Source organism: Gordionus sp. m RMFG-2023, chromosome 4, assembly GCF_954871325.1.
Source record: "Gordionus sp. m RMFG-2023 chromosome 4, tfGorSpeb1-WG-v2, whole genome shotgun sequence".
Classification (NCBI taxonomy): Eukaryota; Metazoa; Nematomorpha; class Gordioida; order Chordodea; family Parachordodidae; genus Gordionus; species Gordionus sp. m RMFG-2023.
The window spans coordinates 30,766,571-30,879,806 of NC_088778.1; the positions used below are offsets into that span (position 1 = coordinate 30,766,571).

General features: G+C 29.0%; 4 protein-coding genes across 6 annotated transcripts; 1 reads left to right on the forward strand and 3 right to left on the reverse strand.

Annotated features, from left to right (window-relative positions):
• Positions 1-43,798: 43,798 nt before the first annotated feature.
• LOC135928184 (probable serine/threonine-protein kinase DDB_G0278845) lies at positions 43,799-57,171 on the reverse strand. The gene is made up of 9 exons (XM_065464564.1): positions 56,934-57,171; positions 56,738-56,894; positions 56,567-56,685; positions 52,533-53,348; positions 48,148-48,995; positions 47,418-47,671; positions 45,918-46,172; positions 45,307-45,413; positions 43,799-45,078 (listed from the first exon to the last, which is right to left on the reverse strand). The coding sequence occupies exons 1-9, from the start codon at positions 57,081-57,083 to the stop codon at positions 44,077-44,079; spliced, it is 3,708 nt and encodes a 1,235-aa protein (XP_065320636.1). The 5' UTR covers positions 57,084-57,171; the 3' UTR covers positions 43,799-44,076.
• Positions 57,172-61,994: 4,823 nt separating this feature from the next.
• On the forward strand, positions 61,995-88,630 carry LOC135928185 (putative uncharacterized protein DDB_G0277255). 3 transcript variants are annotated; one of them, XM_065464567.1, is made up of 7 exons: positions 61,995-62,074; positions 79,250-79,423; positions 82,096-82,252; positions 82,842-83,168; positions 83,563-83,660; positions 83,957-85,131; positions 87,079-88,630. In XM_065464567.1, exons 2-7 carry the CDS (start codon positions 79,269-79,271, stop codon positions 88,539-88,541), a joined length of 3,375 nt encoding a protein of 1,124 aa, XP_065320639.1. In that variant the 5' UTR covers positions 61,995-62,074; positions 79,250-79,268; the 3' UTR covers positions 88,542-88,630. The 3 variants fall into 3 exon arrangements, with proteins under 3 accessions (XP_065320639.1, XP_065320637.1, XP_065320638.1); XM_065464565.1 differs by lacking the exon at positions 61,995-62,074 and adding an exon at positions 71,817-72,087 and having other exon boundaries at positions 79,247-79,423; XM_065464566.1 differs by lacking the exon at positions 61,995-62,074 and adding an exon at positions 78,134-78,231 and having other exon boundaries at positions 79,247-79,423.
• On the reverse strand, positions 66,342-76,302 carry LOC135928187 (uncharacterized). The gene is made up of 8 exons (XM_065464569.1): positions 76,266-76,302; positions 74,609-74,882; positions 73,828-73,977; positions 73,615-73,777; positions 71,798-72,071; positions 69,839-70,135; positions 67,365-67,451; positions 66,342-66,992 (listed from the first exon to the last, which is right to left on the reverse strand). The coding sequence occupies exons 2-8, from the start codon at positions 74,868-74,870 to the stop codon at positions 66,432-66,434; spliced, it is 1,794 nt and encodes a 597-aa protein (XP_065320641.1). The 5' UTR covers positions 74,871-74,882; positions 76,266-76,302; the 3' UTR covers positions 66,342-66,431.
• A 4,119-nt stretch (positions 88,631-92,749) lies between the features above and the next one.
• Positions 92,750-101,156, reverse strand: LOC135928186 (glucosidase 2 subunit beta-like). The gene is made up of 16 exons (XM_065464568.1): positions 101,017-101,156; positions 100,848-100,967; positions 100,701-100,796; positions 100,599-100,656; positions 100,391-100,508; positions 100,211-100,274; positions 100,073-100,138; positions 99,865-99,949; positions 98,366-98,540; positions 98,119-98,217; positions 97,894-97,977; positions 97,515-97,803; positions 97,326-97,395; positions 96,502-96,672; positions 94,949-95,051; positions 92,750-93,557 (listed from the first exon to the last, which is right to left on the reverse strand). Exons 1-16 carry the CDS (start codon positions 101,117-101,119, stop codon positions 93,399-93,401), a joined length of 1,860 nt encoding a protein of 619 aa, XP_065320640.1. The 5' UTR covers positions 101,120-101,156; the 3' UTR covers positions 92,750-93,398.
• Positions 101,157-113,236: the final 12,080 nt, after the last annotated feature.

A 113,236-nucleotide genomic window follows, 5' to 3' on the forward strand; every position in this document is an offset into this window, starting at 1 on the left:
TTCGTAAAAGCTAATAAACACTTACTGACAACTTCGCGTTGCTCTTATCTGTTAGATCCTACCGAACATAGTTTTCATAAAGTTTTAAAAGCCAAAATGGCGCGTTACCAGATGTTTCCTAATTGATATGTGTTTAAATGGAGGAATCGGCAATATTGATAACCATTATTTGTCACTGTCCGACCCTAGTTGGAGTCTGATAGACCTGCTAACAGTTGGCCTAAAATTTAAAATTTAATTTTTTTTGCAATTGCCGCTTATTAGTTTCATAAGTCCATCTTGAACCAAATCACCTTAAGCTAACTCGTAAGCTTTATTTTATTCTAAAATATATTATTTATACGAAAATTCGAAATCCAACAAATCTTCTACAATCATGTTTAACAAAAAAGTTGTAAATTCTGGATTCTCATAAGGAATGGAATGATAATCGAAAATATATTGCAAATTATTCTTATTTTTTTAAATATAACAAAACTTAAATTATTCATGAACTAAATCTGATCAATATGCCTGGCGCCGACCTCCAAATAAGCGATAAATTTTCCAGCATTTGAGTTGATAATATTTTTATATGCAAAATTATTTTTTTGGGCTACAATTGTCGTGTGATATTGTAATTGCGATATTTTCATCCTCCAAAGGTTAATGTGTATAACAGAGACCTACAGAAACACCATTCGCATGGCCCGGCCGGATTTCATTCAAAAAATTTTTTCGGCCTAGTCAAGGTTTTTTATTTTTCGGCTAATCTCGGATTTTTTTAAAATACATAATATTTATTTTTTAATTTTTATATAGCTAATAATGGCGAATTAAAATATACCCGCCCGGTCCGGGTTATATTTAAAAAAATTAAATATGACTCGACCCGTGTGACCGGGTCGGGCCTGCCAGTCTTTGTAAATAAAGTGAGAAACATTTGAAGCATTCTAATATGGTTTAATTAGAGTTCCTTTTTTTTTTAGTTTTAAAAAAAACAAAAAAAATGGCGCTTCAACTCTTTCTTAATATAGTGTTTAGTTGATCGATAATCGTAGGTATCAGTTCTTTATATATAAAAAACAGAGATCAAAGTAAAAAAAAAAACTTTCTTTTATCAAATATTTTGATATTTTAGGAAAGTCAAATTTACGTTGAAAATCAAAAAAAAAAAACAAAGGTAATTAGCGTAATTAGTCTCAACAAAACTAACGACTTACAAAGCAGTCTGTCCCGAAATTTGTAAAAAAAAAACAAGAAGAATATTATAATTTTTTTTGATTTCGTTTGTTTAGTCTCATGGTTATTGTCAAGTCATATTTCGTTTTTTTTTTCAGTAATAATTATTGTAAATACCTTGCGATTTCGGTTAAACGGAAATATGTGAATGGGGAATAATAAGTTAATACTGTTGGGATATTTATTAGCAGCCGTTTAAACCAGGCGTCCAGGGTGGGGAGGGGAGGTTTAAAAAAAGACAGCAGCTCAAATTTGAAGGAAATTAATATGAATTAAAACGCCTTTAAGTTAACGGATTTTTTTTTCCGGCAGGGGCCTGAAGATTGAGACAAATTAGCCTAAATTTAGCCATTACCCAACTATAGCTATAAAGGAACTATTAATTATTTTTTATGCTACTTGTTGGCAGGTTGGGATTGGGAAACACGAATACTACACTTTTATAAAATATTTCAATTCCTATTCATTTATTTCGATTTATGACTCGAGTTATGGCGGAAAAATGTAAGATCTTTAATTTTGAATTCCTATTTTATATTTTTTTAAATGAGTAATATAATACCGAAAGCGAAAATATGAGCATTTTTTTTGTTTGAAGATGAGGAGATATATTGAAATTGAAGGAATGGAACTTCTGTTTTAAGCTATTATTAGCACTGTTTTAAACGGTTCAATTTGAGCCAATTTTTAACGACTAAATCAGTACTTCAGCCAGAAAAAAATGTGGCCCTAAGTCTAGAAATTTCGCTAATAGATGTCCAAACTTTTGTGCCCTCTATAAGCTAGATCATCAAGCTCGCGTGATATTTTTTATGAATAAAATATCATATTAGATCGGCTCGAATCAAGCCGCTTAATAATATTGGCTATTATATGTTTATAAGATTTTTTTCCCCCGTGGATTCTGGTGATAACGTCAACACCCTCTAAAAATGTAATTTTCCAAATTTTGGAATGGGATTTTTTTCTTTTTTTCAAAATAAATGTAAATATCTGCTCAAACTATAAAGACAAAAAAAAAATCAAAATCATAAATGGAGCGATTTAATCATCCGGCAATTTTATTGTTATGCTCTTGTAAAACGGTGATATTTAATTATATTCGCAATTATTACATAATTTATGCGATTAAAGGCTACTGCACCAAAAATCAATATATTATTTATAATGTTTGTTAGAGATCTGCAAATAGTAAGCTCGACCCGTCCCGAATCGGGTTGAGACCGGGTCGGGTCTTGGGAATTTTTTTTAAAATATATAAGAATTTATCAATTTTATTATGTTGAGTTTTTTATGTAAAATAAAAATATTTTATTGTTTTTTTTTAATAGAAATTAGACGCCATATGACACGTATCTTTTATTTTGAGTAATTAAAATTTAAAAAAAAATAATTATTTTCCATATTTAAATAAATTCGGACCGGGTCGGGCTGGTAAAATTTTTTCAGAAAAATTTTGAGTTCGAGCCGGGCTGGCAAAACTTTTTAAAAAAATCTCGGGCCGGGTCTGAAAAATTAGGCCCGATGCAGATTATTAATATTTTGAATTTCTTGCAGATACTCAATAATTTTAGAAAATTGTTAATAATTAAAAAAAATAGTAAAATTAGAAAGGTATTTTTTTTTTGAAATTTTTTTATAGGTATTTAGTATTTATATTCAAAAAAAAATTTTTTGAAATGTATTTTAATTTATATTCGAAAAATACTTTTTGTCGATACTAATACATTGGGCCCCTTCCGGTAAGCTGTCATATTGGATATAAAAAAACAATGACAGATTTAGACCCGCAACTGTTAAACTCGGTTTAAACGGAATATCCGAATCAAGCCAGACCCTTAAACCCTAAAAAGAGGATGGGTCTGGGTAACGAATCCCTATTTACCATCGTGAGGTTTTAAAAAGCTGGATATACGATGCAGGGGTCTCTAATTACAAATTTGATACACATTTTCATTATGACGAAGATCATACATACACTAGCATTAGGGCATATCTCCCATCCAAGGGTTAGGGGTACTCTTAGTTCTTCTAAGAGTGGAGGCAGCTGTTTCCTGCTTGAAACTCAGTTTCGATGTAAAATGATTCAAAATTCCAATTCAAACTCGTATAATATGAATTCTAAATACCTCGTTGGATTACCCCAAAATAATATTATGGTATAAGAACCATGTCATATAATATAAATCATTTACAACAAATTATGTGCGCTTCCCCGCAAATTCGAGGTAACTATGAAGGCAGGGTTATGCAGCGTGTGATCTTTCGCGGTATTTGACGTATTGATTATATAAAGGTTTGTCTTATATTATTCCAGGTTGTAATATGTATGAGTTTATGATTACCATTTAGGTTCAGCGTATTTCTGCAGGTTATTAATTTTTGACGTGCGCTCTTTTATATTTCTTGTTAAGTATTTTGGAGTTAAGGTGATTTGATTGGTTATTGTTATAGAAGATGCATGTGTTATATTCTTAGCTCACATCCTAGGGGAAAATGGTTGGGTAAACAGAGTGAAATTAAGTTTGGTAATATGACTTCGATCCCTTATACCCATTTTAAAATATTATTTGATATTACAAAAAATAAATAATTTGAGATATTTTCCCAAAGAAAGGACCTTTGCATGTTTATAAGTATGGTAATTAGGATAGGTGAAAAAATTATTGTTATTTTCATGGTGAAATATTCAAAAAGTTCGAATACTCCTTTGCTATTAGTATTCTTGTTTTGCGTTAATGTGGCGTTTCCTAAGTTGAGAGAGTTGTTAGGCTTGCCTAATGAAGACTTAAAAATCACCACGGATACATTTAAAATTATTATAGACCTCAATAAACAACCGGCTATTTAGACGGATCACTATATGAACCTTTAATATGCAATTAACCTTACCACCCATCCAGCAATAACCTACGCAAAACAAATATAATCAGCGCTATTTAACACTTAAAAATGCACAAAGCCGTCAGCATCGATAGGGCTATCATAAAGGTTTATGCTGAAATAAGTGCCAGCTTATAGCTCCTTCTATTTAATTTAATGTAGTATGGAATGACGGTAATTTTCCAGAAGAATTTATGACTTCCATAATACTAAACTTCCCCCAAAAAGATAAAATCCTAATTACCTTAAGGATTACACAAGCATCGCACTCATCCCAATTACTTTAAATGTTTATATTACATGGATAGAATTAACCCCAAAATAAATTGGATCCTTTCTAATGCTATCACATCTTGTTGGAAGGGCAGAATGCGACAGAATTAATCACGGCAGGTGATTCTTGATAAATCGAAAATCCACAAATCTCCCCCATTTTCGCCCGGATGATTGATCTAGCCAAGGCTTTGACACAGTAATACAACAACATTTTCAGTTGTTAATAAAAATATTTTACGACAATCATTAAGTAATACCACCACATCTAAACATAAATTCACAATCATTTATAGCTAAAAGGGGCCTTATGATATTTAATTTTAATAATGAATGACGTTCTATAAAACCTTCAGGGAATATGTGCTTAATTCACAATATTTTTACCAACATCGCGAAACTTTTATGTTATGCAGAAGATGTTGGTATTCTAGCTAACTCAGAAATTAAACTAAGGAACATATTGGAATTAATTTGTAAGTAATTGTTATGAATATAGCTTGAAGTTGAACTTATACACTAACACCAAATTAGTTGCCTTTAATTTGTCGACATCTAATATAAGTTTCTCATATGATGATAACGTCATAGAAATAGTGACAGACTTTAAATACCTAGAAGCCATAATAAACTTATTAGTCATATAACTAAGTTAGATACAAAATCGAGAAAAAAGAAGGCCCGGTTCCAATACTTATTAAAGTAACGAAACTATGGTCTTTAAGTAAAAACATCTAACATGTCAAAAAAAAAACTATTTAGTTGTTGTTAACTAATCATTGAACCCCTTTCGTCTGTGTGTGGTTAATTTTGTTATTTATTTATACTTTATTCTTAGTGAGATATGGGAACTAAATTTTATATTATATCAACACGTCTCTCTGAAGTAAAAGGTGTGTGAGGGGTTGTTTCACGAAAGCGGTCCAAGAAGCCAAATTGGAAAGAACAGAGATGAGGACGATTAGATGGATGTGTGGGGTGTCTATGAGAGAGAGAAAAACTAGTAAGGAATTGCGAGCAAGAATGGATATAGAAGTGATTGGAGTGGTAATGTGAAGAATTAGACTAAAAGATAAAAGGGGGTAAAGATATGCACCTTGATGGAAGTATGAGGATCAAAACCTAGAGGAAGACCCAAGATGACGTGGATAAAGGAAAAGTTTAAAATTAAAGAAACCGAATAAGAGGGAACCCATAGGGGTGCCATAAAAGGTTTAAAGTTGAAAAATCACATCAAATCATGGTATTTGTAATTTGTTATATATAATTGATGTTTTATACTTTTAAAAGAGAGCTTGAAAATTTTTTAATTTTTGTCATCTTGAATATTTTTGGCATTCTTAGGTAAATTGGATAAATGATTTTAAAATAAAATGACAATTCTTAAAACGGCGTCACAGTTATAATGCTACCTGAGTGATAATATTATACCCTCATACGATCCTGATGATGTTATTTAGGATAGCACTGATGTACAATATAAATATTTTTAAAGGGTAATTTGACACCTATATGACCTTCCAAACTCGCCTGTATGATAATTACTATTGCCATTGAAGTTAATAGATATTTTTAATTAGCTATCATTTGACACCCATATTTTTTTTAAATGTTATTTTATTACATAGCATATTTAAAAATAGCATGGCAACTCAGTTACAATTATATAAATTCACGCTGTCATGTTTGTATATTTACATAGTTTTCTTTTTGATTTCGCGTACACATACTATATATAAATGTGTAGCTAAAAATTACATAAATGTTATTACTAGCTCTGTGACTGCAATGATTGGCAAGCTAAAAGCTAGATGATAAAGATTTAGCTCATCTTAACATTTCTGTCAGTGAATCGAAGATGCCTATATACTATTACAAACTCATCACTCATAGAACCGATACATACTATGTGATCTCTCTCTTAGGATGGGAGACAGTTTATTTCAAAGAAACCTCTAGATGAGAAGTTTTTAAACTTAAAACAGATAAAAAGAAACTAACATCATCAAGAGAATCCCTTTAGAGTAATCCTTGCCGATCATAGAGGCGTTAGCCAGAAGCTAGTCCATTAACGAATGCATTGCCACCGACTTCCAACCATTTATCCATGCCGTCACTTTGTGCGTTACAGTGGCATAAGCCACAGAACCCCTAAAGACCGATTCATATGATAGGCGAAAGGTCTACAATGGTGATAAGAGATAAAATGGATAACCTCATTATATCCATCACATTTTCGACATCCCACAAATTCTATATACATTGTCAAATCTACTGATCTAAACGGTAGGAAAAGGAGTCTGAAAAATTTATTAGAGCTATCCGGGGAAGCAAATTCCCCCAATACCCCCTGTCGTAAGAGGGCGAAGATTACGCTCCCTTTCAAGAAACACGCAAAAAATCCCCATCCACGGCGCAGGTGGAGGCAAGTCCTGAATCAAGAACCATAATACTGGATTTATAAACCCTGGCAGTGTGTCTCGGATTTTTTAATGGGAGTCATAGGTGTGGATATTCCGAATTCTGCCTAGGTCAATCCTCTCGTTAAAATGGAATTAATTATCTCGGCATTAACATACAGGGAAGTGTAATAGCAATTCACAAAGAAAATTGCAAGGAGAGACTTATGCACGAAATTCGATAATCAGGCCATATAAATTAATGGTAGAGCCATTAGAACAGATTTATTTGATTATCTACAAAATTCGAGCCAATCATTGCTCAAATGATTGAAGTGGGAATGGTTAGACGAGCTGACAATAACATCTGTTTGCCCATATTTTCATACCAAAATCCAATGGATCCCATGGAATCATTTTAAATTTATCGAATGCAAGGTTCGTGATCAAAATCGACTTTTTAGTACATCCCACTTTAGGTTTCTAAACAGAGATTTTTCGGTTTCATCATTAGTAACGAATTATCCTCGATTACTTATGGAGCCTTATTCACTTGGTAAGTTAGTCCTGACATATGCGTTAAGATTATTTTACAGTTGAATTATTCGATCCACTTGGATGATATATTACCTATACCAATACCACTAAGCTGATATCGTGATAGAAGATTGATAGTTAAGGCAACCGAATGGGGTCTTACAGTTAACAGAGAGAAGTCAGTCAATATCACCTGTACAGAAAATCACTTACCTAGGTATTATTTTAAAAAATTTATCACTTAAACGGCGGAAGCGGATGCCAACAAGTAACGCCAAAAATTTTGTCAGATTATCCTTTATAAACTAGTTTCAATTCTAGGATATTTAAAAGTGATATAGCACTAGATGTCTAGGGGGTTCTAAACTCGGTTCAATCTACGTCATTCAAAATGGATGTAGCCTTGAGTTCTAAATAACTAGGGTTTCTCCATCACTGTGCCGTCGAAAATGTTACTCCTTGCTACGAAACCATGTTATATCCATCCGGAATCCCCCTCATCCCAAACTTATCCAAAGGCAGTTAGGGCAATCTCAGCGTGATTGACACCTTTCTTGATGAGTTTTGTAATGGGTAATATCACCTTTGTAGATGTTTCAGACCAGAATATAAGGATAGTGAAGTATATTGAACATGAGTTATCCATTGCCATCAACGAGGCAAAATTAGGAAACATAGCTGATAGATATGCCCGAAGGGATCACCGAGCCATCTAAGCGACAGGTGATCGATAGAGGATTTTTCAGGTGTATATTTATTTCGCTCTCTATTTGGCTTCGCGTATATATATTATTATAGTTATATAGATAAAACTAATCTTTATCTACTGTCATATTTTTGAGTTCTATTGTCGATTATATAATACAAATAAGGTTACTGATGCACGTATATTTTCGTAATCATATTTCAAGCAGTCATCAGATTAAATCTCGCCAACAAAGCTAGAAAGATAAATATACAAAATTTTCACGCCTAAATTTGGTGCATTTAAAAGCGAATTTAGCGAAATTATAATAGTTTTGGAAGATATAGCATAAGATGTTAATACGCCTTCATTGTCAGAATTGAAAGAAGCCGAGTTTCCGCTTTAAAACCATTAAGGATTGCTAAAAAAGAATTTAATTACCATTTCATCGATTCAGCTGCACTTTTCAACAACCTTTTTTTTACACTATACGTGGCGTCTCGATTTTGCGCCTATTTTTAAAAACGGCAAATCAATATTTTAGCTAGGAAAATTACTGCCTAAATCTTGAGATTTCGATAATAGACTTCCAAACCATTGTGCCATCTATGACCAAAACTTTCAGGCTTGTGTAATATTCTTCTGGATAAAATATTGAGTTAGCCACTTTTAAAAATGGGATCAAATCCAGAAAAAAATCTTCATAATAGGAAAAGATTTGTAAATAGATTTTTGTATGAAATATAAAGATAATTATTCTCTAAAACTGACGTTATTCCCCAGCTAGGTCCACCATTATTAACTTCGACTTGATTATATGTTCTAGAATGATTTTTTTTAATAACATTCTTCTTATTTTTATCATTTAAAAGTGTAGTTCTTTAAAAAATTTGATGTGGCTCGTTTCCTGATCCTATTTACTCCAGAAACAATGGCATCATTATGAGGGGGCCGTAGGGTAGCCAAAATTTTTTTAAAAAAATTACTTTGAAAAAGTTTACGATAAACGAATTTTTATATTTAAAAAAAAACTGGATACGGATTTCCTGCATTTTGCTAATTTTAAGAAAATATTTCTATTTTTTTTTGATAAGAAATCCAAATTTAATTTTTACAGAAGAATTTTATATTTTTTACGCATAAGCTCCCTTCCCTCTTTCCCAAATTGAAACAGCTGACGACGCAACTGCTCTTCAGTTGACAGCCGCTTTCAAGATACGTATATCTAGTTTATCGGACATGTTTTTTATATCGTTTGCGATGAGTAATTTTTTTTCCAGTGAAGCACCGAGCCAATATTTTTTCACTGATGAGGATCAGCATCAGGTAGAAATTGCGTTGTAAAATAAAATAACCAAACAATAATATGACTGAAAAAATATCTAAACAATAAAAATTCTAAGGAGTTAAGCGACGAGCAATGTATTCATCCGACCCTGCGTTCACTGCTAGCGCGAATTCGCGGAGAATACAAGATACGATAATTTTACATTAATTTTTGTAAACTTCGCCGCGAATTCGTGCTAACTGTGAATGCAGGGCGAAAATGGAGAGGGGGGAGGTGATTTAGAGCTATCATCTTTACAACGATGCGCTCAAAAGTGGAATAGTGAGGATTAAGGTTGAAACGTCAATGACTATAACGAGGAAAAGAGTTGAATTGGTTGCAAAATTTTTTTTTAATAAGAGAAATATATTTAATAGCGCGCATTGATACAAGATGGATTAAGATTTTACCGGTTCAAAATTGTTAACATGTAACCCGGAGGTAAACGTAATAGGTTCCTTTTTTCTAACAATATTGATGAACTAGGTTATTGTAGAGTTACCGTAATGTAACGATATTTGCATCACGTGTTTATTTATATGTCTCCTCGTCATCATCGTATTACGATAATTTATCCTCAATTTTTTTTAAAAAGGGTGGAGTGAGGGGGGGGGGGCTTAATATTGTTTGAAATAACCGATTTAATAAGCCGTGAAACACTGGTATTAAGGCTGCATGCGCGTATAAAAATAAAAAGAATAAGGAAAAAGAAAGAAGTTAGAAAATAGTTTTTCGAATCAGAAAATTTAAATTTATTACTTGGAAATTTTTTCCCCCGTTATCAAGAGACGATATTGTTCTTCTTCGAAATATTTCTCCCCTCTATTTTTTTTGTACAAGGCGATCTGTGGAGGTTTAATAAATAAAAAGTTTTTTTTTTAAAATATATTTTCTTTAGAGGAAATGGAAAAAGATGTTCTAAAAAAAATATATTGCTCATTCGGTTTCCCGCTTTTATGAACATCTTGTATAACTAATTTGCAATGACATATAATAATACTTAGACTGACGATTCATTCATTAAAAGTGTACATCAATGAAAACAGCTGGGGAGGCCATTTTGATTACCCATATATTGTTAAAAATTTTAAACGAGAGGCCAATTTTTTGCTATGTCCTGACGCAAACTTTATTAAAGAATTGCCTGATCATCGAGATAATAAGGAAGCAAGTTATCAATTTAATAGTAGTTTTTAACATGAGAATACCATACGGGTTACCAAAATGGCGGGTCTAGCTGATTCGCATTAAACGACGCTTTTAAATGCATTATGATGAATGCATCGTCAGTCTAGGTATTATTATATGTAATTGATAATTTGTATCCTTCTCCTTCCCTTAATTCTTCTCAATATTTTATTAACAAAAAAAATAATTTAAATACCAATTTTTGTTTTAAATATATATAGGTCGCGGTGGTCATAAAATGACGGATATTCTTATGTCGGGTCACGAGTTTGATTCCGCATTTTCTTCGGAATTTTGAACAAGTGGCGATGACTATCAATTTGGGTTGGCAGAATCCTAGGTATTTTTTTTGTTTGCTATAAATTTAAAAAAATAATTCAATTAATTTTAAGTTTAAAAAAAAAAATTGTTTTGGGAATAGGCGTTTTACAGAATTAATCATTGGATTTAGTTCCGACTTTATAATATCCCAATGGCGTATTATAATACCTAGACTGACGATGCATTCATAATAATGCAGATGAAAACGTCGTTGGATGCAAATCAACTGGACCAGCCATTTTGATAACCCATATAGTAATTATTCTCATGTTAAAAACTACTATTAAAAATAACTTGCTTCCTTATTATCTCAATGACCGCGCAATTCTTTAATAAAATTTGCGTCAGACATAAGAATAAATTGGCCTCGCGTTTAAATTTTTTAATAATGATATGGGTAACCAAAATGGGGTCCCCAGCTGTTTTCATTGCTGTACAATAGTAATGAATGCATCATCAGTCTAGGTATTATTATTATATGTTATCGAAATATCCTAAGTTTAAAAAATAGAATCATCTAGAAAATGGCGGGAAGGGTCAAATTTCCTCCAATTAAATTTAACCTATATTATTTTATCAGTCAAAAAAAAATCACACGTAGATGATGATGGATTATTTAAATTCAAGTATTCTTATATTACATATATATCATATATTCATTTAATTTAGAATGACATATATAACTAGCGTTGGCGGCTCATTTTGAGCCGATTTTTAAAACGGCTAACTAACTCAATATTTTAGCCAGAAAAATATTATTAAAGACTCGAGATTTCAATAGTATATGCCTAGACCTTTGTTCCTTCTATGAGAAAAATCTTGAGGCTTGAGTAGTATTTTTCTAGAAGAAATATTGAGTTTGCCATTTTTAAAAATCGGCTCAAAACGCGCCTTTTAACAACATTAAATATGACAGCTCAAAATTATCGAAAATGAAATCGAATTAAAAAAATAAAATAATAATCATGGAATTGGGGCATGAAAATGGAAGGGGAAAACTTACAAGTCTGAGGTTATTATTAGGAATTTTCTTACAGAATATAATAAATTTAGTAAGAGTTACTAAATAAACTTGAATAGTACAAAAAAAACATTTTTAACCCAAATTTATTTTTTAAATTTATAACCAGAACTTTAAATTATTTTAAAAAAAATATTTAAATATATTTATGCGCAAAATGAAATTTATAAAGTTATCAAGAAAACCCCTATAATATAGGATCAACTTTTCCACCGGATATGGCTCAACCTTCCTTCCAAAAAAATATTCTGGTAAAAATTAAAAACCTTTTTATTCTTCTAGAAATTTTATATAATGACAATCCGTTGTCTTAGCCATCAAAATGAAACTCATTTTAATCAGTAAATTATTTGACCTTTTGATAAATAGTAATGATAAACAACCCAACTCAATGAAATTTTATTTTAATTGGATGAAATGTTTTTTAGAATTAAACAAATGTAGGATTGGAGGAGACAGGGGTTGGGGTAAATTAAAGGTTTGAGAGATGTGGGTTTAGGGGGGTTAAGATATATTAAAAATGGTTTTTTTAAAATACGATTTAATCATTTTCATTAAATAATTTCTCAAATCGGACAGGTCACGTGATTAAAAATAAATTCCTTGCCCCCCAAAAAATCAACGTTTTTTAAATGAAAGTTCTGGTAGCTCAGAAGGTTATAGATCTAGATTGACGTGAAGCAAGCACGTGGTACGAACCCCGCCTAACCATTTTTACTTTCCTGTATACAAGGTAAAGATAAGGTTAAAGGGGGGTTTGGAGTTAAGAATATATTGGGTAGGATTAGGGGGTGAAAAAAAAATAGTTTTTAAAAATGAAAGCTATGAGTAACTCAGAAGGTTATAGATCTAGACTGGAGCGAAGCAAACCCGTGGTGTATCCCTCCTCAACCATTTTTTCTTTCTTGTATACTAGGTTAGGATAAGTTTAAATGGCGTTGGAATTAAGAATATATCGGGTAGGGTTAAGGGGGGGGGGGGTTATATAAAATCTTTTTTCAAACGTTTGTTTTAGTTTTCTGTTATTTTTATAAATGGAATACACAATCATTTATGTCGCAAAATTTTCACTATCGCAATCATTTTATATAATTTGAAATTGTATTATTAATTATATATTTTTTTTACGATGATGAGTAAAGGGGGGGGGGGGGCTTTAACTTTGGGGGGGGGGGGTTGTATTTTTTTAAAATTGCATATTTCGATCAAAGGTTTAGTGTTATTTATTTTTCATGCGCCAGTAATAATAAATCTGTCATTTTATTTATAAAAAATGGGATTCGCGAATAAGCTGCTGCTTAGAATAAGAATCAGGTATTTAAGTTAAAAATAATTTATTTGGTAAATAAATTATGAGCATAAATTTATGTAAATATTTATACTTGTAAAAACAAAATACAAAATCTGGACAATGCTGTCAATCACATCTCATTTACTTTTATCTAGGTAGAAGTGAAGACAAAAAATTTATCGCGCATAAAAAAAAATAAAATTTCAACTTGTGCTTTAAATTTATGAATTGTCTTGCATTCATAGTTAGCACGAAATATGCGGCGGAGAATACAAAGATACAGCGTATCTCGTATAATTCGTCGCGAATTCGTGCTAACTATGAATGCAGGGGGCCTTTTTACATGATATCGCGTTATAAAAAAAATAATTTATCTTTCATATTTATGAAATATTTTACATTGTTTAGTTTTTACGTGAAAAAAAGAATTATAAAAATTCTTCATAATGTGATAAAATAGTTTTTTAGGAGCGTTTCTTCTTATCACCTAATTAAAAAATTTCAATTTAATTTTTTAAAACTTAAACTAAGTTTTATAAATGATTGATTACGAGTAAATTGTTAGTTTTGTTTTTTACGCATTTGTCAATCACGTATAATTAATGAACCAGCCATCAAATCACTATGAATCCTATGGAATTAAGAACACGATTAGTAAATGATTAGCAACAGCATTCAAATTACATTAAACACAAAATCTAATTAAAAACAGATCACCACCTTAAAAAAAGAACCTCTTTCTTTCTTTCTTTCTTTTTCCTTACATTCTTTAAAATATATATTATTTCTTTTTTCATACGTATAATACAAGACAAAAAATATGTAACAATATTTTAAATACTAGTGCAGGTAGTTAGTATTGTTAAAAAGCCCAATTTGGGTCTATTTTTTAAAAAACCCAAAATATTATTATGTAAGCCTAAAGATTTAGCAAATAGATACCCAAATCTTTCTGCCAGCTATGAACCAAAATCTCCAGGCTTATATAATATTATTTTGGCTATAGCCTTAATCGGGCTTAAGGAAAAAGAAAATTTTCATTGGCTCAAAGCCAAATCTTACCATAAAAAAAAATATAATAAGATGCGCTAAGTTAGATTTTATTAAGCTCAAAATGAGATAAAATGGTTTATTTTATGTGATTTAATCCATTTCCACTTTTCTCCTCCTCAATAATCTTGAATATAGACAAATCAAAATGAGATAAAATGGTTGTTTTATGTGATTTACCCATTTCCACTTTTCTTCCTCCTCAATAATCTTGAATATAGACAAATCAAAATTGGGAAATTTCTCCAAACAATTTCCTTCTTCTTAAAAAAATATAAATCTTATTCTAATACATATATATATATCAAAATTTAAGATAAGAAAAATGAAATATGAAAGTAAAAAAAAAATGATTTTTAATTTATTATATTTTGTGGTTTTAATTATTTCCCAATAAATTGCGTATTTTTTTTTATAAAGATAAATATATAAATTGTACTCTTGGGACACCTTATAATTTTTAGCCAGTTATTAAAAAGTACGGAAGGAAAAAAAAAGAAAAGTTAAATAACGAATTAGGAAATAGGAATTAAACTAGCTAGGTCCTCGCATGGAGCTATCCGAATCCAATTTACTCGAATCGGTCGGTCGAACGGATATTTTAAGGATATCGGATATCTGTCGACTCGGATATCTTAAAAAGAATATAATCGTATCGGTCGAACCAATAATTTTTTAAATTCTTTTTATTTGAATGGGATCACAATGCGGAACTGATTCTAGAATTATGATAATATCTTTATTTCTCCCATATTGTTATCCAATGGATACTCCATATTTGTAAAAATAAAAACTTTAATTTCGCTTCTATATAGTAGTGTTGTTAAAGTTACTTAAATTGTAACTTGATACATTTAAAAAGAGCTAATAGTTACTTTTGTTGATGATTTTCCCCAAATATATACTGTATATTAAATACAATGTCTCATTTACACCAAGCGCTCCTCTAAAAAAGTTTGTTTAGTTGAGGGAAGCTTATTTATTTTGGAGAAAGATAAACATACCTTTGTACGTTACCAACTAAATAGTTTATCGTTATAAAATCTATTAAGCCCGATTTAGTGTTGTTAAAAGGGCTCGCTTCATGTCCATTTTTTTAAAAAAACGGTTAACTCAATATTTAAGCCAGAAAAATATAGCCGCTTCGAGATTTCGCTAATAGATGTTAAGACATTTGTGCTCCTATCTATGAGCAAAATCTTCACCTTGAATTCATAGTGACGCGATCGCGATCGCGATTTAACAGCTGATTGATTTTTAAAATCTGTTTATGAGATCAATTTTTATTTGTTAATATAAATTTTATCTTTAATTCAAATTTTAATAATAATCTAAGAAATAATGATTTTAATAAAGAATAATTGATCTAATAAACAGATTTTAAAAATCAATCAGCTGTTAAATCGCGATCGCAATCGCGCCACTATGAATTCAAGGTTAGGCTGGCGCAATATTTTTTTTTCTGGATACGTTGAGTTAGCCGTTTTTAATAATTGGCTCAAATCGAACAGTTTAACAACACTAGCCCGAATTTTTGTGATAAAAATAAATACTGGCGATTAATATTTTTTTTAATGTAGTTATTTCAAAAATTAAACTTTTAAACTTTTTCGACACGTCATTTAACTCGTTAATCGTCGTTATTAACCTGATATTTTAGGGAATATAGAAAATTATCGCTTTCAACGACTTTTAGCTTTTATTAAAATGACATCTCTTAACCGTCTTAAAAAAATAAAATTAAAATAAAAAAAACCCCAAATGACTAAAATTAAAGATTATTTCAATCGTGAATAATGATTGATTTATGAATTGGCGCTTTATCTCTAGTTGTTAAACTACCTATCTTTAGACTATAAAACAGCCTTAGCCATATTTTTATCCAGAAATATTCTAGTCAATCCTCAAGTTGAGACTAAACTTAGAAGCTTAATTCAATATTTTAGTCTAAAGTTCTGAATAAGAACACAAATGGTCGAAGTTTGGTAAATCTTTAGACTATAAAACAGCCTTAGCCATATTTTTATCCAGAAATATTCTAGTCAATCCTCAAGTTGAGACTAAACTTAGAAGCTTAATTCAATATTTTAGTCTAAAGTTCTGAATAAGAACACAAATGGTCGAAGTTTGGTAAATCTTTAGACTATAAAACAGCCTTAGCCATATTTTTATCCAGAAATATTCTAGTCAATCCTCAAGTTGAGACTAAACTTAGAAGCTTAATTCAATATTTTAGTCTAAAGTTCTGAATAAGAACACAAATGGTCGAAGTTTGGTAAATCTTTAGACTATAAAACAGCCTTAGCCATATTTTTATCCAGAAATATTCTAGTCAATCCTCAAGTTGAGACTAAACTTAGAAGCTTAATTCAATATTTTAGTCTAAAGTTCTGAATAAGAACACAAATGGTCGAAGTTTGGTAAATCTTTAGACTATAAAACAGCCTTAGCCATATTTTTATCCAGAAATATTCTAGTCAATCCTCAAGTTGAGACTAAACTTAGAAGCTTAATTCAATATTTTAGTCTAAAGTTCTGAATAAGAACACAAATGGTCGAAGTTTGGTAATTTAACAACACTACTCTAGAGAAACTTTCGTACCTGGGTCAGGGTTTACGATTTAACATCCAATCGATTCTCATCCAAGATGATCAAATTTTTTTTTTTAAAAAAAAAAACGCGGGCAGGTGGCAAATAAAATCATCTAAAATTTTTATAAAATAAAAATCTGGTTCAGGGGAGTTCCTAATTGAACGATATAAAACCACAACACGCAATTTATTATAATAATGAGTGAAATTTTAAGGAAAAAAAGGAAATAAATAATATGGAAAAAATAACGGAAAAATTAATTGAGAATCAATCATTTTTTTTTCTTTCCCCCCCCCCCCTTGGAAAGTTGGTAAACGACGCGAGTGAATCCGCCTAACTTAGGTTTCTTTATGATAATCGCCCCCGCCTGTTCAATCACCCCCACACCCCACGAATTATGGTGGTCCTTTGTAAGCGCTAAATGTTTTTTTTCTAAAATAAAATAGGTATACGTTAATATTTTACAGAGACCCGTAGACCGGTATTAAGACCGAATATTTTAAATCGCCATTATTAGCTAATAAAAATTAAATGTAATTAAAAAATCCGGGCCGGGCCTGAAAATATAAAACCCGTGTCAGGCCAAAAATTTTTCCAATCCGATATTTTATAATAAGCGGTCATTTTCACTTCATTTGTACATAATATTTTATGAACTTTGTAGAATCCAAATCAATTCCCTCCCTCCCCGTCACCTATGAAGATGTTGATTAATTTATTATCAATCATATTTTTTTTTATTTTCAAAATTCAATTAATTTTTTAAATTTTTTAAAAAAATAAATCTTTCAGCATTTTATTTTACATGATTTAAATATTTTTTTAAATAAAAATTTTAATATTTTTTTTTATTATTTAAAAATAAATTAAAATATTTTTTTTATTATTTTTTAAAAAAAAAAAATCGATTTGTTAAAAAATATATTTAAAAAATAGAATTTATTGATAAAATATTTTTTTTAAGAAAATAAAAGAAATTAATAATTATTTTTGTTACAAAGATTATATTCTATCCCACGCTTGCGAAAAGCCGAGAGAGAAATAATAATGGGATTTTTTTTATATTAAAAACGTGCCTAGTTGATTACAGAAGAATCAATTCCCTTTTAAGAATAAAAATAGAAATTTGTTTTTAAAAAAAAAGATCGCAATCGAAATGAGATTCAAAAAATCGAATTATATTATTTTAAGCTAGTAAAAATTTCTACACTATACAACCCTCCCACCCAGGGATACCCGAACCCGGGTTCGGGAAATTTAAAATTGATTGGTTGGGCTTTTTAAGCCACAGAACAAACAGAGACCGATTTAAGGACAACTCATTAAATCCGGGGTGAAATGGACCTGGGACAGGTTCGGGCCCCTTTTAGGAAATCGGTTTCGAATAACACGGGTTCGGGTTCACATCCCTGCCCTCACCCCCCATTCCTTCAAAAAATGCACACATTATATCATTAGATTTTAATATAAAGAATGAGCTTATTTAAATTTTTTGGGCGGCATGAGTTAAAAATTTTTTTTATGTAATGGGCGGAGGGGTAGAAAATTTTTAGACCAATGGGCGAGCGGGTAAAATATTTTAGACCAATGGGGGGGAGGCTGGTAAAGAATTTTAGACTAATGGGCGGGCGGTTTTTTTTAAAAAACTATGAGTGGGTTGGAAGGGGGGTTTAAATTTATTTTTAAAATATTGGACGGGCTTGTGGCCTAAATTTAGCGCAGTGCAGGCATCTACTATAAACAATAAGTTAAAAGAAAAATAGGTATAAGTTGATAATTTTTTAAAAATAATGATTAAATATTAAAAAGGCATAAAGAAGAAAAAAAAGTGGAAAAAAACCCAAACTTATTATTAAAAATATGAAATAGTTAAAGTCCTCTGCAATGGTGATCTTAAAGGATCTCCAAGGAACTAAAAAAAAGATTGAAAGAACATGAAATCTTTATTTGAATTATTTAATAAGATTTCCCTGTTTTCTGCTATAAAAAAATTTGACGCGAATGTTAAGGACTAACAATTGCGATGATTAAAAAATATGTTACGCTAGAAATGGCCATTCCCGGGAAAAGTGGATGCTGAAGAAATTAGAGTGCCAGATCTCACACCAAAAGGAAATACGCGCGTTAATATTCTCTCAAATCTTGCGGAAACGGGATTGTCTACGAGCCTTAATCAAACCCGTACATTTCTTTTAAACCGTGGCACTGTTCTCAACTTATAAAAATGCGCGAAGGAAAAATTTGGAAACCTGGCTAAGTCTTTGGGCATGGGTGTTCTTGCAAATTCCGTATATTAGTAAAGATAGGATAAGCTTAGGATGGAAAATACTATGAGGTTGGGAAACAGAGATTTCAGTTTTTATCTGCAGTATTTAAGAGAAATAAGAAAGTTTAAAAAAATTTTTTCTAATTTTTTATAAGTTGAGAAACACGCCACGGTTTGAAATGAATGTACGGGTTAGATTAAGGCTAGTAGACAATCCCGTTTCCGCAAGATTTGAAGGAATATTAAAGCGCGCGTTTCCTTTTGGCGTGAGATCTGACGCTCTAATTTTTCGAGCGTTCACTTTTCCCTGGAATTGCCCTTTCTAGTGCAACCTTATTTATTTAGACCGAAATTGTTAGTTCTTAACATTCGCGTAAATTTTTTTTTATAGCAGAAAACAGGGAAATCCTATTAAATAATTCGATTAACGATTTCCTGTTCTTTCAAATTTTTCTTAGTTCCTCAGAGATCCTTTAAGATCACCATTGCAGGGGACTAGTGTTGTTAAACGGCTAACTCAATATTTCATCCAGAAAAAGTATTACGCAAGCTTGAAGATTTTGTTCATAAAAGGAACAAAGATCTAAACATATATTATTTCGGGCTAAAATATTGAATTAGCCGTTTTTAAAAATCGGCTCAAAACGACCCGTTTAACGGGGACTTTGGCTATTTTACATTTTTTTTTAAAAAAATAATAATTTTTTCTTTTTTTTCACCTTTTTTCTTCTTTCATTAAATATGCTTTTTTTAAAAAAAAGATTTAACCATTTAGCCATTATTTAACAAAAAAAAATATCAACTTTTACCGGTGGTTTCTAGTTCAAGAACGGCTAGCTCAATACTTTATCCAGAAAAATTATTACGCAAGCCTGAAAATTTTGCTCATAGAGAACAAAGGATCTGGACATATATTAACGAAATCTCGAGGCTAGGTCTGGCTAAAATATTGAGTTAGCCCTTTTAAAAAATTGGCTCAAAACGGGTCGTTTAACAACACTAATTAAGAATATAACGAAAATAATATTATGTAAACAATAAGATTTCGCTCATAGAGAACAAAGGATCTGGACATATATTAACGAAATCTCGAGGCTAGGTCTGGCTAAAATATTGAGTTAGCCCTTTTAAAAATCGGCTCAAAATGAGACGTTTAACAACACTAGTTTCTAGTGATCAAAGGATTTTTATTTTTAAAAAAAAGGTAATTGAAAATTAGCTTTAAAAAAAACGACAAATAAATTTAAACGGAATATTAATATTTTTGTCATTTTTTTTTTATAAACTAATTTAATGAAGTGATTTTTTTCTATTATGATATTGGCTTTGTTTTAAAAAATAAATTCTCTCTAACTTGATATTTACGATATTATTATAAAATGAAATAAGGGGAATATTTTATTTTTCAAATAAAAAATCGAAATATTTAAAATAATAAAGTAATTTGTATAGTAGTGGATTGGAAGTTTAGTATATATGGTTATATTTTAAAAAATGAATAGCATTCGCAAAAAATACAGTGGTAATATTAGCTATATGTGTTAGCGTCGATGCGTTTTTTTCCGGCCCAATGTGTTATTTTTAGTGATGTTAAACGGCTCGGTTTGAGCCGATTCTTCAAAAACGGCGAACTCGATATTTTATCCAGAAAAATTATTATCGCGAGCCTAAAGATTTTGCTCCAAGAATGGCACACTGGATTGAACATTTATTGGCGAAATCTCGACACTTAGGCAATATCTTCCTGGGTACAATGTTGAGTTAGCCGTTTTTAAATATCGGCTCAAATCTAGCCGTTTAACAAGACTAGTTATTTTCAACCTTTAAATAATTTTTTTTTTATCGCGTTTTCTTAATATTTAAAAAAAAAAATCTGATTTCACCGGAAATGTAATCCACCATGCTTGGAATACCTTACCTTGAATTCATAGTGGCGCGATTGCGATCGCGATTTAACAGCTGATTGATTTTTAAAATTTGTTTATGAGATCAATTATTCTTTATTAAAATCATTATTTCTTAGATTATTATTAAAATTTGAATTAAAGATAAAATTAATATTAATAAATAAAAATTGATCTCATAAACAGATTTTTAAAATCAATCAGCTGTTAAATCGCGATCGCGATCGCGCCACTATTAATTCAAGGTTACCCTATGATTTTCAGACAATTTTACCATATGTTAGTTTTTCCGAAGATTTTTTTTATATATATAAATTATAAATGAATCAAAGGCTAACGGCAAAAATTGTATACAATTGATAAAATAGATATTCTAAACGTGCCGGATTACATTTGCGGTAAAATCAGATTCTTAAATTTAAAAGTACGCGTTCAATAAATTTTTTAAAGTTGAAAAAATAACACATTGCCGCTATCACATATATATATAAATCGGTAATTTTTTAATTTTTTTTATATTAAATTTATGGACAGTTGGGTCGGTGTTTGTGTTACGCTAGCGCGAACATCGACTAAATTTTAGATCATAAAGTTGATTTGTTTTTTAGGGTTTTTGTCAAAAATCGAGTTATTTATTTCGGGCTAAAATCTTGATAAGACGATATTTTTCGGGCTAGGTGTCGTCGTTTTTGGATTCGGGTAATCGGTACTTAGTCGAAGTAAAATGTTCGAAATTCCAGGCCCGTTTCCGGTTATGTACTTATTAAAATTAAATAATATTATTAACCACTCCTTGAGCTTCCTGATAGGTTAAAACCTGCCTAATATGGACCCCGCTGAGACCAAGATTGTTGCCTAATTTATCAATTGACCTCGCTTCCAAGAAATTTCAGAAGTTCCATCTGGACCTACTGGAGATTCAAGAATAGATGAAACTTGAGCTGATTTCAAAGTTCTAAGGAAAATCGAATTCGACCTTTACAAGAACTTACCAAGAAAAATGGCGAGGGGGTATAACATGTGACCGGAGATGTGACCATCCTTATAAAAACTACAGGCCAATATAAATATAGGCATGATTCGAAATGATGGCGGGGCATTCTGTCTGCTACTCGTTGATTATTTATGATTTACTCTTTAGCGTTTAAATTCGAATCGCATTCTCTGCTGATAACATAGAACGATTCTAGAAGCTTCATTTCGAAATAAATTGCTGGGGAAGTGTATGGCAAAGAAAATATAATATTAAACAAATTGACTTCCCCATTTACATCCCCCAGGACTTCCTCTATTATCTATCCACCGAATAAAAGTGTCTGACAGAGCTAGACGAAAAAATGTTTCAAAACTATAAGAAAAACGTAAATTTCGCATTCGATTTCCTTTTTTAAAAATTAAAAAAAGGCGGAAAAGCACCGAAGGATGATCTGAACTGAGACGGGGATTTTACCCTCGCGCCATTTACCGCACTTTCCTTGGGGATTAAAAAAAGGAGGAATAATTAATTGATTAACCAAATCAATATAAACCAGAGTAGTTAAAGGGAATCCTTAGGAAAAATAAAATGATTCTATTTTTAATCCCCCCCCCCCCCAAAACAAATAATTGTCGCGAAAAATGGAACATAAAATTACTAACTAACCTAACCTAACAAACACTATTTAATTAACGCGATGGAGAAAATCGTTATATTGATTATAATAGGAATTATGTTTTGTTCAAATATCGAGGGCGAGGTAAAATTGAAAATCTTATCAATGCTTTCTCTTTCATAGAATAAATATTATAAAAAATTTAATAATATGATAAATTTGAATATTACCTTTCAAAATGTTTTGCATTTTTAACGTATTTATCATCATTATAAGTTGCGCACAAAATTGAACGTTTCAACGCAGCGTTTCAAAAACGCGAATATAAAAAAAAACGTATAAACGCAGCTAATGTTTAAATAGTAGTATCGCTAAAACGGCCCGAGATTAAGATTTTAGCCAAGGTAATATTATCGCCTCTGAATTTGGTAAATTAGATGTCCAAACCCTTTCTGTCATCTATGACGTAAAAATTTCCAGGCTTACATAATGTCGATTTGGCGGGGCCGTTTAAAAACAACACTAATTATAATAGTTTTTGGCGACGTTAAAAAAAAATACAATTTAAAAAAAAAATGGAGGATATTATGCCTAGGCCTTAATATTTCGCTAGTGGAAAGGTTTGACTCTTTGCGCGTGCGCGAACATTTAAATAATAATAAAAAAAGCCCCTATGTTATACTGCGCGATTACTTTTTAAGAGAGTTCCTTCATTCCCGAATTTAAGCATTGAAGAAACTTTAGTTCTTAGGTTTCGCGTTAAGTTCATCTTTTTATCTTATTAGAATTCTAGAGAGTGTCTGTCTAAATAAAAAAGAATCAGTATGAGTACGCGGTATTTTTGTTAATATCCGCCGCGAATTCGCGCTAACTGCGAATGCATTGTGAGTAGACATCTCAGAGTATTTTAAAGGCATCACCCCCCTTATGTCAAAATGTATATATATATTATTTATTTTTTTTTAATAAAACGCACTTTTTAAAAAATGGGTGTCCTATATGTTTTTCTTAACAGAATGCCCTATTCAGAATTACGAATAAATATTTAGACGAGCTATGCATTCCTTAAAAATAAATTGAATGGCGTATATGTTATACACAGTTCGCAACACTTGAAATACCCCTGGGACAAGAAATACCTCCAATTTTAATTTTTAGAAGTGTTTATTCAATTGTTGGCTATAAATATAAATCAATTGAAGGATGGGGGGGGGGGGTAACTTTGAACTTTTATATACAAATAGGGGCATTTTGGTCTAGTGATTATCCTGCTAAAGGAGGAGGGGAGAGGAGTGGGGGCTATTGCAAAGTTTTACTTATATATAAAAACGATAGTAAGTGTTCTAACACGAATAAAATAAAATTAACATGTATAATAATGCCTTATTATTAAAAAATTATATATACTAAAAAAAAATAGGCCTAATATTAAAAGAGCTCAAAGGGTTTGGTTAGCTTTTCATTTTATAAGATGTTATAAGTTAATTTATGCGAGATTTTGTTTTAAAAAAATTTCCCACCTTATATATAAGGTATAATATTATATAATTATTATATATACATTTTTTTTAAATAAGAAATTACAGTAAGGAGAAGGGAGAAAGTTTTATAATTTTTTTAAAAAAAACGGTTCGCTACCTTAAATATCATGGGTCGACAGAATGCGTAATATTACTTTACATCAGAGACTCCGCCGGCATAGGTTATAAGCTTCTCGCATTTTCAATCTCAGCGTGGAATATTTTGCCATAAGTTACCCCGTCCTGGCCCGAAAAAAATATTCTGTGCAAAAAAAAGAGTGTTTTTCAGCCAAAACCTTTTTACTTTAAAGTCCCGACTGCAGATAGTATTGTCATATCGCCTAACTTTGGCCAACACCGTAGCCTAAAAATGTTGACTTAAAACTTCCAAGTTGAGCCTCGTCAGGTTTGGAGTACGTTAAAGTTAGGTGATTTAGCAGCACTAGCAGCAGAACTTTGTATCTTTTAATCGCGTAAGTATCCTATTCCAATCTAGTTATAACATTTATATTATTGATATGGAAGACTGCAATAATGAGCTCTGTCTTTGTTCGATTTATTACCAAAACAGTCAGCAGTTTAGCAGGCTATATAGCTATTGACTAAACCGCCTAAAAATCAGGGTTGTGAGCTTGAATTCGGGTTCAGGAAATTTAGAACTCTATCTAACGGGAAAATTTTAATAACAAGAACTTAATCGAAACCGATTTTTTTAAAAAGGCATGACCTACCCCTTCCGGGTCCACATTACCCCTGGTTGAATAGGTTGCCCATCGTTCTCTGTTTGGTCTGTGGTCTCAAAGTGCCCATGTAAACAATTTAACACCAAACACTTAAAAAGAGCAAAATAGGGTGCCCTAGTTCAAAAGTTATTTAACCAATAAGTATCTAATATAAGGCGAAAAACTGCTTGAAGGATTGATATATCAAAAAAAAAATTGTTTCTTTCTTTCTTTCAAAGAAAGATGGAGCACTAGATGACTTAAAAAGAACTATTTATATCAACATTTTTTCTTTAAAAAAATAAAATCGAGAATCAAAAGTGTAAGTCAACAAAAATAAATCACCGCCAGTTTTCTTTTGAGCCCATTTTGCCCCAGCCCACCTGGAACGAATTTTTATTGATCCATAATTTTTTTTTTAAATATTGGATTCTTTTAAAATGCTAAAATTTTGAATAAGAACTTATTTTTAAAAAAAAATTAAAATACAGAGGGGAGACAATACTATAGATCTTTCAAATTAAACTTAAAATAGTTATAGTAAAATTTTTAAAAAAAAAATTGAAATTGTAATTGTATTAGTTTTTAGGGTTTTCCAAAATATTTATTAATTACTGCACTGTACTATATTATATATATTATATTATATTATATTAGTGTATCGTAGTTAAAAAAGTATAAAAATGGAACATATGTTTGCTATCTATCTCTTTCCTTATATTTTCTTACTGATCTTATACAAAATAAGTGTTTTTAAAAATTATATATTTCTTAATCTTCCTTTTTTTACACGTGAAATAAAACCACACTTTTTATTAATACATACATACAATAGTAAAAAAAAACTATTATTTAAATATTTTAAAAAACGTGTCAATTTGTATAAATTTAAGTTTCTTTCTTTCTTTCTTTCTTTCTTTCTTTCTTTCTTTCTTTCTTTCTTTCTTTCTTTCTTTCTCTTTCTTTCTTTCTCTTCTTTCCTTCTTTCTTTCTAAGGTCTCTTTTTTTTTAAAAAAAATTTCTTATTATTAATGATATAAATTATAAAGGTATATAATAATCTGTTATCATGATTATGATGATGATGGTAATTAAAACAATGGAGATTTCACAGGTGTCGCAATTATTACGATGTCTTTTGTTTTCTCTCGAAGCTAAAGATGATACTTAACTGTGATTTTGCTTATAAATAATATGTATGCCATGTCATGATGTCGATGTCACTCTGAGAAAAATTAAGAATAACCATTATAAAATAAAATGTTAATAACCTTAAAACCCTAATAGATGAGATTAGGGATGACTATAAAAATGACAATTTTTGTTATCATCTTCTAAGCATTTTTTTATTTTATTACATATCCTGTCTAAAATTGGGATATTTCTGTCCGGTGACCTTTGGTCCGAATGTTCCCGGACATTTTTATACGATTCTGGTAGATTTTGCATTCCTGCAAAACAGGAAGAAGGAAAAAGATACCAAAATCGGTGCTTTTAATCCCCTTCTCAAAAGTGAGTCATAAGAATGCCAAACATTAATAAATAAATTATATAACTTTGTACAAATAATAGCAAACAATTTTCGGTAATAACTAAATGTCAGGTTAAAAATTTTATAAAAATTTTTGAGTGCATATAAAATATAAATACTTGTTAAATTTAAACAATTAAATTCACGTTAAAGCCGCAAATGAATCATAAAAATAGGTATGCTGTTTTTATTTCTATCTTATTTGCGTGTAAAGAGATTATATGAAAGAAATAGGATCAAAAAAACAACCCCACAATGTTTTTTTCTATATATCAATTTACTTGGTAAATTTTTATTCATTAACTCATGAGTATAGTTGGGTAATTAGTATATTTTTTTAGCAGGCTAAAAAAAAAATCGGCGAAATCCAGTTTTTAGCGGAAAAACTATCACTTTAGGCCTTATAGCTGCTAAAATTTGGAAGAAACTGGTGTAAATTAATACGCCTTAATGTTAGCGGTGAGCCGAATTAGCCGACATTTAGCCATTACCCAACTATATGGATCAGATATTTAAAAGAAATGAAACCTTCCTCCGAAGACTCTATCTATGCAGATGCCAGAAAATCTTATGATCGCTTTTAGCATTTATGAATCGAAAATGGCCATCCTACCGGAACATCCTTCCACCTCCACTCCACGCCCTCAGTAGGTAGTGAAGTTAATGGTTGATTACCGCTAAGTAAATATAAACTTAAATTTTTTCGTGCACCAAAAACAAACTAATCTAATACCTAACCTTAATCTCTGTTCCCCCTCCTTTTTTTTATTTAATTATCAAATTTCATTATCTTAAAAATAAAATTAAACTTTTTTTCTAATTTCTTACAGAAATATATACATTTTTTTATATTGATTATTTCTTAAAATTCAAGTATATTATCTTTAATATAGGATACAAAAAATAATAATATAATATAATATTTGAAATTAAGAGAAAAAATCGCATTGGTTTTTTTTATTTTAAAACAAAAGAAAAAACTTATAAAATAAGATAAAAATAAAATAGGAAATAATAGAATATTTAGAGATTTTAAAAGAAGAAAAAATAAAATATATTTATTACTTTTGGAGAGAGAGACTTTTGAGGAGAGGGAAAAGAGAAAAGACAAAGGGATAATAAAAGCAAAACGAATCATCCTTTATCGAAAAAAAGAGAGAGAAAAAAATGAAAGTATAACATTAACATAATCTATTCTCGTTAAAAATAAACTTTCTCAATATGTTTGTATTTGATTGAAGAATCAACGAATGTACCTAATTTTTGCCAGTTTCCCCTAACACGGGATGGGTTCGTCATCAAAATAAATAATAATTTTTCAAATTTAAACTGACAGTAGCGTCTAATAGCTCGCTCATAAATTGAGTGGTAGCCGTTTAGCGTTTTTCTAAACATATAATAAAACGTTCTATTGTTATAGCGTTTTTTTAGCGAAAAAAAAATAATGCTCACAATTTGCAGCGTTAACCATATCTTATTTGATTTAAAATGGAAAACGTTTTTCAATTTGTAGGAAGCTAGTGGTTTTCTTTGCAAATATAACTTAATCTTGGAGAAGGCAGTAAAAAAAAATATTTTTTTAAACACTCGCACATACTTGACCTTTTTTATACGTGAAGCGCCAGTAGTTTGAGCCGTATTAGCCGATTATCCAACTATACGACTAAGGCCCGAGAGCGAAATATCGCCGATGTAGTCCAAGCGATACGCAATTTCAGAGATACATCATGTTCAAATGATACACCTATGCTATCATTTAAGCAATGAACTACGTTACTCTTCGCTCTTATAGCGGGAACTAACTCCAAGGCAAACGAATAAGCCTAGATTAGAAATATAGGCCACTTCCTTCCCTATTTTGGAGGATAACAAATGAATGAATGAAAATTTTGAGTTACAACAAACACTAACAATTTTATATTAAAGGAAAGGAAAAAAAAGAATTTCCTATAAAAAAATATATTCGGAGAGCAATGATTATGCGCGTCAGGTTGTCATTGTTTTTAATTAAATACATTTTTTAAAAAAAAACAGGACAGACCCGTCAATTATCTTTATATACAAAAAAAATTCATAAAAATGGCAGTTGTAGATTAGAAAGAAACTTAGCTTAGATACCCTGACTGAGGACCTGTAGGCATGTGTATTCTACATCCTCCTAAGCCAATGACAATGATATTACCTCCTACCAAATCAAAATAAACTACCTTTCCTCCAATTTTATTCGAATGCCAATAGCCTATGAACTACCATCCATTTACCTTTAATTTGAATAATGATCTTAAGTTCATAAGTGAACACATTCGCCCCTCCCCTGCCAGTAGAAGTATTTATTTTTAAATAATTTATTTCAAAAAAAAATGTAATTAAATTTGGGGAAAATATTTTTTAGGCCACTTAGAAGAGAAGAATTTCAGGATGGAAATAAAAAAAAAATATGTGTTCATTATTTTATCAATCAAAAGAAGAGTTCAAAAATGATACACAAAAAAAAAATAGCGTCTAAATTTTTTTTAATAAATTTTTATTTATTTTTCAAAAGCATTTGTGATCGATTGAAAAAAAAATGTGTATGTTTTTTTAAATAAAATTCCTCTTTTTATAATTTATACTCTGTCTACTATTAGGAGGGTTCTTCTATTCTAGAAGATCGGCAGATCTTTACCAAGAATTAAAGTGGCGTCCATACACTTAGAAATTGAAAATGTAATTAATAATCGATCGTATTGTATTGGTATTCGAAATCCGCATATAACGGCCCGGTCCGTACCCGGCCTGCTGGTCTACATTTTAAAAATAATTTCGTTGGGCTGGGTCGGGCCTAATATTTTTTAAAAAATTTCGTTCGTGATTGAGCCGGACATATTTTTTTAAAAATATTTCAGGCCGGATTTGGAAAATTAAGCCAAATGCAAATTTCCGGTATCTCCTTTCGGGCATATCACAATGACAGTAAAGTTAATTTTAACCGTTGCCAAATGTCCTTTTCGTGACCATCACTTTTATTTAATCAGACATGGACTTTTATCTATCTTCTTCATTTTTCCATGGGGGTAAAGGTAAGTAGGGTTGCCTCTTGCTAGCGCAGGCAACCGCAGTCTGTCTAAAGACTGTGAGTGGGCTTCTTTTAAGCTACCCACCAAATTTCTTAACCCAATTAGATGGGATTTGGGAGAGTTTAAGCGCAGCTCTGCCATTTCCTAAAGCTAAAAGCAGGGTTGTAGACCCGAATTCGGACTCAAAAGTTTAAATTTGTTTGGTTGGGCATTTTCAGACCATAGCCTAAACAGAGACCATATATGGGGCAACCTATTCGAACCCGGGGTAATATAGACCAGGGCGGTTTGGCATCGATTAAGTTCCCGTTATCAAAATTTACTCTAAAAAAAGATTTTCAAATCTCTGAGGCTATTGCGCTCACTATGACTTTTGACGTAAAAAATAAATTTATCTCAACAAAAAGAGAGAGTGAGACAAACATTTAAACTATAAATATAAAATTTTTAAAACCCGGCAAAAAATTATTTTATAACTGTTCCAAACCCTTATTCGATCCGGAACCTTTACAAATAACGGTTTGAGTCCTCGCGAAAAACAATTGAATCACCTTAGGCGGTTCATTTTTAAAAAAAAAATATAAGAAAGAATAAAATGAAGGAAGTGGGAAATGAAGAAAGGAAGAATGAAAATGAAGAAAGGAAGAATGAAAAGAAAAAGTATGATAAATTGTATAAAAAATAATGATAACGAACCCCATCATTATATATATATTTTTTTTATGGTTTTCCAGTTTCACATAAATTAGAGGTATACATAAAATACTTACGTTCCTCATGAATATTTATATTTTACAAAAATTATTTATTTTTTTTTAAAAAAAAAACTTTTATTCCATCAAGAAAAACAAGAAAAATTTTTTTTTTAATATCCCCCCAAAAAATAAAAACTCAATTTTTTTTTACCCAATATATTCTATTCGTCAATAAAAAAAAATAAAATAAAATCAATTTCAAACCCTAATAAAGTGACCGTTCATGCGCCTTGGTCAATATATAGAGGTGCCAAAATAATGGATTTATTTTTTTTTTAAAATTTAAAAATTTGGGCTCGACTTAGTTGAATCCTAGCGTATTAGCCGCTTTGTCCCGCCATCTGTTCAGTCCCCGAAGGTGTATTCTGATTGAGTGACAGATAGATCAATCATTTTATTTTATGATAAATATTGCTCGAAACTTTTATTCCAAAAATATAGAAAATATTATCCTTATATAAAAATTGTAATTTAAATATATTATCAATTTTTTTTATTTATTTAGTAATTTTAATAATATAAATTATGGTAAGCAAAATAATTCCCCATAAAAAAAAAATCCCAGGAAAAATGTCCCCTGGAAGATAATTTCCCGGGGAAAAAAAAATCCTAGAAAAATATTACAAAAATACCCCTGGAAATAAATTTCCCGGAAAAAAAATTCCCATTCCCAAGAAATAAATTCCCCATTTTTTAGTTTTATAATTAAATATATAGATTCTTCCAATCTCTAAGCTTTCAAGAGCAAGCTCATTAGTATCTGAATCGGATCTAATTTTTTAAGCCCGGCCTGAAATTTTTTTAAAGTTTTGCCGATCCGGCCCGAACCTGATTTTTTTTAAAAAAAGTTTTGCCGGTCCGGCCCAAACCCGAATTTTTTTCAAAAAAAATTTAATGGCCCGGCCCGAATTTATTTAAATATAGAAATTTACTCAAAATAAAAGTTATTTTGAGCCCCTATATCTCGAGAACTAGGTGTGCTAGCGAGCTAAAATAAACGGCTTTCTCATTCTTTTACCTATCTAAATAATTCCAGAAATATTTAACAATTTTAAAAGGAGTCGGCCGAAAAAGTGCCTTTTTTGATCGATTTGACACGGAATGACCCATATGATATATGGCGTCTAGTTTCTATAAATAAAATCAAATATTTTTATTTTACATAAAAAAAATTAAACACAAAATTGATAAATTTAGATATATTTTAAAAAAAACTGTCCGATTTTTAAAAAAATAGTCCCGACCCGGCTTGAAACCCGTTAGGGCTGGGCTGGGCCTACTTTTGCAGATCTCTAAAGCTCATCCATTTTTCGTTGTTATTTATTATGCACGAAAAATATAAAATAATATTTACTTATAAAAGATTACGTTTTTTAAAGTAAAATTTGACGTTTTTTAGGTAAAATTTAGACCGATTAAAACATTTTTCATTTTAACCTTTACAAAGCCTCGAAAAATTAAAAAACGGAGTTTTTTTTCCTAAGAATCGTGGAATACTTTCTAATAGGCTACGGCCAGTCTGCCCTTATGATCATGATGGCCAAGGTAAGGTGGTAAACTTTGGAGGTTAATCCTCCATTAACCTGGGTGGAAATAAAATTTGTCTCCAAAATGTCATATATTCATTATCAAAATTAGAATCTATTTACTTAAAAATTATAGATAAAAAATGTTTCACCCAATTCTCAATTTTAACAGTGACTGACTGGTGATCAAATTGGACGAGCGATATATTTTTATAAATACAATTTTATTATTTTTTTTTAAAAAAATAGAGGTTTTTAAACCCTATATTGTTCCATCCTTTTTTTTTTATCTAAATTTCTATTCTGTCTAAAATATATACAAAAAAAAAATTATTATTATTACTATAAAATAACTTCTTTTAATATTATATAAAATATATTTTCTATCTTGCTTATTTTAATATTAATAGAAATAAGTAATAAACTTTCAATAAAAAATAATAAATTCTTTTATTTTTGTATTTAATTTTTATATAATATATATATATATATAAAATAAGTTATTAATTCTTATTCTTAAATTCTAACCAATATTATGGTAATAAAATATAATTTACTTTATCTGCTGGCACAAAAAAAACGAATGGTTATTCGTATAGCGTCGTTAAACGGCTCGTTTAAGCCGATTTAAGACCGAAATAAAAATTGCTTATGCTTGCAGATTTCGTTAATAGATGTATAGACCTTTGTACCATCTGTTAGCAAAATCTTCAGGCTTGCGTAATATTTTTCAGGGATAAAATATACTGAGTTAGCTGCTTTTAAAAATCGGCTCAAAATGAGGCGTTTAACTATACTAGTTATTCGCATTCATAAAATACGAATCGAATAACGAATAATTCGTTTAAGACCCAGCTGGGCCGACCATGATAATATAAATTATATGGGGTTATCATCATCATCAAGAAGAAGAAAAAAAAATCTCATGTGGATTTAGCCCGAGTTCTCATAAAAACCTTAGGCTAGATCGCCCAATAGAAGTAAAGAGAGATAGAGAGGGTAGAAAAATTGAACCAATAGAAACAAGGGTAAATTTTGAGAATTTTATAATTTCAATTAGTCATAATTGAAAGCTAACAATTTTAATGACGATTTTGTATCATATTACTTCCCTATCCCCGCAGCGTAGTAGAGGTGTCCGAATATAAGAATCTAATGAAGCAAAGACGCATCTCAGAGATTTCCAAATTGCCAATGCTAATCTGGCTGAAGAGAGGCCACTAGTGTGCTGTACGGTTGACAGAGACGCTAGGGGGTTTCAGATAAGATCCGGGAGTAAGAACTCCCCAGAACATGTGAACGACCTCGCCTTTAAATGTTGAAAGATTATTGAGAAGGACATATAAAGGTTTCAAAGTCGGTCATTAAGGGACGGGGAAAAATATCGAGGAAGCATGTCACCAAAAATTTTAAAATCGGAAGAATTGTAAAACCATTTCTTTAACATTTACGAAACTTTATTCTATTTCTATTTTACTACTTCTTTAAAAAAGGGGGGATTCAAAATATAAAACGCAATCGAATCGTAAACTCGTATGTTGTAGTCCATCCGTGCGCGATTTCCGCGAAGAAGAAAAAACAATCGAACTTATTTGGCAAACAAGTTATATCACGGCTAAAAGCCGTTTAAATAACCACATTATAAAATAAATGCAAATTTGTAAATAAATGAACAGAAGCCAATGACATATAATAATACCTAGACTGACGATGCATCCATTAAAAGTGTACAACAATGAAAACAGCTGGGGATGCCATTTTGATTACTCATATCATTATTAAAAATTTTAAACGAGAGACCAATTAATTTTTATGTCTGACGTAAACTTTATTAAAGAATTGCCTGATCCTCGAGATAATAAGGAAGCAAGTTTATCAATTTAATAGCAGTTTTTAACATGAGAATAATTACTATATGGATTACCAAAATGGCGGGTCCAGCTGATTTGCATACAACGACGCTTTCAAATATTATAATATGTCATTGACAGAAACCCCCCTTTTTGTGGCTTTTTCAAAGTTTATTTTTGTTTATAATATAATTTTGTCTTCTCATTTTAATAAATGTTTTACCATTGTTTATTATTTATTGTAATAATATCTATAATAAATTTTATTATAATTTTTAAAATGGCTGATCGTTTTAAAAGTATTAAATTACGAAATAAATTTAAAGCACATAAAAGATGCCTGGTGCTGGCTACTAAGCTAGTTGCTAAAATTGAAGGTTAAATTTTATCCTTCCATAGGTTTTTTCTCTCACTATACTAAAGTCGTCTTTATATCCTATCCTAATAATCGAATTTAATTATTATCTTTTTTTATTATACTGAAAGTGTGGTTAGGGGTTGTTAAACGACTTAGCCGAGTCGGTTCGGACAAAACCGACCCGTTGGGTTGGAGTCCCGACTCATGGCGTTTTAACCAGATTTTTCGGAAAAACATATCATCAAAGAAATTTTTTTGGCTTCCAAATAGATTATTGTTTTCCCCTTTCAATCATGAAATAATTTTTCACGCATAAAAATTATCAAAAGCTTTATGAAAATATAAAATCATGCTTGAGCCATCTCTCCAAAAAAAAAAGAAAAATCTTAATTTTTTTTTTGATCTTTGGGAGATATCGTAAATCTTTAAATATATTTATTTTATTTTGAAAAGTATTTCAAACTCCGGATAGAAAGTGAGAGAAAGAAAGAAAGAAAGAAAGAAAGAAAGAAAGAAAGAAAGAAAGAAAGAAAGAAAATATACATCATTTTATATTTCAATTTATTCAATCCCAAAATGGAAATTGGCCTGTTTTCGTAAATATAATTTAAAGTTAATAGAAATCCTACCCCTCCACGCCACCTCTCCATGCATACGTTAGGATCAATGTGTTATTTTTACCACTTTTATTCATTTTTCGAGCGCGTTTTTTTTTTAAATTTAAAAATCGGATTCTACCGGAATTATATTCTATCATGTTTGGAATACCTATCTTTATGAATTGTAGACAATTTTGCTGTTAACATTTGAGTCATTTATAATTTATTTAAAAAATATATATGATAAAGGAAAATTTATCCGAAATTCTTAGAGTAGGTATTCCAAACATGACGGATAGTGTTGTTAAACGGCTCGTTATGAGCCGACTTTTAAATACGGCTAAAAAAAAATTTCATCCAGAAAAATATTACGCAAGCCTGACGAATTTGCTCATAGAAGGGACAAAGGTCTAGGCATATATTATCGAAATCTCGAGGCTTCTTGGGCAATATTTTTCTGGGTAAAATATTGAGTTAACCGTTTAACAACACTAAATGACGGAATACATTTCCGGTAAAATCAGATTTTTTAAATTTAAAAAAAATGCGCTCAAAAAAAATAATAAATTGAAAAAGTAAACGATTGGTGGAAAAAAAACACAATGACGCTAACTAGTGTTGTTAAAGGCTAACTCTATTTTTTAGGCAGAAAAATATAGCCTAAGTCTTGATATTTCGCTAACAGATGTCCTAACCTTGGTTCCTTCTACAAGCAAAATCTTCAGGCTTCAGTTATATTATTCTGGATAAAATAGTGAGTTAGCCGTTTTTAAAAATCGGCTCAAAACGAGCCGTTTAACAACACTAAACGCGAAAACATAAAATACAATATAATAGCTCGTAAACAATAATTTTGAAATATTTTTTTTTTAAATTCAAAATTCAATTTTCATAAAATAAAAATAGAATAGAATAGAAAGGAAAAAAAACAAAATTATTTTTTATAAAAAAATTTAACACGGGCAAAGGTCTACAATATAAGTAAACCCTAAAGACCTCCGATAAAGTTTAGGGTTAGTGCTCTCCAATGACATATAAATAGCTAGACTGACGATGCATTCATAATATTGCATTTTGAAAGCGTCGTTGATTGCAAATCAGCTGGACCAGCCATTTTGGTAATCCGTATAGCAATTATTCGCATGTTAAAAAAAACTACTATTTAAATTGATAACTTGCTTCCTGATCATCTCGATGATCAGGCAATTCTTTAAATAAAGTTTGGGTCAGACATAGGAATAAACTGGCCTCTCGTTTAAAATTTTTAATAATGATATGGGTAATCAAAATGGCGTCCCCAGCTGTTTTCGTTGATGTACACTTTTAAATGAATGTATCGTCAGTCTTGGTATTATAATATGTCATTAATTTTACTACACTATTTAACAAAATACTAATTATATACTTTTATATAATTATATATGAAGATAAGAATCTTCATGACAATAATTACAAAAAAAAATTATCTCGGTTTTATTCGCGAAAGAAGGTGACAATTCGAACAAAGTCGGGAAGCGGTGTACGTCCAATTAATTATAATTTAAAAAAAAAAAATTGTTACGTTTTGCTAAATAAAGATAACCAATGTTATCTATGGAGGTTGAGGGGGGGGGGTACTAAAAAGAAAATGAAAGTGCGAAAAAAATAAATTGAAGAAAAGATAAAAAGAAAAAAAGAGAAGAAAAAAAAATATGTAAAATAAAAATGTATTTTATTTTATTATTTTAATTTTTATCTTATCTGTTTGCGTAAAGATGAAAGGGTTAACTAAAACATCTTGATTACGTAACAATTAAAATTTAATTTAAAAAATGTGTAACATATTTTTTTTTATCTATCTTCTTATTTTAATTCTTCTTTTTTTTTAAAAAAAAAATTCGCATTGTATTTTGTATGAAATTAAAAATAAATAATTAGTTGTGTTTAGTGGAACAAATAAACTAACGGTATCTTCTTTTAATATGAGCTCAAATTACCCCGGTCCCTGTCGGTATTGGGTAGGCGACGACATCTTTGTTATTCGAGCCAGGTATAGTTAATTTTTTTTTTTGCTCAAAATAATTGAAAAGAATTAGTACAAAAAAAAATTATCGCCGCCCATGAACAATAAATACGCTATGCTAGAGCGTAGCTAGCGCTATGAGAACCCAGTCGAATCAAATTTTGCGCTGGGCGGATTCAAGCAAGCACTCTTCGGCCCTTAATTTTTTTTAATTAGGATCGATGATTTGGTGCTAGATATAAAATTTGAAATTATTTCGTTTTTTAAGTATTTTTTTCCCCAAGAAATATAATACCAAATTTTATTTTCCTCGAGCGTTATCCCATTTTTTCCGCTTTCGATTAAAACACATTACTTTACAGGCTCGTGAACCTATAAAAAAGATAAATAATAATTAACTGGGGTTGGATCAAACCCGATAAAAAATATATCTAAATATACAGGATGGATAGCTTATCTGGATTCTTAAAAACGCAATATTTAAATTTAAAAACCTTAAATAAAACAATACGAATTTTTCTCTTTTGTATTCAAGTTAAATTTTTTTTAAAAAAATGGGTTCTGGTTCTTGTTGCCATCAAATTTTAAAAGGAAGGGCTAGCCAAGTTCGGACACCGATTTCCTAGATTTATCCGGGTTCGAATTCCTGTTTCTAGAAATTTTACTAAGAGGGACTTCGGGTTTTCCTAATAACGGTTTTCTAGATCTACCCGGGTTTTGGTTTCGGTCTATTTTTAAAAAAAATAAAAGGTGTTTTAAAAAAAAAATGGTTTGTAATTATAAATAATTTGTTTAGATCATACTTTATTTTTTTCAATTTAAAAAAATTATATATATAATCGATTATATTTAAATTTATAAATCATTATTTAATCTATTTATCTACTATATATATATAAAAAAAATTAATGATGTGTAAGAAGGTGACAAGAGGATTAATGAAGAAATGTGATCCATAAATGGCATGGCGTTTTATTTTGTTGTTGTTTAATTTATAAAATATAAAATATTGAGTTAAAAGAAATACAATCCTGACCTCAATCGTATTTTAAAACTCTTTTATAATTTATTTATTTCTTTCGTTCTACCCATTTGAGATCTGCAAAAAGTAGGCCCAGCCCGTATCCGACCCGAACCAATCCCGGTTACAACGGATCGGGTTTATTCGGGCCTAATATTTTTTAAAAAAAATTCGGGCCGGGTGGGCTTTGTTAAATATATCTTAATTTATCAATTTTAATGTTGAATTTTTACGTTAAATAAAAAATATGTTAATTTATTTATAGAAACTAGGCGCAATATAACATATCTTTTATTTTGAGTAATTATAATATCTTAAAAGAATTAACTTTTATATTTTAATAAATTCGGGTAGGACCGGTATTTAAAAAAATTTCGGGTTCGGTCCGGGCTTAAAAAATTACGCCCGACGCAGATCACTACTTCCCATTCCTTCTTTCTTATTTTTTTATATGAAAATATTAATTTTTAATAAATCATCTATAAAAAAAAGGAGTAACATGGGTTTTTTTAAAAAAAAAAAAAAATTAGGATGATAAATTGTTATATCATAATATTATTTATTTAGGTTATAAAAACAAGATAAACAAAAAAAATATTCTTAATTTTCTAACAAATTTAAAGAAAAAAATAAAATAAAGATTTATAACTTTGTAATAACTATTTGAATCAGGAATTTATATGGATCGATTCCAGGCAGGGTTGTCAGATTTCAGATATTACGATTTTGGAAGTGATTCTAAAGATTTTTATATCTATTTTTATTTTACCCACTCACGTTTTCTCACATCTCTCACTTCTCTTACTCTTTTTTTGAGGATTTTTTTTTTTAAAAAATGACACTAAAATTTTAAAATCCGATTTAACAGGAAATGTATTCTAGCATGTGTAGAGTATTTACACTATAAATTTCAGCCAATTTTGCCACGAACTTTAGAACTACTTCTAATTTATATTAAATATTATATGGATTTTTCACATAAATTAAAAAATACTAAAATGTCTATGGCCTGGAATTTTAGGGTAAATATTTTACACATGCTAGAATACATTTCCGGTAAATCTTCCTCGGTAAAGGATTTAAAATCAAGAGATTCCGAATCCCCATATAACATATATATTATATTATACTAAAAAAAATTTATCACTTTATCGCACGTTTTTTATAATTTAAATTTTTTTTCAAATGTTTTTAAAAATGGTAGTGTTTGTTAAAAAGTTTAAGTAACCAATAACATTTATTTATCAACTATAAAATTATGAATCCTGATCTATGAAAAGAAGAAGATTCAAATTCGCTGAAGAAAATTATTTAAGTATTAATAGAGTTAACAAAATTTAATTTATTTTATTAAATTACTGCTTTTTTATAAAAAAAAATAATTAAAAATCAAATTTTATAATAATAAATTCTAAAATATATGTCCTCGAAGAGGAAAAATAACTTCTAAGGCAAATGCTGTTAATTATTTCCGTTTTCCTGTTAGCTTTATAAATAAACCATGTTTATAGAAGTATAAATTGATTAAAGAGTATTTTATCATAAATCATATTTATTTAATATTTGCCCATTTATGATAATTATTCTTATTCCAAATAATATAATTTAATGTAAACTATGTTAGATTATTATTATTATTTTAATTTTAACAAAATGGAATAAATATCGTTATATCTCAATGGTACAGCATATGCATCACAAAATCAAAGCCTTCGATAGTTATAGTGGCACAAAACGTGTACCATTTTATAAATACCTTTATTTTTAATTATTTGGACATTCTAAATGTTTCTTTTTATATATATATAATTTATTCTGTCTGATTTAATTAAATAACAGTATTGTTCTTTATGGAAAACATTTACACATTTATTAATTTACTTGCAAATAAAATTATGTTTTATGTTTATAACTTAAAAAACCAGGTAAAAAGATTAAATTTAAAAATTTACATTTTATTTCTAATAAAAACATGAAATTCATGCATAATCATTCTCTATTATTTCTTCATTCTCAAATGTTATTTGTATCACTGTGAGCTAATGATGAAAATTTTTTGGTTTAGTATCATTATGTTCTTTTATATTAATATAAATCTAAAAATCCCCTCTCCCCGGCATGCATATTTGAGCAAGACTAAAGATGCTTTTGGTTATGAACACTTTTATTAATGTAAATATATCTATTTAAATCTATGGAAAAAGTAAAATGCAAATTTTTATTATATTATTTTGCCTTATTTATATAATTAGTAAATGGCACTGGGTGAAAAATGTTAGAAAATAGATGGAATGCATTAATAATGAGGGACCCATAAATATTTTTCTTTGTAGAAGGAGATGTGAGATTTATCAGTTTGTCTCTGATACTAACACATATAATTTAAATTATATTTTTATAAATTATTGTTAAAAATAATTAAGTAAAGGTATATAAACAAGTATTGACTTGTTCTAGATAAAGAAAGTAGCAACTTATTCATCACAAAATATATATAACATTAAAATTGTGTTATTTATAAGGGGAAAAATACTTTTAATAAGGTTTACTAGTGTATTTTTTAAATAATTAATCACATTATCCCAAAAATAGTTCCATTAAAAAATACAAAAATTATAGAAAATCAACAAGAGACTTGAGAAATAAATAAAAATGTAATCTTCATAAATTAAAAAAAAATCTATTATTGTTACAGTGGTTTTGATGAATTTTATTTTACTTTATTTTTTCAAAATCCAAGGAATTTAAATTTTCGCAAAAACGTGATTAATGAATGAGTGAAATAATAATCAAAAACACCTGTTATTAAATTACTAAATATACTTCATCACGACCGATTAGTCTGTAACATTAAAAATTATTTTAATTTGAGAATTTTAAAAAATATTTATATTTTCAGCCCATGAAGGTGAAAAAAGGCCAAATTGAAAGATAAAATTATCGAAACATGGCAAAAAGGTCTGATCCTTTTAGCGAAATCTCGAGGCTTAAGTAATATTTAGTTGATTAAAATCATGACCCATTTTTTTCTAAATCGGATAAATCTGCACAGGCGCCATTAGACCCTTTAAAATTTTAAAATGATTATATCAAGATTTTCTATACGTTTTTACAAATTATTTATTAGAGCCACATCTCCAAAACATTTATAACATCAAGGTTATCTAATGAAGTTTTTCCCACGTTTTTGATTGTCAATTCTAAAATAGTCTCATTTGGTGTTCTTTGATAAAGTTCAGCGAAATCAATATTTCGCCAAATAAATTATTATCCAATCCTCGAGATTTTGATAGTAGATATAACAGAAAGTTTGGCATTGTTTTGACAAAATCTTGAAGCTTAAATAATATTTTTTGATTAAAATCTTGATTTATACCTATTTATTAAACCGCCTAACTGTTTTAGACGCCGTGCAGACTGAACAAAGTATAAGAAAAATTGCTCATAAAATAAAATCAATTTAAATACTTTGTTTAAAAAATATACTTAGAATGCATTTCAAAACAATTTTTTTATTTTATTAAGTAGGTAAAATCTGTTTAGCATCTACAAGACATACCAACATATTCATCAAAAGAATTCAGAATTATAAAATTTTTGACATTAGTAATTCCTGCAAATTGTTAAAGTATATATGTTTATACGTTATTTTTAGTTTGGAAGCTACTATTGAGATTACTGGGAATAACCTTCTATTTGGTGGGTAGAGCAGATGCATAGTAATATGTATATATTAATAAATTCTAAGGATAATTAAAAATGTATTTTTCTTCTTCTTCTTTACTAAATTTTTATTACAATTTTATGGAATATATCTTCAAATAACTATATTAAAATTTTTATAGACAGGTGCGTAGCCAAGTATGGATTTGTGGGGAAGGGGAGGGTTTGGAACCCTCCCCCATATTACAAAATTTTTGGAAAAAATAAAAGAGCTAAGGACTGTAGCCAGCAAGGGTGGAAGAGGAGGAAAACCCCCTCCACCCTGTAGGAAGAATTTTTGAAAAAATATAAAAGGGCTTCATAAATTGGTAAGTATTCTATTTTAAGTAGATTATATTCTATTCTAAATATTAGCAAAAAGTAAAAATTAATTTTAAATATTTATTTCTTGTATATTTATATTTTATCTCACGATTTAAAATTTATGTTTTTACATTTTTAAAACTTTAAAACACTATTTGATATAGGATAGTTCATCAGCCAAAAATATCTCTATTTAATTTATTCCTATTAATAACTATGATAAAATTTCTAGTGTATAAAATGTTCAGATATTCAAATAGGAAGGAATTTTCTGAATATAATTATTTCTGAGATTTCTTATGCTATACAAATGGGGCCTTCGACATAAAGCTGGTAGAGAATTTATTGGATGCAGATGGAGAAATATCTGAATCATCTAAAACAGATATTTCATATGAAGCGGATACATTATTAGATTTAATATGATCGCCATTTTTTTTAATTGCAATATATATTTTTCAAAAATATGGATTTGACTGAAGTTTTGAGAATGGCGAATATTATTCTATTATAACATTGAAACCAAAAGATAATATCGACCAAGAATTTTCCGAGATTTATGTAATTGTTGAAGTGAAATTATGATTTTGAGATTCATAAACCTCGACTTTCATAGATAAATAAATCGTTACATTATTAACATAGACTTAATTGAGTATTACTATCAAATAACCGTTTTTATTCCACTTTTGGATTTAATTTTGACTCAAATCAATGGACAATTTGTGATTTATCAAATGGCTCTATCAATTTGATCTTATAACTCCCTCTGATCTGATGATATATCAAATCTTGATATCAATAAATTAAATATTTAGCTAAATTTTATTCATAAGATACAAATGTATCTGAAGGTCAATTAATTTCAGAATTTAAATGGTATAAATGAAAGTTTCATTTTTTGTTAATAATCCTCTATGAAATACAGTTGAAGAATGCATACTTTAAAATATATTTTATAAGTTTCCCAAATTAATAAAATGTATATTTTAGCAATAATATTAATTAGTACAAGCACAAATGAGATGACCTTTTCTTCTTATGGAGAATAAAACCCTATATCAAAAGTACGATATCTTAAAACTGATTGAATAGACTAGCTTTACTCATCGAGATCTAATCCCTAACACAGAACAAATTATTAAAAAATTGGAGCAATCATATAGATGATTACATTTTTATTTATGGAAGATATTTTGATTAACCTTTTCAATCATTATAAAATGTTTAATTTTATTCTGATATGCATATCTGTTTATATAGCTATAATATTTTTTTAACCGTATTATATTCGCTCTTAATATCTTGATTTTCTAATATTTTATTATTTGTGTTCAAAATTATCACATTTTGAGATAAAATTGGTTCTATATTTCGATGCATGGTATAATGGAATAAGACCTCGGCTCCATTTTGTTGATTTTCGGATTCCGAAGTAATGATTAAAAGGAACGGATGGAAGCATCCATTACTATGGCGCTAACCCACAAAAATGTCAATCATAATTTTTTAAAACTATGCAAATAATAAACTTAATTTTTTATAATTAAAATCGTAATAAATAAATAAATAAAAATTTATCACAGTAAATTATAAATTAAAATATTTTTTAAGAAATTTTGAAAAAAAAATAGCCATGTAAAAAAATATATATGAATAGTGTCAATATTAATCCCTGATATTATTTTTTTGGGTGGAAAAAAATACGGTTATAACGGGCTTACTAAAATTTCTCGGGCAAAGAGAAATTTATAGCTCAAAAAGTAGGAGACGTTAAGACCGAAAAGAAAATAATTTTAGAGAGTAGGAACTTGCTACAAAATATGGGGAACATTATAGGCGCGAAAACTCAATCTTTAATAAGAGGTTATTAATTTTATCAATTTTTTTAAAAAAAAAACAATATTAAATATCATGTATAGTAATAATTATAATTAATTCTATTCATTTTTTGTAATACTATTTTTAAAAAAAACTAATATATATATATAATAACAAATGATTATATTAAATAATAAAAAATTTAAAACAAAAAAAATTATTCATCTAAATCAAACATGCTTAAAATATTTTTTTAAACATTATTATTATACATAAATTACTATACATCAGTTCGTGATTTTATCTATAAATAATGATAATATATATATCTTTTTCTGATAAATATTATTGGTAGCAAAAATATATAAAATGCATTAATTAATATTAATATTATTTTATTTAAAAAGGCAAAAACAAATTTTTTGTATTGTTATTGTACAAATTATTGGTAAATTTTCCTATTATAGTAATATATTTTATTTTTATTAGAGTATAAAATAGATTTTGGGTATAAAAAAAATGTATCAGATTTGAAAAAAGGGCCAATTAGAAAAACATTTTGTAAATATCCCGATTCGTTACTTTTGTTTGTCTTTCATATCTGTATCGAAATTGGTGCAGATCTTTAGTACTGCATTTTAAAAATGTTTACAATGATATCATATCTTCTATATTTTAGCATTGAAGGCGTTGCAGCGTCGAAGAAGACTACCAGGACCAGGAAAGAGAATAAGGGTGTCAAATAGTTGGAATATTGACTTCTCCATCAAAAAACCTCCTAAAAGTAAACTCGAAGAAGGCATGCTCTGGCATCTCAAAAGGCTCTTCTTCCATTTTCGGAGGAATTTTGGTAGCATTCCCGTGCTCAGTTGTCGGAAAATCTTCCATTTTTTTCCTATGATCATTATTATCCATCTCATTTTTAAAATTAGCTAATTTCGGGGTTTCAAAAAAATTGACACGATTTTCTTCCATCTTAGATAAAATGCCGTGTTCAGCTTTATTGTTATTTTTATTCCATAGGCCATTTTTTTGATCCGCTATTTTTACGCCACAGCTATAAAATCGGTTGGCAATGACCTGCCCCTTATTAAGAGCGTATTTAAGTGTTACTTCCTCTTCACCTTCTACCTCTTCTGATAGGAGTTTTTGTACAGGCTTTTCGGCTTTACCATTACCAATAAAATTCACATTTCGATTATTATTACGGTCACTAGAAATGTTCATATTTGAATCGCATTTTTGATCGTAAACATACCCATCATTGGAGAAATCGCTATCAGTAAATTTACCATAGTAGTCACCATTATCCAATAAATTTTTCGTATTCACGTTATTGTGTTCGGTTCCTACTTTCCCCGGATAATATTCACTATTCCCGGTCAAATGCAACTTTTCGCCACTGACAGCGGGAAATCGTGAATATGAAGAGTCCACCCCAACTATATCATTCGAATTTTCGTCTAGAAAGTCAGCATTATCAAGATCATCGGAGCCATCGAAATCGTCAAAATTAGAAGTATCCAAGGGGTGAGATAAGGGAGGAATATATGGCGCGCGTTCTGTCCTGAGAGTCGAGAAATCGATACCTTTAAAAAACGGATGGGATTTTATGGCTTTAACGTTGTTGAGGCGAGATGATTGGTCCCTACATAAGTGCTTTATGAGGTGAACAGCTGACGGGGATAAGGTCGATAAAGCGTGGGGCGGAATGCGAAGGGTTGAAGGCCAGTTAATTACCTATTTTAGGAAAGGATTTTTTTTAAAAAAATAAAAAAATTAGTCAATAAAATGTGAAAAAATTTTGATTAATGATTTTGTAATCTAGGAAGGGAAAAAAAAAATGTAAGACATGAGAGAATAAATAATAGGATTTAGACCAAAATTTGAAAAAGATAATTAAAGCGACAAAATATCTAAAAACTAAAAATTGATTCCGTTTAAATAAAACATAAAACATTATATTACCTTAATTTGAGTATCCCTCGGGGAATTGGCCAAAAATGGAGGTCTACCCACCAACATTTCGAATAATATCACTCCTAAACTCCACCAATCACATGATTTGTCATAAGCTTTATTCAAAAAAAAATATATATTATTAATAAAATAAAGGTATTTTAAAATTCTATTTTAAACATAATATAGAAACAAAATCCACATTTTTATTCATTATCCATATTCATTAATTATGATTTCCCACTTCAATTAAGTGCAATATATGGGAAAAGTGCTAGCAAAGGTTAAAACATGAACCTATTTTTTTTAGCCCCCCCCCCCCTTCTCTAATCGAAGAAAAAAATTTGTCGATCCAATACGAGCAATTTCTTTCCTTAATAAATCCGAGACTGATTGTTAAAAAAAAGTAAAATATTTGTACGTCAATCAAAAGCAAAAAAAATTATAAGCGCAAGGAATATAAAAGAGGTTTGAAAGAGAATATTTTTATTAAAAAATAATTTTGTAGATTCGAGTCTGTTTAAATCAAAATTAATAATCGAGGTTCGATTCGACCCCGAGTGGGATTGGTCCTCCAAAAAGGTAAAAAATAGTGGAAAAAATGGAACATTAAAACTAACCTTGTCTCAACAATATTTCAGGCGCTATGTAATTAGGTGTTCCCACGAGTGAATGAGCCAACCGTCTTTTCCTATGCACAGTCATTCTGCGATTATGGTAGTTTGAACTCCCTGAAACTTCTTCATACTTATTTTCGGACATATGATAACTAGTTGCTTCATGATTGGCATTTAAATCGCGATTCGTATGATCTAGGTGCTTGGGATTTGTATTTTGGGTAGTGTCAAAAGGGTAGGAAGTGGTCTGAATTGCACCTGAGATAACATTATTTATTGGGTTTGTATTAAACGTAAATTTTATTAGGCATTATATTTCATGTTAAGAAATAACGGGGCTCATCATAGGGTAAAAAGGCATCATAAACGCATTATGTTAAGTAGCGTTTTGATGATAACGCTATTACAAAATTTTAAAAACATATGTTGCGATGCGTTAATAATAAATATGGGATACGATTATAAAAATAATAGCGAATTCGTTTGAAAAGGTAATAGAATTTTTCTTAAATATTATTTAAAATAATTATCTCTATTTTAGCTTTATCATGGATTAGTTTTTATAAATGAATCAGCTGTAATAACGCTGAAATAACGCAACGCTTGAAGATAACGCGTTTACTAGAAATGCAGCGTAAGGCCATATCAAAGCGTCGTGGTGTTTGAGGGTATAATGTTTAAAAAATAGCAAGTCAAAAATCGAGCGTTTTAAAATGATATTTCAAGCGTTGGTATATTTTAAAAAAATTTTTATCGTCTGCTTAAATAATTTCATAATTTATAAGTAATAGCTGTGTATATATTTATTAAAAAACTATCAAATTTAGAAGGATCAAGATGGTCTTAGCCATATGGTATAAAATAATATAAAACGATTTAAAAACCTTTCCTTCGAATACGACTTATTAAAAAGAATAAAATCTTGACAATGCGGACAAGGGAAGATAGGGAAGCAGAAAATCTCCCCCCATTTCTCGTGGGGGGAAAAAAATGTTTATCCAATTTTTTCCAGGTTTAAAAATAATTATTTACTTTAGGAACAAAAATATACTAAGAAATTCAAACTTACAAATGCCTAAGAAATTTTGAATCTCTTAAACGTAATTTTATTATTATTTTTCCCTTATATAATGCTTCTTCATAATACAAATTATATGCTATAATCCAGCCCTAGTGTTGGTAAAAAACCAGATTAGGGTAGATTTTTAAAAAAAATGGCCAGATTAAAATTATAACCAAAAATAACATTAAGCAAACCAAAGATTTTCTCATAGCAAAATCCCAGAAATCCTTAGACATCAATTTGCCAAATTTCGATGCTTACATAATATTATTTTAGCTAAAATCTTAATCGGGCCTTTTTTAAAAAAAGACACAAATCAGGTTTTTTTTAACAACACTACCCAGCTCAAAGGGGAGAATATAAGGGAAATACGGTATAGATTTTTGTATATATTTTATCATTTAAAATATTTAAACTTAGCTAAAAAAAATTCATTTTACCGGAGTTACTAGTGGATTCAGTGTTCGGGGAAATTAAAGCTGTAGGAATATGATAATTCCTCGAATCGTGTGTCCACCTGAAGCCGGTACAAAGGCCAAAATCGGTCAACTTGATATGTCCACCCCTGTCTATGAGCACGTTATCGGGTTTAATATCTCGGTGGATGAATCCCAATTCGTGCACAGCGTCGATGGCCAAAACCAATTCGGCCGTGTAAAATAGAGCTAGAGGTCGTTCGCAAAATAAGCCCAAACTTGAAGTAAGTTTAATTTTTTTTTAAAAAATATAATTAAAGGTCATTTTCGGATTTTAAAAAATTTAATTTATTTTCCTTTTTTTAAATATCATTTTTTTCTAGGGGAGATTTGCAATGCTTGACCTGGGTAATGGAAAAAAATTATCCGGCTGGATTATTGATGTGATTGAAGTAATAATCAATAAAGTCTAGTGTTTTTTTTTTAAATTAAATCCCTCCCCAAAATTATAAATAGTTGTTTATTTTGGTGTTCAACTACATATATTTCGGGTTAATTCATGTAAAAAATGCCGAACCGGGTAATCTTAGAAAAATTGGAGATGGATCGGGTACGAATTTGGCCCTGCCATGCCTAAAAAATTTGACATTTGCAGATCTTTAATCCCTTATTCCCCCCCCCTCTCACATTTCTTCCTCCCAACCTGCAATCAATAAAAAAAACAAGATGGTTCATATGAATTTTGCGAAAATACCGTATGAGTAGCGACATCAAATCCCCCCCTGGCACGTAATCCATAACGAAGTAGAGGTTAAAATCATCCTGAAAACTGTGGTAAAGTTTGACGACCCATTCCGTATCGGCTTCGGCCAAAATATCTCGTTCCGCTTTAACGTGACCGGCTTGCTTGCGTTTGTAAACGTCGGCTTTGCGGAGTGTTTTGAGGGCGTAAAGCGGTAATTGGGACAATTGAGTCTGGCTGAGAACGCTAGTGGGCAGCGGGGAATTTTGCGGAATATTTTGCGAGACCTGTAAGTAGTTTTGTATTGAATACGGAGAGTTTTCCTTGCTTTCTCTTCCCCCAGATGCGTATGTCGCTGGTAACCCGTGGTAAACGTTTGCTACTGGATTATCATTTGGCAAAAAATCTGGCGGGGAACTTTGCATAGTTTGACAAATTTCTAATAACTCCGGTCTGGATTCTTTATAAATGACCTCTTGCGAATCGCGACAATTATGCGACACATGCAAGTCGTTCACATTTTGCAAACTGTGGTGCGCGATTCCTACACCATTTTTTGAGTTGTGCGACGTTGGCAAATTTTGTAGGTTTGGCGAAAAATTTAGGTTGTGCAATTCTTGAAGCGAATCGGCGGGGCTATCTAAATTATTGGAATTGACGGATGACGTATTTGATGAAGCTGGCGCTATCTCGCGTTTGTAAACAAGGGCAACTTCTCCAAAGGCCCCTACCCCTATAGTTTTGATTTTGACAAACATGCCCCGCTTCATTTTGGCACCGCGTTTCAAGCGCATATAATTCGATTCCTTTCGGATCAAGATCTTGCGCATCTGAGCTTGGGCTTCCTCCGAAAGACCTATCTATTGTGATTGGCGTGATATAATTAAGTATCAAACGATTTACATCAGAATTGAACCATTATCAAAGAAAGAAAGAAAGAAAGAAGATAACGCTGCTACATATATGATACAATTACTATTTATTGATATTTTACATATTAATTTTTGAAGTTATGTATTTTTTAATATAATAGATTCTATTATATAACGTAAGCACAAAAGAGTGGGAAATATTTATTTTTTAAGTGCGCTTAGATGTCATAGAATTTCATCAATTTTGGATATTTAAAATTGCTACACGTTTCCAGACTTCCCCAATTGCCGTAGAATTTGTTAATTTATTTTTGTTCCAACTAAATATAAATGTATTCCTTATAGATGCCTTAACCTATTCCATTAAATGTTGGCACATCAAATTTGCTCCCGAGTTCATGCCCTAACATTCTTAGCGTACCATATGTGCAGCCTTGACCAAACTCCAGAATAAAATTTTGTTCATCTTATATTTAGGTAAAAAAAAAATTCCCAGAAAATTCATCTATATCCATTATTCCTCAAAAAAATTTCAATTTTTTGAAATATATTATTTATTAGTCCAGATTACGGCATTTTTGAAAATGTACTACTGTAGTGAATCATACCTCCAAACTTAATGCTTCTATAAGCCATTATATCATCGAAAACACTTTAGATTTCTCATCACTGAGATTATGAGAAAGGAATTTTGAATCCCTTAGAAACAATTAAAGTTATGGCCAAAATAATGAGTATGAATTCAATATTGAATGTTACGTCAGCATGCGAACCCATTACCCCTCTAAGCATGCATTCATATTCTCTCGTAAAAATACTCATTTTTTTCTTATTCAACCTAAATAAATTCCTACAATTCTCATAAGAGTTATGTTAATCTACGTCATATTAGATGTGGTGAATGAGATAAAAAAAAATGGTGGCGACCTATTTTTTAGCCATTTTATTGGTGTCGCAGTCATCAAATTCTTGAAAAGAGAATAAAAAGGGTGCAGTACAGGATCCCCTAATTCCTATTTAAAACTAAATTACCCGAAAATACTTGTGGATATTATATACCCAAGATTACTGGCGCACGTGTCATCCATATTGATTGTTCAAATAAAATGTCAATATTGTTAACAAATGCAATATATCATAAAATTTTGGAAAATTCTCTTCATTTTCTATCTCTTCAGATTTCTTTCCTAATTTATGACGTATTTTATTAAGTTATACTAGAATAAATAATATTTAAATTTTTTTAGGTAATCATGGCTGAAAAATGACCATTAATGAGTAAATTACCTACATTTTATAATAAACCCATGGTATTATATTAAATTACCTACATTTTATAATAACCCATGGTATTATATTAAATTACTAATAACATCATAGGAAAACTTTAAATAACCGGCGGAAAAATCATTTTAAAAACCGGCGGAGCGATCATTATAAAAAAACCCGGAGGAGATCATTTTTTATAAAAAATACTCGCAATAATCCATTTTCGTAACTCGGTAAGTCGAGTTTATCGGATCTAACTTTGGTATAAATAGCAAGTGAAATAAGACAGAATTTATAAGATTATCTGTGCATTTAAAAACCTATTTTGTTTAAAAATAAACAGATGTTGCTATTTTATGTAAACGATACATCAATTTAATACAAAATGCATGATTGTGTTTTGAAAGCTAGTTATTTAAAGTGAAATTGATTTAATGATTATTTCTGTTATAATATTCTAAATAATGAATTCTTATTGGTTATTTTTTTAGGAATGTTCAACCGAGAGAAACTTTTTTGATTGGATAAAATGTATTTTACAATCAAAAAAGTATCTGAAGTGAGAAGTAAGAATTTAAAGGTTGATGTGTTAAGGGGATGGAAGGGGGGGGGTGTAAGTTCAAATTGGTCTTTGATAAAATTTAATCAGCTTTCTATTATTAACTTGTCAAAACCTGACGGTCATGTGAATATAAATAGGCGAATAGAAATTTGAATAAATCAGCTCTCATAGGCAAAATCCTTGAGTTGGACCATCCAAAATATAGGATCGATTTCATTTAACTTATTTTATTCCCCTAATATTTATTCCATTCCAATGTCAAAAGGATTAGAAATTTATTTGAAATATATATATATTGGGGGACTGGAAATCTCTCAATTTTTGAATTATTTAACCGGAAAGGCAGTCCAGTTTGCAACTATAAAATACCGGCAATGCAAGTTCGAAAAAACTAATTAACCGGAAATGAATTTCAGCATGTACAAAACTATAAAACACCCAAATTTGATTAAAAAAATTGATTTAACCGGAAATGAATTTCAGCATGTATAAAACTATAAAACACCCAAATTTGATAAAAAAAATTGATTTAACCGGAAATGAATTTCAGCATGTATAAAACTATAAAATACCCTCACAAATTTGAGAAAAAAAATAATTTAGCAGGAAATTCTTTCCAGCATATATAATCGATATAAATATCCACATTGAAAATTTGCCCTAAATTTCTGTGTAATTTTTTTTTACTAAGGAGTAATTTAAAAGTTCGCGATCAAATTGGCTGAAATTCAATGTAAATACTCTATATATGCCGGAATACATTACCGGCCAAATTAGATCTTTGAAGTTTATGAAATAGCCCCTCTATTGATTTATACTGTTATTGGATACATATATAATGTCATTAAAAATAAGAATATATTGAATTCCCCATAAAATTTAATAAAGTTAAAGATAAATAAGTTTATTTCCAAAAAAAAAAAGTGAAAATGGACATAAAAAAATGATTTTTTTTCTCCACAAATTTTCATCTTTATCTTGGCAAATTTATTTTCTTGTAAGTTGTAACTCCCAAATATTTTATTTTCCTCGCGTTTTCAAAATTATTATCAAAATATTCAAATTAGAATAACTACTCGCAGGATTCAGGAACACCTTCAAATTTTGCAGATAATTTGCGATCTTTATCTTAAGATCTGGATTTGATTCGTTACACACGTCAATCATTTATTGATTTTTGCGTTACCGTCTCATTTTTCAGAAACGTAATGATCAGTCAGTATAATTAACGGTATACGTTTAAATTTTTTTTTGAAAGTCACTCAGCCCGTTTTAACTAAGATTTCTTGAGAGAGCTAGATCCAATAATATAATAATAACTTGACTGACGATGCATTCATTAAAGGTGTACATCAATTAAAACAGCTGAGGATGCCATTTTGATTACCCATATAATTATTAAAAAATTTAACAATTTATTCCTGTGTCTGACGCAAACTTTATTAAAGAATTGCCTGATCATCGAGATAATAAGGAAGCAAGTTATCAATTTAATAGTAGCTTTTAACAAGAGAATAATTACCATATGGGTTAACAAAATGGCGGGTCCAGCTGATTTGCATTCAACGACGCTTTCAAATGCATTATTAAGAATGCATGGTCAGTTTAGTTATTATTATATGTCATTGGCTAGATCACCCTAACACAATATTCGAGCATGCAAAAAAAATCGATATTATTATAATAAAACAAACTTTCGCCATTTCTTTTTCGAGCTGCATACGCCGCTCCTGCCTAGCCTTGTGATTCCTGAAAACGTTCTCCATGTGTTGCTCCATGAAAAACTTGTATGCCCTGGGCGAATAATTTTTGATCCTTTGCTTCGTGTAACCGTGATCACTGAAAGGGGCGGCGCTCGCGATTTCTGCGGCAACCAATGGCAATCGCGTATTATCCGAGGCCGATCTGCAATTATCGGAAGAACTGTTACTTTTATCGCTGGAATGATCGGATAATTTTGTTCCGGTCTCATTGTTAGCCGGATGAGATAAAGTTTCGAGCAATTCTTTAAAGCTTCGGATACGAGTCAAATTCGTCATTTTGTCGGGGCAATCGTTATTAGTCAGGCTTTCGTAGTGGATTTGCTTCGGGCTGGTGGATTCGGAGTATAAGCTACGCGAGGTTACGGGTAAAGGTTGCGCAAAGTTTTCTCTAGGCATCGAAACCTTGCGACTCTCCGCCAAATGCATCAGCACCAGCCGCGAACCCCGTTTTTCTAGCTCCTTGAGCTGGTTTTCGTCCAAATCAGGGTGCCTCATTTTGGGACAGTAAAATCCGTCGTAGCCATTTGCATTGGATTTGGTGCAGCCTTGATTGTCGGAGGAAATTTTGAAGGGAGAAATCGGGAGGCCCAAATTTTGCCCGCAACGATTATTATTAAGATTGAAGTTCGGGTAGAGCGACAAGGAGTTAAAGGGTAAATCGTAAGGGTTGGCGTTATTATTCTTGGGTTGAGAAAATGGGACCTCATATCGATTATCACGTGATAATTCCACTCTGTCATAAACGCTCTGTCAAATCATTTTTAAGCACATTATATATGTATATTTTTTTTGATGAGTTATATTTAAAATGTCTAACAATTTATTACTAGCATTGGAAATGGGAGAGGGGGAGGTGGTGATAAAAATAAATTATCCTATGAGGGGAGGGGATAGACTTAAGGGCAAAATTTATGAGGTGACTCATTGTGATCGATAACTTTTAGAAATAATTCATTTGGAAAAGAGGTGCCATATAAGGTGTATATATATGTATACATTTAGACTTAGGAGGTATGCTTTTGGAATGAGATCCGAGAAAAATAGGTCATGATTGCGAGGGATCTAAGAAATTGAAAATGGTATCCCTATCTATTCAGTTACATTTTTAAGATTGTATTTGTATCTGGGTCGGGATTTTACAAACATGCTATATGCTAGATTTTAATCAAATATTTTGCATAAAAAATCCAAATCTTTCTATTAAACGAAAATCTTTTGTGATTTTTATTCAAAAAAAAAATCATTAAGTGGTGAGATCGATAACTTTTAGAAATAATTCATTTGGAAAAGAGGTGGCATATAAGGTAATAAATTTACACTTAGGAGGTATGCTTTTGGAATGAGATCCGAGAAAAATAGGTCATGATGGCGAGGGATCTAAAAATATTGAAAATGGTATCCCTATCTATTCAGTTACATTTTTAAGATTGTATTTGTATCTGGATCAGGATTTTACAAACTTGCTAAATGCTAGATTTCAATCAAATATTTTGCACAGAAAATCCAAATCTTTCTTTTAAAAGAAAATGTTTTGTGATCTTGAAGTTTAATTTTTTAAAATGTAAAATAAAAAAAGAAATTTTCAAATGCTCATCATTTGAGGATTTTTGTTAAATCCTATTTTAGATGCTTTAAAAAAATATATAATCAATCTATATTTGAAAAGAATATCTTTCGTTGAATAGTTTATATAGATAATAGAGGTCTCCAAACTGAGAATTTATCAGAGGAAGACCCTAATGGGATTTTGTTGCCCAGTCCAGTTTCAATTTTTTTTTTACTATGGTTGTCCAGCTTGGCTATTGGGTAATAGTTAAATTAAAAACACTGTACTTTATGGATTATCACTTCTATCAAATATCAGAATTCATCTCAATAAATTGCATAATATGTCCTATTTCAGTCACTTTTTCCAACAGAAAATACAAAAAAAACCTAACCTGGTCTTAATAAAAATTTTTCAGACCTGGGCATCGCATATCTCTAATAGGTACACATCTTGTTTTTCATTCACAATTTATTGAGTGAAAAAGAAATAAATTTTTTTTTAATCTCAAAATTTCAACGATGGTTTTAAATGGAGTGCCTGGATAGCATTCGTTGTTTGCTAATAACCAATACAAAAATTTTTTAAATTAAGAAAAGTTAAAATCATCTTTTTTATATGTAATTTCAGTTATAAAATACTTTTCCTTTTTAAATGAAACCTGTAGTCATAATATAATTTCATTATATACTTTATTCTAATTTTATTGCTCAACAAAATTTTTAAAAGATAAAGAAATAGGAAAAGGAATTAAAAATGCTGTCTTTATCATAAGGCCTAATATTTTTATTTTTAAAGTCTTTTTTCTTATCTATTAATCTGTAGATCAATTTTATTTCCTCTCATAGATTTAAGGTTTTATAAGCTATTTATTTTATATATTAAATTTATATAAAAAATTATCCTTTTGGGTATTAATCAGTGGTATTGTATAAAATGAAAGTATTGACAAATACTGTATAATAAATAGCACGAGTGTCTGCACTTCTGGTTTTAACATTTTATCAAGTTTCAACTTCTCTCTTTCAGAACATCAAACATCGTTCATTTCAAAATAAATTATTCAAATTTTTATATATAAATTGCTTCTTATTTATTTGGCACACATCTGATCCAATAATTTTTTTTTAGTCTGACCCAATCTGGTCCGAGAAATTTTTTTTGGCTGATCAATCCAAAATTTTGTTTAAAGATCCAAACCTAAACTAATATTTTATTTTAGAAATTGGTCTAAGTCCAATTTTTTTTTATTGAATTGTTTAAGAAATCTGATAATTCAAGGAAATTGGAAAAATAATACTTAAAATAAATAACAATTTTTCAATTAAGAAACAAAAATAATTTTGTATCTTGTCTAGGTCTTAGTCTGTTTAAAATCAATAACCAAAGTCCATATCAAGTTTTTCTGAATATTGGTCTATGCAGGGTTCTACCTATGGCCATTTTTTTTTTAAATCAAAGATGTAAAATACTAATAAAGGGTGAATTTTTACTATTTTTCTACACGTAAAATTTTTTTATTTATATTTTTTACTAGGTAATTAGATTACAAATATTAACACCAACAAGCATTTAATATTAGATATTTGAGCAAACCCACTAAGTTAATGCAAAAAACACTATGAAACATACTGCATATATTTTATAAACTTTTAACTGTTTTGCAAGATTTTAATGCCTTTGCAGGATTTTAACTATTTAGCAGGAATTAAGTCACATTTTTTTTTACTATTTTTAAATTAAATATAAATTAATAACCATATAAAACAATAAACAATTAATCTATAAATTCAAAATTATATTTAAGATTAAAAGTCTTATAATAGGTAGGCCTAATTTATAGTAAACATGTTTTGATCTAAGGTGCAGTATTTAAGGCTATGTTATTTATAAAATTAAGTATCAAAAAATAGGTATAATTTATAAATATGGAGTGAAATGATGATAAAGCTATGAAAATGTAAAAAACATATGTTTCAAAAAAAATAAGCAATACTATTATTAAAATAAAAGCTAAATTTATTAAAAAGGTATATATTTCTGAAATATTATGTAAAATAAACAACTATGAAGAATCAGCTTCGATTTTGATAACCTTAAATACTACACCACTTGAACAAAATGCATTTAGTATAAATATTATTTTGAAAATTAAATAAAACTTATTGTCTACAAAGTTTTATGGTTATATAGAAGATAAAAATATTTAAGGCAAGATACCATCCTCAATACAAACTCAATAAAAAACATTTAATAAAGGTACAAGATACAATCCCCAATACAAACTCAATTAAAGACTTGAATTAAATGTTTCCAAGACGTGAACCATCCTACAAGCCACAGGTTTATTAATTTTTATTTCAGAAGGAGTCAGATTGGGAAATTTTTATTTATTAAATATCAAAATAATCTAATCTACCTTTATTCTTGTTGAATTATTTGTGTTGTAAGATAATGGCGTTGATTGATAATATAATATAGATGCACACGTAGGAAGATTTAAATTAGTGACCTTTGGAGATGATTTATGTGAAGGGGCTATAAAAAAGTGTAAGATAACTTTAATCAATATTTTATCTAATAATTTTACAAGCTTGATTCTCTGTGTGCGATTGATATGTAAAGGTTGATAATTGATAATCTGGTTTTTGAATTAATTTAATATTATTTGTGTATTTGTTCTTGTTTAAAGCTATATTAGCATCATTGAATTTGTAAGATTCCATTTGTTCATAATCTTTACTTTGCTTTTTCTAAATATATAAAAATATAAATATAATTCCTACTTCAGAGTTGGAATTTATATCCAATGCAAATTGGCGTTCTTTGTATACATTTAAATTCTCAAACGGCAGTAAACTATTGCGAATCTCTTCTAATGCTTGTTTATGATGTTGGCTTACACTTCGAGTCAATGGTTTCTTATATTGATTCATATTGTTAGGAATAACTTTGAAATAATTGTTTTAATCATCATTAGTATGTGATTAGGAATAGGAATTTTTAAAATATTTTATGAATATAAAGTATCTAATATAAAATCGAATGACATGATAGTAATAGTTGACTTCGTTACTCATTTTGACAGCTTGTTAAAAATAAATAAAATATTATTATTTTTTTGAATACAATATTATTTCAAAAAATGATTTATAATATTTTATTACAATTTATGAAAATTAGCATGGTCTAGTAAATAAAAATATTATTTAACTTAATTCAATTAAAGTGCTAATTCAAAAAAAAAGATAATAATTATAAAAATACTGATAGAAAAAGGTAATTATATAGAAAATTTTTTAATATTTGAATTTTATAGTATTACTTTCAATACCTTACTCAGTAAAGCCAAATATTTTTATCTTATCAAATATCTCAACCAGATTTCAATACCCTAACATCTTCCCCTTAACCTCCATCCCTTCTTCCACCTTTTGTGTTATAATTATTCTCACTATAATTCAAGACAATATAAAGCATTAACCTTTGTTATTGAGCTAAGTAGTTCACAAAAAAAATGTTTTTTTTCATAACTATTGTAAGAAAAATTAATGGAGACGATATGAAAACAATTACTATATATTTTAGAGCTCAATTCAATTGCTTTGGTATTTAAGATGAAGAGCTGCGTATTCAAAACATTGTAATTGCACATTATTTTACATTCAAAAATTCGTACTTTTAATTTTTTTTGTCAAATATTTAAATTAATTAATTAATCAATTCAATTTTTTTTTATCAATCAAGCACCTAAATTTTTTAATTTTTTTTTCCAAACATTTAAATTAATAATAAATTGTAATCACAATGATTTAGATTTCATTTAATAACAATTGTTTAATATAATCGCCATATTAATTGGTAAGTCTTAGTAATATATAATATTAATACATTTTGTTATTATATGATTAATTATATTTATTTAGTTTAATAAGGCCTGCTGTAATTTAAGGTTAATCCATTATTCCAATTATGATTACAAATTACAACTATTAGGTCAATTAGCCCCATATAGTGTAAATTAAAGTTTTTTAAATTGAAATTATAATTACTAAAGACTAGTATGGAGGGCTTATTGGTTAACCTTTTTTATGAATTGTTGGCATATGAATAAATTTTATTTCAACATTTTTTTTTTCGATGCATGTAGTACTTCTATTTATTCTACTTTATATTTTAAAGGTCTTTTATTTATAATATTATTTTATTGGTTCGTATATTGTTTTGCGGCTATAAATCAAATATTTAAAGTATCGATAATTGTAAAAGTTAATTTATTTCATTGCTGAAATAATATTCAAATGTTTTTTGCATCCTATTAATTTTACCTAGATATATATATACATACACTTATAAATTGTGATGAAGATCATTATTTTATTACTTAAATATATATCTTTAACTCTTATTTAACTCGATCCTTAAAATCCCTAAAAAAATACAACATATGATATTAGAAATAAACCATTTTATAATTTCGTTGCATGAGAATTAAGATATATTATTATATCCACCTTTTATCAAAAATGACTTATTTGCATAAATCAATTTTTTATAATTATACCATTCTATTTACATTAAAAAATTTAAAATATTTTGAAAGTAGCCCAAATTAAATTTAATACTAGGTCACAGGCGCGTACGCAGGAATTTGGTCTGGGGGGGGGGGGATAATAAATTTTTTTAAGAAATAATATTTTTAATTAAAAATACTAAGCATAAATTTATTAGGATTAATAACTTTTCTAATACACAATTTTAAACTAATGTGAATTAAAAAATTATATATATAAACCGGCATTTAAATGTGAATCATAAAATATAAAGTGAATATAACCCACGATATGAATCACCTAAATGACCCAAAATTGAAATTTGAATTTTTTGAGCTTTTAAAATATATAAAGTATAAAAAATTTAAATGTTGTAAATATAAATTAATACACAAAAAGTTTCTTAGGAATAATTGTATTTTGTATGTTTTGAGCTAATTTTTCAATTATCAATCCTTGCTTGGCGTTAATAAATGTCTATGAATATTCAAAAGATCCAAATCATTCAATCTACTTTCAGATGTTGTATTTCATAGGTATGTTTTTCACAGACTTGCAGGCCCGGCCCCTGAGCCGGACCGTATTTTAATTTTTTTAAATATACCCGGGCCGGGCTCGTAATTTTTTTTTTAAAAACACCCGGGCTGGGCCTGAAAATTTTTTAAGAAAAAATATCCGAGCCGAGTTGTATATTTTAAAACCAAATATTTGAAATCGCCATTATTAGCTATAAATATCAAAAATAAATATAATTTATTTTAAAAAATTCGGGCTAAGCCAGCCGGGCCGGGCCTGAAAATTTTTTTAAAAAAAACCCGGGCCGGAAAAAATTTTAAAATAAAATCTGGGCCTGGTCCTGCAAATGGTACCTCTGCAAGGCTCTGTTATTCTTCTTAAAAAAGTGAATGTTCTCTCATTAGTTTACTAAAGAGCTGCTAATATATATATAACCATTTTAATAATTGGGAGTATAATCTAAAATGTGTTTGAAATAAAAAGCATCCATAGCATTTTTTGGGACTGTATCAACCATAGTTAATCTTTTAATCATAGTTATTCAGCTAATAAGGCATCATAAGATATTTTAACATCTTCATGATAAAAATATAACAAATATTTATATTTTTTTTCTATCACCATATGAAAAAGGTTGGGAGAGGGGACATTTGTTTTATAATACTCTTCTACTGATCCTATATTAATGTTTTGATGATGAGCTTGCTTGCTGCAAGTCGAGGGGGACAAATATTTAACACGTATAGCTCTGCTTTTGACTCAACAATAACATATAAAATATGAAATTCTTCAACAACACTAGCTCTATTTCCTTGAGTTCTAATAAAATGCTCTCCGCTATTCTCATCTTCTTAATCAAGTCAATGTTATGTTTTTAAAAGTATTACATAAAATAGTTGTATAATTAAATAATACATTCTAATGAGAAAAAAAATTTGGAATAAGTATTGAATCCAATAATTTTCTTGCTTCTGAGGAAATATTTCTTTCAAGCCATTGTGATATTTCAGTAATAGCATTAATAATCAGCTCTTCTAACTCCAAAATAGCTGTTACTGTGGCGGAGACTCGATCTCGTTGGACAAGCTTGCAATTTTTTTCTCCCTGTTGGACAAGGAGTTTCAGAGATAATTATTATTTTATTAGAAATTTAGATAAATATTACGCCACTAAAATTTGAAAATAATAGGTAAATTACGCCAAGGAAAACTTGAAATCGAAATTGATTGATAAAATAACTTAGTAGATGAATGTGATAAATAAATATAATAAATATATATATATATAGTATATATGAGATAAGAATAAATATTAACAAATATAAATTAATATTAACTAATATATTTTTGAAAAATATAATCCGGCATCGGCATTTTTTGGCTTTGTGGGGAGATTTGTCCCCCTGTCCCCCCTCCCGCTGCGTACGCGCCTGCTAGATCTACAATCAAAACAATAGTTACTTAGTTTTTAATATTGCTCCTCTTCTATAAAATTATAAGTGGAGATAGATTATTCTAATTCTCAGGAGACGATTTGTTCAATCATAAAATAATATCATCATTTTATTTTGAAACATGTTATTTTTCTTGTTATTATTATTCAAATTTTTATTTGATTTTTACAACAAATATTTTATTAGCTTTTTTAATAAATCTATATTATAATTTTCCGATGTCCTCACTACGTCATTGTGTCGTCATGTCATCGCTACGTCATGTCATCGGTACGTATTTATTTTATTTTTTTTATTTGTTGTAATTCAAAGTTGTAAGTATGAATAACACTTTTTATATTACTTAATCCTTTCTTTATTTTTTAGATTACCTTATCAATATTCATGTTCATATTATCAATTACACATTAATGAAATCTTTTTTATTTGTAAGTATGAATAAAACTTTTTATATCACTTAATCCTTTATATTCATGTCATATTATCAATTACACATTAATGAAATCTTTTTTATAGAATATAATTTACAGATTAATATATTTGATGGTGTACACATACCTAATCTTTTAATTGATAAAACCTCAAATTTGTAAGTATTAATAAAACTTTTTATATCACTTAATCCTTTCTTTATTTTTTGGATTACCTTATCAATATTCATGTCATATTATCAATTACACATTAATCAAATCTTTTTTATAGAATATAATTTACGAATAATGCAAAGATCATATGAAAACTTTTTAAGAAGATAACCAAGTATATTCTTTCTCAAAATAAAACCTATATTAGTATTTTGATGTTAAATGTTAGTCTTATGTTATTATTTTTATAAAGTAATATATTTTACCCATAGTCTAATTGGTAAATCAGAGATTTCCTCTTCATTAATTATAAAAATGCAAAGATCATATGAAAACTTTTTATTTTCACTCAATTCTTATTTTGTTTTTTATCTATGTTTATTTTATACACCCAGTTGCCTCCAAATGATATTTCTATCACCACTACCACAATCCCTATGCCACCTCTGCCTAATTTTTAACAAATATAAGCATTTAATTCCACTATCATCCACCTAACTAGGAGTTAATATAAATAATACTTTATCCGATTCCCTGATGAACTTTCATGAATATTTAGAAAGATGTTCAAACGAGAAGGTGTAGTGCGGTCAATTTCATTAGCATTATTAATGGGAAAATATGCTGTAGTTTTGTCATGGCCTTTATAACAATACTTACGACCGTTTTATGGTTGAGTTGACAATGTCGTTCATGATTCTATTTTAGAGGGGGATACCAAGACTGACACTTTGGCAGAAATATTATTTTGCGTTCTTCTTTTACCAGTAGCCCAGGGCATCAGCTTTATCAGGACGCAATGGGTGTTGTACACTGCTTTGGTAATCCGTCATTATTCATTACTTTCACCTACAACCTTAAATGGGATGATATTATACATTAATTATTATTTCTTCTGCAGACGACTGCCCAGATTTATCGCTTTTTCCATCAAAAATTAAAATGTTATAAAGGATTTGCTCTTAATTTTACCAGACGCATAAAATAATAATTAATCCTCATCATTTTTTTAAAAAATTACCTAAATGCAAGAAAAACACATTTCTTAAAAAATATATAAATAAATTGCATATAAGTTTCATTAGTATTGAATGGCATTTTTTAAATAGATAGCATTTTTTTGTACTTAATATAAAGATACAGATATCCCTTATCAAATTTTTTGATAAAAGGAGTTAACCCACTAATTGGTAAATCCGAGATTTCCCCTTATGTGATGATAAATTATTTAGAAATTTAACTATCTCCGGGTTTGGGAAAAGTTTTGAAAATTAATATAGGTTGGACTAGGCTTGGGAAATATTCCTCAAGATTAATATTTGCTTGCACCTGACTTGGGAATATCTTTTACAAATTATTATGGGTCGGGCTAGGAAAAAATTTTAAAAATTATTATGGGTTGAGCTAGGCTTGAGAAATTTTTTTTTTAAAAATTATAAGGTCTTGGACGCTTGGAAATTTTTTCCAAATATTATGAGCTTGGACCTGGCTTGAAATTTTTTAATGTTAAATGTTAGTCTTATGTAATCAGTAATTTATTTACAAAGAATTTTGGTATTGGGTACAAGCTCATTTAAATATATTTTGACTCATATAATAGCTTCCACTCTTAGTCCTAATGGGTTGGACTCAATGACATTGCTTGGACTTGACCTAAATGAAGGGGGGGGGGAGGGGGTTTAAAAATAATATAAATTGGATATGATTTTTAAATAAAAGGTAACATCTTTCTTAAAAAAAACGAATAAAATTCTCATTCTCCGTCATTTTTGACGGGCTATCTACTAGTTTTAATTAATATTAGAATAACACCTTATTTTATTATTTCAATTATAATCATTATATTTTTTAAATTTCAATATATGTTTTGTGTATATGTTTTGTGAATATGTTTTGTGTATATGTTTTAGAATTTTTCTTATAAAAATAATAAATATATGATTTAAATATAATACGATATAAAACTATCAAAAATTACTTTGACGGAATTTAGCTAATACCCCTGCCTTCCATTAATCTTTTAGTTTTATTAATGAAATTTCGTACTTTATTAAAGAAAGTTATATTTCGAATTTAATCAAGTTATTTAAAATAAATAGGCTGCACGAGTTTCAATTGCATTGAAATATCGTAGTATACGTTAGTCTTTTATTTAAATATTTCTCAATCAATTATAACGCAAACATAAACTCAAAAATACCTACATATAATTAATAAAATATATACCGAATCGGCCCTCTGGAGTAATAAAACCTGTTGATGGAGCACCAAGTTAATTTTATCTTTATTCGATCATACGATTTAACAGTCAGCTTTGATCTGCTAACACATTCCGAGGTACAATTTATCACCCTCTCATTTAAAAAAAAAGGATTATGATACTGCTGATTAGTGCTAGGTATAACCTACACTTGTTAACCGATTCCGTAATATAATGCACTAAAAAATTAATAAATTCATCCAAAATTCAGCATTGAAAGCTGACGTTCTTTCACATCTAGAACCTCGAGACACTTCTTCTATAAATAACGGGGCCTGATGAACATGCTTTAGTTTGGGAAACCCGTGTACTAGGATTTTATCTGTATCAACATTTTTATAGTTTATAAATTTCTGAGAAATTACTCAAAATATGCATTTTTATTTAACAACAATGTATTCGTGTACTCGTTGTGGTTTCAGACCTGCTCATTAATAATAGTTAAAATTATTAAAACTTAGCATCCAAAGCCCTAAAACAATTTCGAGGGTATTTTATGATCAAATAGAGAAAGAGCTTTACAATCATACATCTTCATTTTTAATTATTTAAAGATTCCTGACCATCACCCGAGAATAATGACTAAATATTCTTAATTATTTATTATATTTTATATATAATTTCCCTTATGCTCTTGAAAACAATTTAAAACATCATTATGCTTATTTTAAATCTAATGATTTGTATAAGTTTAAGAAATCTAATACCTTATTATCATAACTATAAAATTATTCGATAATCGTGATATTTCAATCTTTCTTCTTTTATCATATCAAGAATGTTACCCCTAGTTATAGTGCAATATATTCACAACCACCATAAGCTTAGCCAGATACTTGCTAAGGCTAAAGGTGAAATAATATTAGGTTTTCCTATAAACAAATTTAGGTGACATATAGTGTATATAATCTTTTCAAGGAGGGAACGGGGGGGGGGGGGTGATGATATGTATTTTGTCGGCTTAAAATCATATTATAACAAGAACAGGCAAATTTTCTAAACGTGGAAACGTCCGCCCATTTCTCTCTACGCGCATGGCAGCGATGCCCAGTTGAAGCTTCAAACTTTTTGACGGACTTCTGTCGTAAAGTAAGCATTGCCTAAAAACATGATCAGCCGAAGATTTTTATTAATAGATTAAAAACCACCGAATAATTCGGTATTGATTAAATAACATCTGTAATTAACAAAATGAATCCATAACATTGATAATTATAATTTACGAGCCCCCTGCGGTTTTGACACTATCTAACGCCATAAATTTGCTACTGTTTCCTTAACCATTGTAAAATATAGATTTTTAATAGATTTATAATTATTTATTATTTAAAAATAGAATAAATTTTATGCTAGATATGCTACTTCTTTCACTTCAGCATTTTAAGAATATAATCTTCTGATCATCAATACATTTTATTTTAAAAAATTGTAATCGCTATAATGGTCCTAGTAGTGTAGTTAAACGGCTCATTTTGAGCCGATTTTTAAATACAGCTAACTCAATATTTTATCCAGAAAATATTACCTAAGTCTGAAGATTCTGCTCATAGAGGGAACAAAGGTCTAGACATATATTATCGAAATCTCGAGGTTTAGGCAATATTTTTCTGGCTAAAATATTGAGTTAGCCGTTTTTAAAAATCGGCTCAAAACGAGCCGTTTAACAACACTAAGTCACGAATTCAGTATACGAATTTCGTCTTAATGTTAATAAGCGGGTTAATGATGCTTACTACCAAGTGAATGTATAGAAATATTCTAAATACCAACCTAATTTGCTAAATACCGACCAAAATTTATTAAAATGTAATAATATCCTTATTATTTAATATTTATTATAACGGAATCACGTGGTCGAATCCGGCCTCCTATATGTCATTCCCCCAAGGATGGAACCAATGACATATAATAATACCTAGACTGACGATTTATTCATTAAAATGCATTTTAAGCGTCGTTAAAAGCAAATCAGCTGGACCCGCCATTTTGGTAACCTTTATAATAATTATTTTCATGTTAAAAACTAATATTAAATTGATAACTTACTTTCTTATTATCTCGATGATCAGGATATTCTTTAATAAAGTTTGCAAAATTAGGCTCTCGTTTAAAATTTTAATATTTATGACAGTAACCAAGATGGCGTCTCTAGCTGATTTGTATTGATGTACACTTTTAATGAATGAATTGTCAGTCTTGGTATTATTATGTGTCATTGGATGGAACCACCAAGTTAGATTAAGAAAAAAAACATGACCATTCTCGGGATTCGAACCCATGACTATGGGATAAGTAAGCCAAGTTCTTGCCGACTAGAAGGTTTTGAAAAATCGGTAGTGCCTATCCAAATGAAAAATAAAAAAAACACAAATTTGATAGGTAGTACCTTAAGGTAGTAAGCATCATTAACCTAATAAGCGCATGAGTGAACAAGTTGCATAACTAAAATTAGTTAACTAATTTTCGACAACTGAATTTCTGAAATCATATGTTATTCGTTATAATATTTTAAATGAACAACAAATGAGTTTTATATCCGTAAATTTCGTTTTAAAAATGCTTGAATATATGAACAAATTAGAATTTCACTAAATTCGTAACTAATTTAGTGTAGCAAAGACGAATTATTATCATATCGGGGAAATTTTTTTAAATATTTTATTTTTTTAAGAAAAAATAACTATTTTAAAACTGCATATTTACAATTATAATATAAATAAAACATTAACGAGAAAGTAGAATTACTATAATAAAAGTTTACACAATTTGATATTAAATTTAAAAAGAAAGAAAGAGAGAATTTAAAAAAAAAATGTATTAACATTATTTTGTTTTATAATTGTTATTAACCCAAAACATTATATAAAATTTAATACTAAAAAAACAAAATAAATTGTACACGAAATTTATGATAAATATTACAGAGAAGGCCTAGGGGGTGATTTTCCTTTCTTCTTATCTCTAGAAGCTGGCATAGCCGGTAGGGAAAATTTTCTTTTATGTTTGGGACTCAGTGCCAACAAATCTTTTAAATGCTGCTTTTCTTCCTTAGGATCCTGAGTTCCGCTGGCAAATTTTGGAAAGTCCTTCCCAATTTTCGCTGAATCATTTTTACTCGTATTATCCAGATATTTTGGGTCTTTCTCAACTGGGGGCAAATCTTTTTTAAACATGTTATCTTGATTCTTTGGGTCTTTCTCAACTTTACCTGAATCGTTTACAATCTTATCCAGATCCTTGATGACCTGCTCAATGTTTTGAGTTTTAAGGTGGTCGGATTTCTTGAGATCGGGCCCTAAAATTTTTTTGTTGCTACCTATCCTCGCCAACATATTAATTGGAGACGATGGGGGAGTTATTGAGGTAGGAGGGGTGGTAGAGAGTATTCCTTCTCCTTTATGAGATTCGATATCTGAAACCTTGGGAGATTCGATGTTGGTAAGCTTGGGAGATTCGTTGCTGGTAAGCTTACTTTGAGCCTTTAATAGAAAATAAAATGTGTACAATCATCAATGGGTTGAAATAGTGTGTTATATTGATGAAATTACGATTAATTATATAAACTCGAATATAATATAAAAATACGCCATTTCTCGCTCGGGGAAAAAAAAAGAGATTTCGGCCACTGTGCTGTATTTCCTCGCATATAATTTTAGGGTTAATTTTTTTTTTAAAAACGTTGTGAATTCAAAAATTCTTCAAAATATTTGGATATACAAATTATTAGATAGGGATATAGCTTTTTAATCTCAAAAAATGACCTTTTTCAAGCATAAAATTTCTTTTTATCGATTAATTTAGCCTTGAAAAAGTATACTATGTGTGACTAGCTTTATATATATTTAATTTACCAAAAATATATCGCTATCAACATCCATACCCTTTGTGAGGGCCTTTTTATCCACTAGCTTATGTTCTTCGGGTAAGGGAGGTGGTAACTAAAATAAATGAAATATATATACATATAAAATTGCCTATTGATAATGATAGGCTTCCAAAGAGAAGAAGAGAAGAGAAGAGAAGAGAAGAGAGAGAGAGAGAGAGAGAAGAGAAGAGAAGAGAGAAGAAAGAAAGAAAGAAAGAAAGAAAGAATATTGACCAAACATAAAATTTGGAATCTATGGGTAGGGTTATGAAATGCATGGGTATTCGAAATTTATCAATTAAATTATTTACTGAGGGCTTTTTTAAATTTAAAAAACACTGATTTTACTGAAAATGGAGAACATATAAAGCAGCTGTTTCAACCAAGAAAGTGGGAGGAGGGGGAGGGGGGGGGGTGGCTAACATTTTTTAAAGTTCCTGGGAGGAGGGGCAGGGGGGATTTGTTATTTATCATATTAAATTTACTATTAATTTAACACCTTGATATTTGAAATATAATTTATATTATATTTATAGCAATTTGCAGTTAATCTGCTTGGTGATTTCCATAGGCCTAGTCAGGATTTTGCTGGGAAGGGGGTTGGACATTATCAATTTTATGGAGATAATTCAACATATTGCGGGCTTTAGGTTATATTACATTTTTAAAAAAAAAATTAATTTTTTCGCCTAAATATAAATTCTGTTTTTCTAAACAATTATGAAATTATAAAAAGGCATTAATTTTAAAAAAATTACAAACTTATTTTTTTTTTTACTTTATTTTTGTTTACAATTATAGTGGTGTCTATATCGTATACATTTTTGGCTGAGTAAGTTGGTGTTGTTAAACGGCTCGTTTTGAGCCGATTTTTAAAAACCACTAACTCAATATTCCATCCAGAATAATATTACGCAAGCCTGAAGATTTTTCCTGTAGAAAGAACAAACGCTTGGACATCTAATGGCGAAATGGCGTGGCTTAGGCGATATTTTCCTTGCTAAAATATTGAGTTAGCCGTTTTTGAAAATCGTATCTAAACGAGTCGTTTGTTAAACAACACTAGGGTAAGTAGTGCGTAGGAAGGGAGATGGGTTATCAGCTTATTATTATACACGAGAACAAGCAAATTTCAGAGGAGACAGAAAATTTCCCCTTACCACCCCTCCCCCCCTGGGCTGCGCCTATCCTATGATGATCTTAATTATGTGCCACGATATTTTTGTAATATATTTATATTTTTTTTCTTCATTTTTCTTATGATTTATTTTAAATTTAAATTTAAATTTTATTAATTATAATTTTGAATATATTTAATATTTACAGTGTTGTGATGATTTGATGAAACATATTGACGATTATCATAAAAACCAATCCATATAAAAATAATTAAAATATAGGCAAAGCATTATTGAAAATTCTTTTATTCCTCCTTGTGTTATTTGGATAGGTTTTAAAGGTCATTAAAACATCAAAACACTGTAGTAAGAAATAAAATTTATCCATTGATATGTATATATAAATTAATCACTCATAGTCGTTCTTATTTATAGTGATATAATAGACCTTATAATTATATTATATTTTAGTTTTCAAATTTTAATTTTCATTTACAGTTATATAATAAATATAATTTACAATATATTCTCTGTTATGTTAAATAAAGTAGATATTATGCTATCATCTTGTACATGTATATAGTGGTGTTTTAAACATCTTATTTAGAAGATTTTTAATAATATGGGCTAAATCAAGATTTTCTCCAAACTTATAGAAGTCTCAATGTTTAGCCAAAAGAGGACCAACTTTTATGCTATGTTTTAGCCAAATCTCAAGAGTTAGTTAATGTTTGTCTGAATTTTGCCGTTTTTTGAAATAACCTTGGATGAGGTTTCTAACTACACTACGTATTAGTAAATAATGATTTTGAAATTTTGCTTTTAGTAGTGTTGAATATTTCAAAGAAAATTAATTTTAGAAACAGGTGAAGAGGGTGGGGTTAAAAATCGAGGGAGATAGAAGGGGGAAGGGGGTTAACAATGTTAAGAGAGTATAATTTTAGGATGAGGGGTGAGGGGGGTTATGATAAATTTTTTTCAAGGAGAGTACAATCGTCAGTGATTTAGGGGGAATGTAGAAGCCGTTGATATAGAATACCTACCCTGCGAATATCAGGCAATTTAATATTATATTAATTATATTAATATTTGTATAGATTTTTAAAATGTTAATGGGGAAAATTGTCTAAAGTTTATAGGGTATGTAGTTCAGGTATAATAAAATTTTTTTATAAATTTAAAAATCGTATTCTCGATACATGATTATCAATTTGGAGATTGCGACATTTTCCATCGATTCCGAAACCCCATATGATATTACATACCTTAATTTATTATGTATATTCTCTTCTCACAAAAACAAGAGTGATATATATATTTAAATTATCAGATGATATTTAACCTGCAAGACTCTTTTATCATCGTTCTTAATCAAGCTGATATTAGCCGGTGCCGTATACCTTCTCGGGGCTTGGATGGATACCTTGTAGGATTGCCTATGTCCACATGGATCAGTTACTCTCCGTGTGGGTGAAATGTGTATTTTATTGTCGAGGAAAGAACATTTTCCTATGTGCTTAGGTGCACTTGTTGTATCTTGGACCATTCCTGTTTGAGAATCCGAACTTTGAATAGATTCTTTTTTGTCATATTTGGCGGAGTCTCGTTTGAAGGTATATAGGCTATATTCGGGTTCCCTCTAATTATAGAGAGAATATAATATATTTTAAATAATTGCACATTCAAACGAAATTTATTCTTTTTCTTTCTTTCTTTCTTTCTTTCTTTCTTTCTTTCTTTCTTTCTTTCTTTCTTTCTTTCTTTCTTTCTTTCTTTCTTTCTTTCTTTCTTTCTTTCTTTCTTTCTTTCTTTCTTTTAAGCAATTGAAAAGAGATACAATTTTTTGAGCCCTTCTCACAATTCTCAACTAAAACTTCAATGAGGTTGGAGCACCTTGCTATAAACTCTTTTAAGAAAGATACAGCTGGAAAACTAGATTGTATATGGCCAATCTATCTCCAAAATCTTATTAAGCCACCCATCTCATCCACTAAATCATTATTAATCAATGACAATATTCATTAACAAAATGCTCAATAGTGAGTTCCCTTAGAATATAGATGACTTGCTGGTTCTGAATTTTCTAGTTTTCTTTATTATTGGTTATTTCTATTATTCTCAAATGTGTTTGAAACGATAAAGGATTTTAAGATATGAATAATTTTTTGAACGTTTAAATGACATGAAGGATCAACCATTCATTTGCAGTCGATGTTTCAATTAAAAAATGATAGATTCAATACGCATAAAAATTTTATTTAAAAACAAAGAACGAATTCTGTTAATTTGTAAATCTTATTTTTTTTGTATGGTTTGACTAATAAAAAAAATAATATTTTCTGCTTCCCTAATAATAAACTAGACGTTTCGTTATTAACTTAATGAATATAAATACAATGATTATATCACTCTGAGGCCTAACAAGGTGGAAACGATGACACCACACCAGTTTTATATTCAAATTTTTCGTATTAAATAAAAAAGGTTGGTGAAGTTCTCCCGATAGCTTTAGGAATTATTTTTCGCAGAATAACAGCAAAATAATAAGTAATCGAGTAAAATATACCCTTAGCGCATTGTTTAAAACCTAACAAAAAGAGGTTGGGGCTAAGCAATATCTTCGTGATTTTTCATAAAGAAGTTCCGATTATTTCATAAATATCAATTGAAAGATTAAAATTTTAATGAGATTTACTACTAATATCATACCTTCTCCCACAACAGTGGAAAAGACTATTCCAATTCGTGGGATTGGTAAATACCAAAGACGTTGTGCGATTATTATTGAATATATATTGAAATAAAGAAAGTATTTTACCGAACATCTATATGCACCTCAGTTAAATCTTAAATACTTAATGTAGTTTGCGAAAACGATTTTAAAATGTAGCTTAGAAAATACTCTTTTTAAAAAAAAATGAAAGTAATTAGTAACTTATGAAAATACATTTTAAAAGTATTCTATCCAACTCTGGTACTAGTGGCGAATCTTTATAAGTTAATTAAAAGTTATTTTTAAAATGCCCATCCCCAATTTTATGATACTATACCATTTCTTATATTTCTCATTTTCGCAGGGCTAATAGCTTACAAAAACTGTCATTCTTTAATTTTTTTATCCATGTCATAATTAATAAGTTGTCAAAAATATATTGATAAAGGCAAAACACATTTAAAAATTTTGACAGTTGACTATATGAAATTGGATAGTCGAAGTATCGGCCATTTTTATTCTCTCAAAAATTAATAACGTCTTGAGCCTAAATGAAAATATTTTTCTTTAAAAAAGAATTGAACTCACATTTCTGATGAGACCGCAAATCATGATGTAACACATGCACAAGCAACCTATAAAGATCAGCGCTAGCAAGAGCAAAAAAACCAAGAACCCGCCTAGTATTAATCCCATGTGACCCTGAAGGAGTTCATCTATCCTCCGATTACTATCCTGCGTTTCCCATCTTTGAATCTTTTGAAGTCGAGTTAGGCTAGAGCATGATCCGTCTTCCTCGTCGCTCGTATCGTTAGTACCGCACGAATTTATGCCGTTACATTTGTGCCTATTCGATATGCATCTAATCCAGATGTTGGGTCAGGATTGATTTTTTTTTTAAATTCAATATTGTGTTAGTCATTATAAGGTTTGGTTTATAACTAGTTAGTAAAGTCAAATAGTATATTTTACTACCCAGTAAAAAAAAAAATTCAGCACCAATAAAAGTATTTCTTCATTATTTATTGATAGTTTTTGATGATACCTAAACATTAATTATAGATCAATGCAAATCAAATATTAAAAAATAGAAGGAAGAATATTTTTTAAAAATATCGAGTTTCCTAGTGGAGTATAATTCAACTACTCTCAGACACCAGGAGGCACTCAGCCTGACAGCTTACATACACTTACTTATTTTGACCCATATATTAAAGTTATTCAATATTTCATTTTTGGGCGTTGTTACTTTCAATTGTTTAGAAAGTCGATGATAGATTGACGGTAAACAAAATTTAGATTTAATGGCATATGGAAAAAAAATAACCCTAAAATTTATCTTTGATTCATATACGTTAAAATATAAAAATCAAAATAGACCCCCTCCATGGAAATTGCTGGCTACGGGCCCTTAACATATGGCACTTAAATTTTCCCCCATAAACCTTATCGTATTATCTTTTAATATCAAACACAAACTAGATATATATATATAATTCTAGAGCCTTTGAAATGAATTGTATCGTTTATAAGTTAAAATTTTTACCCAGATACTTATCTCATATAGATATTATTTAAAGAGCTTTTGAAATTAATTTGGTAGTTTAAGCATTTAAATGGATTTCACCCATATGCCAATCTCATTTTATCATAATTATGCTCAAATTAAAACGAGATAGATTTGGAAATAAATTGTATCGTTTAGCAAATAAACATTTCACCCACCCATATGCCTATCCCATTTTCTTATAATACTCTCAAACGAAAACTTTTATTTAGAAAGATTCTTTAAAAACCTATAATCTAATCATTTCATAATTAATTTTTTAGAAGAAAATATTTGGTTGTAGCCAAAATTTAACAATTAAATAAGCCTTCAGCAAAACTAACTGTACTATTAACGCTAGAGATTTGCAAAAGCAGGCCAGTCCCGTACCCGGTCCGACGGGTCGGATCAATTATTTTTAAAAAAATCGAGTTCGGGCCGGTTCGGGCCTAGGAAAATTGAATGTTGAATCATATATCAAAAAAGGTCATATGACATACATCTTTTATTTTTGGCATGATAAATTTTTTATTTTTTTAAATAATTTCTATATTTAAATAAATTCGGGTTGGGCCGGGCTGGCAAAACATTTATTCAGAAATTTCGGGCCAGAACCGGACTTAATTAGGCCCGATATAGATCACTTAATTAACACAGCACATTGATTATATTTTCACTTATAAACAAAGATTTTTTTTTTTATGGCTTAATCCAAAAAATAAAAATAAAATATTATATACCTTCTCCCATGGGAGAAGGTTTAACATATGTGGCTTAAATATTGATTACTCTCGTAGCAAGAATTTGATTTGGAATGTTTATGATTGTGGATAGATGAGAAAATATTATTTAATTTAACCTGCCATTCCGGCACACAAATTCGTTTTTAATTGGCCAACACTTTCGTTCGTGGAAAAATACGACGGAAATCATGAAACCTTCGAAGGTTCCCACTCCCTTAGTTTCCCATTTCAGTAATAATATATTGCTCGAAGATTTTAAATCTTGAGGTTTAGTATAGCCTTAATTATTTGACAAATATGTATAAATGAATGAATTAATTTATCGTTACCGCATAAGCCAGCTGGAGTTAATAGGGTAGAATTTGAAATATTGGCGCTATTGTAAACCCTGATAGCATCTAAGCATTTTGCGTCTTTCAGAATTGGAGTAGGGCCTTCCACATCGAATTTGTAGTCGAATATCAAAGCAATTTTCATTCCTTAACCGGATATATAAAATCAACTATCTCAATGATGTTTGTATATCCGATCTTAATTATACCTTTCAAGTGAATATTTTTTTTTACTGTCAGAGAACAACCTCCCAAACAATTTCGGTAAGAAACTTTTATTTTTATTTAACTAATAAATAACGATGCGTATATTACATAAATTTAATTTATCTAAAATCGACTCATTTGGAACAAGAATTAATGAGATACAAGTAGTGCCATAAACTAGAAATCTGCAAATCACAACCCGATCCGTATTCAGCTCAAACGGGTTTTGAACCGGGCCGGGTCTATTTTTTAAAAATAATTTTTTTCGGTTCGGGCTGGTCCCAGGCTAGGCAGATAAATTAATTTTATTTTCATTTCCGGTTGGACTTTTCGGGACAAGTAAAATAAAAAAGATTGGAGAAATTTTTTCTAAAAAATTACGGGCCGGACTTGAAACATTAGGCCCGATACAGATCACTACTGTAAATGTAAACCCGTTATCAATATTCGTTACTTTATGAAAAAAGTAGCATTAGTAACTATTCATAAAAAAGTAACGCCCTTATACTCGTTAATTTTAAAAAAAAATATTCAATATAAATACACTGCGCAATAAATTTTAAAAATAAACCTTCTGGCGCTTTGATGATCGTAAGGCAAGTAATATTTTTGAGGTAATACTGATAATAAAAATCGTGCGATAATATCCTGGAACCATCTCTCATAACGATGTTACTGCAAGCGCTTCTAATTTCCGAACTCCTGATACCCCAGGGTTCCAGTGACAAAGTGAGTTCCGGAGGAAATTCCCAACCGATTTGGGTAGGCAGAGCAAAACATCCCATGAGCATAGATAGAACCGGGGCTATATTGTGATGACATAACGTTTTCATGGTTGAATGTGTCTGTTATTTGTTTTTTATTGTTATCTCTGTATGATCTGTCATATGTCAATATAATTTGATGGATGTTTTTTTTTCGAGTAAAAAGAGGCTAGGCGATAGAGGAGTCAGCTTGAGACACCATATGGCAATTTAATAAACATTAAGACAGTTTATTTAAAATATAATATTACCCTATCACATATCTGGACAACCTCATAATGCTCTAATCTGTTAAAGAAGGTTGGTCTCAGAAAACAATTGGAACAAGACAGAGTCTCCTCTTGCTGCATCTTATTATGCCTTTAACCCTCTGAACCAGAGCTGCTATTGGAGAAACAAATGCCATTCAAAAAACAATTTTTTTTTTTTTGTAATGCAATAATATTTTGTGAAATTTTTAAAATGTCACATTTTTGAAATGTCAAGATGGGCTTATCATTAATCTGAAAGGACGCGTATGCCAAGAAGGGTATCATATTTTGTATTAGTCGTAACATCTTGAAACAATATTAACTAGAATAAACTTTTATGATGACGATATATTCTTATTTGTTTACATAGGATTTGGAAGCGGGGGCATTATTTTTGTTCTACCTTTGCAGTTTCTTTCTTTCTTTCTTTCTTTCTTTCTTTATTTCTTTCTTTCTTTCTTCTGACGCAATTTTAAATCACCCATCTTATGTTTTATCTATCCTAAACTGTAATATATACGTACATGATTTTAAATATCTTCGGATATATGAACTACTTTGAATAATATATAAATGCAAGATAACCATTATATATGTCTTTCAGAAGTTTAGAGGTTATCCCCATGGAGTCAGGAAATAAAAAAAATATAATTGTGGGTTAGGAAATTAAGAAGGTAAATCTAGGGTGGGTTCTCTCCAATCTTTCTTCAATAAAAAACGCAATTTACCATAAAATACATTATTCTTATATTTACAGTTCCACAAGACTTATAAGCAAATATTAGGTTTAATTTTTCTTTTATATAGAACCCCCGTGTTTAGATTTAAATAATAGCCACTTCCCTCTCCCCGATAAGTGATGGCCCAATTCCTCCAAATCTTAAAGTGCGTGAGACGGTAAAAATAAAATAATCACGACTGAATTTATAGTAAATGCAAAAAATAGCGCGATAACGTTCTCCGAATATATGCTTAGATATCTAAAATTAATCAATTATATGAGATGTGCAGTGAAATATATTGTCTTAGCACGCGCTGTTTTTGCGCTTACCGTAAATTCAGCCTTCCCCTCAAGGTTGAACCATTCACCGTAACTCACTTAATCCGCTTTTGGAATTCGCTCTAACCCGAGTTTCCCGCTTAAAAATGAGGCGTTTTGCGACAAACTAGCCACTCAACTTCGCTATCGGATCATTATATCGGAATAATTTACTTGGACAAAGAAAGCATTCCTTTTTGTTGTGGGCGAATAAAAATGGATTACTAATAAAACAAATATTTGTTTTGAACAACTATATAGAAGATGGCGTCCGGATGATAAATTTAAAAATAAAATTTTTTTAAATTTAAAACATTAAAAACATTAAAAAACATTTTTAAAAAAACATTAAGATTAAAAACAAAACAAAAAACACAAATTTATGTTAAAAAATAAAAAAAACTTTTAAATTTCTGAAAAAAAGATATAAAAAACCAAAAAAAAAAAAATTTGGAACTCGTTTCATTATATTTTTGTTTTAATACAATTTATCTTTAAAACTTAATGATGATACTATATATATATATATTTATTTTCTATAGAATCATCGTAATTAATTACTATATAATATATAAAACAATGTCATAATCATATAAATCGTATGATCTATGATCGTGATAATCGACGATCAGAGTTGTTAAAAGATACTTTTTAAATGGATCTAGATACAGATACAACGTCTAAAATAATATCTAGATACAGATTATTTAATCAAAAATCTATCTAGATACAGATACCAAATTTTTATATCTAGATACTTGTGTCTAAATCCTTTAACAACTCTGTCGACGATACAAACAAATCACAAAGTAGCGTCTTTAGGAGCGGGTGCAGAGGTTACTCACCAAGCTTCCCGAAAAAAATTGAAAACTCCGTTAAACAATTTCTTTAGATGATGTTTTTCTTCAGTTTTTATTTCATTTTTTTTTCAACTTTTAAAATCATTTTTGTTTTTTTAAATATTTTAATATGTTTTTTTTACCGGAAATGAATTCTAGTTATGTTTAGAAAAACCTGCTAAGTAAATTTTTTAGAAAATTTTTTTACTTGATACTTTTCGAACTATAAAATATATATATTAAAAATATATATTCGTTTATTTATTTTTTCATAGATATTTTATATATATTTTTAAGTAACTCAATAGGTAACGGCAAAAATGTATCTGGAATTTATTTCTGTAGATATAGTGTTGTTATTGTTGTTAAAAAGTCGAGTTCTTACGAATTGCGACTCGAGTCGTACCGTATTTTTAAACGTATCGATTTGAGCTGATTATTTTAAAAGGGTTAACTCAATAAATGGGCCATCTGTTTTTAGTAATTTTAGCCGTTCGGCAACCATTACTGCATCTTTTCGCACTGGGCTTCGTACACCGATGAGTGGGTAAAATATTATCATGTTAAGCATCGAAATTTGGCGAATAGATGTCCAAGCATTTCTGCCAGCTATGAGCAAAATATTTTAGGCTCACATATGATAACTTTGGTTATAAACATCGGGCCGGTTTTTAAAACCGACCCGAATTGTGCTTTTTATCGACTCTAACTCGAAACACCTGTTGTTCCCATTATTTTAGATTTGTTTCGGGAATATATGTCGCATAAATCCAGGCAAAAATTTACCTGAAAATATAGATTTCGTTTCAAATAATTTAAAAATTTATAAAATTTAAAATTTAAAAAAATCGATAATAAAAAATAAATGTATATATATCATATCATAATGATTATAAAGCGTGTAAAAAAATAATATAAAATATATATATATTAATAAACAATACAAAATATAAGGTATATTCAATAGTATAATAATATACAACGCCAGGGAAAAATTATTAAATTTTAAATAATATAATTTGTAACAATTTAGTTGCTAAACATGCAGGCTAAAAAAAATAGAAAAAATCGATAATCGTTTTTCATTATTTTTTTTTTTAAAAAAGGAAATAATTATCTTTTATTCTTTAAAAAAAAAGGACATAAAATTTTGATTTTATTTAAAAATTATTTTTCGGCTAAAAAATTTGACAAATTTTAAAAAATATAAAATAAATGGAATGGGGCTTTTCTAGATAAAATTCTAAAATAAATCTGAAAAAATATTCGTTTTGAAAAATGAAAAAATAAATCAAAAAAAGGTAAGCTCATTTTTTTGTTAATTTTATATATTCTTTGTTTTGGTAGAATATTAGAAAGATATTTTTTTTTCAAACATGTGGATTAACTTAATAAAAGATTGTTTGGTATACTTGCATACAATGCTGTAAAGTTACTTAATGTCGTTAATGTCCACGTTTTTTTTAGTATCACGATACTCTCAAAAGTAACTTTTAGAGCTTAGACTTGTAATTGAACGAGGCAGTTAAATGGTTATATATTTTTCGTTTTTTAAAATAACCTTTGAAGAAAATTTCCAAATATAAGTTACATTTTTTAAGCTTTATTTGAATTTAAGATTCTATGCTAAAATTTTTAAAAAAAAATGAAACTTTTTAAAAAATGTCGGATGAAAACGTCGCTTTTTGAGATCGTTAAAACTCAAAAACACGTCAATCATTTTTTTTAAAAAAAATGAAATTTCGTATTTTATTAAAGAATTTGAAACTTATTATCCTTGAAATAAAATATGCTGTTGTACTATAGCCGGACACCCCCCTTTCCTCGAAAACTTTTCCCTAATCCATAAATTATAAAATAAAATATTTAGATTATCATACAAACAAGGTAAATATGATGATTAATAAACCATTTTTTATTAACACCCAGCAAAAATCAGGTGATTATTTTGAAAATTAAAAATATTAGAAATATAATATTGGAGGTTTGTGAGAGGGGTTGGTGGAGGTTAAGGTGGTACGTGCTTATGGGGTGAAGTTTATGTGGTGAAGGTTATGGGGTAGCAATCGTTTTAAGATATTAGGTAAGATAACAATACAATATAGAAACGGATATGTATATGCAAGAAATGAAATAAATGATATGTGCGTTTTCCAAAACCAGCGCAAGGTTCAAAAGAACTAAGATAGTTTGGCCACTAAGAAATTCACTGAATCAGATTACGGAAGAAGTTGATCTCAGACTAAGGGGTAGACTTACTACACAGATACAAAATAGCAATAACAATGTCTTGCATTTCTTATTGAAATTTAAAAGAAGAATAAAGAAGCAAATAGACATGGTTAGACTTGAAGAATCAGGATTATGCTCACAAGATTCCACAAATTTTAATCGAAACCATTTCCCTAGCATTTCTTCAAAGAATGATGAACTCCTAGAACGGTGCAATAGCCATCGGCAATTAATATTAGCCAAATGGAATAGATCTAGCAGGTTTAATATATATTTTTTTTCGAATAAAAAGGATGTTGTAATCGGGGTTAATAAGTGTAACAGGTTTTATGGCAAATTTGTCTTAAATTTATAGCATATGGAATACATTGAGCCCTTCCTGGAAAACATTTCCAGCAAAATCAGTTTTTTCAAACTTCAAAACTAATTCCAGTAGATGTAGAGTAGAATAAGTTAATTGTAAAAAATTGATTCCCCAGGAAAATTGACCTGAAAAAAAATACGGGGCCCTGGAAAATTAGGCTGGAAGGGGGGGGGGCTTAGAGATAAAATACAAACCTTGGGTTGGGTCAAAAATAATTCTTTCAAGGGGATGGCTTGATAATAAAAAAAATATATAGTATCCGAGTGGAGTTATTCTTGCTGGCCCAGGTTTTAATATTAGTTATAAAAAAAATATTGCGATAAATTCAATATACAATGACTATATATAGTCACGTGATTTTTTTTAAAAAAAAGACATAGGTTGAGTCCTAGTTGTAATTTTAAAACTTCTTTCTATTTAGTCCAAGCTAAAAAGATTTTGGTTTGTCTTAAGTTTGCACATTTTGGCCAAGTCCAAAATATTTTATTTTAAAAAAAAAAATCGAATTGTTTCAAAACTTTCAGTAGTTTTAAAATTTTTAAATGAAATTTGTATGTATTTTAAAATTTTGAAATTTTTATAATTTTTCTGGACATGTTTTTAAATTTCAAACGTTTTACGAATCGTTATTTTTTGTTATTTTAGGCATAGCCAAAATATTACGTGTTTGCTGAGGGGCACCATTGGCGCAACCCGGCCTTTTTACGGCTTGGCCCTAGTTTTATATATTCAGGCCCTACCCAGATTTTTACGATTTAAAGTATTTGGTTTTAAAATATACTGCCCGGCTCGGGTATTTTTTTTAAAAAATAACCTTTTTAGTTTGGCCAGGCCTGTAGGATCTCTGATATATATGTTACTCGGTATATACAAATAATAAAACAAAAACGCGCATTCTTTTATCTAAATCCCCAAATAGCCTCTTTCTTTTATAGGATGCTAAATAGACATGACTGTTTAGAAATAAGATGAGCCAGAACCAAGGCTACATTGTTTCAAAAACCTCTATATCAAACCATATCCCATAACACAAAACAAACCATAATTTCATAATAATAAGACTCAAATTTATTTATTAAAAACATCAACAACAATCTCTATACATTAACACAAAAAAATATACCAAAATTTAATATAATTATTATCCATTTCTTCATCTCCCAAAGGTTCACAGCTCAAGCCATCCTTTCATAATAATAAGAATACATATCAAATTTCTTTATTAAAAAACACCAACAACAATATCTATACATTATCAAAAAAATTACAAATCATAAATATCTAATTATCTAATTCTTCATGTCCCAAAGGTCCATTATTAGTTCCTCGCTGACATCTTCTCGAATTAATCCAAACTCTTCATCCCAAAATGGATAACAAAAGAATCCTTTCCCATCAACCCATCATGTGTTCATCACCTCCTCTTTTTCCCCCAAGGAAAACTTAAATCCCCTGTCAGAAAATAACTGACATTTGATGTATTATATTAAATTTATTTCTTCTTTTTTTCAACAGCTACAACACATTGCTTTTCATTTTATTTCTTAACTGGATAGGAAAAGGATATTATGTGAATAAAGCCATATAACGAGTCAAATAAAATATTTCTTTCTTCTTGTCACGGTTGTCGTTTCCTATTCTTCTTAACTTATTAATATTTAAAATAATTAAGGCTTTTGTGATAAATTTTTTTTTTGAAAATGGAGGGGGGGGGGGGGGAGCGGGCTGAGAAATTTTCGGGGCGTCCAAATTTTCCCGGAAGTTGATTTATTGGGAGAACGTCAATCTTCCGTCGTCACGTTTCCCAATGTCAATTAACCCTATAAATAACAGAAAACAATTTTATCGCTGAACTAACTATGCCACAATTTTATATATTATTATTTCTCAGAGACCTGCAGGTAATTTTTTTAAATATCCGGGCCTGGCCGTATATTTTAAAACCAAATATTTGAAATCGTCATTATCAGCTATAAATATCATAAAATATATTTTTCGAAAATCCAGGCCTGGCCTGATAATTTTTTTTTTAAAAAAACCGGGCCGGGCCCTGCGGAAAAATTTTTAAAATCCGGGCCGGGCCGTAAAAATGGTACCTCAGCAGGTCTCTGTTATTTCTTATAAAGTTTAGTACCGAGTCTAGTGATCTGCATCGAGCCTAATTTTTCAAGGCCCGACCCGAATAATTTTTTGAAAAATTTTACCCTACCCGACCCCAAATAAAATTTTCTTTTATTTGTCCCGAAAAGCCCGACCGGAAATAAAAATAAAATGTTATTGGTTCCCGGCCGCCTGACCTAGAATTTATTATTAAATATAGGAAAATAAAATATTAGCGCCTTGTTTCTTGTAAGAGATATCAAAATTGTCAATTTGTTTTTACAAAATTTAATTTATATCTTATTTAAAAATCTAAGCCCGACCGGGCCCGAACCGGATTTTTTTTAGGAAAAATAGGCCCGGCCCGAAACCCGTTCATGCCGGGTAGGGCCGGACCGTAATTTGGAGATCTCTAACCGATACTATGGATATAACTTTTAACTTTTATTCCCATTTAAAACGCGACAAGTTTCGAAGCTAACTTTGACTCCTTCAAAAAGATGTTTATACTCTCACTCGATCAAACCATCGAATACATGGATACGCTGGATAATACGTACTCTAGATGCATATCTAAATTGATCAAAATGGAGAAAGTGGTCAAAATGACTTACTCCAAAAAAATGGTGAAATTTTTTTTCCCGCTCATATTATCAATCTTCTCTTCTCTTCTCTTCTCCTCTTGCCACCATATGATTTATTATCACATTTGTTTGGAAAGATAAATAAATCTTCTTTTTTTTGTGACTCCTCGGGGAGAAAAGAAAGAAAAAGAGAAGGATTGCAAAACTTTGATTGATTAAAAAATATATATATATTATATCGCATATCGATTTCTGCTTACAAAAAAAACTGTATACAATTTCAATTTTCTTTTTTTGGATGATATTTTTCTTAAAATTTGTTTTTCGTTTTATAATTTAAAATGGCCTGGGTTATAGAACTCACGGAATCATAGTTTTAATATGTAATATTCATTTGTTTTAGATTAGTGTAGTTAAAATTTCCTAACTTTTACCATCTCTATGGTGACTTAATCAATCTTTTAGCCTAAAAAAAATTGAATTAAGCCTCTCAGTTGAGTCTCAACTTGAGGATCGATTCGAAAATTTTTTGGATGAATACGTGACTACTCTGTTAGGTAGTTAAACAACACTAGTTTTAGATTATATTTTAAAATTTTTCAATATTTCATTTCATAAAAAACATGATAAGCAAAACAGGTCTTTCCAGCGGAACAACAAATCTCGCGACGAGGATAATAAATATGACGCACCTCACCAGAACGGGATCGGAATAGCTCCGAGCAAACTATCAAATTATTTATCTTCAAAGAAGATCAATATTAAAGGAGCACTTCGAAGCGAATCCCGCCTGAAGGAAAGATCCGAACATGATTCCTCATATCTGTTCGATGGCAAAATAAAGGAAAAGCGACATAAATTTAGAAATATTCCACCGTCTCATTATTACGAATCTCAATTTAATAAGAACTTGCCTCGAAATAAAGATAAAGAATATGGCCATTCAACCCCAAAACGCGTATGAATTTGCTTCCTTTTTTTTTTATTGAATTGATCATTAAGCTGCACATTTTTATTGTTTTTGGGGTACGAGATGATATTTAAAAGTTTAGGGGAGACCGGGGCTGAACGGAACTGATTTAGATGATAATATTTTGCCATTATTTTTAAAAATCGCATCGACAAAATTAAGTGCTTATAAGAAGTTATTTCCAACTTGAATTTAAACAATTTAGTCATAATATATACCTAGCAACAATGTTTAATCGAAAGCAAAACAGAGATGGACATAAGAAAATTTGGAAAAAGCTATCAATATTTACACTTAATTTTATTCAATCATGCATTTAAAAAAAATAATATATATATATTAATTCAAATTTGAATTGGATAATAATATTATATGATTAAAGAGAATGTCAATGGATTCACAGAGGAAAATCGTAAAATCTGACAAGGTTACTTTGCAGGATCTCGAATCGACATTTAATAACAATCGTTACACCTTAAAGTTTAAATATTTAATATTTAACATTAAATTTTTAATTATTTTTTTTAACAATTGAATTTATTAATAAATAATAAATTCTATTTAAACAAATATAAACACAATAGGTAATAAATATATCACAAATTCACAAAAACTTTTATTTATGGTAATTTGTTATTTATTTTTATATTATCTTTTACATAAGATCTTTCTTTTTCTTATTTCAATTCAATAATAATTTTTGTAATTTAGCAGGTCACAATTTTTTTTTATTAATATTTATTTATTTAAACAAAAATAATAATGAAATTTTAAAGGAATAAGCTAGATCAAGATACATTTCTCCCTGATTCGACGCACAAGGCCTTCAAAAAAAGTAACGAAAATTATTCTCGCGATACTCTCGATTCGTACGATAAAATATCATCGAAGATCAACAATTTAAGCCAACTTTTGGATGAGTGTAATGATTCGGAATTCGACAAAATCGGCGATATTCGAAATAACATTCCCAAATTTACTAATGATCAAATTTCCCGAAATTATACGTTGTACTTCGATTCTCTGACTAATCGGCAAAAGGGAAGAGGCCTAAAATTGCTGAAAGAAGGGGAAGAAGTCGAAACAGAGGACGTACAGGGGAGCGATTACAATCTATTTTCTTTTAAAGATCGCGGGAGACCTAAACACAAACGCGATCGAATTCCATTTAGGGATTACGTTAAAAAGGAAAATCTAGGCATGATGACATCGTCTCGAATAACGCAACATTTTAAAACCAATGGTTACCAATTGAACAATAAGGACGAAAACCCTAAAATCAAAGCTTTAACTATCTCGACAGCTCCATCCATATCCATTCCTCCTTCCCAGGTAACGCGGCTAAAAAATGGTAAGAAAAACGATGAAAAAATTCTATCAGAGGCCAAGGATAAATACAAAATTTATTCCGATATCCCCACGACAAAGCTAGAATCAAAAGGAAGCTTACACGTGGACGAAAACACGGACAACGACGATATACCTTCACTCCCAGGGGAAGAGGTACCTAAAACAGTCATTGCACAAAGAAACGGGTCTAAAACTGAAATTAAATCAGATCCATCCTCCTTATCCATATCAAGTTCTTCCAAGTCTACAATATTTAAATCGACTAAAAAATCTCACGAAGGTATCTTGAGCCGTAATTCGTCGAGCAGCAAATCTACCATCAGGGATCCCAAAAAAAGTCAGCTGCTCAACACTCCGAGCAAGATTCCTACTTACAAAAGGTCTGGCCATAGTTATTCATCATCACCATCCAGTAGTAGTGGTGAAATCAAGTCTCCAACCGTGAAGAAGTCTCCCAATAAAAATATTACTACTTCTCCTCGTCGCAAAAAATCCTCAAAACAACGCGACTTCGATTCAAATTCAAATTCTACCTCCAAATCTTCAGACACCTCGACTTTGCCTTCACCTATTTCGGAAGCGGAACAGCGCGTTAGCAAAAGTTAGTTCATAATCTATAAACGTTTTAGAATAAAAAATCACAAATAAAAACCCAAATTAATTTAAAAAATTTTTTTTTTTTAAATCCAAAGTCGTGTTTTGATTATCATTCCACCCCCCCCCCCCCCCCCAAAAAAAAAATTTACGCCAAATAATTGATTTTTTAATATTTTAATTTTAATTGAAGTAACTTATTTCAATGTAAAAGGGTGTGTCTAGTGTTGTTAAAAAAAGCAAAAATATGATCGATTTTTAAAAACGGTCCAATTCAGAGACCTTCATGGGCCGGGTATGGGCCAAATATTATATTTCCTAGCGGCCTAAGCCGGGCCAATGGGCTTGGGCTGGGTTTGGGCCTAAAATTCTTAAATTTAAATTTAGATTATTTAAAAAACAGTTGCTAATTTAAAGAAATATTGCCTTTTTTTTTCTTCTAATAATAGTAAATTTCAGTATTGTAAACAAAATGATTGCCTAAAATATTGTTTATTTTCATTAAATAATAATAAAAAAAAATTAAATTTTTTAGATATGGGCTTGGAGCCGGGTTTGGGAATTTTTTTTGATACTTATCATGGGCTTGGGCCGAGCTTAGGATTATTTTTAACATTATTAAAAAAAAAAATTACAGCGGGCCTGGGCCGCTTGGTCAAAAAAGACCATGAAAAAAGAGAAATCAAGAAAGAAAGTCTGGTTCAATTACGATTATAACCGAAATAATATTGAGCAAGCCTGGAGATTTTACTCATGGATGGCAGAAAGGTTTGGGGGTTCTACGTCAAATCTTGAGGCTTGCACAATATTATTTTGGCTAAGATGTTAATCGGGCCGTTTTGAAAAATCGACCTAAATGAGGGTTTTTAACAACACTAGGTGTGCCAAAAAGTCAAAAAAAATTTTTAAAAAAAAAATAATTCGCGTTTATACGATATACGGAGGCACGTACAGACTCGATTTCGTCAATAATAAATTAATTTTTAAATAATTTAGTTTTTAATAATTCCATAAACATTTAAAAGTTATATCAAAATTAATTTAATACAAACCACTAGTGTTGTTAAACGGCTCATTTAAAGCCGTTTTTTAAAAACGGCTAACTAGATATTTTAGCCAGAAAAATATTGCCTTAGCCTCGAGATTTCGCTAATAGATGTCCAAGCCTTTGCGCCATCTTGAACCAAAATCTTCAAGCTTTCATAATATTTTTCTGTATAATAATAAAGATTTACCTTGAATTCATAGTGGCGCGATTACGATCGCGATTTAACAGCTGATTGATTTTAAATCTGTTAACGAGATCAATTATTCTTTATTAAAATCATTATTCCTTAGATTATTATTAAAGTTTGAATTAAAGATAAAATTAATATTAATAAATAAAAATTGATTTCATAAACAGATTTTAAAAATCAATCAGCTGTAATTAAAGATAAAATTAATATTAATAAATAAAAATTGATCTCATAAACAGATTTTAAAAATCAATCAGCTGTAATTAAAGATAAAATTAATATTAATAAATAAAAATTGATCTCAAAAACAGATTTTAAAAATCAATCAGCTGTAATTAAAGATAAAATTAATATTAATAAATAAAAATTGATCTCAAAAACAGATTTTAAAAATCAATCAGCTGTAATTAAAGATAAAATTAATATTAATAAATAAAAATTGATCTCAAAAACAGATTTTAAAAATCAATCAGCTGTTAAATCGCGATCGCAATCGCGCCACTATGAATTCAAGGTTAGATGGGCTCAAATCGAGCCATTTAACAACACTAGGAAACACTATTGCGATAATTATATAAATTAATTTGTTTTTTGGAGTTTCAAGTTTATTTTTTTTAAAAAAAAACTTAATTTTTTTTGATAAATTTGTTATTAAAGATTAATTATTTTTTTGTTTGTTTACGAACACAAAATATTATTTAAAAAAAAATTGTTAGATGACCCATCTGTTAGCATTAAGGCAAAAGATTCTGATATGGATATAACTTCCACGCCAATATCCAACGATGTAAAAGTAACATCGAAGTCAGAATTCGAAAACGATTCACTGTCACTCAAAAAAGAAAAATCCGAGCTTAATGTTCAAGTTATTAATGGAAATCATGGCAGTGATATTGATAAAGAGACATCCAATCATTCCAATACCTACGAAAGTGACACGTCAGTATATAAAAGGCGCTCAAAGTTGTTAGTCAAAAAAGATGAGGTTATTGAAGATTTTCAAGGTTTGGACATAAATTCCACAAAAATTATCACCCCAAATTCGAATTCTTCTAGCGATTCGGATAAATCTAAGATGCTACGATCATCGGATCATTCATCAACAAATACTAGTCAAAATTCTCAGAGGAAAATTAGGACGTCCAAGTCAACGCTTCAGAATGGAGATAGCGAAAAAACTAGCTTGACGAGTAACGTTATACATAATTCATACGATGACGATAAATTTGATTCTTACGATGAAAATGAAGAGATCAAAGACAATGTTAATGGTGCGGAATCCGTTGGGAAAGATATGATAGGTTCAGTGATATTAAATAAAAATCCGTTTGAGGGCCCTGACAAATCTAGAACCACCGAACAACAAGATCTCTGTCCCGAGAATCTAATGGATAAGGAGGTGTACGAAAATATCAGAAAGTTAAACCAATTAGCCGGAAATCGAATTGAAGGGGAAGTAGAGAAAGAAAAACGTATAATAAAATTAGCTCCAGATAAGGACTCTGATGACGATAGCGATTCTACCATCAGTTCATCGGCGGGTTCTAATGATTCCATCGATTATGATTTATCGGCCCATATGGAGAAAGATTTTAGTTCTGGATCTAACGTAGATAAAAATCTTTCTAAAATTTCTTCGAATGCCGCAACAAATTTAAACGATAATGGTAATAATAATAGTTTTGGCAAGATAAACATGACGCGGAACGGGTTTATATCGAGCATGTTATCTTCCTTAGAAGAAGTCGAAGAAGAACGCGATTCGGATAATTCGAACATCTCGCCTAAACACCTCGATAGTCGTTTCAAAATCCAAGATGATGCAAAATTGGCATCCGTTGACAACTTGCAAATGACGGCATCTAATCCAACGCACCACGCGATATCTCGACAAATCCACGCTCTAAATGATACGGGGGAAGATACAGAAAAATTAAATAATCATGTTACAAAAATAGAGAAAAATGAGAACGCGAGACGAATTCATAAAAATCTTGATCTGGATTCGGATTCCGAAAGTGATTCTTTACCTATGCGACCCACCAACGAGGAGCGCAAAAAAATTGAGAAAAATCTGGATAACGCGTTGTCTTCGACGGATTCATCGCTATCCCTGAAATCTGACAAAAATGTTAATATTTGGTCAGGATCCACAAACAGAACTATAAAATTTAAATAACTATTAGACAAAACATAATTAATTAAAATTTACATTCATATGCGCAAAATCCATGCCGAATAATAATAATAAAAAATATATATTATATATTTGTTAAACTTTATTAACATCTTATTTCTGATTAAATCATGAGTTTGGTGGTTAAAGGAAGCCAAAGAGGGAAATGAAAATGGAAAGAGCAAAATATAATGTCGATGGAACTGATCGGGTAGAGGCGATATAATTAATGAATAAGTAGAAATAGGTGGATAGTTTATGTCCAACGAAAGGTGGACTAAGCGGGACACATCATGAAGATAACGGGTATGGAAATGGTAAATGACACTTGATACTATGGGGTAATAAGAGGGAGGGGGGAGAGGAAATTGGATTAAGCGTCTTAATTCATTTCCAGAAATCCCATTTTTTTTTGCAAAACGATTTCCTAAGCATGTTTCTAGCAAATTTTTTTCTTCTTTCCATAATAAAATATATAAAATAAAAACTTGATAAGGGCCGCATCTGACAACGTCTCAAGGCGTAATTTAATCGTTAACATAATTTAAAATAAATTGCGTTTTTTTAATAACGATTAAATGGTGTTCTCAAAAGTACCATCGACAAATATTGCAGATAGAATTCCTGAAATCCCTATTTCCCAACCTCATAGGATTTTCCATCTTATGTTTATCATTCTTTTCGACAAAATTATTTAATCCGTTTGGGAAATAAATGGATAAAAAAATTGCCGGAAACATGCCTTAGGAAACCGCTTAGATAGATCATAAATTTAACAAGTTGTAAACATTAAGATGATAGATAAAATTAACATTAAGAAGATAGGAAAAAGGTCATTTATAGGTTACGGAGATAACATAATAAATATACCTTTATTATTGGCTTGCTTTTTGCAAATTACGCAGATTACTATCGCGTCACTAGTGTAAATCGCTTTTATAACGAGGTCTTATGCTGGATTTATAGCTTTCAAAAATAAATATAACTAACTATATTATTAAATTAGCATTTGAAAGAACGTAGAATCCAGACTCTTAGTATGAATCAGAGACTTGTAAAATTGAATTTTTTGGACCAATCTCCTTCACGGGTTCGGTTTTAAAATAAGAGAAATGGATCAAGCACAGGTTCGGGTTTAAGAAAAAATAGGTTAGATAGAAGGAATGAAATCGCAAATAAAAATAATATTTGTATTGTTCTCAATTTTAAATTGTTATGAATTAAATTTATTCAGAGAATAGCTATGAAAATTTAATGAATGGTTATTTAATTCTATTTATTATAAGAAAGTAAATGTTACACATTTCCCACATTCAAATCAGGCAAAAAAAAGGATAAAAGGTAATATTCTTCGGGCAATGGACTTTATTGATGTTCGGGCCCTGTAGTATTCTATAATAAATCCAGCCTTATCCTGATGTATACTTTTTATAAGTTTTGCCTGTATCTATCATTTATAATATTTACACCAACTAACCAATTTATAGAATTAACCATCCCCCCCCTCCCTTATTTCGAGGTTGTATATCCATTTTCTTTCTCTCTATCGTCTTACTACACTAAAAATATTGCCATTACCTTATCGAGCATACAGAATTGAAGTGTATCAATGTTATTATTATTACGCTAAATATCTTCATATATTATTTTTGGTTTGGTCCAAACCTATTTAAATTATTTCCCCACTCATTCGACTTATCACCTATCCTTTTCTTATACCTTTAAGGTTAATTCCACATAATTAGCAGTCACATTTTAAGAGAATCAATGGTTATAAATATATATATGGTGAAATCAACAAAAAAAGTCGATTTTCAACCCGACTCCCTTCAATGTTTCTTAAATTAGTAAACTGTTTGGTAGTACATACTATGACTAAGAAAAAAAATAAATTTTACCTTCCAACACTGTTTACCCGCTAAGATATGGCCGTTTAGCGCGGAAAAATGGCATATTTTTGACAAAATGCACCTCATTTATTTTCAAATATCTCGAGTAATAATTAAGTTGAAAAATAATTTTTATTTTATTTTGTAGCTTAATAAAAGTTCTTTAAAATGATATAAAAGTAAATATGATGGACATTTTATTAATATCGAAAACCGGAAATGGCCATAGAAAAAAAAGGTATTTTTTTCAAAAATTTTTTTTGTATATAGATTCACACTGCTTTATATTTGTACAAAATCCTAGACTGGGATGAACATGGGTTTAGGAGTTATCACTCTTTATATGGCAAAAATTGAACAAATTTAACATTAATATCTTCATATTTTAATTTAATGAATAGTTATGAAATAATGTTAATTTAAAAATTATGTCTAAATGATAGGCCCTTACTTTTTTTTATAAAAAAATTTAGAGAGGTGGCTGGGATAAAGGTTTAAAACTTTAGTTAAATTTTATCTCGAAATTAAAATTACTTGACAAAATAATTTTAAATATTTAATTAGCATAAAATAATAAATTCAACAATAAATTTTCCCCCATATATTCAAAATTAAAAGAAAGGCTTAATATATTAATTGACGAGAATTCTAGATTATAAAACATTCAAACAATGAATAGCTTGATCGAACTACCCTCGAAACACTAACAAAACCCGCTGACGAATTGGTAGACTATTTAATTGAATATTTAACAATTTAATTCCTCATTTGTTTATAGCTTCACTGATCATTAATTTGAAACTTTTAAAAATCAATTTAAATGTTGGCAAATTCTTAGTTATTGTATACTTTTCAGAAAATTATGCATTTGTAATGTAGAACAATGCATAAGGATTAAATCAGGCCAATAATCAAGCCAGTATCAACTCTTATATTTTATTACCGTGAGAACAACATAATAAAAATGTAAATTTAGTGATTATATCAGGTTTAGAGCACAACGAATGTGCATGAAAATATTTTGGGTAAAGGCTGATTGCATTTTTTGAAACCGCACAAGTTATAAGTCCATGCGACATTTTGGGGGCCGGTACTAAACAGTTGGCAGCTCGAGCAAGCTTGCAACGTCCATATGAACATCACAAATTGACAACAATAGATTTATTTAACTATGCAAGAATAATATCCAAGTGGTAAATTATATATTTGTGAGCAATAATAAATATATGAACATAGAAAGTCATCTTGAAAGCAGATTTTTGAGAGCAAAGAGAATTTCTGGAACACAAAGACTTTTTCCCCTAGACGAAAACAGATCATAATTTATTAAAATTCCTTGGATGATTATAATATATATTTTAATTATAAATTTTTGATTGTATTATATGTAATGAAATTTGAAGCAAATAAAGTTATAAATATGTTTAAAATTATTTTGTCAAGTAACTTCTAGACAAAATTTAACTAAAGTGCTAAACAAAGCTCATTATTCCAGCCACTTCTCAAAAATTTTGATAAAGATAAAAAAAGTAAGGTCCTATCATTTAGACATAATTTTTAAATTAACATTATTTCATAACTATTCTTTATATTAAAATATGATATTAATGTTAAATTTGTTCAATTTTTGCCATATAAAGAGTGATAACTTCTAAACCCATGTTCATCCCAGTCTAGTATTTTGTTCAAATATAAAGCAGTGTGATATCTATCTATAGAAAAAATTTTTTGAAAAAAACCTCTTTTTTTTTCTATGGCCATTTGCGGTTTTACACATCCTGTTTTCGATATTAATATATGTCCATCATATTTATTCTTATGTCATTTTAGAGAACTTTTATTAAGCTACAAAATAAAATTTAAATTATTTTTCTAACTTAATAATTACTCGATATATTTGAAAATAAATGAGGTGGATTTTGTCAAAAATGTACCATTTTTCCGCGCTTTAAACGGCCATATCTTAGCGGGTAAACAGTGTTGGAAGGTAAAATTTCATTTTTTTTCTTAGTTATAGTATATACTACCAGTATACAAAATTTAAGAAAAATTGAAGGGGGTCTGGTTAAAACCTTGGTTGATTTGATATGGAATTCACCATATATAAATTTGATAAGATATACTACCAATATTGTAAGTTAAAATGAATGTATACTATACATATGAGCTATTTATCACATTTTATTGAATCGGATTGAATTATTTAACAGTGATTAAAAAATATATATTTTGTTATATAAAATAATAAATATCAATATTTTGTTTGTAAAGATACAATATAATAATTGTACAATAATAAAGTGAAAACATTTATTTCTCTATGGCTTCAAAATTTCCGTCATTATTATTTTTAAACATTTTTTAAATTTAAAAAAAATTTATAACCATGAGGCAGCTTAAGAGCTTAAAAATTGATCGAAAAGAATAATAAAATCACAGGGTTTTCAAGTATAATAATATTATATACAATAAATATGCATGCATAATTGGACCCGGAAATATAAAATTCAAGATTATAATATGCAAATCAATATTAATAATGCCATTATCCCCTCCCCACCCCAAATTTTTTTTTTGGCTAACTATAAAATTCGATTGTATTCTGGACATGATTTTAGCCGAAAACATAATCAAAATTTTTAGATACCACATTTGGTCATGCGAAAGTGAAAGGAAGGAGTAAAAGATAAGTTAAAAACAGATTGCCGATTCTCAATCTTACGTTTAACTTGTTTTAATGATTGGAGTTTTATTTTTAACGAATTGTTATTATCAATTTCAAACCATTTATTTTAAATTCCTTAGAAAATTAAAACTCTTAATAAAATGAATAAAAACATTATTTAGCTGTTTTTTTAACAATATATTTTGATTAAAAGGGCTCAAAAAAAGAAATCTAACAACCTAGCATTTATTTTACAATTCAAGTCATATCGATACTATGACTCTTTAATTTATGTATCTTATCATATCATAATTCGTCCCTAAAATGTTGCAGATACGGTTTCAAATCCTCCCTCTTCTCCAATGGCATGCATTTAGATGGCGTTAAAAATTCCATGTGATATTCGCATCTGCTCGGCTCGGAAACTGATACGAGCTTGTTAGAATCCCCGCACAACAATTTGACCTTATATAAATTAAGAGAAGATAAAAAATGAGTTAATATGATTTTAAAACATGATCAAGATTTTAAATGAACAAAATATTGACATGGAGGTTGGCATCTATATCAATATTTTTAATTTTTTTTAAATACTAATAGCTAGTATTGTTAAACGGCTCGTTTTTGAGCAGATTTTTAAAAACGACTAACTCAATATTTCATCTAGAATAATATTAGGCAAGCCTGAAGATTTTGTTTGCAGAAAGAACAACGGTTTGGACATCTATTAGCGAAATCTCGAGGCTTAGGCAATATATTCCTGGCGAAAATATTGAGCGTTTTTAAAAATCGCCTCAAAACGAGCCGTTTAACAACACTACAATAGCCAATACCAAATTTAATTAATTCTTATATTTTTTGGGGGGATAGTTATTTTAAAAAAATTTTGCGCGTAATTTTATTTTCCTTCATATCATAAATTTTCAATTATTTTCTTTATATATTTTATTTCGTAATGTGAACATTGATTGTTCCATGTATATTGAAAACGGCTAACTCAATATTTTAGCCAGAAAAATAATGCATAAGCCTCAAGATTTCACTAATAGACGTCCAAACCATTGTGCCACCTGTGGACATAATCTTTAGGCTTACGTAATATTTTTGTGGATAAAACATTGAGTTAGCCGTTATTATAAATGGGCTCAAGAGCCGTTTAACAACAACGTTATTAATGTAGAAAAAAATCCTCACCTCCTTACTGACATTGCTGAAAATCAATTATTATTTTTTTTAGGCCCGGCCCGGATATATTTTAAAAAAGGCTCGTGTACCCGGGCCGGGCTTGGAGATCCCTGATAATTTTAAAGGCCTACCATTGTGCTATATAAAGAAATTCAAATGATGCTTCTAGTTCAATTATATCCAAAATGAAAGGGAGTGCATTTTGCCAAAAAGTAACCATTTTTTCGACATTTAGAGGACCACATCTCAACGTCTGTATGGATTTGGAGGAGAAAGTTTTAATTCTCTCTTGGTTATAATGTACACAAACTCTAGTAAAAAATTTTAGAAAAATCTGAGGGTCGGCTAGAAAACTCGTATTGATTTATCAAAGATATCACCATATATTTCTGCAAAGATAGAGGCAAATAAATAAATTAAGAACAGGCCAAACAAAATTATGTATGTAATCCAACCCCCAAAAATATATCTTTAATTATTTTTAGCCAGTTTTGCAAACCACTATTGTATGATGATACTTATATAAACAGGCACAATTCAGTTGAAAATGATCCATAACGATTTTTAAAAAAAATCCTCAATTCATTTATAGTATAAAAAGTCCCATTTTTTATTTAGTGTTTCCTGTGAATTCAAATTTAATTATAATCTTAATTTTTTTTGTTAAAAACTTTGGTAGATCTATTAGGGCCATTCCAGCATTGCTGACCACCCGAGAATAGCATGTAACCATATCTGTCGTTATTTTCGTCCGTCTCAAAACTGTTCCAATTTCTATTAAAAATAAAAATTAAACAAGAATAAGCAATACATTTTTGCGCATTTTAAACCATCAACTATATATTATTGTTAATATATATATGTGTATAAAAGATTAAAACTCCCCAAAAGGGTGTTCTAGCTGCTTTTAGGAATAAAACGCCTCTTACTATTAGTTAAAAACAAATATTAAATTAGGTAGGATGCAACGATGCAATTATACTAGAATAAATAAATATTATGAATAAAATAGGTTTTATCATCAAATCTGTAAGAGATTTCACAAGGAATACAGGATAGATCAAAAGAATATACACCAGTAATACCTCTTTAATTTGGGACTTTTTTTAATCCAACTTAAATAATCGCCCAATTTAATCGAGACTTTTTACTTCCCAAATAGTAGTTAACGGGGATTTGTTTGGCACTCAAAATTTTAGTCAAATCAGGGAGTTGCCCAAATCCGCGAAGAACCCACATTAGACAAGTTTCATTTTATCATACTCTGCACAGAGAAAAAAAAGGTTTAACTTTGCCTCCATTTTTAAATTAAAACAAATGCCATTTTTTTTTAAAAAAAATTCCGGTCTTATTTGACCATTGGAAAGGGTCGGTTCGGTCGACAACCCGGTCCAAGGGTAGCTTCGATCTGAATGAAGACCGATTAAAAAGGAAAAAGTTTATCACGAATTGCTTTTTAATTATTGTACATGAACACGTAAAAGATGATTATCTAATACCAAACACCTTTTAATATCTCATTTCATCGTTCACTTTTTATATTATTCCGTTTCAACCATTAGTCAAGTAAATTTAGGTGCGTGACTGAATTTATTAGGTATCGTATTGTATTTTTATTATTGGAAATTGAAATTGTATAAGAAGATAATATTAATGAATCACACTCTTCGGGGGGGGGGGGGAATAACTATTGATTTAGAAAATAGTATTTGGAGTAAAACATTTCTAAATATTATGCAGTTGTATTGTTACAATATAATAAAAATGGTTTGATGATATAATTAAAATATTGCTAATTTAACACATTTCATTTTTAATATATTTAATGCAAGAATAAAACTTTTATACTTATCTTTAAAAAAAACATTTTCTGGATAGGACCGGAATGTCGGCCCCAAGGTCTGGTCTCACCTAACTTAACGGTCCTTTCTTATTCTAGAAAAAGGGACATGACCGTTGCAAACACTACCTTCATACACGACGTACCCACTAAGGAAGAAAGTTTCATTAAAGCAACTCAAATCAGGTTCAACATATTGTTATCATCATCTCAAACAATTTATAGTATTATTTTTTTTTCCTTCAAAATTTTAATAAAATATTAGTTCCTGCCCTTTTTCTCAATAGGTTAACCTTCTCTTCTCCACCTTTCCTTTCATCGGCTTTTTTTTTCTCTTAAAAATAATCATTTCATTCATACAACAAAATTTTTTAAGAAATTTACCCCATGCTGGTTTGAGATCCGGAGGAAATGGATTTCTGAACGGCATCTTTAAAAGGGCAGAGTATGTACACATATTCATTTCTGTCGTCCTTGTATTCAAAACAGTGGTTCATTAGCACTGAAAACTCCGTTTCCGGTCCAGTGTCCATTTCATCCATTCTTTTCAAGTGTCTTGGTAGGGAGGGGGGATTATTTTAAAAAATATATATTTCGTCAATAAAAATAAATGATTACGGTTATAAATATAAATTTTTGAATCGTGAATTCAGCATAACAAGGTAAATGTTTGAAAAGCATAAAATTTTAGGAAATATACAAAATTTTTCGGTCGTGGTGCAAATGTTTAACAAAATTTCCCGCCAAAAAATGATGGACAAAATTTTTTGTAATCAAAATTAAAATAACCCCTTATAAATGTAAACTCTTTATTAATAAAATAGAATTTAATTTGTAAAATAATGTACATAGATTATATATAAAATTAATATGGCATTGAATCAGGAATTGGAACGTACATTTCATCGTAATTCATTAAAATCGTTTTCATCATTTTCGTGCCAAAATATTTAAAATATATAATAGGTTTTTATACCATAGATGCACAAGTTTAAACTAATCAAGGTGCGGTTAAAAAATTTTTTTGTCATTTTATTCTATTAAATAATTTTACATACATAAAAAATAAATAAAATTATATTATTGATTATATTTTAGCTTTATTTCCCAATAAATATAAATTATTTTTTCGTATTAGCATGGTATATCGGCTGATATCGTGTTAGTTATTGATGCATCTCTGGTTTAAACAAATCAATTAAAATTACGAGTATTCTTTATCCAAGTTGGAGTGCTTGGCAGATAATTCGGAAAACTCTCTTCTGAGATTTTGTGCTTCTAGAAGGATCGGATATTCAAAATTATACATTAAATTATAATTTTATTTTGTAAAAAAATCTTTCTCTTCGCTTAATTATTCCCCCCCCCCTTTTATCACTATTTAGGTTCATTTTAACCTTTTAAAAGCGCCTTCGTGTTTTCGTCGTAAGGTAAAATGGAAGGTTCCTCACCATCTAATACTTCGTTTTCTTCATATTCGTTCTTGGCTGTATGCACCTCTTCCGAATTTTTGTCTCTGGGATAAATGTCCTCTTCCTCGTCGTCATCATCGTCGCCACGGCCGCCTTCATTTTCGAGACTTTGATGGTCGTCCATCTCAATCTCACCTCCATCTTCCTTCAAATGCGGGTGTTCCTGTGGGTGATCCGGATAATTTACATCCTCGGGATGTAAATGTTGTTCCTCCTATATTATGTAAAAAAAGAATCATAGAATATTATTTGTCCCAATGGCAAAAACTATTAAAACTATAAATTTTCCCAATTGATAACTTACTTGTTGGATAGGTTCCGTCACGTGATCGTTAATAATTTCGGGAGAATTTATTTGAGTTTGGGCTGGAGGTTCAGTGTGGGTCAACTGAAAATAAATAAATATGAGACAAAAATAAAGTGAGTTAATTAAAATAAATTTCAAAAAAGAAGAAAAATTAAACAGGCTAGGTAGAACATGCAGAAATCACCTAAAATCGATTGGCTAATAAATGATTAGAAAAAAAACTTCATAAGAATGCGGATGACATTTGTAGAGACGTTGTGAAAAATGTTCGTAAAATTGATGGGCATCCATTTCGAATCGTTTCATATTTTCGAAAACCGACTATCCAAAAATAAATATTTTTAATGGTTAGAATGATTAAAAAATAGTATCATGATAATCACGTGACTTAGATTTTCCAATCACTGTTTATTATCTCCCCCCCCCCTATTTTTTTGTAAACAAAAAAGGAGAATAATTCTTTCTTTACATTCAAGTCATTGCGATCGACCACGCTATCAGAATTATAATCACATTCGTCAACGTTCACTTGAAGTTCTGTATCATTTCGGTTATTCAAGGTTTCGTCTTTGGGTTCGGTCGGGACATCTTGCTGCTGAGTTAGTAAAGGGAGCAAGTTAGAAGCGAGTTCGTGATCTTGCAAACTATGAACGATAGTTTATTTTGTGTACATAAATTTTTAATTATTTTTTCCCCTACTTAAAACGATTTTTGATAATAGAAATATCCCATTTATTCTCAATAATATTGTTAGAGCCATGCACCAATAATTAAGCCATTACATAGTAACTTTACAATTTACTATATATTTTTTAAAAAAAATTTCTTAATTTTATCTATTGAAAAACATGCCCAAAATTTAGGTCTTGTATTGAATTATCACAAACAAAAAGCCCTAGTAACAATTGTAACAGCTTTGAGATAATGAACAGAAGTCCATCCCCTAGATAGTAACCTATTTTTACAAAAATGAGTATTACTATGTACTGTACATAACCTAAAAGAAAGGCAATAAGTCAGCCCAAACCCAAGGTTGAGGCCTAATTTTTTTTACATGTTCTATCAAGCCTCAGACTTTAAAAAAATACCAAAAATAATGTATTCTCATATTTTATGATACAAAATGATAAATATCTGTGATATGAACAAAGTGACTAATAATTTTTTATTTCTTATAACTTCATAAAAATATGTTTTATATATTTCCATTAAAATTGTGTTGATGTTAGACTTATTAAATAAAATTATTGGAACCAGGTTAAATATTAAATTTTCAGTGAATGGGATGTAGAATGGATAGTTTCACTTTCAGGAAGGTAATTAAATTATATAATGGGAATGGTGATCTCAAAAGAGGAATATCTAAATCTTTTATAAATTAATACATAATTATTATAAATATATACAAACAGGCCTTATAAATATCTGGGTTGGGGCTAAAAAAAATTTTTTTTAAACATCCAGGCCAGGCTAAATATTTTAAATGGACATTATTATCTATAAAAATTAACAATTAATAAAAAAAATTTTTAATAATCTGGGCCAAATCAGGCCTGAAAATATAAAACCTGACTTGGTCAATTTATTTTAAAAAAAACCAAAGTTCAGCCATTCAAAAGGTACCTCAGTAGATCTTTGATTATTACCCATCATTTCCTATAATTATTGTGTGATTCTAAGAATTAAGATTATATATATATAAAAAAAATTTAAATCATATTTGAAATAATTTTAACTGTTATTATAAAATTAATTTTATATAAGTTTTTAATTCCAATGGATAATATTGTTAGCAATGAAGAGGTCTTAATTAATTCTAAACACACAATGTAAAAATTTATATAATATATAGGTCAGACCAATATTAAGATGACCTATTTATGGCACCAGATTGGCAGCTAATTATTTTATGCATAGGTAACAAACAATAACCAAAATATCTAATTTGTAAAAATAAATTATACATACATGCCATTCTTATTGGTATCCAACTTTTCAAATAGCTCTGCACTTTTCTTCTTCGCTTCTTTGATTTTCATTTGTTCTTTAATTTCTGTAAGAAACAAAGAAATTTTTGAAAAATATGTGAAAACTTATTCCTTTTTTTCAAGTTAGAAATTAAAATGATTTTACACAATCTTTTCTTTTTGTTAAAATAAATATATATAATAATAACCATTCAACATTTTCATGTACTCATCTTTAGCTTGTTTTTCTTTAACTTCCAATGCAATTTTCAAACCTATTATACAATTTTTTTTATATAAATTATGATGAAAAGTTTAAACATTTTTTTTAAAAAAATAGATGTTACCTTCTATTTTGGTAAATTCTTCCTTAAGTATAGCTCTTTCTCTAGCTACTTGATTCAATTTTTCCTTTTATATAAAGCATTGAGAAATAGATAATATAATTATTATTTTTAAAAAATTGTTTAGCAAATCAATTATAAAGGTAATAAATGAATTTTACAAATGCAATATAAAATCTTAACTTGTCTTTGGTGTTTTAGAGCTAGACCATTTTTGATGTCTTCTGCTCTTATTTTTAAACCAATTTCATTGATTTGAATTTGATTCTTTAAATGTGCCACATAAACTTGGCCTTCTTCTCTAAAATCAATTTTGTTAAAATATTTTTTTTTATAGTTTATTTATTCTTGTTTTAAAATTTTAAAGTATATCGATTAAAACAGTATAAACCTACAAGTATTATTGCATTTGGTATCCAGTAAATGCTCATCAGATCCATCACAGCAATCTTAAATTTATAGGAATTATACCATAATTTTATTCATATATTACCACAAATTCCATCATTGACCCAACTGGAAAATATTGATTTGCCTATGAACCCTTTATTGTCACAATGGAATTGACCATTTCTGCAAGCTGATGTACCTATATAATATTATATTAAATTTGTCTATTAAGTTCAATATTCATAATTACCAGGTTCATCACTTCCATCTTTGCAATCGCAATAATCATCATTAACAAATTTATAGGGTATTTGAAAGGAATCAGTAAAACAATAAAAATACCCATCTTTATTTGCATACAAATGACTTCCTAAAAGATATTTCCAAATATAAATTAGATATATAAAGATTTTTAAAACTTTCGACAGATACACCAATAGGTCTTGTTAAGGATTGAGATTTAACTACATAGAATAAACTGAATAAATATAGAGGTATTTCAAAAAAAAATTTGGTAAACATCGCTGAAGCACGATGCAATTATTAAACAATCCACGTGTAAATTTTTTTTACTAAATAATTTAAGTAATAGATTGAAACATTGTCTATAGGTGAGAGAAAAAATAGAGGTAATATGCTTGTAAATTACCCCTCTACCCTCTCTTGTAACTTAGTGTATTTTTATTTAACATATTAATTTAAATACAAGATAATTATTTAATTGAACTACCTGTTCTAAAGACGAAACGTTACATACTATTAATTTAACATAACATAGGCAGAGCCATTTGGGGAGGGAGAAAGAATAATAAATTTCTCCATCTACTTCAAAAATTACATGTTCTCGTAAATATTATAATAAGTTGATAAAAAATTTCCCCTACAATTACACCCCCCCCCCTTCGTCCAAATATTTAATAATTTTTTTAAAAAGTAATTTAAAAAATTAGTGAATCAAAATTATTTTTATATTTAACATAGCAAACTACCTACTTTAAGTGGCTATATTGACCGCCAATAGAATATATTGAGGACAGCCGATCTAATGCCTTCCCCTTACCTTTCTTAGAAAGAATCTTGGCTACGCTATATGTATGGATAATTGGATTTCCAGATGAGGAGTTTGACTGGGGCGGTGCATCTGTCAAAAAACGAATCCATTTTTGAAACGAAGATTCAAAATCCTAATGAAAAGTGTAGATTTTTATTTTGTCATAAATATTTTCTTTTATATGCTCTTTCAGAGCTAAATGTGGGAATTCCCAGATTATCTAAAAATTTTCAATTAAATTATATATTTTGATGTCATTTTTACCAGTCTAGTAGATTTGAAACTTTAGCAACAGTGGTTTCTCCAAAAACCTAATTATTATGACTACAACTTCCTTCAACCTGATGAATTTTATCAAAAAAAGTCACTTTCTTGAATTTATTTTATGTTTCTTTCATTTAAATTAATTATTATTTATTTTAAACATATATTTTTCCAATAGATTATCTAATAAAAGATGCTTAGCTAGCTCTTAAAGGTGTCTAAAATGTGCGAATTTATTTTTTAAAGCGTCTATCAATCTATTAATGTATAATTTTCTGAGGAGCTTCGCTCTCCATACCCTTTGGCGGGTCTTTGGCTCATTTTGTACCTCTTTCAACCGACCCTTAATTTTTTCTAAAATAAATTGTAATATACATGTATTCGGTAATCAAAATAATATATAATAGAAATATAGAATCTATCTCAAATGCATTCCCCCATACCCAATGGAAAAAATCAAAAATAACTACATATATCATAAAAATATTTTTTAAATTAGATTCAAAAAAACATCAAATTAACTTATAAATGAGCAAAACATTTTTTATATATTCAAAAAGTAGCCCAAAATTATGTTTCGTTGTAACTAAAGAGTGTAGTTGGGTAATTACTATATTTTTAACCATTTAAGCCAATCTATAACCTGCTAAAATCATAGGCTCTAAACTAAGTTTTTAGCTGAAAACTATCACTTTCGTCTCTGAGTTTTCATAAAAAGATAGCAGCTCAAATTTGGAAGAAACTTATATTAATTAAAACGCCGTAAAGTTAGAGGATTTTCTCCGACAGTCGCCTGAAGATTCAGCCGAAAGTAGGCGACATTTAGCCATTACCCAACTATACTAAAGAGACTTTTGTAAAACATCAATGAATTACTATTTTAACTCTGATCGTGTTCTAAATGCTAATATAGAGGAATAATAGTTAAAAATGATAAAGTGTTTGTAAATGAGGCCATCTCCATAATGGTTAGGCAATAAAAACCAAGTAATTATATATATATTTTGACTAATATTTGTATTGGTTAGTATTGTTTTTAAAACAATATACCATACCAATATTTGATTCCATATTTATTTATATTAGTGTTGATATTGTGGAACAAAAAAATACTAAACTGGTTAAGCAATCATAGGCACTAATAAAGCATAAAATGATGTCATCGATTTAAGAATAATTTTTCCTATTTCAGCCAACTTTAACGGATACTATATAAAGGAATTGCATATTTCTAAAAAGCAAAATAGAAATAATCTTGAGAAAATAAAAAATATATAAGCACAATTTTTAATAAGCTGGATACGGCCGAAAGTTGGAAATATATAAGTTTGAAGTTGAAGCCTCAAAATAAAACTTTCTAACCACTCCCCCCCCCTTACTTTGATAAATCTTAGTTGAACACTGTCAAATGTCAATGTCGGATTGGCATTTTTCATATTTAGGATTTATGACAATATCTAAAGTTGTTGTCATAGGTGATCCTAAGCTACTCTATTCAAAAATCGTTTAGCTTTTTAAATAATTTGTAGTTGATTATACTTATATAAAAATCTATTTCATATATGCTATTAGTTGTAACTTAAATGTTTTAAATAATCGTTATCATGCTTGGGGAGAAAAATCTAAAATTTTAATTTTTATAATATTTTTTATAAAAAAATCATATAAAGTATTGTAATATTCGATTAATTATTTAACAAATATATGTATATATATATATATATAAATAATTGAACATGTCTTACCATGTATTTGGGATAGGTTCTAAATCGCTAACACAAAAATCGCTAAAAATTGGGAATCTCGCTTATATCTCCTAAAAAACTTTAAAAGTAAATTGAAATTAATATTTAGAAGGGAAGTAACCACTTCTATTTAAATTGAGTTTTTTAAACAATCGTTAAAATGGAGGAAATATTATCATTGCTCCCAAATTAAGAAAATAAATTATATTTCTTCAATTTTTAACAATTATATAAAAAAACTCAATTTAAATGAAAATATTTACTTTCATTGCATCTATTAATATTAATTTTAAATTAACTTTAAAAATTTTCTAGGAGATATAAGAGAGATTCCCAATTTTTAGCGATTTGAAACCGGGAACCTTTTATTTACTTTATGTAAAAGAAATAAATACCATAGCAACAAGAATATTTTTACAAATTCACGATCATTGAAAAATTTGTAACATAAAATTAATGAAGAGTTATAAAATATTAAATATTAATAAATAAACTGTTATTTTAATGGATATAATTAACAATTGTGAGAAGATTGCCATTCAATCATTATTATGTTGATTGTTAACAAGATTGAAAAATTATGAATTATATTATATGAAATTAAAATGTATTTTTGATTTACTCTTAATTTTATTTTTATAAAATGGAATTTTTTTGATGTTCAGATTAAAGTGCTTTTTTTTTATCTTGATTGTATATCAATGACATATATAATACCTAGACTGACAATTCATTCATTAAAAGTGTACATCAATGTAAATCAGCTGGAGACACCATCTTAGTTGCACTAATCATTATTAAAAATTTGAACAAGAGCCTAATTTATTCCTATGTCCGACGCAAACTTTATTAAAGAATTACCGGATCATCGAGATAATAAAGAAGCAAGTTACCAATTTAATAGTAGTTTTTAACATAAGAATAATTACTATATGTAATGACGGGTCCAGCTGATTTGCTTTTAACGACGCTTAAAAATGCATTTTAATGAATGAATCGTCATATTATATATGTCATTGTTGTATATATGTAGTATAATATTTTTACGAAAAGATAGATGTAATTTTTTTGGATTTACGTATTAAAAAACAAAGTTCTTCATTAAACTTCGTGTTTAAAATGCTTTTTCCTGACAATAACCGTATTAAGGAAAAATTTAGGGCATCAATTTTAAATGATAACATAAAAAATTTAATTAAGATTAAAATAAGGCGAGGTCAAATCTAACAAATAAGTATTTATTTTTCATAAAAAAACAAAGTTGAAAGTAAAAATGAGAAGAGGTCAAAATCATAATTCGACATATATATATATATTAAAAATAACTTCAAAATAATTTTTCAAAATTTCTTTCTTTCACAAAATCAAGAAAATCATAATTTTTAAAATGTATAAACCCATATTGAATTTTTTACAAATTAAATCAAAATAAAATAAATATTGATTGACATTTATTTTTTAAAACATATAAACATTTTTTTCCCGTCTTTAATTCAACATCTGGGACACGCCCACATAATAATCGTAATTTTCTTTTTATTGAAACAAAATAAATAAAAAATCCTTTACTCTCAACCCTTTACTCTTACAAAAATATAACTTATCAATCCAAAATAATCCTTTTAATAATATTAAATAAATATAATAAACATTACTACAATTCCACTTTATTCATATATATACATATATAACGTATAAACATATTAAATCTTCCCCAATCAATCTCGTTATCCAATATCTTCACTCCAAATAGCAAACAAAGAACTTCTTCTAAAAACAACCCATGTGATAATTTTGTTTTCCTCCCATCCACAAGGAAAAACTAATTTCCCTGTCAGAAAATAACTGACATTTGATGTAATATATTAAATTTATTTCTTCTTTTTTCAACAGCTACAACACGCTCACCCTTCACAAGCCCAGCCTCCCTCTCTCTGTGGTGGTGTTGTATCGAATCGCCCCTTTGAATTGTATCGGGACGACTTGAAGACGTTCAGGGAATTTATCGAATCGTCTTCCCTTATGATGATTTATAATATAATATCTCCGATACATTTCAATATATAATCGCGAAAACACATATTATCAATAATGCCATGTACATTAAGGTATCTGCATTTATAATCTATGGAACATTAATATGGACAATGTAATATCAGCAAAACATAATAATTCATTCATTTTAAGACATTTGGGAAATATGAGCTATAATATACATTATTTGGGTATGATTAATGGTAATTAGGAAATAATGATTTTACATATAATACTGTAATGTGAACACATATGTGTGAAATGCAATTTCAACACATGTAATTGTCCTTCTGTCATGTAAACAAAATCAAAGCTACATTTTTATAAATATCTCCTAAAATAGATATAAAAATCCATTTTTAGGTATTAAAAATTATTGTAAAAATTTGCCGAACAAAGTTTTTAAATAAAATTACAAGACATATGTATAGAAATAAATTTAATATTTTATAGGGAGGAAAAATATATAATATGTAGAAAATACAATATTTCCCATCTAGGAATTACTCAGTATCCTAAGAAAAATATACCATTTCTACCTAACTCTGCCATCACAATTAGCACAAATTCACAAAAATGTAGAATGCAAAGTAACAAAAATGAGAATATAATGGGCTATATGGTATATATGTAAAGAATTTTTAATATACCTTCACAATATAAAATAATTTGAGTCTTTTTTTTAAAAAAAAATGTTCATAAAATAAATAGTTAATAGTGATGTGCTATAAAATTATTACAAAGATAAAAAAAATGTAATATGCAGCATAAATTTACAAAAAAAAATTTACACAAAAAAAAACTTCTCCAGTATGCAAACTAAACAATATTCCCACCTCAATGCATACCCATTAACATGAGTTGACCTTATCTGTAAAAATATTTTCACTTCACATCATTGCATACCATTAAAATAATATAATAATTGCAAATAAAACCTTTTATAAAATTTTATAATTTAAAAAAAAAATATATATATTAAATATAGAGATTTCTTAATTTAAAATAAAATTATTACACATCATCTAATATATCATATAAATCCCTACCCAATTTATATATATATCAAATGCAGACACTAAATCAAAATAACTATCCACATCTAACATTATAGATATTATTCTGACTTCATCATACTTCAATTCCTTTAAATTATCATTCATAATTAAATATATCGTATGTGTAATTCACATTACACCCTATTTCATAAAAATGGTTAATTACTTCAAAATAAACAACATTAACTCACCCTCAATAGATCCCTTAATAACATATCAACTTTAATTGAAACTGAATTACATATACAATATTTTAACATTAATAATAATAAATTATCCCACACATGTCCATCCCTTTAAAACCCCAAAATGCATAATTATATAACACATACTTTATTACAAAAGTCCATTTCTATATATATTAAGTTTTAAATATTGATATAGCAATCCTTTCTGTCCTGCAGATCTTGAGGTCTTATCTTCCTATGACGGAATACCTATAACACCATTCAATGAGCCTTAAGGCGTACCAAATAATAAGACAATACTTATTGTCAAACATTGGATGTAAAATATACATCTAGACATATAATACCACAAATATTATTGTCTTAAATGGGCCGAAATGAATCAAATATCATTAACCAATAATTAATCATTTTATTTTAATTTTCAATCCTAATACTCATTACATACTTTCTATCTTAAGCTTTGTAGGCTAAATATTTAAGATAAAATTATAAAAACCCTAAAAGTCACCTCTTAATCTCACTTACCCCTGTATAGTTTTTAGTACTTATGCGTTGTGTACCTAAATCCATACAATCTCGTCATCCAATATCTTCACTCCAAATAGCAAACAAAGAACTTCTTCTAAAAACAACCCATGCGATAATTTTGTTTTTCTCCCACCCACAAGGAAAAACCAACTGTCAGAAAATAACTGACATTTGATGTATTATATTAAATTTATTTCTTCTTTTTTTTTCAACAGCTACAACACTTTTGTCATTTATCGAATCGTACCTTTGAATATTATGAATTGCAGTTTTACATATGAAATGTGAGTTATAATACATATGAAATTTAATAAAATTTGTTTTACAAGTGTTTCATAATACATATACTCATATAATTTTATTCTTTAATAGGTCAATACAATAAAGAGAATTACAGTGTTGTGATAATTTAATAAAACATATTGACGATTTAATTTAAACACATGCATATATTATAATCTTTACAAATGTACAACAAAAGAAATAATATAATTATATATGCATGTGTTTAAATTAAATAGTCAATATGTTTCTTTAAACCATCACAACACTGTACATACAACAATCAAAATAACAATGTCTAATAATCATTTATTAAGCCAACGACAATTTATTTTGTTGTAAATTTAAATGAGACAACACATGAGGTTTTATGGTATCATTCATATTTCATTTTTTTTCCCTAATTTTCAATTATAAAACAAATAAATATGGACCGCAGAAAAATATAAAGATGTGAAGAGGGATAAAAAATAATATAATTTATAATTATTACTATTAAAACTATAAACATGGAATATCATTGTCGTATTTTTATACACGAATTTATAGTAATTTTGCATAATGCCAATAACCAAAATAAGTAAGGTTGATTGGATTATGATTAACATTGAAGAACACGTGATTTTATATTTCTTCGTGTTCGAATATAATTAAAAAAGAGATGATTATTAAAAATTATGAGATTTTTTTCCTAATATATTTTTATATTTGAAATTATTGTAGAATGATTATTTTTCTTATAAAATTGATGATTAAAAAATTACCATGAAATGTTTCGTTTCTGAATTTTTGACGATTATTAAATTAGTTTTTTTTATACAAAATTGTTGAAATTAAATAAAGAAAATTAACATCGTCCAATCGTTTCAATTTAATTGGAGAGTAAGTTTAGGAAATAAGGGAATTGTAACTTTTTTTTAATCATCACATCACATTCCATTTTTTTTAAAGGGAAAAAATGTACATATCGCTTCAACTAACATATGTGGTAAATTTTAATATTATATTTTCACAATGTTGATCTTATCAAACTTAAAAAATTAAATTAAAATTAAAAGGACATATATTTAAGGAATACCACTTCATTAAGTACTATCCATTTACAATATAAATCATGCCTGAAATTTTTTTTCATTGTCCTCTCAATATTTTCACTCATGATATTATCTCTTTTCCAACACATTATAACAAAATTGATCACTATCTAAGTACTAAAAAAAATAGCCAATAAACGATAGTAAAACACAAATGCTCAATAATTAAATAAATATTTTTTTCAACACATTTTACCGAAAATTGATCACTATCTAAAATTACTAAAAAAAAAATTGCAGTAAAATAATAAATAATAATTATCAGTATTTAAATAAAAATTAAGTCACTAACTGAGTAAGAAAAATTTATAATTTGAAAATATTTAGTAGATCTTTATCTACGTATTCTCAATTGATCTTTATGCCTTATTCCCGTAATTCCGTCGGCAGATTCCACACAATTCAATTTATTTCCTAATATATATATATATAAATTTGCGTAATATTTTTCTGGGTAAAATATTGAGTTAGCCGTTTTCTAAAAATAGGCACAAATCGAGTCGTTTGACAACTTTATATATATATATATAAATAATTAAGAATCTTTTTAATATATCAAATATTTATTTAACTCTAATTTTATCAAGAATTACTTATATAAGTGCAATATAAATATATCCTCTAGATGGCGCATTATTTTAACAAATTTTTTTTTTCTTTAAAATTTAAGCAATGTTTAATAATATCTTGATTAAACTTTGCCCCAAAATTAAATCTTTTCTAGATATTTATGCATAAAAATTATTTTATGGTTGAAATCATGCATTTTTTAAAAAAAACTATATTTTGGTGATCTTCAAAGATTATTTCTCAAAGATTTGATCATAAAAAATCTCTCGAAAAATAGCGAATTCGTATGAATAATTGAATTTAATATTTGTATTCGATTTGAATTATTATTCTTTTTTTTTTAAAAAAAAATATTATACAATTCATATAAAATATGATCAATTTTTTGTTAAATTTTTTTTTTTGTTACACTTAAGTTTTTTAGTTAAAATTATGATCGATAAAATGAGCTGTTAGTTCTGAAAAAGGAAACGGAGTTGAGCTGGGTGTGAAGATCAAGTGAATTTATCTAATTTTTATTCCAGGAAATTATTGTCAATTATTTACTTTTTTTTTGCCAATATTATTATACATATTGACTTTATTGATGAATCAAGTCATTTAGGAACTCTTCATAATCATATGAATTTACAGTTTCAAAATTGTATAAATTTATAAATAATTTCTATTAAATTTTTTTTTTATCTATATTAAAAATTGATTTTCTTTATTTATAATAAAAAAAAATAATAAAATACATAAATCCATATTGAAAATAACATGATTAAAATGCAGATTAATAAAAAAAAACACATTCAGGTCTGAAATGGCATGGAACCTAATATATTAATTACGACGATGTTGTTACTCCCTTAAATTTTGTAATGCTATTGCAAAGATTCTTGGGAGAACTTTTTGACAACTTGATCATCGAGGTCAATTCATGTATTGAAAAGAGTTCTTATATTATCTAATTATACTCGATTTATGTGTAAAATTTTAATTTTATCACAATATAAATTTTAAAGAATTAATTGTTTTAAGATTTTAAATTTTGATTTTTTGAATAATAATTCAGAAAGATGAAATAAGAATAATCTAAGTATTTATTATTTTTTTTAAAAAGTATCTGATTGGGCCCACAGTAAACTGCAAAAGATGCAGCTTATTTTCTATATTTAATTTTTTTTTAAATTTACATTTTAAAGTTTACTTCGTGGCCTAGTTATACTTTCGACCGCTGATTGGAAAGGTTGTTTCTCGGTGGACGGGTTTGGTTAAACCGGGTAACTTTTTAAACTGTGATTCGATGTTTAATGTTTCAATGTAAGAGTGGAATATTCAGAACGCTGAGTCCTCCAATGGGATTTAGACGATTTAATACAACCTCTGTGCACAAAAAAATTAACTAGGAAATAATATAAACCATAAAGGCATATACGTGATATGGAAAAGGAATAAATTTTTATGGTGGGTTATTTTGTATTATTATCCAAAACGTGCCCCCTCCTCCCAAAATGGTTTATATATTGGCGTGAATGAAAGGGTTAATATTTTATTTTTTATCTATATTCAATTAAATCTAATTTTGTATTGATTAGAGTCATTCTTTCCTCTATCAATGTTTCTTGATTATTAGAAATAGGTAGTATCTTATTAAATTTCTAAACTAATATTGTTTTATAGAAAAAAACTACACCCATAGTTGATATAATCATTTATTTGTAACTTAAAAATGTGTGCTATGTAAATAAACTAGACGCATGTGCTTTAATTTAATATTTGTTAACATAATTAATGGCGCTCTATTTTATGTCGAAGAATGAAGCACTCTAATTTTAATAACCAGGAACGCATCTTAATCCTATTCCCTATTTCTGGCAAAGTCATTATCATAATCCACGGGGTAATGGCTGCACTAAGAAACTCCAAAAAACTTACCACATTTATCATGCTCAAAGGAGGCTCCCTGTTGGGTTTGAATAATTTGGGCGGGCCATCTGCCTCTGGATCGTAAAAAGAATAAGCAAGAGTCGTGATTACTAAAGGTAATATACATATAAATTTTAAAATGGCTATGCGAATTTGCAATTTTATAAGGATTATTTCAGTCTCTGGGATTAATATATAGCCTAATGGATTTAGACCTCCAAAATATGCCTTATCGGTATAATCTATCGTAAGACGGCTGGGATTAGTGCGATCGTAGATGCTTGATAAGATGTTAAAAACCTTGTTTTTCTGATCACATGATAGGCGAATCCGATTAATCCATCTATCCGAATTTATTATACTAGCTTGGACATTTTCCACTAAACAGTCTTGAGTAATAGTTTCAAGGTCCCTATTCTCGTGTCCCATTATTTTTAAGTTAATAAGCTGGTCATGATGGCCGCAACTTTTTTTCCTATCAATAAAATTCTTCTCAGTTTTATTACCAAACAAATTATTATTCCCACTTTTCCCATTTGGCTCATCGCTTTTACATTGTTTTGTGAACGATATCTTGGTCAAGTTTATGACTCTCCTCCTTACTCTAATGAAATTGAAATTGCATAGGGTGAATATCAATGTCAACACATTCACTATCAGGCCCGATAATAGGTCCAAAAAATTAGCACCGTAGGATCTACGCGGTCGATATTTTTTTCTAAAGTATAACCTCAATGGGGAACTAGTAATATCGCCTTTTTGGTTAACTAGTAGATTCTCTATATTTTTTAAAATATATATTCCATATGTATAAATATAATTCATTTGCTGAATTTATGCTATTTCTAAAAAAAAAAAATTTTAACGATTTTATAATTTCGTATTATCAAACTATTATAAATAATTATAGCTTATTAAATTAATCAATAGCTGCATTTTATTTACAACATTCATAAAGCTCCAAACCCCAGACGCAGTCATTAATGTTATGGAATTAAGTTTTTTTTTTATAAAATGAACATACTTTTATACTTCTGCATGACATCGTTTGAAACTATTTTTAAGTTTGTTTTGGATGTCCTTTTTTTTATAGAGGACTTTTCTTTTTGTCTTTCGAGACTCTCATTGTAGATACTATTATTAAAGTGTTTAACGTTTTTCTTAATGAAAGTAATATTATGTAATTCCAAACTCCGCGAAAATGGTAAAGCAGTGGTATGATCGAAACGGCGGCTAATTATCGTGAGTTTGAGCGGCGCTCTAACTGGCATATCCTGGTAAACTATTTTGAACCAAGTGACACGCGGCATTGATAATAAGAGTCCCGTGGCAAGGCACATCAGAGATGCGAATCGCACGAATTCCATATTTTTTAGCAATGTGAATGGGTCCCGTTTTACTACTATCAGGTAACGTTCGATACTAAACAACAACATAATAAACGATATGGTCTTAGACAACGTGCTTCTAATTACGGGATGATAGAATGCCATATATATAACGTGGTATAAGTTATGCACCCATAGCAAATTGTGATATAGGCTTAAAAAATACAACCAGGGCGATAGGAAATATATTAAACCGAGAATCAAATCCATTATGTTAATGAATCGAATGAAACATACACCCGTAGAGTATATGCTCTGAAAGTGCCTCGAATATTGTAATAAGTAAAAATTGGAAGTTATACTTATAAACGATGTCACAGGTGGTAAGATTACGTAATAGATATATTTTATGTTCAGCATGATACGCGGTGGCAATGAATATTATAAAATGTCTATTTTTAAAATCTAATATAAAATTGAATATTTTGGATTTGGATCAAAAACCTAATATTGATCCGAAATTATTACAAACAAACAATAAAGGATAACTTGAATGGATAATTTTTTCTTTCATATTTATTAT

What these genes read in the sequence shown, in the direction of transcription:
- LOC135928186 (XM_065464568.1), bottom strand. Translation starts at nt 101,119, where the DNA reads ATGTTTACCAAATTTTTTTTTGAAATACCTCTATATTTATTCAGTTTA. An exon ending in AGAATTTACCAAAATAGAAG is followed by an intron (nt 100,139 to 100,210) that starts GTAACATCTATT and finishes ATTGTATAATAG; the next exon opens with GTTTGAAAATTGCATTGGAA. An exon ending in GATACCAATAAGAATGGCAT is followed by an intron (nt 98,541 to 99,864) that starts GTATGTATAATT and finishes TATCGTTCATAG; the next exon opens with TTTGCAAGATCACGAACTCG.
- LOC135928187 (XM_065464569.1), bottom strand. Translation starts at nt 74,870, where the DNA reads ATGAAAACGTTATGTCATCACAATATAGCCCCGGTTCTATCTATGCTC. An exon ending in AACTCCAGCTGGCTTATGCG is followed by an intron (nt 73,778 to 73,827) that starts GTAACGATAAAT and finishes CAAATAATTAAG; the next exon opens with GCTATACTAAACCTCAAGAT. An exon ending in TTTGTGTGCCGGAATGGCAG is followed by an intron (nt 72,072 to 73,614) that starts GTTAAATTAAAT and finishes CATCTGGATTAG; the next exon opens with ATGCATATCGAATAGGCACA.
- LOC135928184 (XM_065464564.1), bottom strand. Translation starts at nt 57,083, where the DNA reads ATGAATCAATATAAGAAACCATTGACTCGAAGTGTAAGCCAACATCAT. An exon ending in ATAATTCAACAAGAATAAAG is followed by an intron (nt 53,349 to 56,566) that starts GTAGATTAGATT and finishes ATGATTTGACAG; the next exon opens with AGCGTTTATGACAGAGTGGA. An exon ending in TTGATGTCGCTACTCATACG is followed by an intron (nt 47,672 to 48,147) that starts GTATTTTCGCAA and finishes ACTTACTTCAAG; the next exon opens with TTTGGGCTTATTTTGCGAAC.
- LOC135928185 (XM_065464567.1), top strand. Translation starts at nt 79,269, where the DNA reads ATGGTTAGACTTGAAGAATCAGGATTATGCTCACAAGATTCCACAAAT. An exon ending in GCCATTCAACCCCAAAACGC is followed by an intron (nt 83,169 to 83,562) that starts GTATGAATTTGC and finishes ATATGATTAAAG; the next exon opens with AGAATGTCAATGGATTCACA. An exon ending in AACAATCGTTACACCTTAAA is followed by an intron (nt 83,661 to 83,956) that starts GTTTAAATATTT and finishes GAAATTTTAAAG; the next exon opens with GAATAAGCTAGATCAAGATA.